Here is a 144,179-nt window from a genome sequence, read left to right as displayed (position 1 = left end):
GGTTGTTACCATTTCCAGCCTCAACATCTGCCTAAGTTACATAATGGAATAAAGGTTCAGGGACGCATTTAGAGTTAACTGACAGCAAAATTTGTGGTGAGGGTTGGGCTTTTGGGTAATTGCATATTAGGAGATAAAAGTTGGAAAATGTTACTATAGCAACTCATTATACGATACAAAGTAAATTTCACAGAACAAATATTGGGGAAGGTTATAGAATGCTCACCCCCACGGCAGGTTAGTATCCAGTTTGGTTCCTTTCTTTATCAGGGCAAGTCTTCATTTTGGGCAAGGCAGTGACAATAGGCAATTAATCTGTACCGGTTCCCACAATTATAATTACAGTTTCCAAGAAGGAAAGACATAAAACAACGTGCCCTGCGTGGCTCTAACACGCCTTCATTCGCTGACGCTCGCTTGGCAATAATATGTCCTGACAGTATATCACTGTCTTGCCCAAAGTAAAGAGTTACCCTTATCAATACTCAATTCACATGGTATAGCTGAGGGAGCGATAGCGAGTGAAGGCAGGTTAAAACTCCTCAGGGCATGTTATCTTCTATTATTATAACTAAATGTAGATATCTGGGCTCTTGCCTAAATATTGCTGTGAGACGGGTACGGGAAGACTACAGGTTCGAGTAAAGAATCTCACGTCCGAGCGACTCTACGTCGAATCCGGGTTCTTCTAACTATTAGCCCCAGGGAAAGGATTGCTTGAGAAAACGAGTTAGCCCTATACCAAATAGAAAATTCGGGACGACTTGGGCAATGGGGACCAGTTGTCGACAGGGACGAGATGGGTATCATTCGATTCGTATTGACGAGTAGATCAATAATTGATATGCCATTTTCCCGAAAATTCAATTTTTATCCGGGAAAATAATAAAAATTCGGGATTTTGAGCAATGGGGACCAGTTGTCGACAAGGACGAGATGGGTATCATTCGATTCGTATTAACAAGTAGATTAATAATTCGTATGTAGTTTTCCCGAAAATTCAATTTTTACAAGGGAAAATAATAAAAATCCGAGAATTTGGGCAATGGGGACCAGTTGTCGACAGGGACGAGATGGGTATCATTCGATTCGTATTGACGAGAAGATCAATAATTGATATGCCATTTTCCCGAAAATTCAATTTTTATCCGGGAAAATAATAAAAATTCGGGATTTTGAGCAATGGGGACCAGTTGTCGACAAAAACGAGATGGGTATCATTCGATTCGCATTAAAAAGTAGATCAATAATTCGTATGTCGTTTTCCCGAAAATTCAATTTTTACCCAGGAAAATAATAAAAATCCGGGAATTTGGGCAATGGGGACCAGTTGTCGACAGGGACGAGATGGGTATCATTCGATTCGTATTGACGGGTAGATCAATAATTGATATGCCATTTTCCCGAAAATTCAATTTTTATCCGGGAAAATAATAAAAATTCGGGATTTTGAGCAATGGGGACCAGTTGTCGACAAGGACGAGATGGGTATCATTCGATTCGTATTAACAAGTAGATCAATAATTCGTATGTCGTTTTAACAAAAATTCAATTTTTACCCGGGAAAGTAAAAAAATCCGGGAATTTGGGCAATGGGGACCAGTTGTCGACAGGGACAAGATGGGTATCATTCGATTCGTATTGACGAGTAGGTCAATAATTGATATGACATTTACACGAAAATTCAATTTTTATCCGGGAAAATAATAAAAATCCGGGATTTTGAGCAATGGGGACCAGTTGTCGACAAGGACGAGATGGGTATCATTCGATTCGTATTAACAAGTAGATCAATAATTCGTATGTCGTTTTCCCGAAAATTCAATTTGTACCCGGGAAAATAATAAAAATCCGGGAATTTGGGCAATGGGGACCAGTTGTCGACAGCGACGAGATGGGTATCATTCGATTCGTATTGACGAGTAGATCAATAATTGATATGCCATTTTCCCGAAAATTCAATTTTTATCCGGGAAAATAATAAAAATTCGGGATTTTGAGCAATGGGGACCAGTTGTCGACAAGGACGAGATGGGTATCATTCGATTCGTATTAACAAGTAGATCAATAATTGATATGCCATTTTCCCGAAAATTCAATTTGTACCCGGGAAAATAATAAAAATCCGGGAATTTGGGCTATGGGGACCAATTGTCGACAGGGACGAGTTGGGCATCATTCGATTCGTATTGACGAGTAGATCAATAATTGATATGCCACTTTCCCGAAAATTCAATTTTTATCCGGGAAAAAAAAATTCGGGATTTTGAGCAATGGGGACCAGTTATCGACAAGGACGAGATGGGTATCATTCGATTCGTATTGACGAGTAGATCAATAATTGATGTGCCATTTTCCGGAAAATTCAATTTTTATCCGGGAAAATAATAAAAATTCGGGATTTTAAACAATGGGGACAGTTGTCGAAAGGGACGAGATGGGTATCATTCGGTTCGTATTAACAAGTAGATATATAATTCGTATTCCATTTTCCCGAAAATTCAATTTTTACCCGGGAGAATAATAAAAATCCGGGAATTTCGTCAATGGGGACCAGTAGTCGACAGGGACGAGATCGGTATCATTCGATTCGTATTGACGAGTAGATCAATAACTCATATGCCATTTTCCCGAAAATTCAATTTTTATCCGGGAAAATAATAAAAATTCGGGATTTTGAGCAATGAGGACCAGTTGTCGACAAGGACGAGATGGGTATCATTCGATTCGTATTAACAAGTAGATCAATAATTCGTATGTCGTTTTCCCGAAAATTCAATTTTTACCCGGGAAAATAATAAAAATCCGGGAATTTGAGCAATAGGGACCAGTTGTCGACAGGGACGAGATGGGTATCATTCGATTCGTATTGACGAGTAGATCAATAATTGATATGCCATTTTCCCGAAAATTCAATTTTTATCCGGCAAAATAATAAAAATTCGGAATTTTGAGCAATGGGGACCAGTTGTCGACAAGGACGAGATGGGTATCATTCGATTCGTATTAACAAGTAGATCAATAATTCGTATGTCGTTTTCCCAAAAATTCAATTTTTACCCGGGAAAATAAAAAAAATCCGGGAATTTGGGCAATGGGGACCAGTTGTCGACAGGGACGAGATGGGTATCATTCGATTCGTATTGACGAGTAGGTCAATAATTGATATGCCATTTTCCCGAAAATTCAATTTCTATCCGGGAAAACAATAAAAATTCGGGATTTTGAGCAATGGGGACCAGTTGTCGACAAGGACGAGATGGGTATCATTCGATTCGTATTAACAAGTAGATGAATAATTCGTATATCGTTTTCCCGAAAATTCAATTTTTACCCGGGAAAATAATAAAAATCCGGGAATTACTGCAGAGGGGACCAGTTGTCGACAGGGACGAGATGGGTATCATTGGATTCGTATTGACGAGTAGATCAACAATTGATATGCTATTTTCCAGAAAATTCAATTTTTATCCGGGAAAATAATAAAAATTCGGGATTTTGAGCAATGGGGACCAGTTGTCGACAAGGACGAGATGTATTCGATTCGTATTAACAAGTAGATAAATAATTCGTATGTCGTTTTCCCGAAAATTCAATTTTTACCCGGGAAAATAATAAAAATCCGGGAATTTGGGCTATGGGGACCAGTAGTTGACCGGGACGAGATGGGTATCATTCGATTCGTATTGACGAGTAGATCAATAATATGTATACCATTTTCCCGAAAATTCAATTTTTATCCGGGAAAATAATAAAAATTCGGGATTTTGAGCAATGGGGACCAGTTATCGACAAGGACGAGATGGGTATCATTCGATTCGTATTAACAAGTAGATCAACAACTCGTATGTCGTTTTCCCGAAAATTCAATTTTTACCCGGGAAAATAATAAAAATCCGGGAATTTGGGCAATGGGGACCCTTGTCGACAGGGACGAGATGGGTATCATTCGATTCGTATTGACGAGTAGATCAATAATTGATATGCCATTTCCGGAAAATTCAATTTTTATCCGGGAAAATAATAAAAATTCGGGATTTTAAACAATGGGGACAGTTGTCGACAAGGACGAGATGGGTATCATTCGGTTCGTATTAACAAGTAGATCAATAATTCGTATTCCATTCTCCCGAAAATTCAATTTTTACCCGGGAGAATAATAAAAATCCGGGAATTTCGTCAATGGGGACCAGTTGTCGACAGGGACGAGATCGGTATCATTCGATTCGTATAGACGAGTAGATCAATAATATGTATGCCATTTTCCCCAAAAATTCAATTTTTATCCGGGAAAATAATAAAAATTCGGGATTTTGAGCAATGGGGACCAGTTGTCGACATAGACGAGATGGGTATCATTCGATTCGTATTAACAAAAAGATCAATAATTCGTATGTCGTTTTCCAGAAAATTCAATTTTTACCCGGGAAAATAATAAAAATCCGGGAATTTGAGAAATTTGGACCAGTTGTCGTCAGGGACGAGATGGGTATCATTCGATTCGTATTGACGAGTAGATCAATAATTCATATGCCATTTTCCCGAAAATTCAATTTTTATCCGGGAAAATAATAAAAATTCGGGATTTTGAGCAATGGGGACCAGTTGTCGACAAGGACGAGATGGGTATCATTCGATTCGTATTAACAAGTAGATCAATAATTCGTATGTCGTTTTCCCGAAAATTCAATTTTTTCCCGGGAAAATAATAAAAATCCGGGAATTTGGGCAATGGGGTCCAGTTGTCGACAGGGACGAGATGGGTATCATTCGATTCGTATTGACGAGTAGATCAATAATTGACATGCCATTTTACCGAAAATTCAATTTTTATCCGGGAAAATAATAAAAATTCGGGATTTTGAGCAATGGGGACCAGTTGTCGACAAGGACGAGATGGGTATCATTCGATTCGTATTAACGAGTAGATCAATAACTCATATGCCATTTTCCCGATAATTCAATTTTTATCCGGGAAAATAATAAAAATTCGGGATTTTGAGCAATGAGGACCAGTTGTCGACAAGGACGAGATGGGTATCATTCGATTCGTATTAACAAGTAGATCAATAATTCGTATGTCGTTTTCCCGAAAATTCAATTTTTACCCGGGAAAATAATAAAAATCCGGGAATTTGGGCAATAGGGACCAGTTGTCGACAGGGACGAGATGGGTATCATTCGATTCGTATTGACGAGTAGATGAATAATTGATATGCCATTTTCCCGAAAATTCAATTTTTATCCGGGAAAAGAATAAAAATTCGGAATTTTGAGCAATGGGGACCAGTTGTCGACAAGGACGAGATGGGTATCATTCGATTCGTATTAACAAGTAGATCAATAATTCGTATGTCGTTTTCCCAAAAATTCAATTTTTACCCGGGAAAATAAAAAAATCCGGGAATTTGGGCAATGGGGACCAGTTGTCGACAGGGACGAGATGGGTATCGTTCGATTCGTATTGACGAGTAGGTCAATAATTGATATGCCATTTTCCCGAAAATTCAATTTCTATCCGGGAAAACAATAAAAATTCGGGATTTTGAGCGATGGGGACCAGTTGTCGACAAGGACGAGATGGATATCATTCGATTCGTATTAACAAGTAGATCAATAATTCGTATGTCGTTTTCCCGAAAATTCAATTTTTACCCGGGAAAATAATAAAAATCCGGGAATTACTGCAGAGGGGACCAGTTGTCGACAGGGACGAGATGGGTATCATTGGATTCGTATTGACGAGTAGATCAACAATTGATATGCTATTTTCCAGAAAATTCAATTTTTATCCGGGAAAATAATAAAAATTCGGGATTTTGAGCAATGGGGACCAGTTGTCGACAAGGACGAGATGGGCATCATTCGATTCGTATTAACAAGTAGATAAATAATTCGTATGTCGTTTTCCCGAAAATTCAATTTTTACCCGGGAAAATAATAAAAATCCGGGAATTTGGGCTATGGGGACCAGTAGTTGACCGGGACGAGATGGGTATCATTCGATTCGTATTGACGAGTAGATCAATAATATGTATACCATTTTCCCGAAAATTCAATTTTTACCCGGGAAAATAATAAAAATCCGGGAATTTGGGCAATGGGGACCCGTTGTCGACAGGGACGAGATGGGTATCATTCGATTCGTATTGACGAGTAGATCAATAATTGATATGCCATTTCCGGAAAATTCAATTTTTATCCGGGAAAATAATAAAAATTCGGGATTTTGAGCAATGGGGACCAGTTGTCGACAAGGACGAGATGGGTATCATTCGATTCGTATTAACAAGTAGATCAATAATTCGTATGTCATTTTCCCGAAAATTCAATTTTTTCCCGGGAAAATAATAAAAATCCGGGAATTTGGGCAATGGGGTCCAGTTGTCGACAGGGACGAGATGGGTATCATTCGATTCGTATTGACGAGTAGATCAATAATTGACATGCCATTTTACCGAAAATTCAATTTTTATCCGGGAAAATAATAAAAATTCGGGATTTTGAGCAATGGGGACCAGTTGTCGACAAGGACGAGATGGGTATCATTCGATTCGTATTAACGAGTAGATCAATAATTCATATGCCATTTTCCCGAAAATTCAATTTTTATTCGGGAAAATAATAAAAATTCGGAATTTTGAGCAATGGGGACCAGTTGTCGACAAGGACGAGATGGGTATCATTCGATTCGTATTAACAAGTAGATCAATAATTCGTATGTCGTTTTCCCGAAAATTCAATTTTTACCCGGGAAAATAATAAAAATCCGGGAATTACTGCAGAGGGGACCAGTTGTCGACAGGGACGAGATGGGTATCATTCGATTCGTATTGACGAGTAGATCAATAATTGATATGCCATATTCCCGAAAATTTTATTTTTATCCGGGAAAATAATCAAAATTCGGGATTTTGAGCAATGGGGACCAGTTGTCGACAAGGACGAGATGGGTATCATTCGATTCGTATCAACAAGTAGATCGATAATTCGTATGTCGTTTTCCCGAAAATTCAATTTTTACCCGTGAAAATAATAAAAATCCGGGAATTTGGGCAATGGGGACCAGTTGTCGACAGGGACGAGATGGGTATCATTCGATTGGTATTGACGAGTAGATCAATAATTGATATGCCATATTCCCGAAAATTCTATTTTTATCCGGGAAAATAATCAAAATTCGGGATTTTGAGCAATGGGGACCAGTTGTCGACAAGGACGAGATGGGTATCATTCGATTCGTATCAACAAGTAGATCAATAATTCGTATGTCGTTTTCCGGAATATTCAATTTTTATCCGGGAAAATAATAAAAATTCGGGATTTTGAGCAATGGGGACCAGTTGTCGACAAGGACGAGATGGGTATCATTCGATTCGTATTAACAAGTAGATCAATAATTCGTATGTCGTTTCTCCGAAAATTCAATTTTTACCCAGGAAAATAATAAAAATCCGGGAATTTGGGCAATGGGGACCAGTTGTCGACAGGGACGAGATGGGTATCATTCGATTCCTATTGACGAGTAGATCAATAATTGATATGCCATTTTCCCGAAAATTCAATTTCTATCCTGGAAAATAATAAAAATTCGGGATTTTGAGCAATGGGGACCAGTTGTCGACAAGGACGAGATGGGTATCATTCGATTCGTATTAACAAGTAGATCAATAATTCGTATGTCGTTTTCCCGAAAATTCAATTTTTACCCGGGAAAATAATAAAAATCCGGGAATTACTGCAGAGGGGACCAGTTGTCGACAGGGACGAGATGGGTATCATTCGATTCGTATTGACGAGTAGATCTATAATTGATATGCTATTTTCCAGAAAATTCAATTTTTATCCGGGAAAATAATAAAAATTCGGGATTTTGAGAAATGGGGACCAGTTGTCGACAAGGACAAGATGGGCTTCATTCGATTCGTATTAACAAGTAGATAAATAATTCGTATGTCGTTATCCCGAAAATTCAATTTTTACCCGGGAAAATAATAAAAAATCCGGGAATTTGGGCTATGGGGACCAGTAGTTGACCGGGACGAGATGGGTATCATTCGATTCGTATTGACGAGTAGATCAATAATTGATATGCCATTTTCCCGAAAATTCAATTTTTATCCGGGAAAATAATAAAAATTCGGGATTTTGAGCAATGGGGACCAGTTGTCGACAAGGACGAGATGGGTATCATTCGATTCGTATTAACAAGTAGATCAATAATTCGTATGTCGTTTTCCCGAAAATTCAATTTGTACCCGGGAAAATAATAAAAATCCGGGAATTTGGGCAGAGGGGACCAATTGTCGACAGGGACGAGTTGCGCATCATTCGATTCGTATTGACGAGTAGATCAATAATTGATATGCCATTTTCCCGAAAATTCAATTTTTACATGGGAAAAAAATAAAAATTCGGGATTTTGAGCAATGGGGACCAGTTATCGACAAGGACGAGATGGGTATCATTCGATTCGTATTGACGAGTAGATCAATAATTGATGTGCCATTTTCCGGAAAATTCAATTTTTATCCGGGAAAATAATAAAAATTCGGGATTTTAAGCAATGGGGACAGTTGTCGAAAGGGACGAGATGGGTATCATTCGGTTCGTATTAACAAGTAGATATATAATTCGTATTCCATTTTCCCGAAAATTCAATTTTTACCCGGGAGAATAATAAAAATCCGGGAATTTCGTCAATGGGGACCAGTAGTCGACAGGGACGAGATCGGTATCATTCGATTCGTATTGACGAGTAGATCAATAACTCATATGCCATTTTCCCGAAAATTCAATTTTTATCCGGGAAAATAATAAAAATTCTGGATTTTGAGCGGGACCAGTTGTTGACAAGGACGAGATGGGTATCATTCGATTCGTATTAACAAGTAGATCAATAATTCGTATGTCGTTTTCCCGAAAATTCAATTTTTACCCGGGAAAATAATAAAAATCCGGGAATTTGGGCAATGGGGACCAGTTGTCGACAGGGACGAGATGGGTATCTTTCGATTCGTATTGACGAGTAGATCAATAATTGATATGCCATTTTCCAGAAAATTCAATTTTTATCGGGGAAAATAATAAAAATTCGGGATTTTGAGAAATGGGGACCGGTTATCGACAAGGACGAGATGGGTATCATTCGATTCGTATTAACAAGTAGATCAACAATTCGTATGTCGTTTTCCCGAAAATTCAATTTTTACCCGGGAAAATAATAAAATTCCGGGAATTTGGGCAATGAGGACCAGTTGTCGACAGGAACGAGATGGGTATCATTCGATTCGTATTGACGAGTAGATCAATAATTATATGCCATATTCCCGAAAATTCTATTTTTATCCGGGAAAATAATAAAAATTCGGGATTTTGAGCAATGGGGACCAGTTGTCGACAGGGACGAGATGGGTATCATTCGATTCGTATTGACGAGTAGATCAATAACTGATATGCCATTTTCCAGATAATTCAATTTTTATCCGGGAAAATAATAAAAATTCGGGATTTTGAGAAATGGGGACCGGTTATCGACAAGGACGAGATGGGTATCATTCGATTCGTATTAGCAAGTAGATCAACAATTCGTATGTCGTTTTCCCGAAAATTCAATTTTTACCCGGGAAAATAATAAAATTCCGGGAATTTGGGCAATGAGGACCAGTTGTCGACAGGAACGAGATGGGTATCATTCGATTCGTATTGACGAGTAGATCAATAATTGATATGCCATATTCCCGAAAATTCTATTTTTATCCGGGAAGATAATAAAAATCCGGGAATTTGGGCAGAGGGGACCAGTTGTCGACAGGGACGAGATGGGCATCATTCGATTCGTATTGACGAGTAGATCAATAATTGATATGCCATTTTCCCGAAAATTCAATTTTTATCCGGGAAAACAATAAAAATTCGGGATTTTGAGCAATGGGGAACAGTTATCGACAAGGACGAGATGGGTATCATTCGATTCGTATTGACGAGTAGATCAATAATTGATATGCCATTTTCCGGAAAATTCAATTTTTATCCGGGAAAATAATAAAAATTCGGGATTTTAAGCAATGGGGACAGTTGTCGACAAGGACGAGATGGGTATCATTCGGTTCGTATTAACAAGTAGATCAATAATTCGTATTCCGTTTTCCCGAAAATTCAATTTTTACCCGGGAGAATAATAAAAATCCGGGAATTTCGTCAATGGGGACCAGTTGTCGACAGGGACGAGATCGGTATCATTCGATTCGTATTGACGAGTAGATCAATAATTGATATGCCATTTTCCCCAAAAATTCAATTTTTATCCGGGAATTGTTTATTTATGCTTCATGATCAGTGGGTTGCAGAATCCAGTTGATTCGTTCTTGAGTATGTGAATGGGAGTCATGTGTGACGTGATGCATTGAGGATTTCTGATGGATGCGAAAATCATACAAGGAAACCCCATTAATGTTTTGTTGACGCTGGTGGGTTGAATTTAGTTAGTGTAAATGTATGCTGAATAGAAGCAATACCCTTACAACATGATTTAGGGGAGTATGTGAGTAGGAGAGCGATCGAGAGAATAAAAGAGAAGCTAATACACTAGTAGGTAGCAAGAAGCCTGCGAGTGTCTACTAATGTTATTTTCGACCATATGAAGATATAAATCGTTGTATAGTCCAAAAGAAGACCATCCAAGCGCAATGACAGCAATCCGTCAGAGTAGGCGACAAACTCAACTGACTTACAATTTAAGCTTTTCATGGCAACGGGTAACAGAATACCAGGTAAACTCACACGCAACAGACTACAGAGAGGTGATATTCATGTCCAAAAGCCGTTTCTTTTGTATCTACAATACAGCATCTAGTCTTAGAACCTAGGGTGCAGAACATTGCGAATGGTTCGTGATGACTAGATTTGTGTTCCTGCAGGTGTTATGGTTTAATCTGCAGTCCAACAATCGACACATGCACATCTAGAGAGAAACATCAAAAACATAATTGTCACACAAATGTGAGTAAAATATTCAATATGGTGGTGGTAAAATTCATGTATGGGCCGTCATCTCTAATGACTAATGTACCGACCTGTATATCATATGGAATTGGGGCACGATAGCTTAGTGATAGAAATTATTATATAAATATTTCGCGGCATTACTAGTATCTAAGCCCGTCACGTATAAGGGATGATATTCACCGGCAGCTCATTATCCGGTGAAGTTTGAAGGTAGAAAACCGCCCGGGACCAGTACCGTAGCTAGAATTTTTGCAGGAGGGGGCCAATGAAAGGTCCAAGAAAACTTTGATGGGACCATCTTCAATGAATGACACATACACACACATACATATGGCTTGGTTTTGTAAGTAAATATGACTTCAAATATTATGAGTTTCGAAATACATTGTGTATAGGAGCACGTGTGTGCATATGTATGGTTGTATTGTTGCGTATTGATGAGTCTGTCCGTTTTAAGCTTTAATCCCTAGCATGAGACAAGACCACAACTACATATGTCTGGCGATAATCCAATTCAGGATGTTCAGTAACAGCTACTGACCTATTGGATTACAGATGATTACTGCTATATCTATAATATTTATCTATAAAATACTGATAGTCAAAGGTAGAGTTACCATACGTCCTCATTTATGCGAACGTGTCCACATTTTGAGATACGAATTTCCGTCCGCTTATTTTTGAATCGTAGTCTTATGTGAACATACTGTCAAATTAAATATTTAAATAGTTAAATCTAGGCACACCATGATTCTATTTCTCATTGCTGTGCCTATTACATTAACCTGTGCTGTGACTTACTAAAGGCCCCATGAGTCAAGTGCGATTTTTAGAGAGCGGTGGCTCACTGGTAGTGTGACCGCTTTTGATTCGGGCTAATTGGTTCGATCCCAGCCCGCGCCAAGTGAACTTCGTGGTTGCAAAACACCGTGTGTGGATTTTCTCATGGTTCTTCCGTTTTTTCCCCACTTCCTTCATTCCACTATTTTATTCATTTCTCATCACCTCCGTCTCCTTTAGCCTAGTCAACATAACGGTGGTACGTAAAGCTTAAATATTTAATTTCGGTTCATTTTTCAAGTGAGATTAACATTACGTGGCGTAGTGAAGCTGTAATTCCGGTGTGTACAGTTTCATTACAGGCTAAGTGGATTGAGTAGACTATACACAAGCGGTATATATATATATATATATATATATATATATATATATATATATATATATATGTGTGTGTGTGTGTGTGTGTGTGTGTGTTTGTGTGCAATACGACAAACAGAGCACATATATAGATATTCCATCACCTCGATCCCATTGTGGCAGAAGCTCCTTCCTGGCTAAGGGGTTAGCGTAAGCGCCTTTAGCGTCAAAGACCAGGATTCGATTCTTAGAGGGAACTTCTGTAGTTCAGATCCCACATTAAGTTGTGGGTCTAATGTATTATCGCTGCTAAATGGTCGCTAAATTCAAAATCAAATGAATTCATTCCGGCAGCTTCACTGACCCCATTCCTACGCTAATACATAGAAATATAAATGAATGAGAAAAAAACAGAATTAGCATTATAGCTTATGAACATATGGAATAAAACTGAAATAAGCATAATTACCTGTATTCTTTCGGTCTCCGAAGCTCTTGGATGGTGGTTGTGTTCTCCGCTTTGGGAAATAACACGTTCATTATTTTGATCGGTACAGAGTCTTCCTTTGCAATTGTGTGAGTGATAAAATACACACTTCCAAAAAGTTTTTGTTTCTTTTGTTTTTTCCTTTATATACTGAAATTCTTTATATAAAACTTTCTTAGAAGATACAATCGTAGGTTTTTCTTCCATTATGCCTTTCAGCATAAAAAAAAAGACAGATAAACTTACAATATTAGGAATCGAATGTATACTTGTTGTACTCCGATACGATGCAGTCCGAAGCTCAATTCAAACTACTGTGTGTAGAGGAACGTAAAATATGCTTGGAAAGAATTTATTTTACCCTCCTTTAATCGACACTTGAAAATAACAATTACTTCTCAATATTATTTTTATTGTTAGTATGTTCACATTCAGGAAAAAGTAGACCGCTTGCTTCAGCATTGTTGTTAACAATTTTTGATATAGAAATTTGTTCTCTTAATTTCTTTCTTTTCATTACTATAGTAAGGACTGTTTAGATATGTATTTATTTCAGGTTTTTAAGTAGTCAATTAGATTCTTGATTTGATTTGATTTTGAGTTTAACGTTTCTTTCAGCAACGAGGGTATATGAGACGTGGACCTACTGATTAACGTGGCATCGGAATCATATGAGTTACGCAGGGAATCGAATTCGTGTCTCCCACACCAACCAATAATAATATTGCATTAATTAGTTGTCTTGTTTTAAAAACCTCTCAAAGCTTCCAGAATGTAATTAACTAATTATGCTGTGCATTTTAGAAGCGAGTGAAACTTTTTTTATTTGACATTTGCATCGCTTTAGTTTGTTTCTGAATTGCTATCTCAATCAACAACAATTTTCTACCTCCAAGAAAATACAATTTGGTTACTACTACTACTACTACTACTACTACTAATAATAATAATAATAATAATAATAATAATAATAATAATAATAATAATAATAATAATAATAATAATGACTGATTGCAGCTACCGTCAAACATGAACTTACTGTTGGATGAATTTGCCTTTGCCCTTTTGCCATTGATTGTTTTAAAAGGAAAAACAAATCATTTGTGTGCGTGGGTTTTCTCGGGGTTCTCCCGTTTCCTCCCACTTTCTTCATTAAGCCATTTCACTCATTTTTCATCATCACCGTCTGCTTTCGCTTAGCCGGCATAAATTGGGGACGTAAAACTCAAAGATTAAATTTTACAAATCATTTGTTTCTAAAATCATAAAGATAAATTTACAGAATAAGTTGGAATGGAGGAACTTCTCTCTGGCCCCTCCACTTTGAAATTTAGATTCTAAGGCCATTGATTATTTTTTTTTAAAAAAATAGTTTTTATATAGTACTTAAATACATATTTGAAGTGTGATCAACGTACGTACGTAATTTTCTAGTATTTCTTTACGTTATATATTGGGTGTTTTAATATGGCGCCCACGGACTACAGAGCACTATTCTACAGGCCGAAATAAAGCGAAAATGTTATATGATGATTTGACCTCCGGAGCCTCCTTCAGCCGCTATGGGGAATCAAAATTTCACAATGTGGCAACGTAGCGGATTAATTTGGAGCCATTAGCATTACTCTACGAATAGAACAAGCAGTTAAATCGATTGCTACACTAATAAGTGATGCTATTGTCAATCAATATCGACTTTAGCTGCCACCTGGAAAGAATCGATATAATTTTTTCATAGATTGGTAAATATAATCTATGGTACTTTATTTGCGACGTTGCGACATAGTGCAATTTGTGTCTCCAGACGAAGGCTCGAAAGGTATATAAATATATATTTTGCTTTATTTTAACTTGTAGAATAGTGATCTGTGGGCCATGGGTGCCATTTTTATAACATCCGATATATATGTATATGATGTCTTCTCGTTCTTCCTAAAGGCCCTCCATCACTTTGTAGAAAACATTTTAAATGATCTTATCTTTAGGCAGAACTGGAATCCCCGTTCTGTATAATCTTTTGAAATGGAGAATTATGTGCAGGAAGAGATTTTTCTAGGGTATTTTTCTTTAGTATTTATAACAGACCCTGTAAGAAGGAAAACTATTTCTTCAAGTTTCGTCATAAATTTTATATGCTATTCTACTTATTCTTTGCGGAAAAATAACTAGGATGCAGTTATATTATTAGTAATGTTACACACATCTACTTTAGTAAAGGTGAATGTGAATTTTTAATCTACAGGGAAATGGAAAATTAGTTGACTCAGTTGCAAGGAAACCATTTGATATTATAAAAGAAACAAACATAAAACAAGTATATTCGGTCTAATATCAAGTCATTTCACAACAAGATTCGGGTTTCCAGTAGTTTATTTCCAGCTTGCAGTATCTAAAAGCTGTCACAACCTACATCCACAAGATATTAGCCACATTAAACAAACAATGCAAGAGGATGCATAAGATGCTCCACCAAAAAAGAGCCTCTGTCTTCTACATCACAACTCTCTTTTTCGACATCACCTAATCAGGTGATTTCTCCTCTACACATGTTATTATACTTCATATAATATGTCATATGTATTTATATTGTCCATGTAAATACCAACAATACTAAATACCACATATCGTCAAGAAGGCTATTTTTAATCTTGTTGGAAAACAGACCGTTTCAACATCATCTATAAATCCGGACTGAAAGAGCATGTATCATCTTACAGGCCTACTTCGCAACTCACAAATAAATATATCGTGTCCGAGAAAATGATCAAAGCCAGACTTTTCAAATACACCTCCCACTATATTAACTCAGCCCAACATAGTTTCATGTCAAATAGCTCTTCCCTCAATAACCTCAGGAACCTACTAATAACGTTACAAATAGTGTTACCGGCAATGGACAACTTCACAAAATCTATTTCAATTTATCTAATGCCATAAAATACATAAACAATTCTCATCTAATTGTTTATGTATTCCCCATTAATAAACAACTAGTCCCCATTGCAAAAAATTCCGAATTTTTATTATTTGCCCGGGTAAAAATTGAATTTTTGGGAAAATGGGATACGAATTATTGATCTACTTGTTAATACGAATCGAATGATGCCCATCTCGTTTCTGTCGACAACTGGTTCCCATTGCCCAAATTCCCGAATTTTTATTATTTTCCCGGGTACAAATTGAATTTTCGGAAAAATGGCATATCAATTATTGATCTATTCGTTAATGCGAATCGAATGATACCCATCTTGTCCCTGTCGACAACTGGTCCCCATTGCCCAAATTCCCGAATTTTTATTATTTTCCCGGGTAAAAATTGAATTTTCGGGAAAACGACATACGAATTATTGATCTACCTGTTAATACGAATCGATTGATACCCATCTCATCCCTGTCGACAAAAGGTCCCCATTGCCCAAATTCCAGAATTTTTATTATTTTCCCGGGTAAAAATTGAATTTTCGGGAAAATGGCATATGAATTATTGATCTACTTGTCAATACGAATCGAATGATACCCATCTCGTCCTTGTCGACAAGTGGTCCCCATTCCTCAAAATCCCGAATTTTTATTTTCCGCGATAAAAATTGAATTTTCGGGAAAATGGCAAATCAATTATTGATCTACTCGTCAATACGAATCCAATGATACCCATCTCGTCCCTGTCGACAAAAGGTCCCCATTGCCCAAATTCCCGAATCTTTATTATTTATATTTTCCCGGGTAAAAATTGACTTTTCGGAAAAATGGCATATCAATTATTGATCTACTCGTTAATTCGAATCGAATGGTACCAATCTCGTCCCTGTCGACAACTTGTCCCCATTGCCCAAATTCACGAATTTTTATTTTCCCGTGTAAAAATTGAATTTTCGGGAAAACGACATACGAATTATTGATCTACTTGTTAATACGAATCGATTGATACCCATCTCATCCCTTTCGACAACTGGTCCCCACTGCCCAAATAACCGAATTTTCATTATTTTCCCGGGTAAAAATTGAATTTTCGGGAAAATGGCATACAAATTATTGATCTACTTGTTAATACGAATCGAATGATACACATCTCGTCCTTATCGACAACTGGTCCCCATTGCTCAAAATACCGAATTTTTATTATTTTCCCGGATAAAAATTGAATTTTCGGGAAAATGGCATATCAATTATTGATCTACTCGTCAATACGAATCGAATGATACCCATCTCGTCCCTGTCGACAAAAGGTCCCCATTGCCCAAATTCCCGAATTTTTATTATTTTCCCGGATAAGAATTGAATTTTCGGGAAAATGGCATACGAATTATTGATCTACTTGTTAATACGAATCGAATGATGCCCATCTCGTTTCTGTCGACAAGTGGTCCCCATTCCCCAAATTCCCGAATTTTTATTATTTTCCAGGGTAAAAATTGTATTTTCGGAAAAATGGCATATCAATTATTGATCTACTCGTCAATACGAATCGAATGATACCCATCTCGTCCCTGTCGACAAAAGGTCCCCATTGCCCAAATTCCCGAATTTTTATTATTTTCCCGGATAAGAATTGAATTTTCGGGAAAATGGCATACGAATTATTGATCTACTTGTTAATACGAATCGAATGATGCCCATCTCGTTTCTGTCGACAACTGGTCCCCATTCCCCAAATTCCCGAATTTTTATTATTTTCCAGGGTAAAAATTGTATTTTCGGAAAAATGGCATATCAATTATTGATCTACTCGTTAATACGAATCGAATGATACCCATCTCGTCCCTGTCGACAACGGGTCCCCATCAGTGTTGGGCAAAATCAATTGAAATCAATTGCAATTGATCAATCAATTGAAAGTAATTGCTCTGAAAATCAATTGCAATTGATTTCAATTTGTAATTGACAATTAATTTCAATTGCAATTGAATTCAATCATAAAATTTGCAATTAAATTTTCGTCAATTGTTAATTGTTAATTGGTCACCAGGCAATTGAAACTTTTAATTGTTAATTGTCAATTGCAAAGGGTGCAATTGAAACATTCAATTGTTAATTGCAATTGACAATTGAAACTTGTAATTGTTAATTGTAATTGTTAATTGCAATTGAAATCAGTAATTAAAACTGAAGATAAGAAGATGTGTGTATATTGTATTGTCCACTTGTTACTGTTTTACATATTTCAAATAAGATACTTATAAGAAATGCTGAATACCTACCATCCCTTCCCCCCCCCTGGGAAGAAAGTCTGGAAACTAAGTATTGTTCAAATATATTATGGTTATGGTTCTATACCCCTCGAAAGAACTCTATATGCCCGTCATGCATACAATAGGAATGAGCACGAGCGAGTTCGAGCGAGTTTTCTTTAAAACTAGACTCAACTCGAAGCAGACATAATTGAGTTCGACTCGAGATCTCGGCTCGAAAAATTTCCCCCAACTCGACTCGAATTCGGATCGAGTTTCCAGTCGAGTAGAGCCAATTCGAGCTAAATACTTTGTGTAGTTCCAAGTACTACTATCTTCAAGTATCCTACATAGACAATATAATTATCAATGATACTACTACTACTACTATAACTAATTATTATTATAACACCGTGTACTTGTATAAACATGGAACATAGGCGGTTTGTATCGGAATACTAAAAATTACTTGACTGTCGATCTCGGTAGTCAAGAAATCTTCAGGAGGCAAGGACATCGGTCACGAGGTTCTTGGTTTGAGTTCAGGAGGAGCAAGTATTCGGGCTCGAGCCAAAAATTGTTAGAAGTTATGGGATTCCAGCCAAACATGTTTAAAACTGCTCGAACCGGGTTTAGGGTTATGAACGACTCAAGCGGCTCGCTCACAGCTCATTCACTTATCGAGCCGAACCGAGAAGTGAACCGAGCCAACAGCTCATCCAACCGAGCCAGTTCGAGCCGATGGCTCACACGAGCCGAGCCGAACCGAACCGAGCTGATTGCTTACCCCAACCGAGCCGGTTCGAGCCATTGGCTCGGTTAAGATGACTCGAACCCAGCCAATGGACTCGTTTCAACGGAGCTGGTTCGAGCCATTGGCTCCAATCGAGCCGAGTCGATAAGTCGTCTTTACCGTGCCGGTTCAAGCCATTGGCTCAATTGAGCCCAGTCGATGGGTAATCCCAACCAAGCCAGCTCAAGCTGTACGCTCAGGTGAACCGAGCCGGGCCGGTTGACATCACTATTCCGGTTGGGCTTCTACTTTGCCTAAAAAATTGGACCGTGCAGTTCTCAGCCTTGATGGTAAGAACTACAAAAAATGTTATGAAATCATTAGTTTTACGTCCCATGCTTATGCCGGTTAGGCTAAATGAGACGATGATGATGGGAAATGAATGAAATGAAGAAAGTGGGAGGAAACGTGAGAACCCCGAGAAAACCCACGAGCACGGTGTTTGTCCACCACAAAGTCCAAACTGCGCGAGTTGGGATTGAACCAGGGACCTCAAGTACCAAAGGTGAACGCTCTACCACTGACCCACCGCGCCCCCTGGTAAGAACTACAGTATATACTTATATTGGTGCTCACGGCGTCATTAACTTGTTCCATCACCAACGAATTTCGAGGTACTTTGTTTTGCATCTTTTGTGTGTGTTTTGTGTCGCTTTGTGCGCCTATTCCCACATTTTGTGCATCACCGGAAGTGGATCAAAATGGGCCTACAAATATGGCGGAACAAATTATTGCTCTTCCGCCACCAATGAATTTCGAGGTCGTTTCCTTCACATCGTTTGGTGCCGTTTTGTGCGTCTACTTCCGTTTTGTGCGTCATGGGAAGTGGGTCAAAATGGGCTTGCAAGATGGGACGAAAATGACCAAGAGTTTCGCTACTATCGAATTTCGAGGTCGTTAATTTCACATCGCGTACCCTTTTGTGCGCCTATTTCGACGTTTTGTGCGTCACTGGAAGACGGTCAAAATGGGCCTCGAAGGTGGGACGAAAATGACCCACTGCTCCGCCACTACCAAATTTCGTATTCCTTCCTTTCGTATCGACTAATGAATGTTTCGTGCTGCTTCGTGCCCTTATTTCCACGTTTTGCGCATCACTAGAAGTGTGTCAAAATGGGCCTCCAAAGTGTGACCAAAATGACCCATTGTTCCGACACTATCGAATTTCTAGGTCGTTTCTTTCGCATCGTTTAGTGCCTATTTTATTTAAAAAAAATTTTCTGTACCTACTTCCTCGTCTTGTGCGCCACCGGAAGTGAGTTAAACAGGCCTTTAAAGTGGGAGTTAAATGGCTCACTGTTCCGCCACTATCGAATTTCGGGGTCGGTTCTTTCGCATCGTTTAGTGCCTGTTTTGTACGTTTTGTGCGTCACCAGAAGTGTGTCAAAATGGGCTTCCAAAGTGTGACGAAAATGACCCACTTTTCCGTCACTACCGAATTTCGTGGTCCTTCCTTTCGCATTGACTAGTGCCTGTTTTGTTACGTTTTATGCCCCTATTTCCACGTTTTGTTCGTCACCAGAAGTTTGTCAAGATGAGCCTCCAAGGTGTGACGAAAATGACCCACTGTTCCGACACTATCGAATTTCTAGATCGTTACTTTCGCATCGTTTAGTGCCTTTTTTTTAAAGTTTTCTGCACCTATTTCTCGTCTTGTGCATCACCCGAGGTGAGTTAAACGGGGCTTTAAAGTGGGAGTTAAATGGCTCACTGTTCCGCCACTATCGAATTTCGGGGTTCGTTCTTTCGCATCGTTTAGTGTGTATTTTGTACCGTTCTGTTAGCTTACTTCCACGTTTTGAGCATCACCAGAAATGCGTCAAAATGGTCTATCAATGTGTGAGGAAATAGAGCCATTGTTCCGCCACTATCGAATTTGGAGGTCGTTTCTTTCGCATCGTATAGTGCCTGCTTTGTACTGTTTTGTGCTCCTATTTCCACTTTAGTGCGACAACGAAAATGGGTCAAAATGGCCTACAAGTATAGCGAAATAACTTAATGCTGTTCCGTCACCATCGAATGTCGAGGTCGTTTCCTTCACATTTTTAATGCATGATTTGTGTCGCTTTATGCATCAGTGGGAGAGGGTCAAAATGGACCTTGAAAGTGGAATGAATATGTCTTTTTCTGCCATATTTGTAGGTCGTCTTTGACCCACTTTCGTTGGCCTACAAAACGTGAAAATATGCGCAGAAACGGTAAAAACATGCACTAAACAATGGGAAAAAGCGACCTTGAAATTCGATACTGGTGGGAGAGTGGATCATTTTTCTTCCCACATTGAATGCCCATTTTGACCCCCTACCATTGGTTCACAAAACGTGGAAATAGGCTTACAAAAATGTAGAAAACACGCACAAGATGATGTAAAGGAAACGACCTCGAAATCGTTCCTGACGGAACAGCATTAACTTGTTCCGCCATATTTGTAGGATAACATTAACCCATTTCCGGTGACGCAGAAAACGAGGAAATAGGCGCACAAAACGACACAAAAAATTTCCATGTAATTAAGCTAAATTTCCATTTAAGTTTGTAAGCTTAATTATATGGAAAATTTTATACATTTTTCTTTTACGTTGATTTGGGACTTTTAAATTTTATTCAGTTTTCCACTGAAAAGTAAATATAATTCAACAAGAAAATAATTATTAATTATAATTATAATTATAATTATTATCTATATAATTGAATTCATTGTAATTTGTTCCATAACAAACACTTTACCATTTCGTACTAGCTGTTATGCCCGTTCTTCGCACGGATCAGATAAAATATCAATGTAAACAAACTGAACAATGGGAGAAAAATTAAGAAACATTTCTAAAATTGGATATATTTTGTGTGAATATATATCCAACAACGTACATGTGTTTTCATTGGGAAGGCCGATGGGGGCTGAATTCGAACGTAAACACTATCGGGGGTGTCACTATACGTCTGAGCAACCCCAATAAATATGGATTCGACACAAATTCTACTACTTTTACATGTCCCGGTGAATCCCCCTCAGACCCCCTTGGTTCGTATTGTGAAAAAATCTCTGGCCCCCACCAACCCCCAACCAATACCGCGGAAACTATGAATGTGAAACTAACATCTGCCATTTTCTACTACTTTTTACATATGCCGGTAAAAGTCCCTATAATCCTCTGGTTCCAATTTTGAAAAAAACAATGCCTCTGGTCCACAGCCGATGGGGGCTGTATTTGGAAGTCAACGCCTGTGGAAGCATCACCATTCATCTCAGCGACAGCGAAAACTATGGATTTGACACTAATATCGGTCACTTTCCATTATTTTTACATGTCTCGCAATTCCCCACCCCCGGTGATTCCCGACCCGCATACAATGGTGGCTAAATTTGAAAATCATCGCTAATGAAAGTATCACCGTTGATCTCAGCCACCGCGAAAACTACGGATTTGACATCGGTCATTGTGGATTATTTTTACATGTCTCGTGATGCCCCCCTTTATAATGCCCCCCTTTCTTAGCTGGTGGGGGCTAATTATGAAAGTAAACGCGGTCTTGAGTTTCACCATTGAACTCAGCTATCCCGAAAATTATGGATTTGACATTAATATCGGTCAATTTTCGATTATTTTTACATGTTTCGGAATTCCCCCCTCTGGTGACCCAAGGCTCGCATACAACGGTGGATGAATTTGAAAGTCATCGCTAATGGTAGTGTCGCCATTGATATCAGCAACCGCGAAAACTATGGATTTGACACTAATATCGGTCATTTTGGATTACTTTTACGTTTCGGTATCCCCCCTTCCGTTGACCCACGGCCTGCAGGCGAATACGGTGAATTTGGAAGTTAATGCGATCGGAGTTTCACCATTGATCTCAGCGACCGCGAAAACTATGAAATCGACACTGATATCGTTCTACTTTTACATGTCCCGGTAAACGCCCAACTGAGACCCCCTGGTTCGAATTTTGTTGAAAACGCTTTGCCTTGGTGTGGGACCTGGACCAAGGTATCTTTGACCAAAATTTGGTAACTCTCGGTCGACTTTTCTGGTCCCCAGGCCGGTCCCGGTAAACGTCCCCTGGAGACCCCCTAGTAAGAAATTAAAAAAAAATCTTCGTCTTGGTCTGGGGCCTAGACCAAGCTACCCGTGAACAAATTTTGAAAAGTGTCGGTCCACTCGTCTCGTCCACAGGTCGCACAAAGGTAGACAGACAGACACACGAACAAACTCTATTTTATTTATATTAGAAAGGTCAGATCCGCCGTTATTGTATTAGTGCGGTGCTTGAGCGATTGGTCGTAGAAATTCAAACTCCGATGAGTGATAATTTTATAGGCTTGTTTTATTACAAGTTTAAACTCCTTAGTCAGTAGAGAAGAGGGCGTGAATCATGGGTCAGAGTTGATGACAATGGGTTTTGGTGGGTCTGTGGGTCACTGTGGGTAAGAGTGGTTTATGGTGGGTGGTAGGTCACAGTGGGTCACGGTGGGTCGTGGGTCACGACGGGTGGTGAGTCAATTGGTCGTGGCTAAAATTTTCATTGCCCCACGCCCTCTCTGAACTACAGTGTTGAAAATTAATCAATGAAAATCAATTGCAATTGATCAATCAATTGAAAGTAATTGCTGTGGAAATCAATTGCAATTGAATCAATTGCCAATTAATTTCAATTGCAATTGAATTACAGAATTCAATTGCAATTACTTTTCACTGCAATTACTTTCAATCGATTGATCAATTGCAATTGATTCTCCTTTATTAATGGCCAACTGCAATTAACAATTAACCATTACTTTTTTCAATTGTCAATTGCAATTAACAATTAAATTTACATATTAATTGTTAATTGTTAATTCAATTGAAATTTGCCCAACACTGGTCCCCATTGCCCAAATTCCCGAATTTTTATTATTTTCCCGGGTAAAAATTGAATTTTCGGGAAAACGACATACGAATTATTGATCTACTTGTTAATACGAATTGATTGATACCCATCTCATCCCTGTCGACAATTGGTCCCCATTGCCCAAATTCCCGAATTTCTATTATTTTCCCGGATAAAAATTAAATTTTCGGAAAAATTGCATATCAATTATTGATCTACACGTTAATATGAATCGAATGATACCCATTTCGTCCCTGTCGACAAAAGGTCCCCATTGCCCAAATTCCTGAATTTTTATTTTCCCGGGAAAAATTGAATTTTTGGGAAAATGGCATACGAATTATTGATCTACTTGCTAATACGAATCGAACGATGCCCATCTCGTTTCTGTCGACAACTGGTCCCCATTGCCCAAATTCCCGAATTTTTATTATTTTCCCGAGTAAAAATTAAATTTTCGGAAAAATGGCATATCAATTATTGATCTACTCGTTAATGCGAATCGATTGATACCCATCTCGTCCCTGTCGACAACTGGTCCCCATACCCAAATTCCTGAATTTTTATTATTTTCCCGGCTAAAAATTGAATTTTCGGAAAAATGGCATACGAATTATTGATCTACTTGTTAAGACGAATCGAATGATACCCATCTCGTCCTTGTCGACAAGTGGTCCCCATTCCTGAAAATCCCGAATTTTTATTATTTTCCCGGATAAAAATTAAATTTTCGGGAAAATGACACATCAATTATTGATCTGCTCGTCAGTACGAATCGAATGATTCCCATCTCGTCCCTGTCGACAACTGGTCCCCTTTGCCAAAATTCCCGAATTTTCATTATTTTCCCGGGTAAAAATTGAATTTACGGGAAAAGGACATGCAAATTATTGATCTACTTGTTAATACGAATCGACTGATACCCATGTCGTCCCTGTCGACAACTGGTCCCCATTGCCCAAATTCCCGAATTATTATTTTCCCGGGTAAAAATTGAATTTTCGAGAAAATTGCATATTAATTATTGATCTACTCGTCAGTACGAATCGAATGATACCCATCTCGTCCCTGTCGACAAAAGGTCCCCATTGCCCAAATTCCCGAATTTTCATTATTTTCCCGGGAAGAATTGAATTTTTGGGAAAATGGCATACGAATTATTGATCTACTTGTTAATACGAATCGAATGATGATCATCTCGTGTCTGTCGACAACTGGTCCCCATTGCCCAAATTCCCGAATTTTTATTATTTTCCCGGGTAAAAATAGAATTTTAGGAAAAATGGCCTATCAATTATTGATCTACTCGTTAATGCGAATCGAATGATACCCTTCTCGTCAATGTTGACAACTGGTCCCTATTGCCCAAATTCACGAATTTTTATTATTTTCCCGGGTAAAAAATGAATATTCGGGAAAACGACATACGAATTATTGATCTACTTGTTAATACGAATCGATTGATACCCATCTCATCCCTGTCGACAACGGGTCTCCATTGCCCAAATTCCCGAATTTTCATTATTTTCCGGGTAAAAATTGAATTTTCGAGAAATCGACATACGAATTATTGATCTACTTGTTAATACGAATCGATTGATACCCATGTCGGCCCTGTTGACAACAGGTCCCCATTGCCCAAATTTCCAAATTTTTATTTTCCCGGGTAAAAATTGAATTTTCGGGAAAATGGCATATCAATTATTGATCTACTCGTCAATACGAATCGAATGATACCCATCTCGTCCCTGACGACAACTGGTCCAAATTGCTCAAATTCCCGAATTTTTATTATATTCCCGGGAAAAATTGAATTTTTGGGAAAATGAGATACGAATTATTGATCTACTTGTTAATACGAATCCAATGATGCCCATCTCGTTTATGTCGACAACTGGTACCCATTGCCCAAATTCCCGAATTTTTATTATTTTCCCGGGTAAAAATTGAATTTTCGGAAAAATGGCATATCAATTATTGATCTACTCGTTAATGCGAATCGAACGATACCCTTCTCGTCCCTGTCGACAACTGGTCCCGATTGCCCAAATTCCCGAATTTTTATTTTTTTCCCGGGTAAAAATTGAATATTCCTTAAAACGACATACGAATTATTGATCTACTTGTTAATACGAATCGATTGATACCCATCTCATCCCTGTCGACAACTGGTCCCCATTGCCCAAATTCCCGAATTTTTATTATTTTCCCGGGTAAAAATTGAATTTTCGGGAATATGGCATACGAATTATTGATCTACTCGTCAATACGAATCGAATGATACCCATCTCGTCCTTGTCGACAAGTGGTCCCCATTGCCCAAATTCCCGAATCTTTATTATTTTCCCGGGTAAAAATTGAATTTTCGGAAAAATGGCATATCAATTATTGATCTACTTGTTAATTCGAATCGAATGATACCCATCTCGTCCCTGTCGACTACTGGTCCCCATTGCCCAAATTCACGTAGGCCTATTTTTATTTTCCCGGATAAAAATTGAATTTTCGGGAAAATGGCATATCAATTATTGATCTACTCGTCAGTACGAATCTAATGATTCCCATCTCGTCCCTGTCGAAAACTGGTCCCCATTGCCCAAATTCCCGAATTTTTATAATTTTCCCGGGTAAAAATTGAATTTTCGGGAAAATGGCATACGAATTATTGATCTACTTGTTAACACAAATCGAATGATACCTATCTCGTCTTTGTCGACAAGTGGTCCCCATTCCTCATAATCCCGAATTTTTATTATTTTCCCGGATAAAAATTGAATTTTCGGGAAAATGGCATATCAATTATTGATCTACTCGTCAGTACGAATCTAATGATTCCCATCTCGTCCCTGTCGAAAACTGGTCCCCATTGCCCAAATTCCCGAATTTTTTTTATTTTCCCGGGTAAAAATTGAACTTTTGGGAAAATGACATACGAATTATTGATCTACTTGTTAATACGAATCGAATGATACCCATCTCGTCCCTGTCGAAAACTGGTCCCCATTGCCCAAATTCCCGAATTTTTATTATTTTCCCGGGTAAAAATTAAACTTTCGGGAAAACGACATACGAATTATTGATCTACTTGTTAATACGAATCGAATGATACCCACCTCGTCCCTGTCGACAACTGGTCCCCATTGCCCAAATTCCCGAATTTTTATTATTTTCCCGGGTAAAAATTGAATTTTCGGGAAAACGACATACGAATTATTGATCTACTTGTTAATACGAATCGAATGATACCCACCTCGTCCCTGTCGACAACTGGTCCCCATTGCCCAAATTCCCGAATTTTTATTATTTTCCCGGGTAAAAATTGAATTTTCGGGAAAACGACATACAAATTATTGATCTACTTTTTAATACGAATCGATTGATACCCATCTCATCCCTGTCGACAAAAGGTCCCCATTGCCCAAATTCCAGAATTTTTATTATTTTCCCAGGTAAAAATTGAATTTTCGGGAAAATGGCATATGAATTATTGATCTACTCGTCAATACGAATCGAATGATACCCATCTTGTCCTTGTCGACAAGTGGTCCCCATTCCTCAAAATCGCGAATTTTTATTATTTTCCCGTGTAAAAATTGAATTTTCGGCAAAACGACATACGAATTATTGATCTACTTGTAAATACGAATCGATTGATACCCATCTCATCCCTTTCGACAACTGGTCCCCATTGCCCAAATTCCCGAATTTTCATTATTTTCCCGGGTAAAAATTGAATTTTTTGGAAAATGGCATACATATTATTGATCTACTTGTTAATACGAATCGAATGATACCCATCTCGTCCTTGTCGAAAACTGGTCCAGATTCCTCAAAATCCCGAATTTTTATTTTCCCCGATAAAAATTGAATTTTCGGGAAAATGGCAAATCAATTATTGATCTACTCGTCAATACGAATCGAATGATACCCATCACGTCCCGGTCGACAAGTGGTCCCCATTGCCCAAATTTCCGAATCTTTATTATTTTCCCGGGTAAAATTTGAATTTTAGGAAAAATGGCATATCAATTATTGATCTACTTGTTAATTCGAATCGAACGATGCCCATCTCGTCCCTGTCGACAACTGGTCCCCATTGCCCAAATTCCCGAATTTTTATTATTTTCCCGGGTAAAAATTGAATTTTCGGGGAAAATGGCATACGAAATATTGATCTACTTGTTAATACGAATCGATTGATACCCATTTCGTTCCTGTCGACAACTGGTCCCCATTGCCCAAATTCCCGAATTTTTATTTTCCCGGGTAAAAATTGAATTTTCGGGAAAATGGCATACGAAATATTGATCTACTTGTTAACACGAATCGAATGATACTTATCTCGTCCTTCTCGACAAGTGGTCCCCATTCCTCAAAATCCCGAATTTTTATTATTTTCCCGGATAAAAATTGAATTTTCGGGAAAATGGCATATCAATTATTGATCTACTCGTCAGTACGAATCTAATGATTCCCATCTCGTCCCTGTCGAAAACTGGTCCCCATTGCCCAAATTCCCGATTTTTTTTATTTTCCCGGGTAAAAATTAAACTTTTGGGAAAATGGCATACGAATTATTGATCTACTTGTTAATACGAATCGAATGATACCCATCTCGTCCCTGTCGAAAGCTGGTCCCCATTGCCCAAATTCCCGAATTTTTATTATTTTCCCGGGTAAAAATTGAACTTTCGGGAAAACGACATACGGATTATTGATCTACTTCTTAATCCGAATCGAATGATACCCATCTCGTCCCTGTCGACAACTGGTCCCCATTGCCCAAATTCCCGAATTTTTATTATTTTCAAGGGTAAAAATTGAATTTTCGGGAAAATGGCATATGAATTATTGATCTACTCGTCAATTCGAATCGAATGATACCCATCTCGTCCTTGTCGACAAGTGGTCCCGATTCCTCAAAATCCCGAATTTTTATTTTCCCCGATAAAAATTGAATTTTCGGGAAAATGGCAAATCAATTATTGATCTACTCGTCAATACGAATCCAATGATACCCATCTCGTCCCTGTCGACAAAAGGTCCCCATTGCCCAAATTCCCGAATCTTTATTATTTTCCTGGGTAAAAATTGAATTTTCGGAAAAATGGCATATCAATTATTGATCTACTCGTTAATTCGAATCGAATGATACCCATCTCATCCTTGTCGACAACTGGTCCCCATTGCCCAAATTCACGAATTTTTATTATTTTCCCGGGTAAAAATTGTATTTTCGGCAAAAAAATATACGAAATATTGATCTACTTGTTAATACGAATCGATTGATACCCATCTCATCCCTTTCGACAACTGGTCCCCATTGCTCAAAATCCCGAATTTTTATTATTTGACCGGATAAAAGTTGAATTTTCGGGAAAATGGCATAATAATTATTGATCTACTCGTCAATACGAATCGAATGATACACATCTCGTCCCTGTCGACAACTGGTCCCCATTGCCCAAATTCCCGAATTTTCATTGTTTTCCTGGGTAAAAATTGAATTTTCGGGAAAACGACATACGAATTATTGATCTACTTGTTAATACGAATCGATTGATACCCATCACGTCCCTGTCGACAACTGGTCCCCATTGCACAAATTCCCGAATTTTTATTATTTTCCCGGGTAAAAATCGAATTTTTGGGAAAATGGCATACGAATTATTGATCTACTTGTTAATACGAATCGAATGATACACATCTCGTCCTTGTCGACAACTGGTCCCCATTGCTCAAAATCCCGAATTTTTATTATTTGACCGGATAAAAATTGAATTTTCGGGAATATGGCATATCAATTATTGATCTACTCATCAATACGATTCGAATGATACCCATCTCGTCCCAGTCGACAAAAGGTCCCCATTGCCCAAATTCCCGAATTTTTATTATTTTCCCGGGTAAAAATTGAATTATCGGGAAAATGGCATACGAATTATTGATCTACTTGTTAATACGAATCGAATGATGCCCTTCTCGTCCTTGTCGACAACTGGTCCCCATTGCCCAAATTCCCGAATTTTTATTATTTTTCCGGGTAAAAATTGAATTTTCGGAAAAATGGCATATCAATTATTGATCTACTCGTTAATACGAATCGAATGATACCGATCTCGTTCCTGTCGACAACTGGTCCCCATTGCCCAAATTCCCGAATTTTCATTATTTTCCCGGGTAAAAATTGAATTTTCGGGAAAACGACATACGAATTATTGATCTACTTGTTAATACGAATCGAATGATATCCATCTCGTCTTTGTCGACAAGTGGTCCCCATTGCCCAAGTCGTCCCGAAAATTCATATGTAAAATACAGTGTGAAATATTTTTCATAAAGGAATGAGAGTGTGAATAGAAGTAATTACTATTAGTGTTTAGCCTATTGAGTTGAATTTTGAGTGATAGTGTAAGTTTTGTATGTGTAACTGAGCTCTTCTACTACCTTCGTTTATGCGTATACCCCATTCGCTGACGCACCCTTTGCTACCGTTGGGCCCGCTGCTGCGCTCCTGCTCTGGCTCGGTTAGATAACATTGTTGGTTTTTAGTGAGCACCTGGCACAATTTGCTTCATGGTTTATGCACTTTAGTTTTTTATGCGATACATCCACACTATTTACAGTCAGACACCGTAAAGTGAGTCTGCAAGTAGTAATGGAGCTACTCATTTAGTGCATTCTCTGCTAAAAGAAACACAAACCTCTAACCTGATCTGAAAATGTAAGAAATGTGTGAAAATTTGGTAGAACTGTCTGCTCGAGTAATGCCCCAAGAAACTCAAAATGTTCCTTCGTGTGTGTGTGTGTTTAGCGTATGTAACTTTTTTTGTGGGTAACTCAGGTTGGAGCTCACATAGTTCGTATCCCACACAGTGTTCGTAGGTTCTCTTAAGAAAATGTCCCTCGACTGAAACAGAATTTTCCCTTTTCGTGTCAAATTCTCCCTAGTTTGTTGATTGAGTTGATTTTGAGTTTAACGTCCTGTTCAGCACCGAGGTTATATGAGACGTGGACCTACTCATTAACATGGAATCGGACCCACATCAGCATGCGCCGGAAATCGATCCCAGCACTCCCACGCCAAGGGCGAATACGCTAACCGTTAGCCACGAAGAGCTCTTTCCCTAATTTGTTGAGTGTTTAATTACTATGATGCACTGTATTTTGTAAGATTAATTTAGTTAGACAATGTATTGAAGGAAGTATGAACTACATTTATTTTATTCATTTCCTTTTCGTTTCTAACTTTTTTTAAACAAAAAATAAAAAAACATCCAGTCAACAATTGACGCAAATTATGCTACTTTGAATACACACTAAACTCTGGTTTATTTCTGAAGAACAAAGATAAAATGAAACATTTATATGGAGCTCCTTCTTGGCTAAACTGTTTTCGTACGCGCCTTTGGCATGAGAGACCCAGGTTCGATTCCCGGCGGGAGCTCATGTTGTTCGGATTCCACGTTAATCAGTAGGTCCCGTCTCATATAGCCTCACTATGCAAAGGGACGATAAACTCAAGTCAACAACTAAACATTTATATTGGTTAATAAGTCAGTGCGAGAATTTTCCTAGATTTTGACGTTTTATCATAAAATTCCCCTTTTCGCTAAATTTACTTTTGAAATTTCCCTGAAACTACGAACAATCATTCCACGTTAATCTTCAGGACCCCGTCTCATCACCAGAGTGCAGGAGGGCTTAAAGCTCCAGTGGCGGTTCTTGAGGGAAGTCACACCGGAAAGGATTACCATTTTATAACTAGTGTCTAATAGAAGAAAACTTGATACTCAGCATTACTCGAGCAGACGGTTCTACCAAATTTTGACACATTTCTTACATTTTCAGGTCAGAATAGAGTTTTGTATTTCTTTGAAAAGAGCATGCACTAAATGAGGAGTTTACTAGATAGTGCATGCAGCATGGGTGTAGTTATAGGTGTTCCATCGGGGCCAGCCCCCCAGATGATTTCCTGGAGCACCCAAATACCAAACATTTAAAACATTGCCATTAGATTACTTCGCTTCAGTCATTTGAAAATAATAAAGTTTACATGTAATTAATAATTTACGGAAAATTATTTACCGATTCTTACTGATGGAAAAATACCACCGTTTTAATAAGCTACTATAAATACTACCATTAAATAATGGTACTAAACTGATTTGTAAGTACATTATATTTTTTATATGCGGTAACTAGTGGTTTAGAATACATTTTTATCACCTGGAAAATTTCTTGAAAAACGATGTTTTTATTCCGTCTTTCAGTTCGGATCTCATTCACTTTTTTTTTGCGCTACTTGATGTAAAACAGGGAGCGAGATATAACTGTTAGTAAAATAATTATGGTGTTTTTATTTTAATCACGAATGATGAATAAATATTTTTGTCAGGAAATTAAGTGAAATTAAAAAAAATTCAGTTTATGGGAAAGATTCTAGAACACAGGTCCTCGTTCTCATTTAGCTGTAATAAAGACAGAAAAGAACGTGCCCCAGCGGGAATCTAACCCACCTTCACACGCTAACGCCCGTTCGCCAATACTATGTGGATTAAATATCAAACTTTGGTGTACAGAAAGGAATCAATCTAGCTACTAATCCATATAAGGGAACATGCGTTCTAGAACCTTCCCGTCTTCTGTAGATAGATTCTGTGTAAAGGAGCCTAAATTGAAATAGTTATGCACAAAGGTATAAGGTTTTGTTCTGGCAGTAGTTCTTGGTTACGCATAATTAAAACTAACTGGTAGAAAATATTTATGGTGATAAAAGCAAATAAATAAATGAGCAGTGTTTTAGTTTTCTGGACGGAAACCAAATTTTCATGTTTTCTCAGGTTTCAAATCACTACCTGTAACACTTTTTTTTTTGGCTTTGTACATTGTAGCTGCTCCCGCTTCAAAAACGATGGGCCCCTCCAAGATAAAACTTCTGCCTATACCCCTGAATGCAGATGACTTGAGGAAGGCTCAGTATAAATATAGTGGGACATGTGGCATAAAAAACTTCCGTGAATAAAAGATGAACCAACTTGTGCTAGGTGGCCACTAAAAAGCACGAACTCTATTTAACCGATTCAGGGCAGAAGGGTAGAGGGATAGTCCGAGCAGTAGTGGGGTGCATCCGTGGGGAGCAGGCGCGTCAGCGATGGTAGGTATACAAATAAACGAGGATCGTGAACGTACATGTACAAGAGGGGCTGTGGTGACTCAGTGATAGAGCGTTCACCTCCGGTGCTTGGGGTCCTGGTTCGATCCCAGCTCGCGCCGTGTGGTCTTTGTGGTGGACAAACACCGTGCTCGTGGGTTTTCTCGTGGTTCTCCCGTTTCCTTCCACTACTGTTCCCATCATTCCATTCATTTCTCATCATCATAGTGTCCTTTTGCCTAACTGGCATAACCATGCGATGTAAAACTTAATTATTTCATTTTATGTGTAATTTAATCGGTGAACTAGTGTTCAGCGGTATAACTCCTAATATTGCGTAGTTTTACATTTTCGAATGCTCAAGTACATGAATTTTCTTTATCGAAACCTTGCTCTGCAAAAGTGCAAAAAGCTTTTTTCTCTAGTCCTTAAGCCTCCAGTACTCCCTACCCCTTCCAACTTCGATTTCATGATTTTGAACTCTGGGACTACGTAACCATTTTCAGTGATTGGCTTCATGCCATGGTGCAAACTTTGTTCTCAGATAGTAATACAGTGTTTCAAGATGACAGAGGCCCTGTTCGTATAGTTCACATAGTCCAGGACTGGTTTGCTGAGCACGAAGGTGAAGTTTCACATCTACGATGCCCTCCGCAATCGCCAGACCTCAATATCGTTCGGCCCTTGTGGTCAGTTTTGGAGACCAAGGTGCGAGTACACTACCCACAATCATGGTATCTACAACAACTTGTAGTTTCTTTGGGGGGGGGGGAAATGTGACAACAATACGTGACCGGTATTGGTGGTCCTATTGTGCAATTGGTGGTAATGTGCAATTTGTCAGGTGTTTCCATATTTTTGTCCATTCTCTGAATATGTACTACGTGTAGTACTACTACCGTTTCGTAAAACAGATCTAATTTGTAATTTCTAAAAGGAATACAAAATAAATCAGAAAAGAGTAAAAAGGAAATAAAGATACGCGATTATTCTAAATTTAATTTTACATTGCATAGAAACGATTTCTTTCGCGTCTCATGCAATTAGCTTTCAATCATTCAACATTAGCCGGAAGCAAACATGCAGATAGAGCAGAATAGAAAAAAAAACACACAACGAAACTGCAGACATAGGATGGAAACACACTGAAGAGAACGTTCTCATCACAGGCAATTGATTTGCTGAGATAGGGACGCCAGATCCTTCGAACAACGCCGAGCGAACTTACAAATAGAAGCAAGGACTTGTAACATTAAGCTTTCTACCTCGGTATTTCAAACTCGCAACACCTCTGTGCGCGAGCTACTCCGATTTGTGTTATTTTGTTATCCAAGTATATATGAATCTGAAGAGGAAAATACCTAAAATGAGAAAAGGACTATCATAGACTTTTAGGGTATTTCAGATCCTTAGAAGACACCCTCGTGGTCCGCCCAAACGAGGGAACATCACCGAAAACTTCGCCCATAAAGGAAAGAAGGAAGAGATTATTGCCTAGCTGTCTACGATGCTGGAGTCCAGACTCATAATTGGTCGTCGCCCAGAGCTAATCTCCAATCAATTTAGATGCTTGATGGACTAAAAACCTTCCCACCTCAGTTTTCGGACTAGTGTCACTTAACAACATTCAAGAACTGTGTATTAGTGATGTGCTAGTGTGAGTGTTCATACAGACTACTACGAACTGGAATGGATGGAACCAAAGCCGTAAGTAGTATTCATTTATTGGCAGATCCGAGTCAATTGCAGTTTCTATACATATACTCTCCATTCTGCTCTCGTGTCTGAATGTTTCCTTTTAGGCTGTGTTGTTTCCAATCTAACACCAACCCAAAATTTTGTCGGGAATTAAATTTCAAATTAGATTCGTTTTAAGAAACAAAGGCACTCGCATTAAAGCCTCACACATGTCGACAGCCTCCGCATGTCGACAGACTCCAAGCAATCCCTCGGTGGTTTACTGGATGATATCCATTTGCTAGCGATAAGAAATCGTAAGCACCTTAAGAGAAACGCCAAGGAGCTTAGAGAGGCATTTGCTCTTCGTTTGCGCACTAGAACAATTTGTAGGCTGCCTTTTTCTTCCTCATCGTCATCCGACATGGCAGACCAAAATAATGGTGTAAATACTGGAAACGTGTTGAACCAGAATGTGGTTCCCCCAGGTAATCCACAAACCCCACCAAATCCACCTCCACCCCCACCACCACCGGTCGTACATGTTCATAATGCAGCTTTTGGCTATCCGACTTTTGATGCGGATAAGGATGATATTCAGGAATTTTTTAAGGAAATGGACGATGTTATTTTCCTTAATAACATTCCCCGTGACCAGGCAAAACAAGTAGTAGTGTCATGTTTTACAGGTAAAGGTAGACGTCAACTTCGTGTTCTCCTTAAGCGCAATAACTTGGTAAACGCTACCTATACTGAATTCAAAGATGCTGTCATAGAAGCTTTTAAACGCGCTAGGGACAAACTTTCAATCTTTGAACAACTACATGATAGAGTACAAGGTGAAATAGAATCCGTCCGTAACTATTTGGTCTAGGAATTAATTCGTGCGGTTGGACAAGAGATGGCGCAACGAACGGAGTGTCCCACAGTTCCGTGTATCCACACATGTGTTGCAAACCCCTGTCATCGCGTATCGTTCGTAGTATAGGGCAGTGGATTAAAGCGTCAACAACACCAGTTTGTAGTTAAGTGAACATGGCGCAATTTGTGCCTGATAAAGTGTTTTTGCGGGGTGTCCTGCTGCATTACTTTAACATGCAGAAAAGTGCGACTGAAAGTCATCGTATTTTGGTGGAAGTGTATGGTGACCATGCTCTAGCTGAGCGAACGTGTCAGAAGTGGTTTGCACGGTTTAGAAGTGGTGATTTCGGCTTGGCAGACCAAGAGCGAGCTGGACAGCCAAAAAAATTTCAAGACGAAGAATTGACAGCATTGCTCGAGCAGGATTCGTGTCAAACGCAGGAACAACTTGCAGCAGCATTAGGCGTTGATCAAACAACAGTCTCCAAACGCTTGAAAGCCATGGGAATGATTCAAAAGATGTCACATTGGGTTCCACATGAATTGAAAGACAGAGACGTTGAAAGACGAAAAACCATTTGCGAATTGCTGCTTCAACGACAGAGCAGAAAGGGGTTTCTGCATCGAATTATTACGGGTGATGAGAAGTGGATCCATTACGAGAACCCTAAACGAAAAAAGGCCTGGGTGAAACCAGGTGAACCAGGTCCATCACAACCAAAACGAGATATTCACTGTGCAAAGGTTATGCTGTGCATATGGTGGGATATGAAAGGTGTGGTGTACTATGAGCTGCTCCAACCGGGTGAAACTATGAGTGGAGAACATTATCGACGACAATTAATGCGTTAGAAGCAAGCTCTGGCCAGAACACGACCAGAATGGGAGAACAGACATGATAAACTTATTGTTCAACATGATAACGCTCGCCCACATGTCGCAAAACCGGTCAAAACCTATTTAGAAAATGTCGGATGGGAAGTTTTACCCCACCCGCCGTATTCACCAGACGTTGCTCCTTCGGACTACTACTTGTTCAATTGCATGAACAACGATTTGATTGGACAGCGGTTTACTTCTTCAGAAGGTATCGAAACATGGGTCTCTGACTGGATCGCTTCCAAGGATGAGGACTTCTTTCGCCACGGAATCCGTACATTGCCTGACAGATGGGCGAAAGTGGTGGCTAGCGATGGACAATATTTTTCTTAAGGTATTTATGTATTTTGTGTTTGTACTACAGCTTCAATGTGTGCGTACCAACCGCACGAATTAATTCCTAGACCAAATATGTCTACGAGAAAATGATTGTTTTGGATAAATGTGATAATTTATCTAATGAAGAACAATGTTCATTCATTAAGAACGGCCTTTTGCCTTACTATTTAGACAGAATTGGTTTTCATGCCTTTGACGACCCGGACGAGCTTTTGGAGGTTCTCACACAAATTGAACTAAACAAAAATCGTCTCGAACGCAGACAGGCCAAAACGTTGGAAGATAAAGTCAAAGCAGCAGTGCGGAAAGAGCTTGCGTCTTTACAAACGACCTCTTTTACGGAGTCTCTTGACACTTTTGTAGACACGAACCCCGCACCAACCAATACGACTAATCCTCAACTCTCCAACAACCATCGTAAAAATAAATTTAAATACAAAGGCAAGCCTAGCCATGTTCTGCCATCTTCGAACGCTTCACAGCACGCACCTCCCTCACCTCAGGGAAATGCGGAGGACCTAACGGCCAAAATTGATAAATTACAGAAAGACTTAGAGGGCTTAACTCTCTCAGTAGCCTCCACCACGGCTTCCAATAAATCTACACCTTCTGTGAAAAATACAGAACAGGCAGGTCAAATTAGAGGTAAACCTAGAAAGTTTGGTAAGGGTAGAGGACACAAACAGTATCCTTCTTATCCCGTTACCCCTTTCCCTCCAGGTTATTACCCCTATCCGTACATGCCTTATTTTCCGCAATCTATGGGTATGGGATCATCACCCCATCCTAGGACGATGCAACCCACAACACAACCAAGTGGTAGTGGACAATTGAATCCCGAGGCTCAGGGCTTCTACCCCCACCCACCTTTAACTTACTCGCCGGCTTTAAACTAGCTACGGGTAAGACAGTTGGGGGCAGTCTTACCCCGAGCTCCCCTCCCCCTCCCACCTTCGGACAACGGTCCACGGGTGTACAACGTACGCCACATGTCCCTCACGGAAATCGAACCAATACCACTTGCTCTGAAAGTAAACATCCACGTGGTAGATTAGGACGCAAACCTTTTGCTCAAACCCTTCACGTACCACTTATAGCAAATGAGATTCTTCGTATACCACTACACATTGGTAGAAATGACGTTCATGGTATAATAGATAGCGCGTCATCTATCTCTATCATTGATAGAAGTCTTGTCCCCAAGTCGGCCAAGCGTTATCAAATTCAAACCACTGTAGTAGGTATCTCTCAGGCCCCAGTACAGCTTAATGAAGTTGTTTTACGCCTTAGAATTCATGGTTACACCTTCCACCATCGCTTTCATATCGTCGACCGCTTAAGTGTACGTCTGATCCTTGGTGTGGATTCTTTACGACCACATATGGCACAGGTCAATATGGAATCGAACACCTTGACGCTCAAACGTCATGGCAAACCCCCGCCAGACGCTTTTAACGCGACCCCTCCCATTAGTTTATCTGCATCTGTGTATAACATCCTTTTAAATGCTTCGAAACCATATTTCACCTTAGGTCAACGAACGAGGTTGTTACCCCGTTCTCGTACGTAGTTCCGCTCCGACTTCACAACGGAGACACGGGCGTTGAATATTGTGTTGAACCTGACCCCCGCGTTTTTGCGAAACATGGTATTCTCATACCCCATGCCTTATTGAACAACGAATGCAATTACATCGAACTGATTAACCCCAGGCAGAAATGTATAACTTTACAGCCTTCGCTCTTTATTGGAACTGCAGACGAAGTGGTAACTGCCCCTCAAGATAAGGAATTCTACTCCTACTTTGACCCCACCTATGTCAACTTGCCCCTTTTAGAAGAAGGTCAGCGTAATTTTGACTCATCTAAAGTACAAATTGGACCGAACGTTTCTCCTGAAACGAAAGACAAAATAGTTAAATTAGCGTATCAATATGCTGATACCATGACTTGGACTGACACTATTGGTTCCGCACGAAATTTTCAATGTCAATTTCAAATGAAAGAACATTCGATTTTTCGAGGTAAGAGTTACGCAATTCCTGTTGCCCTTCAAGATGAAGTCCGTGATTACATTAATCAATTGTTGGACGCCAAAATTATACAACGGTCGAGTAGCCCATACAGATCGCCAGTCATGTTTCTTCGCAAACCCTCAGGAGCGATTTGAAAAATCATTGACCTTCGGGAAATTAACAAGTCAATTGTATTTCAAAGCGTACAACTTCCTCCTATCCAGGACATTGTTCAGAAACTTAGTGGTCATAAATTTCTGACATGTTTCGATGTCACCAATGCCTATTTCCATTTGGACCTTCATCCTTCGTGCAGAAAATATACCGCATTTGCTATTCCTAACATTGGGGTTTTCGAATATTCTAAACTTCCACAAGGTCTAAACGTATCTCCTGCATTCTATAATAAATTTATGAGCATCGTTTTATCGAATTTGGAACCTCAATCCCTCGAATACTATTTTGATGATGTCGTCTATTCAAGCGATTCGGAAGAACAAGCTTTATTAACATTAGAAAAGCTGTTCAGACGTTTTCGCGTTAGTGGACTTCGTTGCAGCGTTGCCAAATCTAAATTCCTTTTCGATCAGTTAGATATATTAGGCTATACTATCTCTCAAGACGGACATAGAATTAGTGAGAAATTGATAAATGCAGTGAAAACATACCAACCACCTAAAAGCACACGCCAACTTAGACAATTCTTAGGTTTAGCGAATTACATGCGTAGAGGAATACGGGACTATGCCAACTATGTAGCCCCTTTCCGTCCTCTCCTACGTACAGGTGCTAAATTCCACTGGTCCCCGGAAATGCAGTCCGCCTTTGAAACGATCAAAGACAGATTGGTCTCTTCCGAAGTACTAAAGCCCTATGATCGGAATAAACCTCTATGGGTATATACGGACAGCTCTGAAACTTGTATCGGCTCGATTCTCTTACAGAAAGAAACCGAGACTGACACTGAATTTTACCCAATAGCTTACTTCTCACGTTTGTTAACACCTAATGAACTGAAGTTGTCTATTCTCCATAAGGAACTTTTATCCATCATTGCTACCTTCAAAGCATTTAAGTTCTATTTGCTAGGTAGGAATTTTACTCTTTGTTGTGACAATAAGAGTTTGACTTACTTACAAACTGCGAAAGAACTAAATTCGAAACTTTTACGCTGGTACATGACTATCAGTGAATTTCAATTTGATGTTAAATTTATTAAAAGTAAGGACAATTTCGCAGACCCCCTCTCACGTTACACTATCCGCCCATGCGATACCGAAGATGTCACATTTGAACGTCTTGCTGCGGAAAATTGCTTTGTGTCGAACGCAAAGAAGACAAAAGGCATCCCAGATTTTAAGTTTTTGGGCCCTGTAGATGTCGTAACAGCGCAGAAGAACGATTCCTTCTTTGGTCCGCTATACAAATTGGTGAAAGACGATCAACCGCCTCGTAATCCAACCGAAGCGAGAGCATTGCGAAGCTTCAAAATTGTTGATGACAAGCTTTACAAGATTGCTCGCTACACTAACTGTGAAAGATATCTGTTGTGTATTCCCGAGAGCCTCAGAGAAGAAGCGTTTGATCTCATACACACGCTTCCTGACCTTGGCAATCATGGTGGACAACAGAAAACATACGCGTTGGCCCACTCTCGTATCTTTTTTCCGAACATGCGTGAATATCTAAGAGAAAAAGTTCGCCTTTGTGAGTCTTGTTTGTTACACAAACGAAACTCCAATCGGAGAAAATTATATCCTCAAACTTATGCAACAAATGAACAGCCCTTCTCCACGCTTATTTTGGATGAGATAGGTAAATTACCAATCACAAAACACGGGAATACCTACATCTTAATTGTTTCTGACCTCACCACCAGATATTTGATTGCTATCCCCATCCCTGATGTGAAAGCAAACACAATCATAGAAGCGCTTCGCACCCATGTCTTTCTTGTATACGGGTACCCTCGTATTTTAAAACTGGACACGTTACCAAGCCACTCCAGCAAGGTTTTCAAGGAATTTGCTGAGAAATACTCTATACAAACAGAGTATGCTACAACTCAAAACCATAACAATATTGGCTTATGTGAGAAATATTGTGACATTTTACAATCATCCATTCGGCATTACATAAGTAAAGATCGCGATGATTGGGATGAGATATTACCCGCTATCACATTTGCTATTAACACGTCTGTTAATTCCAATCCTGGAGATAGCGCATATAGACTTCTTTTCGGCCACTTTCCCCGAACGGCTTTTGATGTCAAATTCGACACTTGTACCGACCCCGAAGTCTATACCGAACGTCTCAAACTATTGCAACAAATTCGAGACGAGGCGCAAGAGAAACTTAAGAACATATTCAAGAAAAGGCTAGATGCTTTTCACCCAAGTCCCCGTTCACATGACTTTGATGTTGGTGATCCCGTAGCCATACTAGATGTCACGCCTAAAGTTAATGTGCCGCAATTTTTAGATTATACCTATAAATTCCGTGGACACATTATTGGCAGATGTCATGGCAAGAACAAATATCTCGTTCGTTATGTCAATGGTAGAGGTATCCAAATTGAGGAAGAGATTGCAGTAGAACGATTGAAAAAACTACCTGCAAACCCCCCTCCCACCGCACTTGGCAAACAACAAAACGCTCAACCTGCGAGTAATACACAAGGGATGTCCACAGACTCCGTAAACAGAGCCCCGCCTCTGAAACTCAAGCGAGTCCAGGGTCATTGGCAGACTGTGTACCCCATGGTAACCGCAAACTTGCTGTCAACCCCTCTCCCTGTGTTTTGCCCTCGCCTCATTCCTGTTGTGTAGCCTTCCCCTTGTAACTATGCATCCCGCCTCTTCTCCCTCAAGTTCGAAAAAAAAAAGGTATTCAGGTAATACTTAGAGGACACTGATTTGGAAAAAGAGTACTGGAAACGGAAATTGAGAATCAACCCCTTCCCCCACCCTGATCGAGTGGTCTGATCAACCACGCCTTCCCAACCCCTTTCCTCCCACATTCTCATTTCCTTTTCCCGGTCACATTTCCTTCCCCGTCGGAGAAGAAAAGGAGATATTCCCCCTTGAAAGACACAAAATAACTCGACGTTATTACGTAGGACTTTCGAGACGAAGACAACAGACAAACAAAAGGGTAGTACAAGACAAATCGCGTTAGACATGCGAATGGAGTATGTATGAAACACCCCCCTTGCTTGCAACAGTGCATCCAAGAGACCATGTGAATTCCATTGACACTTTTGTATATAGACTATACCAGGAGAATTAATGGATATTCATCATTCTTTTCTTTCTGTCTTCACTTCTATTCATGTCAAAACCTGAACTCAAATTTAACTCTACATATTCCTTTATACACACGAGAAAAAAAAATTTGAATATCAACGTAATGTTTTAAATGCACAGATCCGAATCCTGCTTGTTTCTGTTGCATTCTCCTCGCACGACTTCGTGCTTCTCTGCGACGAGCTTTGCTGACAGTGCTCGCTCGCTCACTTCTTGTTATCTTGTCATATGTTGACCTTGAGTTGGAGTGAACACACATGTTTGTTCTCCCCTCCTCTCATTCTAAGAAACTGTAATATGATTTTGAGGATTCTTGTCTTTAAATGATTACTATTAAGATAGGTGTCCGTTCCACGAACAGACATTGAACCTGCTTAATAGAGACATGATTTTCAGTGCTACAATAATATACAAAATGACATTGACATTTTGCACTTGGCAATGAATTAATTTTATTCCATTAGTGTAGGATTCGTGTTTTGAGTGTGTTCATGTAACACAGGACTCTAGAAGCGAATATGATTTCACTTTATTTACATGTTATTTTAGTTTGATTAATTTTAAACTCATTTTCCATTTTATTTTAGTTGGTAATATTCATTATCCAAAACTACTTAGTGCTTGCTGAAAATTTAAGTATGTGCTCATATATTTTCCATTTCAGGTACATTGATTTAAAATTTTGTCGTACCTTTCGCATATCTTTTATGTTCATTTAATGTTTACTTTTCAATTTACTTTGATTATTGAATGATACATACATTATGCAATTTTAAGAAATCATTTCCAGATTCATGCGTTATAATTTTATGCAATTTTAATGATTTTCATTACTTTCAGCTTTGATTTTCTATTCAATATTTGCATTTATGTTTTGATTTTGATTATTGTCTGTTTATGTCATAGTTAGTCTTACAATGAATTTCCGTGTTTACGACCAGAATGATATACAGGGCTTTCCATTTCAATTCGCCCTTATTTTGAGTATAATTTTCACATATGTATATGTTTAACTTTTGTTTCAAATTCAAGTTTCATTCACTTTGTTATGTTTAAGAAACTCATTTTTTTTTCGTTTTACTCCGTATTGCATATTTTCAACTTTTCATTTTTGTATTTGAGAAAATTGCAACTTCGCGGAGGGAGCGTAAAACAGATCTAATTTGTAATTTCTAAACGGAATACAAAATAAATCAGAAAAGAGTAAAAAGGAAATAAAGATACGCGATTATTCTAAATTTAATTTTACATTGCATAGAAACGATTTCTTTCGCGTCTCATGCAATTAGCTTTCAATCATTCAACATTAGCCGGAAGCAAACATGCAGATAGAGCAGAATAGAAAAAAAAACACACAACGAAACTGCAGACATAGGATGGAAACACACTGAAGAGAACGTTCTCATCACAGGCAATTGATTTGCTGAGATAGGGACGCCAGATCCTTCGAACAACGCCGAGCGAACTTACAAATAGAAGCAAGGACTTGTAACATTAAGCTTTCTACCTCGGTATTTCAAACTCGCAACACCTCTGTGCGCGAGCTACTCCGATTTGTGTTATTTTGTTATCCAAGTATATATGAATCTGAAGAGGAAAATACCTAAAATGAGAAAAGGACTATCATAGACTTTTAGGGTATTTCAGATCCTTAGAAGACACCCTCGTGGTCCGCCCAAACGAGGGAACATCACCGAAAACTTCGCCCATAAAGGAAAGAAGGAAGAGATTATTGCCTAGCTGTCTACGATGCTGGAGTCCAGACTCATAATTGGTCGTCGCCCAGAGCTAATCTCCAATCAATTTAGATGCTTGATGGACTAAAAACCTTCCCACCTCAGTTTTCGGACTAGTGTCACTTAACAACATTCAAGAACTGTGTATTAGTGATGTGCTAGTGTGAGTGTTCATACAGACTACTACGAACTGGAATGGATGGAACCAAAGCCGTAAGTAGTATTCATTTATTGGCAGATCCGAGTCAATTGCAGTTTCTATACATATACTCTCCATTCTGCTCTCGTGTCTGAATGTTTCCTTTTAGGCTGTGTTGTTTCCAATCTAACACCAACCCAAAATTTTGTCGGGAATTAAATTTCAAATTAGATTCGTTTTAAGAAACAAAGGCACTCGCATTAAAGCCTCACACATTGCCTTTACTGTGAATGAATATTTCCTTTCTGCTCGCACATTTTCTCCTCGAAAACTGTGTGCCTTCATTCACCCCAAAATGCTCTCCCAATAACTTAAAAATGAAGATACGTTCTAGGTTGCAGGTACGGAAACCTCACCTAGACAAGAACGTTCAATGTGCGCTGTGCCCTGAGACCAGGTAAGACTCAGGAGCATATGCACACAACGGTTTAGTGTCATTACACAGAACTATTCTTCAGATTTATTTATATTACTCTTTGCTTACTTTAATACATATCGCAAAGTATAGTAAACCGAAGCTACCCAGTCCAACTATTGCAGTACCAAACAAGCCCAGTTAAATGATTACTAAGCTAACGCAAAATGCTTCGTCAAATGAGAGCGGATGGTGGAATAGAGAAAGCATGAAAAGTAAAGGAGCACTAAGTAAGGGACGTGAAGATGGGTGCCATACTCCGAAAAGTAATATTGCATCCTACTATACGTAGTTCTGTATTTTTCTGTCTCGAAATTTTCTTTTTTCTGCCTAATAAAGTGACTATCAAAAGCTTACGGTATGCACTTATGACGATTTTTTTCCTTTTACTTGAGTAGTGTCTAAAAACAATCTGTTGTATAATCTTTTCAGGTTCGGACGATGAAGAAAAGTATGAATGTATGCAGTGGTTACAAAACAGTGTTGAACCATGGCATACAGTTTGCAAACTTTGGGAACTAACGTCTCGAGAAATGCAAAGGTAACTAAACAATAATAATAAAACAATCAACAAATATTACATTGAATATCCAGCATTGAAGCAGTCACTAGGATATACACTAGTAAATATTGTATATCACTTTAGATAAGTCACGGCTAAATGCAATTCGGAAGCTCTTTGTTTATAGCGGTAGTAGTTTAAATGTAAATAGAGATGTGTTCTTTCTTATATTTTGTGCAAATTTAAATAGGGTTGTTTGTGTAAACCATACTTGGTGCAAATTGCATCACGTAAAGGGAATAGTTGGAATAGGTCATGCTCACAACTTCTGTACGGCAGCGTATGATATACAAATACTTAAGATGTCAAAAGAATAGCGCATGCCTAAACCCAGAGAGCGAACTTGAAAACTTCTACTACTGTTAAAATAACGTTATATACATGGCCGTTAATGGCTCTAACATTGAGTAATACAATTATATTAGAATTTAATAGAATATCTGAAACTGATAATAAAGTATTTCTTGATTGGAGATGATGCTTTTTTGTCTGCCTGTTTGAATTTCTTGAATCCGTACTACATATGACAAGATTTTCAGGAACTTGATATTGGTTAGGCAACGAATATTGCACAACTTGCACTTGCTGGCCACTATACTGTAGCCGCTGTATCCCTGACTCTGACAGCTATGCGAAAAAGAAAGCGAGGGCTTATACTACACTGACACCCCCCCTCCTCAAAGCCCAATGAGTGACCGAGCTGTCACCGCGTTGACACGGAAAGCAGACGTTGTTGCCACTCCGTATTCTTCCTTTTGTTTGTGCATTGTTGAGTGAAAAGTACTTTGAGATTGTATTCGATTATTGCAACTTTGAGTTGTTTCCTTTCCTTTTTGGGTGTTTGGGTGTGCTCTTAAGAATATTGCTGTATTTAATTGGTGACAATGGTTAGTTCTTCAGAACCGAAGCCAAAGAAAATAGGAGTATATAAAGGACAAAACCGAGAATTTATATGCAGACTTCGTGAATATTTCGAGAACTAGTGCGATAATGGAGGTCCTCTTCTTCCTGTGACCAGTGTGGTGAACAGAGTTGCTGATGTCTTGCGTGTGGGAACATCCACTGTTTAGAACATAACAAACTAAAAATGTTCCGAAGAACTTAATTCTCCTTCTATAGTTTTGGTTACTCCAGGCAAAAAAAAAAGAGAAGAAAAGCTACTTTTGTATAGTTTTCTTACAAGGAAAGTTTAAAAAATCCATGAAAATTCAGCATTTCTTAAGCAATTCATTTCGATTAAATTCGCTTGTTTTTTCTGTTTATTCTTAGTGTACCTGTATACGGTTAAACCCCCGACAAATTGACAACATTGTTTTGTCCACGTGCAGAACTGTCGGAGCCAGAGACGTAGCGGCTCTAGTATACTAAGATACCGGTTCAATAGCCAATAAAGACAACCAGCGGCAGACGGAATAGGATTCGAAAGTAGTGTATGTTGTAAAGATACTTAGGATTAAAAAGTAGTGTTTGTTCTAAAGGTACTTCTTTCGTTGGACAATTTAGTACAGGAAAATGAAGATCGTACTTGAATAAGGAAAACATTAATTGTCAAAAAAACTAACATTTACGTTTGCCACCAAAATCAGGCTCTATGCGTGATTAGAGTGTAAAATTAAAAAGGTTGTATAATATTTTAAAAACTGTTTAGGCGCAGAACAGGGACATTGAAAGAAAAGATGTGGGAAAATGTTAGGTTAGTAATACATAATACAAAATGTTTTATTACAAGGCTTCGGATAGTCATGCACTAAAAACCTCAAAATACGCATGCAAATATGTCCTCTTTTCTGCTGATATGCCGAACTGCAATCGTAGATAGCACATAACTAGGTTACTAGTCTCTTCAAAACTGCTGGAGTGTTATCATCAATAGATAAAAGTGACCCCTGTTTCAACTGCATTCCATTGCAAGGAATTTGGTCAGTGACATTTCGTAGCAGATTTTTGATCACTCAACAAGATAGAAAATCTGGGCAAAATAGAATTTCCGTCCTAGTAGAGGCAATTTTATTTAAAAAATCATCGATAAATGAGTTATATTTCCATGTTCACTTACAAATTATGGTCTTCTTTGCAGCAGATACCATTGAATGTGCATTAGAAGAAAAACAGATGCTGTAAAATATGCAGTGTCTCGTAAAATACGATAAATATGCATTTGCATAAGAAACATGGAAAATGCATAACTATTGGAAGCCTATTTGTTACTTAGCCCACTGAAATTTAAATATTTTGCTACGAAAAACAATGGTTCATGAAATAAACATATTTATTTTCTCCTTCATTTTTCTTATAGATTGAGATTGATTTCACACATAAATACAAAGTATGACGTCTCTTAGAGAAGTGGCCAAACCTGAACACAAAAGTGCAGTAAATTTTGGTAAAGAAGCCTAGAAGTCTGCCAGAGACACTATATTTAACAACAGTACTGAAAAGAGAAAATCTTAATTCAGGTTAGTATTGATATTTTTTCCTCATAAGGAGAATGTGTTTGCCTTTGCTTCGTTTTCAGCAAATAAATGTAATATATTGTTGTAATAGCAGAATTGCAGGAATACAAATTGATTTATTTCAGTGTGTATGATATAATAGTTTTAATTACTATTATTAATATTATATTCTGTGCTGCGTCATTTGGGTAAGTCGAAGTGTAGAGAATATAGAATATTCACTGGCTGTACAGAAGATTCCATTCCGGCATTTGTGAGGTGTGACTGAAATATTCCACGTTAATCTTTAAATATCCATATCATCACAATAGTGCAAGAGAGATTTAAAACTCCAGTGGCGGCTCTTGAGGGAAGTAACATCGGAAAGAATTACCATTTTATCACTACCGTGTAATACAAGAAAACTTAATGTACCTTACTAATCATTGTATAATACGCTAAAAATGAAATATCGATCAACTTCCGAAGTTTATACCAATAAAACGTTTGTTTTTAACATTGTGACTTCCCTCGAGAACCACCATTGCTCAGTTGTTTCTTTTGTTGTGGCTTATTTGAATTTAAATTTATTTATCGATAGAAGGTTCGATTTCTTCATCTCCTACTCAAAAGCCTAGGACAAAGTTTGTTTCTCTTTATACTAAGCTGCAGTCTATCTTGAAGGAAGTCATATCAGTTTAGTTTTATTTGAAATTATTTCCACCCTCTTTGGTATCTTCGTAAATAGCTTTCTGTCGCTGCTGCTGTTCTTTTTTTTTTTCTTTCTTGTTATAAGACATTCTTAAAATATCAAAAGGGACTACGGTTGATCAGTATTAGAGCGTTCATCTGTGGTGGGTGGGGCCCTTGTTCCGATACCAGTACGCGCCTATTGAAAATTTTGGTGGACTAACACTGTGTGAAGAGGTTTTCTCGGGGTTATTCTGTTTCCCTCCACTTTCTTCATTCCTCCTCTACATTCATTTCCATAATTGATGTCTGCTTTAGCTTATACGCAGTTCCATGGAACGTAAAACTCAGATTTCATTTCTTTTGAAATATCAAAATATTTCTTTAAAAAAAGCTACACTTTGCGCCATCAAGAGCAGGATATCTATCCTTCGTGATTCTGGAATTCCCTCAATGAATAATTAACACTTCTGACCAGAGTATATACACTTATTTATTAAAACTAAAATACAATGTAACAGTTTCTATAATATAAATGTTATGCTCTGAAGATCTCTTTCAGTTAGTGTTTGATGAAGACAACGTTAAGTTAATTTAGTTTTTAATAAATGAGTGTATATACACTGGTTAGAAATATTTATTATTCCAAGAGCAGTATGTAATTTTTATTTAGAATGTATCTAATAGCGTGGATTAGCAAGTATGTACATTTCTGGTATAGAGTTTGCTATTTCCCACCATAGTTTCTCTAGGTACTACCTTCAGCGGGAGAAGCTCAGTTACAGTAGTTCAAGGTAGCACTTTTCTCATGATAACTCAACTGCTAAGAAACTAAATACAAGACCTCAGGATATTCTTTATAGGTCATTGACTTATTATTGATTACAAAACAGGTTACGAGTCAATCTTTTTTAGCTGAGCAGTGTTAAACTGTCATATTTCTAGTTTAAAATGGAAAATAACAAGGTCTTTTAGGGTCAGAAGAGCATGCTTTGTCTTGGAAATGGAGCAGGCAATCGTGACATTGCTTCAGTGACTTGACCCAGGTGTTTTTTTTATGTAGTTACCATGCTTTGTAACCCTGGAATAATTGCCTTGACGAGCATGGTGACATATGTTCAAAATATTTATTTACAGTGTCTTACTACTAGTGAATATGCCTTGGAAATAAAGTTTATTCGTGGGAAGTTTCCGCTTATTTTTTTTTAATTAGCATGATAACACATACTACCGAGTAACTTATGGTTTAAAATAGTGACACAGTGGCTGCAAATTTGATTATGTAACGTAACAAGTATTTCCAAGGGGATGCCTTATACTAAAAGAGAACGATAATGAATGTTTCACAGTTTATTTTCTTAAGTTTGAAAGGGATGCTGAATGTTTACTCTTTTCTTCCCGATACAAGAAGCACAGTCCTTTTTACTTTATTGAGAAGACATTTTCCTGTAGTAACATCAACTGCGAAGAAGAAAGACACAGCTGGAACGTGGAGACCCACAAAACACTAAAGCCAACAAAGATTCTCCTTTTTTCACGTAAAGGTAAAAATAATATCATTTACTTTCATATATGAAATTACAAATTTGTATAATAAGCTAGTTTCCAGGCCTTGAAAAGTAAGAAGTGGGAGCTACACACCCTTAGAATTGTGAGATTGCTTCAATATATTCTTGTCATTTCATGATTTCGTGGATAAAATCACTCTTCGCGATATATAATGGGTATTGTGCTCGTGTGCAGCAACGTACATATGTAACACACACACACAAAAAAAAAAAAAACCGTTAGAACTAGGTTGAATACGGATAAAGGAATTTGGATAAGGATGGGATGATATCATCTAATTTTATCAATAAGAAATAATCTAAGTAATGAGTTAATATTTTTATTTCAATAAATGTACATAGTTATATTACTGGCGTGTACAAACCAATTATCCACTCCTTATTTGATATAAAACTTGGAAAAACCTTTTATTTTACTGTTCTAAAAATGAACCATGTGGTCTTATATTCATAGTAACGAGCCACAGAGCCACGTTGAAGGAATCCTGATAGTGATTCCGAAATATCGGTGAAGTTATTAACACTAGGAGGCGAGTATTTTAATAACTAAAATATAGCATCCTTAACTGAACTTACTTACTATAACCGGAGGTGGGAGAAATTTACTATTTCCGGTTTTAATATTAATCTACCTAGAGCAAACACTGTTAGGTATGTCGAGAAGCAGCTTTACACAATCAATTTAGTATTGCAAGAACAAGAACCCATTTTTTTATCTTGAAACCGTATTCAAACCGGAAGTTGTAAAGATCAACCACTTCCGGTTTTAACGTTGATCGCTATAGAATTGAAACGGTAATAGATGGCAGGAAGCGGTTTTCTGCAATAAATTTAGCGTCTCAATAGTATTTTCTATTTCTAATATATACGAAGGAGAGGTAGAAATCTACAATAATTTTCGATTGTAATATTGAAAAAAAATATTATGGCATACAAACCAAACTTCTTTTCGTGGTGTACACGTGGCAGTACTACTTGCTTGTACATACAATATATCCCATCAATAGGTAATTTAAGAAATTATAAGACACTATTCATAAATTGTGTAGTTTCTCACGAATTATAAATAACAGAAAGAACAAATCTAATATTACTAATTACAATTGCACAGTTACTTTTTTAATTGCTTGTTTATATATACGGTGAGTCATTTATAATATTCAACCTTAAAACGGAAAACCAAAAGAGTGAGAGAAGCGAAACTCTGACAAAGCAACTAGAAGATAAGGGTACACACATATTAAGCATCAACACCCGGAGAACAGTATTGCTAGTGTAATATAAAGTTACGTTTTTCAGAAAGCAAATTGCATACCATCTTATTACAAATTGCAAATCTACGCTTAAAGAGAAAACAAACAATACCACAATTGATGTTCACTGCTGGAAACTAATAACCCAAGTTTCCCAAACATGAAAAGAAAAAAGGGAGCGCGGTTGCTCAGTGGTAGAGCGTTCACCTCCGGTGCTTAGGGGCCCTGGTTCAATCCCACCTCCTGCCGTGTGGACTTTGTGGTGGACAAACATCGTACTCATAGGTCTTCTCGGGATTCCCCCGTTTCTTCCCACTTTCTTCATTCCACCATTTCATTCATTTCACATCATCACCATCTCTTTTAGCCTAACCGGCAAAATCGTGGGACGTAAAACTATAAGATTTCACTTTCATGGAAAGAAGAAAAAATTGGAAGGCTACTACAATAGAAATGATACGAGGCAAGCTTATCGAATGTACCTTAATGTCAAAGAGTACACTCAATACTTGACATATTGATACGTACAAAATTGTAACAAATTAAAAATTGAACTTTTTCAAAATGTTCTTCTCGAAAATTATCTCTCGAACGGTTTGAGATATCAAAGAACAATAAAGTTATTATGGTTTTAATGTTTTTCGAAAGCAATGTACGTAATTAAATGTGATAGTTACATATTAAACTTTCCAAAATAAAGCCTTTGAAAAGTCAAATTTTCAGTTTGTTATAATTTTGTTCCTATCTCTTCGAAATACGTCAAATCTTCATGGTAGTATTTTACCAAAAGGTACATTCGATATGCCTTGCCCCGTCTGTCTTATTTGCGTTATTATTATTGTAAAAACCTTCAAATTTGGTTACTTTTTCATGTTTGCTATATTGTAGTATTGTTGGTTTGAAACATTGAACAATAAGTTTCCTACAAAGTTTCGCTCCTCTGACTCTCTTTTGGTCTTCACGTTGTAATCATTGGAGTTTATAAATGACGCACCATTTATATATATATATAGTACATTGTATAGCGTGTGAATGAAGTAGACCACAAACTGTTACAAGTGATTCCTCACATTAAAATAAAAAATAAACGAATATGCTGTTAAAAGTGCATAGTTTCGGAGTTAAGACTGCAGAAGAAGTGACCAGATTAACTTTAAAGGTCCATAGAATAGGTCCATAACTTTAAAGGTTCATAGTGCCCTATCCAAATATCCATTTTTGACAATTCTCCAGTTGTTGCATAACGATTTTTAGACAGGCAGTTTGGGAGTAATCATAAAATTTTAACTAGCCCCAAACTGCTTCTCTAAAAATTGTCGCACAAATACCGTGGGATTCTGAAACAGATATTCGGATCCAATTGAAATATGCTCCATAGGAGTGGAGCTGCGGAACTTTTTTTGAAGTTAATTTTTTCGCGTTTTCGGTAGCTTATAACTCCGAAACTATGCTCTTTCTACCACACTTACTTTCATGTGAGGAGTCGCATGTTCATTAACACTTGTATATATATATATATGGTGTCTCAAAAGTCCCCTGACATAGGGTAACACTGTTATTATCAGAGTTACAACAAAATGTAAGAGTAAAAACCATCTACAAATATGATGTTTTCACTCTAAAGTGAAGGATTTTTTTTAATTGGACGAGCCGTTCGGGCTGTACATTATGCGCCCAATTTTAAACGAAAATGCAATGTTGGCATTAACCTAAACCCACAACATAAGTAAATGAATTTACTGTTTGAAAGGGGGGCTCTCCGTCGACATGTTAGCGTAAAAGACAGTAACTTCATTCACTTATGCTGTGGGTTCAGGTAAATGGCAACGTTGCAGTTTCGTTTAACATTGGGTGCATAAAGAGTGTACAGCCCAAACGGCTCGTCCCATTTAAAAAATCTTTTCACTGTAGAATGAATATATCTTATTTGGAGATAGTTTTCCCTCATACGTTTTATTAAAACTCTGATCATAACAGTGTCACCCTATGTCAGGGGACTTTCGAGACACCCTTTATTGTATATATATATATATATATATATATATATGTGTGTGTGTGTGTGTGTGTGTGTGTTTGTGTGTTTGTGTGTTTGTGTGTGAGTTTATAGCTTTAAGATTGGTTTTGACTTCGTTTACAATTTATGGACAATTTCTTATTGAGTATATTTGGTTTCAGGCTATAGATAAGTTGCTGCCTGAGTGGAAGGACATAGAGAGAAGATGAGAATATTTGCAAAGGGTAAATGTAAAGGCTACAATTTTTGCAATACATTTTCCTTCAGAATATCCATCTATCCACAACCAAAAAGTTCCTTATGTAATCGACAATGTTCTGATCATGCACTCTTGTATATACAAGTTTGGTTTTAAAAAGAATAAAACCTGCATAACGTCTTTTCCAACTGTTCTTTCATAAACTTCTACATCAAATCTTGGAAAGGCTGATCATTGGTTGATCCTTCATAAGTTTCTACATTAAAATTTGGAAGAACGTGTACACCAATTCATAAGTCACAGCTGAAGCAACGGGTTTTGGAACGTTTCCAACGAGGTTATGGTGAGAAACATTTGCAGTAAACACCTGTTAAGCTGTTCGTGTTTCTGGAGATGTTTTCTAAGCGACTTAATATTTAGAAAATCACGAAAGCAGTATTTTTCTCCGTCGATATTTGCTACAGGTTACAACTTGTGGGAGAAACGAAAGCGGAGAAAAAGATCTTTAGGTAATTTAAAGCTAACTTGCACAAGAATGGTGGTATTGTTGATATAGGGATGGTGTTGCTACTAGTATAACTTGTTAAAGAAAAGAAGTATAACTTGTTAATCCTTATTACAAAGATTACTTTGTTTCAAGACAAATATATTTTGGATATATAATGTATATATTACTTATATTAAAATGTAATTTAATATAAAATATATTGTGTTGGTTATGAAAAATAAATACAATTAAATGAATTCTGATAAAGTCTGCTTTGTGCGTTCATTAGCCATTACTTAATATTCTAAAAGAACTAGGAATTACGATAAATAACAAATTATTGTTTTGATGTACACTGAAGGCAAAGTTCCCTCATGACGTTTTGTTTAATAGCTTCTGATCGATCGTAGTAATTTTTATTCAAAGTATCTTAACAATTTCATATTTGCGTACTTTTATGTATATATATGAGACGATTTTTTTTTAAAATTTTCGTTACTACGAGATTTCTGTTAACTTCCTCTAGGAGTTCCTGTTTGCTTAATGAAAGTTATCTTACAACATATTATGACAGGAATCCAACCTGGGTCTCTGACTTACAATGCAGAGTGCAAATTCCATCATATTCAAAGAATGAAAAATATGAAATAACTGGTTCGGGACTCGAACTCAGGTCTCCGAGAACAACCAAGTCTCCCGGTCTAGTCATATACTTTTGTTATCCCTCGAATGTACTTGAATTCGTACCTATAGAAGGATTAGTCTTTTCTAAAGTAAGTTAGTTTTTCCATTATTATCTAAAAGCTCTATTATACTTATCTACAATCACTATAATAATACTCAATAATTTAAAGGGTTTGTTCTTTCAATGTAACGATACAGGAAAGGAAAAAGAATTATATCAGCACGTGGACATTTATATTTATACGAGAATATATATCCCAGAAGTTTTCCAGTGTACAATTATGTACAAAAGATCTTGAACATCCATTCCCTTTGTAACAACACCCTATATTATTAATATTGGTATTGCACTAAACGAAGTCTATATTACTATAGTCCGCGTCACCCGAATTGGCGTGTGGCATCAGCCAATAAGCTTGCAGTGTGCTGTTACTAAGCCTTCAGGGAGGAATCATTCATAATTGATTTTATTCGTATTTGTGGACAATTAAGAATGATTAGATTCCTCCTTGAAGGCTTAGTAACAGCACACTATGAGCTTATTGGCTGATGCCACACTCCAGTTTGGATGAAGCGGACTATAGGTAGTATGGGTCTTTTAATGGGCTATTAACCAAAAATAAAAAGCATGAGTGCAAAAAAAATGAAGATAAGAAGGTAAGTGTAATTTGATTATATAGCTTATATTGAAACGCTTTCTTTGAATTTCAATTAAGCACGTTTTGTGTTAATTTAATCATATACATTTTGACAAGTTCTTATCGTCAGTAAGTGTTAAGGTCTCTCACAATGGTATTTTTTCACTTTTTTGGTAAGAAAAAAAACTTATTTTAAAAGTTCAGTAAAGAATTTGAATGATTGACGAACTTCCGCGTTCGTGGCCCTCTGTTCACATTTACAGCAAAATAATTCGTAGGTTAAGAATGAATTCTTTTAAATGCTGAGTCCATATTCTAAACGCTTTCCTAGTTCGAATTACTATAATAGCAGTTGCTCCCATTTTTAAATTTTCAGTCTGTTGTTCGATTATATTATTGTACAATGATTTTCTTGTTTAAAAATCGCTGTTGCACTTTCAACTTTATATTTGCTGGTAAGCCATCTAATTTTACATATAGTTTAGGAATGTATATACTACATACGAGGACGTAAACAGAAAGTCACGTATTGTGTGACGTCCAAGTTGTACACTTCAAGCGGTTCATTCAAGTTATACATCCTTAGTTTAGTTGTGGTTTCTGTTAATGAAATATAATAGTGTTTCTTCTTTCTAACGACGAAAAATTTACCATTATGTGAATTCGTGAATATAAATATTCATTAAAGTCACTTCTTTGTTTAACGTCACATGATTATGCTTCCAGGCAAATGAAAACTATGATGATGATAATGAACAACATGGTGGAATGAATCAGGTTTGAGGAAATTGTGAGATCACAAGAAAGGACACGTACATCCAATAAAAGGCCACTTCATGTGAGCTGGGATCAAACGAGAAACCCCTCGCTCTAGAGGTAAGCGCTCTACCATTGAGCCAGGGATGATGATAAAGAAATCATCGAAACGTATAGGAATAAATTAATAAAACTGTTGCTTAAGTGACGTTGGAAGATTCATAAGATTATTAAATATGCATTGTATCAACTCATGTAGTCTGTACTTTATTCTTACAGGTGCTGCTGTATAGTTTTACTATTGCTGTTCATTGTGCCAATTCCAGTGCTGTTATAGTGATTGTTGCCGTACTGTGGACTTTACCTATATTGCACTGCATTGCTATTATGTAAGACATTTAAGAAACAGGATGACGACACATACCACCATGGATCGTTACCACTTTAGATACAATCTGCCTATATGCAATATTGGTGCCGTTGTAGTCTGAGAGCTGCTGCACAATATTGCATCTAAAATGCTAACTATCATTAAACTAGTCTAATACTTGTGCATAGTTGTGTCTGTGCAACATCCTTCCTTAAGACATGTTACATAATAACAACCCCATGCAATATAAACCCGTCGAAAAAAAACCTCCGGACCTCATGCAATTTTGGCTGAGAAAATTATCTGGCTTGGTAGACAGCGTTGTTTGGTTTTGTCTTTATTGCTGGGAAGCGATCCAACAGTAAATATCAGAACCCACATATGCCCATGCGTAAATATTTCAGTCTTCAAAATTAAACAACAGTGTATACCAAGTCAGATAATTTTCTTAGCCAAAATTGCATTAAGTTCGTAGGTTTTTTCGGCACGTATAACACTCACAGTATGGCAGCACTCACTACACCCGTATTGCTAAGACAACATAACATTATCGTTAGGGCAACTATACGAGTATTGTTAGGGCAACAATTCTAGTATGGCCCTAACCATACCAGTATTGTTGCCTTAGCAATACTGGTATAGTTATTAACATGATATACATAGTACAGACAGCATAAAACTATGGCTGTGATAACAATACCACATTTCTTGGACAACAATATTTATGGTTAGCGGAGCACAACAATATAGTTTTACTAACAACGCAGATATTTATACTGACCATAAAGTATAGTCGTTAAAGCATCAGGACACGTCACACCAACTATTTTAGCACTTCGAGTATGGTTACAACAACTATACAAGTTGGTGTCACAACATATGTTGTATTGTAGGGACAAGCACAATACACTTTTGGATAGTTCCGATGACCATGCCATATAGTATTTCCAGCTATATAGCAGCTGTATAGTTACAAATACAATAATTGGCATAGTTGTTAATATAAATATGTCTAGGACAACCATAATTTTTGTTGACCCAGCCAGAAATTTTTAACAATATAATATTGTAATCCCAGTCATAATTCTTGCTGGCGCTATATTAACAATACTGTATAGTTACATTCAACCATAATTATGATTGAATATAACAATACCGTTTTTAGAGTGCACAAGCAAACCTGTCACCAAGAAATCAATGGTGACACTTCCATCAGCGATTACGTTCAAATTCAGCCACTATTCTATACGGGGCGGAGTCAACATGGGAAAGGGGTATCGAGACAGGTAAAATAATAAACATGATGATATGTATGGAATCCATAGTTTTGTCTCCATGTTTTTTCTGTTTAGTAAAAGATGCTTTTATTGTGGTTAAAAACAGGTTAGTTTATGTTTTTTCTAATATCAACCGTGTTTACTTTTAAAGTTATCCGTACGGAAACACATCTATGTTGTCGGATATGCATTAACACAAAATATATCTTTTTCCAGAAATTTTGGATTGTTCGTTCGTTGTTCAGTTTGTTTACATCAATAATTCATCTGACCCGTTCGAGGAACACGCATAACAGATAGTATATAATAAAGTGCATGTATGTATGTGTGTGTGTGTGTGTGTGTGTGTGTTCCAAAATAATTCTGGTAAGTCTCGAGCAAAACGATCGATATTAGTATCGGATACATAGTTTCGATGTCGCTTAGTGTCACTTTCAACTCCGCTTAAGTCCTCTTAAGCTTTCATTCGCACCTAGGCTGGGTACGTAGGGACGTAATAAAATCGGAATCGACCTATATTTATTTCGAATCGTAAGTTTTCAGTGTCGCAAAATTATTGCTAGCAGTTATAATGCCAATTAAGACCAAATTTACCCACAGGGGTGGTAGTAAGCTCCTAGTCCTCCTAGGAGAAATAGGTGGTGGTGACATCAAAATGATAAAGGATTGATATTAGTGTCTAATCCATAATTATGGTGGTCGCTTAGATAGAGAGACGCACTCCGGATGTCATGTAACTTAAGCGCCAATAACATCTTGAAGGAGTGTGTGAAATTGTGACATGTAAAAGTAATTATAAATGACCATTATTAGTGTCAAATCCATAACTTTCGGGTTCGCAAGTTCATTAGAATAATTCTGATGCTTTTTACGAGTAGGCTTAAGTTACAGTAAGGGTAAGATCCCTAGCGCATCTACTACGGAGAGCAGAAGGGAGTAACATATACAGTGATTCATAACGACTGATATTAATGTACAGCTCGCAGTTTCGGGATCACCGAGATACATAGCGACACTTCTTGTGACATTTAGCCAATTAGCCATGTCAACTTGATTTTGAGTTTACAAGGCCAGCATCGAAGGCGTTACTCCCATAGTTCTAAATATCATAATGCATATGAAGAGAGAGAGAGAGAGAAAGAGGATGATAATGAACTATATCGACAAACTGTAAGAGGTAGGTGATTCCTTATATCAAAATAAAAGACAAAGTTCATAGTTTCAGAGCTGGGGCTTTCCAAACTCGCGAGAAAGCCAAATTTCAAAATCCCTGGTTCGAACTACAGCAAGTGTGGATGGTGATCCTTATCAGCGTAAAGGAGGCCACGCATACACAATCACACAATACGCAATTTTTGTCAAGTTTCAATAGATATACACGGTATTCCCTAAAGAGTGTGATTCTCAGATATGCTCTTAATGTAGTTTTCAGATATACTCTGATTTCATGGAGGGTCGAAAGTAGGCAGAACGTAAGCCTTGCCAACAATAGATATCCAATACTTCGGAGGGACATCTGAATTGTTAGCAACCGGCAGCTTCATGTTTTTTTGTACTCGGAATAATATCCCGCATAGCACAAGTACGTCAACGGGATGTCCGAGACTGAGCTTGCAACGGACGACGGGACATCCCGGGATTATCAGAGTTTACTTCCAAGACTTCCACAGGATTACGGCGGGAGATCTCGGTGTCCGCTAATATCCCGGAATAGGGGATATTCAGCGGGACCACTAAGGGATGTCTATTGGTAAATCGTGGGATAACAATGGGATTTCCATTGACTATTCCATATAGCAGAAGGACGTCCACTGGTCGTCCAAGATTGATAATGAAATGGATAACGTGATATACCGGGATTATCCAAATGTGCTCCCGGGACATCCGCAAAAAATCCTCGGGTAAACGGAATATTAAATGGGACCACAAAGGGATGACCATTAATGAACTTTGGGATAACAATGGGATGTGAATTGACTATCATAGGATGGCATAGGGTCCAATGTAGGATATTGATTGGATAACGTTTTGTGTATTATGGAGCTCCAAATTTGGTCCCACAAATGCCCATGGTATGTTGGCTTGACGACCAGTATCCACTGATCGACTACAATCGGGATGACCAAGGGTTATTAACGGGATGTTCATTGGATAACATTTTGAGGCTCTTCTAAACGTTCACTGCCACTTACTTTTATTTTCGATAATTTTTTTAAATAACTCAGTTGTATTGAGATGTTTAATAGATCACAAATGATGACATCATAGGCTTCAGCAAATATCTCAACTTCAAATAAGTTATTAAAAACTTCTCGTTCACATTAGAGAGTACCATGCTTACTATATGAGCCACTTTCCGAAAATCAATTTTTTCTTCAACTCTCTCAGCTTTTTTCGAAAATAGAAATATGGAAGGAGCGTTTAGCAGAGCCTTAAAATGATTCGAAATTAATGTATAGCAATTGAATTGTTGACAAAATTGCCAGGTATTCCTAATTTCTATTATATGTAAGACATGCTGGTGAAAATCAGCTACGCTACAAAAATAATTAGAAATACCGATGAACTTGTTGTGAATTACATATTACACGTCACTTTCGTAGGAATAATGATGATAATAATAATAGTAATAATAATAATAATAATAATATATTCTGAGGTCAACTAATATCAAAATATTAAATAACACTATTACAACGTGCAATGAGAAATAATTTGATTTTTTTTGTAAAAAAACTGCATTTTCTTGAATATTCATAACAAGTAAAAAATGATAAGAAATATACTAAAGTTCTAAAATATACATGATAGAAAAACACAAACTGTGTAATATCATACTTTATACTATCACTACCAAAAGGCTTATCGTTAATACAGCGAGTTCGGATGACCATGGAAAATATTAACGGATGATTCCTGCCATTGAACAAAAAAATGTTTTCTCAGCTTTTCACCCCCACGTAGTGTCGCAAATATTACTTGCTGAAAGCTTAACAGACACAAATCAGAGGCCGTAAAAGAGCAATATTAAACATTTCTTAGAAAAGACTTATTGTATTTTCTATAGGAATGTGACGTAACATACAAATCTCAACTAAAAGAGGTCACATAAAAAAAACACTAGACAACTTTACAAAATACATTAAGGCTGTGTCCAACACTCGGAATGCGATGGAATTTCCCTATATAATAACATGGCATATTTCTTTCCAAAATATTATGAAAACTATTTATTTTATACATTTCAAAATTCGTAGAAATGTTTTTTAGTGTTAATATTGCATGTTCACTTTTACTTTTCCTTGCTAGCGTAATATTAAAGCGCGCTAATTAAAAATTAATTTTCTTCCATTTAAAAGCTGTTTAATTTATGGTGTTTATGTTGCAACAACGCAGAACAGCAGATAGGAGGCTAAGAAGGTAGTTTCTTTCATTCTCTGCACCCCGTTCCGATAGGTCACGTGCGTCGTTGTCCCAGCAGACGATGATACCAATGGAATGCAGATTGATAGCAGATAAGAGCATAATAATTTTTCTCTCTCTTCATAGATCATAAAGATTTCATTGATTCTGCGTAAACATCATAGCGAATCCTTACCTGTAGAGGCATATTGGAACTAACGACGTACGAAAGTTTCAGAAAAGCTCTCTGTGTTGCTTACAAGTGAGGAAAGTGTTCATCTTATAAAAATAGTTTTGAACTGTAAAGTGAACTGAATAGCAAACTCGCTTCAACTCGCCGGGAATTCAACTCGTTTCTCCCGCAACAAGACGCATACCCTTCCCTCATAGCCCCGAGGGGCTCTATGGAAAGTGAAATTGTTTTACCATTTCCTGTTTCAGTAGAGAGATACAGGTGAAGATGGTATTTTTCTTCAGAAGCTCAATTTATTTTCGAAAACTGTCGTTATCTACTACCAATTTAGTTTTATCGCGATCAATGTTAAAACCGAAAACGGTTGATTCCTTCCACTTCTTGTTTGAATGCAAGGCAAACGGAAGAAAGATAACCTATTCTTAGACGCTGTATGAATTCCCGAAAATTACTCGATATCTCGGTCAGCTAACCTCTGGTGTGCGGGGTGGCCGGTTCGATTCCAGATCGCACCAAGTGGGCTTTGTGGTGGACAAACACCATGTATATGGATTTTCTCGGGGAGTTTCTGTTTGCTTAAACTTTCTTCATTCACCATTTTATTCATTCTGATCTTTACCGTGTCCTTTAGCCTAGCCAACATAACTGTGGGACGTAAAACTCAAAGATTTCATTTCTAAATAATAACCTAATGCATTCTACAGTGCTCTATTCCCCGATAATAGCTTAGAAATTGATTACATGCTTGCAGATTGATATGCCATAACATTGATTATTCATGCAAAGAAATGTACCAACATATGCCAGGTAGTCACTACAAGAAAGAGTGATATATCGTTCAAATAGAGTTCTCTATGAAACAGGACGAGAAATAAGGTTTTCTCGTCTTGTCTACTAAATAGGTCTTGTCTTGTCTCGATCCTCGGAGGCTTCTTTCGCTCTTGTCTCGAAATTTTATTCTTCTGTTTTGTTAATTTATGTAAAAAATATCATGCATTAATTGTTTTTCTTAGTTTTAACTGGAAGTTATCACAACCGTTCTGCGTCACGATTGGTCCACCAATACTGTGATATAACAACATTTAAACCTCACTTATATTGGAGTAAATTGTGTAATGACTTGTATATTTGAAATGTAGATAATTGCTCTTCATTGTTTTCGTATCATCATTTTACCAATTTGTAATCTTTTATATATGAATCATGTGACATTAAATTGTGTTTGAGATCCAAGATTTAAGTGAATTAGTATTGCCCACAGAACTCTCGTCTCGAAAACGAGACGTTAATTGTGATTTTTGCCCCGTCTCGAATTTAAAAAGGTAAAAGGACACAATACCCAGTTTTTATTTTCTTACGCCACAGTGAAATATTTTCCAATATAAACTGCCAATGCACTTGTAGAGATGTTAGTTTGAAATGCAAATTAACACGTATATATGACATTTTCCTTCAAGAGTATGAAAATATGACACAAGCAAATTAACACATATATACCTGTATGACACCCTTCGAAACTTCGTTCGACAGTACGACTACAGTTACTAATATGTTGCGTGTTCTTATTTCTGTGATAATTCTGGTTTGAACTTCCTATAAAGTATTACTGCTTATAACCGATTCCAATATTATCTAAACCGGTGGAAAATTTAGGATATTGTTTCGGGAAGGAGGGGGCTTGAGAATCAGTAAAATGCATTTGTGTTGTGCTGTAATGTGAAAAATAATGACGAAATTATTTTGGGAAGGGCATAGAGTTCGAAAACTCCCCTAAATATGCCACTGATCAGAATATATATGTTATAATTATTAGTGCATAAATGTAAATTAATCTTCATAATATTACTAAATACTTATGTTCATTGCATTCTTCGCATAGAAGAATATAATGGTGATGGGGCAAACTTTTTAGCGCTGTATCTTAGTTGCATGAGTTACACTTTATTCGCCTAAATAAATACAAATTCTTCGTTTCTGAATTAACAGATTTTACAAGTAAATTTTCCAAAGAAAAGTGGCACTCTATTGTTGTTCTGCACTTTCATCTAATTAAATTATATGAGGAGCGAACTGAGAAGATCTCTCTTCGACGCAAGTGTTATATTAATAAGCCGTTAACTAATTGTTTAAATGTCTTTCCTTTCCTCTTTCAAAAATTAATAAAATCACTTATTATGTTCTAACTTTTCATTTATTTATTATAAATATTATTATTTTCCAAGTGTATAGTGAATATATTATGGACTAACTGGGAAAGAATATGACAAAGTTTGTCCTCTAAAAGCTGCATGACATTTAATGTCCTTTCGAATGCAGTATATATATATATATATATATATATATATATATATATATATATATATATATATATATATATATATATATATATTTACATCAGTTAATGATTGTGAAATCAAGCACAATTCGAAGCTTTCTGGCACCCACTGGAAAACGTGAAGTATATTAATATTTGTTTGAAAATATTGTTATTGCAGACGGTTCCCATAATGCCCACCGACTTCGATTTTACAAAATTTGGGAAATAAATTTCACCTTTTATTTTCTGGTAAATTTGAAGGCTTTTGTTATTCTACCATTAAGAAACCCATATACATCATATTACGAATCAATCATTATGGAACAATTTCATGTGTTACACATAGCACTGGTACCAATCTTTGAAAGTTTCATCTACAAGTTTTTTCTTTTTAATTGATTTTGTGTATAATGGTGCATTCACTATAAAGGTACTACAAGATTTTTCTCTCTCTCTCTTCTATCTCTCTTTCGCTCTTCCCCTCTCTCTCTCTCTCTCTCTCTCTCTCTCTCTGTGTGTGTGTGTGTGTGTGTGTGTGTGTGTGTGTGTTTGTAGTTTCCGGCATAAGCCTGTGGATACTACCAGGTATGCTTCCGTGTGTACATATGCTAGTGTGTGTGCGTGGCGTGGCTATATGAAGTATTAATTGGGATCGCGTACTTATCGATATTAGTACGTACATACGTGCGGCCGTTACTGCACACGTTAACTTTAGACGAATGCGATTTTTTTAATTCTGCTTTTTGCAATAAATAAGTAGAGTGATTCCTCTCGAAGGAGTTCCTTAATGGAGGTGATTCGACAACTGGAAGTGGTAGAAATGGATCATTTCCGATTTTAACGTTGATCACTATAGAGCGGAAATGGTAATAAATAGTAAGAAGCACTTTTCGGCAATCCATAAAGGGAATCAAGGATAACTTTCAACTTCATCGTTAACATCCTAGTAAAACCGGAAGAGATAGAACTTAACCTAATTATGACTTCTGCCTTCAAATTAATCTACATAGTGAGATAGGAAGAAGCTGTTTCAGGAATTAATATAGCGCTGTGGGAATAAATATCGTCTTCTCTCTTAAACTTCTAATCAAGTCGGAAGTAGAAAAACTCAACTACTTTCCATTTTAGTGTTTATTAAAACAGACTAAAACGACACTAAACAGCGAGAAAAGGTATTCCGAAATCAATTAAGTGTCCCAACAATATGTTCTATCTCGACTCTAATCTTCCTACTAAAACTTGAAGTGGTAGAAATCAATCGCTTCCGGTTATAACATTGAGCGTTATAGAATGGATAGCGAGAAGGCTTTTTTAGGTAATTCATTAAGTGCTACAACAGTGTATTCCATCTCAGCAGTAATCCCTCTACTCAAATCGGAAGTGAAATAAATATACTAGAGCTTCTGGTTCCCAAACCACTACACAAAATATAACATGATCCTCTTTAAGATTTTATTATTATTAGGATCATGTAGTTAAACTTGTAATATTGTAATTTTAGTACGTACGTACGTACATACGTCCGTTACTTCGAACGATAACATTTGAAAGGATGCGAATTTTCTTTTCTTTTTTTCTTTCTTTCTTTTTTTCTTTTCCTTTTTTGCAATAAGTAGATAGTGTGATTTTCTTGAGAGAGTTCATTAATAGAGGTGATTCGACAAACAAAACGGTAGAAATGAGTTATTTCAGGTTTTAACGTTGATCAATATAAAACAAAAACGGTAATGGATAGCGAAAAGCGGTTCTCGGCAATCGATTACACGTTTCAAGGGAATCTCTCATCTTATTCTTAACATTCCAGTAGAACTGGGAATGGTAGAAATGAACCATTTCCGGTTTTAGCATTCATTACTATAGAGCTAAAACGATAATAGATATTGAGAAGATGTTTTCGGCAATCAATTAAACTTTTCAAGGATAACCTTCTTCACATTTAACAAGCTAGTAAATTCTGAAAATAACAGAATTGAGCCATTTCCGGTTTCAACGTTGATCACTATAGAACGAAAACGATAATAGATATTAAGAAGCAGTTGTCGGCAATCGATAAAGTGTTCCAGAAGTAAGTTTTATCTTCGTGTTTAACACCCTAGTAAAAAGGAAGTAGAAATCACTTATAACTTCCGGTTTCAATTTAATTTCCATAGAGCATAAACTATAAGATATAGGGAGAAGCAGTTTTATGGAATCAATTTAACGTTGTGGGAACAGGAAAGTTATTATCTCTCTTAATCTTCAAACCGGAAGTAGTAAAACCTAACTACTTTCGGTTTTAGTGTTGATAGCAATAGATTAGAAAAGATAACAGATAAGGAGAAGCGGTTTTCTATAATCATTTAGTGTCCCAAGAATATGTTCTATCTCAACTCTAACCTTTATACTAAAAGCAGAAGTGGCAGACATCAATCATTTCCGGTTATAAATTGAGTGTTATAGATTGGAGAACTAGAAGGGATTTTATTTAATTCATTAAGTACCCCAAGAGTGTATTCCATCTCGACAGTAATCTCTTTATTAATACCAGAAGAGAAAGAAATATGATACAAATTCCGGTATCCATATTAATTGAGAACATATTACGTCCTCTTTACGTTTTTACTAGAGTTTATTTTTAAATTAAATACTAGCCGGATGTTCACTAAATTTTGTGAGCTACTAGCCCATTTCCTAAGGAATAAGTACTGGTATATTCTGTGGTCAAACTCGGCCAAGAACAGGGTGGACACGGGTTGCATTTCATACCTTATTTCTCGATAACTACATTATTAGCCAGCAAGATTTTCTTTATAACTATTGGCCGAATCGGAACAAAATTCGGTGGTGGGCAGCCCTCAATCTAATTAAGATCTCTACATTTGCTGGCAGAGCTTGGCCAAGTTTTGGGCTTGATTTGCGTGTGGTAATTTATTTCTCGGTAAAATCTTGCCAGATCCAATCTAGAGGATTTGCCATTACACAAAGCCGCTCCTTCCTATTAATCGATTTTGCTCTATAGTATTCAACGTAAAACCGGAAGTGGTTTATTTCTACCACTTGCGGTTGATAACGAAAAGAGATGAAAGGTATTCTTGGAATGCTTAATGGATTGCCGAAAACCGTTTTTGTTTTATAGTGGTCAACGTTAAAACTTGGAAATGGTTGATTTCTTCCACTTTCGGTTTATGAATCACTTCAATTAACTAGCTCCTCCGAAATAATTATTCTACCCTTAGTTTGCAATATATATGTATATACGAAAAATGTCCTTTCTTTCAAGAGCTATCGTGCGCAATAACTTAGTCGCAGCAGCTATCGTGGTCTATATTATTATTATTATTATTATTATTATTATTATTATTATTATTATTATTATTATTATTATTATTATTATTATTATTTCGTCCATGTTCTGTTATTCTTTTAACTGTTACAGGAAAGGTTCACTTTTCTAGTCTCACTTTATTTGTAATGGTACTTCGGTATTATACTTAATGTTTAGTTAACTAAAGAAGAAGTGGATCTAGTTGTGTGGAGCCTCCATTTCATGGTAGCTTTCGGTGATCATTTAGTAGTGTTCAGCGAGGTAATTTAACAGAAGTACAATGTTCTTATAAATTATTCGATGTAGTGTTATAAAGTAGGAAATGATACAAGACGCTGTGTTTTCTAAATTAAAGTTTTGGGATCCTCTAGGGCAATTGTTCCAACATTTTTAACAAGCGCCCACATTCTTAAACCCTACATACTTCACGCCCACATCATTCGCGCATGTCTTTGACCGTTTCTGCAATTTTAGTTGCAGCATTGTATTCTCGAATCATCAGTAATAGCAACAAAAATAATAACAATAATATTAATAATCTATACTGTATAAAAGACAATATAAGTGAGTTACTCATTATCGACCAAGCCATAATACAATAATTAGCAAGAATACTCTTTTTGACGAAAGCAAGGGATAAAGAAGAATTTTTGGAAATATGTATCCTTAGGGGCGTAAATAGGATAGTGTATCTTGCTAATCCCTGAAGTAAGGAAGATGAAACTAGGCATATAAACTAACCATAAAAAATAATAAACATGTTTCTCACAGTTTCTGAAAATTCCGCACCTAAACAAGAAAGAAGTAATAACATTAATTTTTCAACTGTATTTTATTTCATTTATTTTTAGAAAATGTTAAATGTAAGAATTCTTTATATTGGAGACGTGAAATTTCAAAATTAAACTCAATTAAAAACAAACCAATACATATTTAGCTTTCCACAAATTCTGTCCTAAGAGGAGGATGGAGGATAGTGTCTACCTATTAAAATTTCTGTTTTGCTTACGTTTGAGGTGTGAAATTTGGCTTTGATTTCTTAAATAAAAATAATTGAACGTATGTTACCGGAAATTCCCCTCTTAAAGATGTAGAAAAGAGACGATTTCTATAATATTAAAATTTACCACTTTTTGTTCAGAAAATGTCATGAAATGTGAAATTTGCTTAAATTCGAAATGTGAATTTTTTTATACCAACTCTGAACTAAAAGGAATGGAATTCAGAGTTTGAGTTTTCAGAGTTTTCGAAATTCACCTTTTAAGCAGAAGGAGGGAGGAATTAATTTACTATACTGGGAGAGAAATACGTATAGAAATGTTTTCTATAGTAACGAATGATGTTTATGCCACGTTCCATGGATATACATCCAGTGGTACAGAAACCATCTGCCACATTATATTTACAATTTGTTGGCAACACTGACCAAATGGGTACGTTTGGGTGCAAAGTGATATTATCAAATCCTTGCCCGAGTCACGTTCAAGCAATTAGCCCAAAAGAAGTTAGATATGGCCACTCGCCTACACTTGGCGCATCGTAACATTCGTTTTTAGTTCTGTTTAATATGCCATACATAGGGTCAAAAACACCAACAAAGTGGCCCATTATAGGGTCAAGTTGCGGTTTTGCCAATGATTTGGAAACGGTTTCGTACTTCTCATGGCAATTGCTTTCACACGATATATAGGTTTTCCTTAGTGGACAAAAACCGGCTTTTCACCGAAACCGGTTTCGGTTTTCTTCAAACCCGGTTCGGTTTTCTCCGAAATCGGTTATGGGTTTTCTCCAAAACCGATTCGGTTTTTCACCTGATCCGGTTTCGGTTTTCTTCAAAACCGATTCCTTTTTTTCTTCCAAAATTTGTTCTATTTCTGACCAGAATGGAGTTTCGTTGTTCTCCGGAAAACGAATCCATTTCCACAGAAATAGTTTTGTGTGTTTTCGAAAAGTTTTCACCTAAACCAGTTTCGGTGAAAACCTAACAGGTTTTAGAGAAAACCGAAATGTCGGTTTCTCGGGTTTCGGTTTTTATAGAAACCGGTTTTCGGTTTTTATAAAAAACGGTTCTGCCCATCCCTAGTTTTCGTCAGGTACTTGGTCCCGGAATGGAATCAGCCCTAGTTAGTAATAAAGAGGAAGGAAAAGGTGAGAATAGTAATTATTACTCATATAATAGCATATCGGTATCTCAGAATTTCTGAAAGTTACAAACATGAAATTTGGCTTTACGACTTCTCATTTAAAACATAATCACTTAAAGACAGTAAACAGGACCACCCAATATTTTTCAATTAAAATTGAAACCAGAAGTTGTAGTAGATGTCTACCACTTACTGTTTTAGACTAGTGTTTAGAGTGGAGAAGGAATATATTCTAGAGACTCTTAGTCGAATACAAACACCGTGCCTATCTATTGCCGTTTGTCATATACAGTCTTGTTCAACAAAACTTTGCCACTCACCTCTCTTTGAAAAGGCCTGTAGTCTTACCTACAGTTAGAATTAAATCAAATAAATGTGAATTTTGTTTGGTAGATTAAGAAGTTTATTCAGAGCCAACGAGTTATAATTTCCTTTTGCGGTTCCAAGAAAATCATCTTTCAAAGCAGGGTAAGTGTTCAAGATTTCTCGAAAAAGACAGTACAACGATGAACGATAAAACCGGAAGTGGTTGATTTCTAATAAGTACGTTTGATTACAGAGTAAAAGAAGGGACGGTACATGTTTTAAGAACGCTAACCCCCTTTTTTTAAAATAAAAAATCTCTTCTCGCTGTCTCTTATTGGTCATGTTCTATGTATATTACAAAGAAACTGAAACTCATACTATTACCGGGGTGTCTATCGGTTACGAAAGGGATTTTAAAAAAGTCACAAAATCAGAAAACGGTCATGAAGGTCAAGAAACAGTCACGAAATTTTACGTTTGCGTCACGACTCATTTTATCTGTACAAATATAAGTTCATACTAGAAAATATTGCTCAATAAAATGTCAATATTCACAACCAAAAACGTCTATGGGTTTAGAAGCTACCAAAAACAAGTATCAGGTGCATGATAATTGGCCCAAGTCGCACTCAAATTCGCTTTTGAGAATGTTACTAAATTTAATGATTTGTTAAAGAAAAGGTCATGAAATTTTTGCTCCACAGTAATGAAAAGTAAACCGATTCTTGTTGCTTTCTACCGCCTATAGTTTTATCAAAGTGTTAAGGAAAGAAATGGAAAGTGTTCTTGGAATCTTTTAGTCGATTTCCCAAAACTGTTTCTCGCTATATATTACCGATTTTCCCCGTTCAATGTTAAAGCGGGAACTAGTTTATTTCTGCCACTTTCTATTTTAATACAGTATTAAGGATGGAGTTGAAAGGTATTCTTGGGATGCTAAATCGACTGCCGGAAACGGATTCTTGCTATCTGTTACCCTTTTTGGTTTACAGTTGCAACGTTAAAAGCAAAAATTGTTGATTTCTACCACTCCTTGTTTCTGATCCACAACGTCCTGGTTTATGATCCTCTACTAACGAACTAATTACTCTAGCTATCAATTGCAAAAAACAGAAGTCAAATTCAGTTTCGTTCAAGCGTTTCGTGCGGAGTAACGGACGGGATGGACCAAAGCATGGGCGTGCCAGCCGGGGTGGATGACGGGGACGCCCCCCGAAATTTTCTAGGAGGGGATTGTCCTCCCCAGAAAATTGTATAGCAGTAATTCTTCCCCAAACATCTCTCAAAAATGATGAAATACTGGAATGGGAACGTCGATTGTCAATGAATAATTCCTGGAATTGAAAAGAATTACAGTTTCATTGAAGAAAACTCTGTAACAATTACCAGGGAATATAAAGGAAGTATAGAAAGTAGCGACACTGTATTAGCTACGTCGAAAACTACCACAAAGCGTACACACATTCATTTGCAGAAAAAAATAAAATTTTGAAATATCTGTATATTAAAATGCTACGTTTATACAGATGGTGATCAGAAAAATGGAAACATCTGAACGAAATTGCAATGCAACGTGGGATGGAGGCACAGATGTCGTGAATAGTAGGAAGTGGAATTTTACACCATTTTTCGTGCAGGGCATCGGCCATCTCTGTTAGAGGGGGTGGAGGTGGGAATCGTCGCCGAAGTGGTGTTTCCAAGACGGACCACAGGTGTTCAATTATGTTGAGATCTGGGGTTTGGGCGGGCCAGGGGAGGTGTTGAACTTCTCCCCGATGTTCCTCAAAACACGCTGCAACAACGCCAGCTGTGTGAATGGGTGCATTATCATCCTGGAAGATGGCGTCATTGTCCGGGAAATACATCCGGACCATAGGATGCAAGTGGTCTCCTAAAATTGCGACATAATCGTTGGCAGTGATTCGTCCGCTAAGTGTGACCACAGGACCCAATGAAAACCATGATATGGCGGCCCACAGCATCATCGAGCCGCCGCCATGTTTCACAGTTGGGCGGAGACACTGCAGATCATAAGCTTCCTTGGGCGTTCTCCACACATAAACACGGCCCGTGGTTGGGAATATGGTGAAGGATGACTCATCCGACCATATCACACGTTTCCAGTCCTCAACGGTCCAAGTTGCATGGTCGCGGCACCATTTGCGGCGTGCGAAAGCGTTATGGTCCCTGATGAGCAGTTTGGCCCGTGCAACACGACCCCGTAAGTTCTTGTCATGTAATCCGCGGCGGACTGTGATTGTAGAAACAGGATGGGGAAGGTACTGATTGAGTTCCACCGTCACTTGCTCCGCAGTGGCACGACGGTTCTGCGTGACAATGCGCTTTAATACCCGGCGTGACCTGTCACTCATGATTTTCTTCCGCCCACTGTTCCGCTTCCACGATGTGGTTTTCTCGTGTGTTGTGTATTCCGTCATCACCTTCGACACTGTCCCACGCGACACACCTAACACAGTAGCCACTGCCGTCACACTTGCTCCACATAACCGCGTACCAACAATTTGCCCTCTTTCAAACTCTGAGAGGTCTCCCATTTTACACTACCTCCGTCTGCTGCAGCCACTGGACACTGCTTTTCCACTACGCCTCACGTAGTATGGAGACCGACCTAACACACCACCATCAGCGGTCCGGCGTTGCGGGCGCCACGACACTACTGCCAACCCATACATCTGACGTGTTGCCAACTACAAGTGTTTCCATTTTTGTGATCACCTTCTGTATGTTTGTGGTCAAGAAACGTTTATATGAATGTGGCAAATTCTTTTAACAATCATATCTCGGAATCTACAAGCTCTGGAAAGATGGCGTTTTCACAGATCGATTGCAAATTTTGTGAAGATTGTTGAGTTATAATTGAATATTTTTAAATGGACGTTATTTCTTTATTACATTTTTAGGAGTACGCGGAATTATTGAAAATTTTAAAAGTAAAGCATCATATCACAACGAGTTACATCCCAACACCTCATATTTGTATACGAGGTTAATATACCTCTCCGGCATTTGTTTTGTGGTCAAATGATAATGAAAAACGAAGCATAACTATTTCTCCACTGTAACATGAATCTATATTGTTTGGAGTGTTTGGTCCAATGAACACTATATAGCCTATCACTGATAATATAATTAATTATGTGTGTGAGCTATATGAAAATCTTTATAAAAATCTTTATGAAAATAGATTCTAATTGAAAGTACGCAATTCTTAGTGTGCGTTTTCATTCTGAACAGCTACAGATTTGTGAAAGATTTACAACTTAGTTCCAAGGCAAAAATATTTCGAATTTGACTTAGTACTAATTAAAAGTTTCATGCTCAGTTTCAGATATTTCTGCCCTGAGATTTTATGTTCAGTCTTCCAAAAAAGCGGTAACGGGAGGGAAAAAAATTGATTTCTAAGTATCTAAAAAGATTCCTTTCCTTCTACACATATAGCATTATAAATAGAAAATAGAAAATGTGGATTGATCTTTTTTATTTAATATACCGACTCTTGCTGTATCGGCTTCGTGTAAAAATACCACCATTATTGTGCCAACCTCGACAATCGATGGAAGACATATAACACTGTTTATCTTCGGAAATATAACTCAAAATCTGCCTAAAAATCTTTTTCTTCGTGTGCGGGTAACGTAGGTCTCTTTGCGTGTTCTTTTTAATGTATTGTTGAACTTGTTGAGTATGCGCAAGTGCGCCACTGTTTTTGAAAGGACATGTTTTGCAGCGTGTTTTCTCCAACAGTAAAGTTATTTAGACAGCTGTTTTTATGTGTTACTGTGAATATAATTTTGATATGAAGTTTTTTCATTTCTTGTTTCTGTTTAGTATTATTTTATTGTTTGAAATGGATCAATTTGTCATAAGAAAAAGCAAAAAAGAAAGCACGTGGGCGAAAGCAGTGCCATTGTTGAAGAAAAGAAGAGAAAAATTAATTCAAATGATAGTTCCGCTGATGGATAACAACCTGAAACTGACAATGGAAATTCAAATCTTGTATTGTTCACCATCCCCATTAGTGTCTACAGAAAAAACCTCTCAATCTCCACGACTAGCAAGTGGTTCAGATTTTCCCCACCCTTCGTACCTTTCAAAGCCCAATTACAGCTTTAGTGTTACCTACAAATTTTCCACAACAGTCCCTGAAAGGTCGAACATTGAAATTTGTGCCAACTTGGTTCCTTCCGTGGCTGCACGTCTATCCAAAAAAATTAACGTCATTTTCTGTTTTTACTGTATGGACATCTTGAAAAAAACATTTTTTAAAAAAGTTCTTACTAAGACCATGGAAGACGATTTCTCTACTGTAGGATTTTGCAACTGGAAGAAGGCTAAAGAGAAATTAAGTATACACGAAATTTCAGAAGACACGAATGCGATTAACTGGCTGTACTGAGCTACACGCAGAGAAAAACATCCAACAGAAAACCAATTATACAGACAAAGTTTAGATGAACAACTGAAAGCCAGGAAATTCCTGGGGAAAAATGTAATTTCAAATATACGTTATCTTGCAAGACAAGGACTCGCATTTAGAGAACATGACTCCCGGTTCAGAAATTTATTTCAGTTGATGAAGATTTTCCACAATTGAAGAGCCGGATAAAGGGAAACATGAAGAGATGTAATTTTATGGATGTTAAAAGCCAGAACGAAATCTCGAAACCATAAGCCAAGAAATTGGTTTTCATATAAGTAACAAAATCAAATCTCAAAACTCTCCCTTGTTCTCTATCGTGTCTGATGGCTCCCGTGATGTGAATGGCGAATAACAATTAAGTATTTGTGCCAGGTAAGTTGAAGAAGATCTTTGTTCTCATGAAAGTTTTCTTGTGTTCTACAGTATATCAAAAACTACTGGTGAGTTTATAGCTTCAGTTATTCTGGATGAGATGGTGAGACTCCTGCTTTCAATTGCTCAACTCAGTGGACAAGTTTATGATGGCTCTGGAAATACGAGTGACGGCTCTGGAATTAGTATCCCATCTATTATATGTAAACAGCAACTTCTTGCTTTGTACGTACATTGTGGAGGTCATAGTACTAATCTTGTGATGAGTAAGGGTGTCTGTAGTGCATCAGAACTAGTGAGAAACTCTTTGCAGTGGGTGCACGAACTATAAGTACTGTTTTCGCAGTAAGATTTAGTGAAGTCACGATCTAATCGAGGCTCATGCTTGTGGTCTCGTCTTAAACATTGTAAACATTAAATCCTTATGTCCCACTAGGTGAATTTGTAGACTTAGTCTAATAACGGGAGTTGTTTAACATTATGAAGAGATTCTCTGTACGTTGCAAAAGATGAAGACTGACGGAGTTGTCAACACATCTTCAGGATCTGTAGCTGGGGTTTTGCGGTTTTTTGAAGAAGGATCTACGTTTCTTGTTCTCGTATGGCTAGAAATATTATTAGAGGTTGGAGATTTTTAACAGGACATTTAAAGACCCAATTTCAGTGTCAAAATGGGAAACAATACAAATCATAAATGAAAACATGAACTTGAATAATATGCTTAGTCAATGATCATAAGTTCGTTGTACAGCCATGAAACCTACAAATTAATATCATCGCCCTGGAAATCCCATTAATTATAATACATATTGCCAACAGTACCATAAATAGGGTCGTTTGTGTCGCTGGAATAGAACCTGTTATCACCATTGATAGGATTTATCTATCCTAAATTGCCGCACTTTAATTCATGTTATGTGACATTTTGAAAATTAAGGGGGGGGTGCAATGACATCCGCCTTTCTTTAAATTTGGCTCACAATGTTGACTGAAGGGTACTGTCCCCTCCAGAAAATTTTAGGTGGGCACGCCTATGACCAAAGTTCTAACTGTACAATATTATTATAAATCTTACTCTGTAATCCCAATAATTAGATACATATTTCAGCGTTTTTGATTGTGATCTAGAAGGGAAGAAACGGGTTTGGAAGAGAATAAAGGTGTATACTACAATTATTATTATACTAAGATGTTTATATCTCGGGATCCCGTAGAGTTGAAGACATAAAACGTGGTATTTGAACTGAAATTGAAATGCTTCCAGATATATGAAGTGCAAGGCCATAGTCCGAACAAACACGGTGGTCTTGGAGCGAAGCCCCCAGATATTTCAACTGAAATTCAGTATACTTGCAGGTATGTGAGGTGTGAGGCTGTAAAACTAGCAAACACTGATGATTGCAGGTTTGAAATGCAAAGCGTTATACCGATCAAATTTGCGGGTCTGAGGGTAAAACCTTCAGCGAGACGAAAGCTTATATTCAATAAACTCTGGTGAAGACACTAAGGAGGCTCACACAATATTTTCTTAATTAACAATGAAATAGGAAGTGATATAGATTTATACCACTTCCGGTGTTAATAGAGGGATTGGATTGGTGACACAATTATATTATTGGGATGCTTTATTGATTGCAGAAAACTGCGTCTTGCTATCTACTTCCGTATAGATGTTGATATCTAGCAGTTCCAGTTTTAGTAGAGGGTAAAGGATGAAGATATGTGTATTCTTAATCGATTGTAGAAAATCGCGTTACGGTTTCTGCTCTGCAGTGATGAACGTTAAAACCGAAAAGGGTTGATGTCTACCACTTCCAGTTTTAGTATAGGGTTAAGGATTGAGTTGAGAACGGACGGTTAATCGATTATGGAAGACAGCGTTTTGTTATCTTCCATAGCAATCAACGTTAAAAACAGGAAGTAGTTAATCGCTACCACTTCCTGTTTTAGTTGTAGGTTAAGAACAGAGATAATATGCATTCTTAGGACGCTTAACCGATTTTCAGAAACAGCTTCTAGCTTTCTACTAACGTCTTTAACTCTACAGTATTCAATCTTAAACCGGAAGTCGTTGATTTCTGCCACTTCCAGTTCAAGAATCACCTCCATTAATTAAAAAAAATCTACATAATTATGTAACACTAGGTTTAATGCCAACAACACTTGATACATATATGTCTTAGAATCTGGAAAGAAATACTCGGGAGAGTAAGGAACCCCTAGCATCCCAAGGAGTGTGGATGGGAGAGCTGACATTTTAAAAATAATTGGAATGATCGATATTTGTGTTGAATCCATAGTTTTCGGGTCAGTCGCTGATATGGATAATGACTGTTTCCATGCCGTTCAAGTTCACCTCTGAAGAATTGCGAAGAGTGACATTTTAAAAGTAATCGAAAATGACGGATATTAAAGGCAAATACATAGTACTCATTACTGCTACTTTTGAATTTAATTAATGTAAAATTATGCATTAAGAAAAACTTGACTATTTGCCAAAAGTTGTAGGTGCGACTGTAGAGTTTTATTATTATTATTATTATTAAAGTATACTTTCTAAATAGCATCACGACATGGGAGAGAGAGATATATATCTCTGGCCTTTTCAACATATTCTTAAACGTTTATAAAGATTTTGTTAAGATTTTCTTATAATTTTAATTTATGTTTGTTTCTTATATTGCAAGTACACACAACTTGTTAGATGTAAATACAACTTAATTTTGAAGAGACTCAAAAATGGTGACGCCATTTCCGTTGTTCTAGTAGCTAGTATGCGCGCCTTTCGTGCACGTATTCACACGTTCGATTCCCAGTGGGAGTCTCTTACAAAATTTGGACGATTACTGTGTTTGAATGTCATTATAATCTTTGAGTCTAACCTCGATGCAGAAAGGGAATCCAAAACTTAAATAATTAGTTAACACGAAACCAATGAGAGTTCAAAACTCAATATTTCGGAAAAAACTAGCACAAAAATTTGGAATAGGAAAAGTATCAATATACAGTTGGAGGTGGAGGGAAAGGATGGGAACACGGACATAAGACCATAAAACACATTATTGAAATGTCAGTCAGTGATGATTATAGAGATGCAAGGACCATTCTTGGGCCTAGAGCTTCGAAATGCCCTATATGGCATTTCCCGAGCATGCTCAATATGAGTTACCAGAATTTTCACAGTACTATATTCACTCATCGTTTATTCATTCCCACCGCACTGGAAAATCTGAAATGAACATTGTCTCCTATCGTGCTCAATATGAATTACATGTATTTTTGCAGTACTGCTTTTCGCCTCTAGTGTAATGAAATTCTTCCGCGAGAAAGTTCTGTATTCAACACTCAGGCACGTAGCCAAGGGGGGTCCGGGGAAGCGAAGGGGGGGTCTCCCCCCTTCGAGACAAGAAATGAAAAAATAACGGAAGGATAAATCAAAATGAAATGACAAAAAGAAGTATCAGCGTTAAAAATTAAAAAGAAAAATACACGAAGCTTTTGTTTACTCTTTCTTATGAGGAGATTTGTATTACTTGCAATATGGTGGCGAGGTATGCGAGGTATTCTGGAAGAGTCAGGGAATTTGAAATTTCAAAGAAAGTTATGGAATTCTCAGAATTCCTGCTACTAGTCAGGGAGATTTCAAGCTTTCGAAAGCACAAGTGCCGTTGTGTAACAGCGTGGACATTTTTAATCATAACTTTTCGTCATCGCATCCTTGCAGTATCAAACATGTTATTTCAAGGACAATTTTTCTTTTGATCCTTTAACCTGTCGTTTGTAACCGACAGTAGTTGACGGAATAATAAAAACAGAAATCATGTAGAGAGAAAGTTCTTTTAGCATTTGATTCAACAGAGAAAAGAACGCATATATTGTAAAACTAGATGAATATACACATGCTTCGCACAGGGGCTGTATTTGGAAGTCAACGCCTGTGGAAGTATCACCACTGATCTCAGCTTTCGCGAAAACTGTGGATTTGACACTAATATCGGTCATTTTGGATTACTTTTATATGTCTTGGTGTCTCACCCCCTCCGGTGACCCCCGGCTCGCAGCCCAATAGCGTGAATTTGGAAGTTAATGCGACTTGAGTTTCGCCATCTACACTAATAGCTAAAGCGGTAGAGCGTTGGCTTCGCATTCGGTAGGTCGAATCCTGCTGCCTACCATCCTGAGTGAGGTTTTCCAGGGTTTCTCTCAGTCCTACCAGGTAAATGCCAGAATAGCACCTACTAAACAGGCCCTGGCCGATACCTTCCCAAATCCTTTCCATTGTTGGATATGCAATGTAAAATGGCCTCTGAGCTGTATCTGGTGATTGTTAAATAAATAAATAAATATCAGTCATTTTCTACTACTTTTACATGTCCCGGTAAACGCCCCCTGAGACCCTCCTGGTTCGAATTTCGATAAAAACGTTTAACTCTGGTCTGGAGCCTGGACAAAGGTATTCGTAACTAAAATTTGGTTGCTCTCGGTAAATTTGTCTTGTTCCCAAGGCGGTTCCGGTAAACGCCCCCCTGAGGCCTCACTGTTTCGAAATTTATAAAAAACCCTTCGTATTGATCTGGGGCCTGGGCCAAGATACCCCTGACCAAAAGTAGGTAACTCTCGGTCCACTCGTCTGGTCCCCAGGCCGCACACAGACAGACAGGCAGACAAACACACAAACAAACAAACTTTTTATTTTATTTATATTAGAAGATAGTTTACAACACAGTATTCAGTATGTACTTTTTATAATAATTGAGGTCATAACGAAAGGAAAATTGTTATATTTGAGTGAACAAGAGAAGGACGTAAATATTTCAAAATCTTTTTCAATACTCTTTTTTTATTATTATTTTGCTCGAAATTTCTTCATTGTTTGTTACTAAAATACTTCCAATATATCCTCATTTTATTGTTCTAATAAACCAATATCTGTTGATAGTAAAGTAGTTTAGATTGATCGAGCTTCTGGGCCTTCAGAATTTCATGTCACCCCACCGTTACGAAATCCTGGCTAAACGAAGCAATATATGTTCCAGAAAAACAGTTTAGAGTGATCGAGCCCCTTTTGTGATGACTACAGTATTTCATGTCACGGACCCTCCCCCCTTCAGGAAATCCTGGCTACGTGCTTGCAACACTGTCAGTAGCTAGGTCCTCGACTAATATACATTTACAAGTACAGCTTTATTTTCGTATTTTTTCAACAGTTAACCAATTTAAAAGCGTATTATAATTCAAAGTACTGATCATATTTCTATTGTAAACAAGAATATGTAGTGAACTTCTTAAATACTTCGCTCCGCAGGAACCCGTTCAGCGGGTGCAACAACTAAAAACATGTTTGGCTTCTCACCAATAACAAAGGAGAAAAAAGAAAAGCAAAAGCAGCACGCCAGTGCCTTATCGCAGTCAGAGCTGACAACATAGTTTCGGTCGTCACTTACGCCAATAGACCTACTACCGGTGGACAAGAGTTATACAGTTACAATATACGTTGTGCCACAGTAGCGCTACAGGCGGAATGTGCACGAACTACAAATGAATATGTTTCTTACAAGTATCAGTCACTGTTGCACCCTCTTCACATTCTACACGTGCTTTTTTCTCCCACTTTTGACCTTGACAAGCAGAAGTGCCAGGCTTTCCGAGTTCACAACCATAAACTGTTTGTGTACAGAGTACGATTTCAGTTCTTCGAATGACGATGGGTGATGATCGGACTACCGTATATGGCAGTAAGAAACACCCGGTTGCAATTTTAAAAGTAAAATAGAAATATAGAGCCTTCACAATTCCTATATATATATATATATATATATATATATATATATATATATATATATATATATATATATATATATATATATATATATATAAGAAGAGTTTAGGGGAAAACAATGATAACACTCATGTGAGCTTAATTGTCGGAAGAGTTTGTTTGAAACAACACCATATTTAGTATGCTTTTTTAAATCTTCAATTGTTTCCGCAATTCAGCTCACGTGAGTGTTGTTATAGTTTCTTGTAACCCTGCAACCAACTAACGCGGTTTTAAAATTAGAGTTATCATTGTTTTTCCCCGAAGTTTCCAATCATTTCTGTAAATCAGGTTTTCAGTCAAAATAAAGTGAAAAATTATTTCACTTGCTAATCCTTGGAATGCCAATGTCGGGTCGAAATGATCTAGATTCTCATAAATATTGTAATATTTATTTATTTATTTACTTTGTATACTACTATTAGGCACACGCCTGAAATTCCATGATTTGTTCTTTCACCTTCCCAGATATTTCTTTTAAAGTTATAAGTTTTATTTTTTAAAGTTACATTCCTTCTTTTGGAGAGTAAAATATTGTTAATAATGATTTTAGTTTTGCGTTTCCTCTGTTGTGTATCACCTTTTTCACCACGCAAAAATCAAAAGTTAGGCTTAAAATCGTCGAGAAATGAAAATAGAGTAAGTGTATCCTGTTTGACGAGGCTTGTTATAAAATACAAGTAAAAAGATGTGTAGGCAGATAAGGTTGTCTCATTACTGACAGCAGCCAGTCTTGCAACGCTTTCTTCTTCCGAACCATATGATCAGATTGTCAACTAACATAACTTCCAAGATATACACTCTCCACATTATTACATGAACAATCTTTTCTTATTTCAAAACTTGTTATACGTCCTTACCAACTTTTTGAAGATCAGTGAGGAACAATGGTGTGAATGAATGAGGGGAGATTGCATCTGCAACTTCACGAGCAGGAAAAGAAACCCTGGTGATTCTTCAACACCTGACTTTGGTTGTGATTGTGGTTTTTTAATATTATTTCCAGCGTTGTCACGTTTACTTTTAAAATGTGATATTAATGAACTATAAGAGGTAATTTAAAAAATAAGTGAGCAAGTAGTATTGGCGTAGGATAACATCTGGAGAGATTTTAACTGCATAAGACAAATAGTAATACTTGTCATTACATTTTTCGTAATACTTTGGAAAGAAGTTCACCGTGTTATTATATAGGGATTCATTATCTCAGCTGAAAACGTTAGACACGGCCTTAACAGTGAAATTATCATTGTGCAATCTGCTTTTTATACTATGCCAATTATCTTTCTTCTTTCTCTGAGAGTCAACTCACGTACAGATCTCAAGAAAAAGTTGTCACGTACCACAAAAGAGCATAACTACACTCATCTTACACAAATCTTCTTTACTTTATTTAAAGAACGTATTCTCAGAAGAAGCAGTCGCTTACCATAGAAATATTTCTAAATAGACGAAGATGAATCTTCAAATGACCTTGATTTACCATGAGGAATCTCCAAACATTTATTGTTTCCGTCCATCTTCGGCATGACGTCCTTGATACTACGAGCAATTTTGTCATCTGTTGCTAATTTACACGATGGATGTAAGTTTGCTGTATCCAAAAAAAGGTCACTACAATTATCTGGTTTCGCATCTTTGATGTGCTTTATAAATCTATAACTACTTTTTGTACGGCATATGAAGATATGGAGGGAAAAATGATAAACGTGAAATATATGAAAGAGCGAAAATCGCGCACAATGTTACGACTTAAACGTCACCTTGAAATATGTGTGAGTCATGAACGATTGTTTCAAAGTGAATGACACTAGATTCAGCCGGAACTCGGGTGTTCCAATCTTAAACCTATTTATTCCCATTTAGTCGCTTTGCACCCACCTATACATACCTTCCCACGGGGTCGAAAACGACCCAGAGTGTTAGACACGATATTCCCAAGGGGTCGATTTCGACCTACCGCCACACAGATGCCTTCATTAGAAAAACACAACTATTTTCACCATTCTAGCAATTATTGTTACTAACAAATTAATATTTGTAAATATCACAGAAATCCGTGACGAAAAATAATTCGGGCATATGTGGGTTAATCCATGTCACACTAAATGTTATGGAATTCAGGAAACAACATATATAGTGTGAGACAAATAGAAAACAATGCAACTTATCTCTCTCTCATTCACACACATACACAGAGGAATCAGGTCAGCTTTAAAATTCTCTAGTATATAATCTCGAAATGAATACTCTTAAGCCTACTTATAGAACATGAAATGAAGTAAGTAAAATAAAAGGTTCCCGTTGTCATTGATGTTGTAAGGCAGATGATACCATCCTGGCATTCGCCTAAAGGGACTGAGGAAATATAGGGAAAACGTGTCCGAATAGCCAGCTGGAGCACGGTTTGTATCCACCCTCTAACCAATCCCATCAATGCCGCGTGAGCATTGTATACAGAATGTGATATTCATCGTAGAAATTATGAGAGCTATATAAATATATTTCCATCTTGGAAGCAAAGGGGAAACGGTAAAGCCAGAAGTAGGCATTTAAATTTCTGTTTTTTTGTTTAAAAAAAGAAAAGAACAGCCCTTGTCAAAGACAAACGTTTATCGAGACAATAAAGAAAACGATCCCCAATACACACTACGAAAGTTTCAGAAAAGCTGTCACTTTGTAGATGTTCTAGAACATATCATAATTATATTTATCTGTTCAAAATTTTACATTTCGGACAGCAAGAAAGCAGAAACTATTCTCAAACTACAACGTACACGATTTCCTGACCGTTGACAAGGGCTGTTTTGTACGCTTCGATTTTTCTTTCCTTTCTATTTTCTCGTTTTCTTCTGCTAAAAAAATACCATTCATATTTCCAACACTGATGCTTTCATAAAGCTCAAACAGAACAATTTGTGTAGTGCGTTATAAGAGTGAAGAGTGAGAAACGAAAGTGAACGAGTTGAGTTAAGTATATTTTGAGTTTAACGTCCCTTTTAGCAGCGACGCAATATGAGTCTTGGACTTACTGATTAACGTTAAATCTGAACCACACGAGTTCCCGCTGGGAATCGAACCCGGATTTACCACACCAAAGGAGCGTACGCTAACCGCTTAGTCACCAAAGAGCTCTACGAAAGTGAACGAGTATCACTCTAATCAAGACTCAAAAGAACTTTGGCTAAGACCGATTCATCTTTATTGGAAACTAGCAGCGATTACCCGCTTCGCTGTGTTAAAATAAAAATTTTGAAAGCACAATTCATCACGTGTTTGGTACCCGTGAAATATACTTCTTTTTAATGACATGGATTTTAACGGTATTGGAAGTATTAGTATTCGTCTCAGCGACCCGAAAACTATGGATTCGACACTAATATCAAACACTTTCGATGATTTTTAAATGTCTCCCCTCCCCTATGCTGCACGGTCAAAGTGACATGATAAAAACCATCCCACGCCCTAACCTCATGTATGTTCTAAATTCAATCGAATGATTCATGAGTGATGAAGTTGCATAGTCAGTTTCATTCTTCTATACATTGATTTTTATATAGATTGGTATGCTTCTTTTCCGCTAAGTTTTATCGTCAAAATGAATAAATAAAATCCATCCCAGGTTCAAACCTCATTGACGTTGAAAATTTAATCTAGATCGGTCGGGTGGTTCAAACATCTAAACAATGCCAAACTTTATTTTACCTTACTTACAAAAAAAAGAAAACAAAAGTTGGACTATCATATAGTAAAACACGAAAGAAGTTTATTCACCAGTGATCGCGGTTAATAGTAATACTGATTACTGCAGGGGGGAAAAGCTACCTCAGAAAGAGTGTTGTAAAGTACAAAGTTCTTAAATGTAATATACAGGTATCCACCCTCAAGTATGTGATGTACAAATCATCACTGGTGAACACGTCTTATAATTATGGCACCCCTCCACGTCTTACGAATATTTTAAAGTTTCACTCGAGCAGAAGGTTCTACCAAATAGAAACTTATAGGTAAGGCTAAACCTATTGCTGATGCAGCCCAGGATAAAACTCACATGAATCTGTTTTCAAGGTAGTGTTACAAATTATCTGTTCTTACTTACATATACCCCTGCTTCCTTTCTGGCCCGATTATTCACTATTAATCACAAATATTTCTTGTTTTCATGCTTCTTTTGCTCTTTCCTACATCCTACTTTCCTACTGCACAAAATTGGTACAGTGGAACTGTTAAATGGTGTAAACTGCACACTACTCATCAATGACTAGGCAAGAGTTTACTTAGGCAATTTTATTCAATTGAATCGTTCAAGGAACCAGTTCCTTACGAATCTAATCGGTTAGAAATTATGATGGTTCCGACTGTAATGATTCTACTGCAATTGAATGAAATGACCTAAGTAACTCTTGCCAATGACTAAAACAGTGCGGCCAATTAAATATCATGTTTCCAAAAAGATGAGGTTAAATTTACATTGCCGGTGCCCCACACGACAATGACATAATGCCACGTTGTATTTACTCCACTTTTCACACGCGACTTTATTGACAAAAATGTGATTTACTTACGTTACGAAACAGCTGAGTGAGCATTCTTTACTTATGACGAAATTCATTAGGAAACTGAGTGACTTCAACTGCAGAATCAAGATTTCTTTGAATTCAAATTCTATCGTTTTACAGTATAATGTGTTTCAAGAGCTTGTAGGGTCGATTGAACTTATCAGATATGAATCGCTGAGGTAAGTGACCTTCTCTTGAAATGGTCCCGAGTTCGATTCAAGGTCTTTGAAACATGAGTTTATGTTTGTTCTGTGGTAGGGATTCGGGTTCCTCGTCTTGATCAAGTAACGTAGAGGATATGACCAAAAGAAGCTTTGGGTTCTTTCATTATGATATAAAAAACAACATTCCGTGATGGCTGGCCATTACATACACGTTGATCTTTAAACAAATAAAATTTCGGTTCGGAAGTTACTAGTGTCTGATGAGATGAAGTTTGATTAAACTTCATTTCAAACAATATCAATGTCTCGGTCCGGGTATGGCTTGCCAAACGGTTTATTGTCTAAAAAAACTTAGTCCCGAATAATTCTTCAAGACAATTAAGAGTTTAAAATCAGTAAAAGGCTAGCGTCATGCATTATCATCAGGCAGGTTATTGCATAATTTTTAATGTTATGGGGATTTTCTCCTTATATGAAATGACAAACATTTATGACTATAATACTTGAATATAGAGTAGTTATTGATGATAAGTTACCTTTGCCCAAAAACTGGTTAATCCCTAACTTCTAGTTCGAGCTTGAAATCCATTAATTAAATTTGAATATGAAGATTATAAATGAAGTTGAAAACGTTCATTTGTTGAAAACCGTTTATTTCTAAGGTGTAAACTTATTAAGTGATCACTTTCAAACCTCTATTTTTTTTTCAAAACCTTTGTTATAAAACTTCTCATTATTATTTTTTCGAAACTTCAAACTCTTTGTTTGAAAGTTTTGCTTTGAAATTTTAGGATCAAAAAATATGATTTGAAAATTTCAAATTATACAAATTTTTAGTTCGAAAGTAGGTTGAACCTTTTAATTGGTAAATTTCAGTTTGATTTTTTCTTGTTTTGAAAAATCTTGATTTTATTCTTCAAAATTTTAGTTTCAACTTACTACTTCCAAAATTTGGTTTCAAAGATTTTGGTTCGAAAGTTTTTAATTAAATTTTTGAAAATTTTAATTTAAAATTTCTAGTTCAAAAATTTCAGTACGTAATTTTTGGTATGAAAGAAATTCAATTTGAAAAATTCAATTTATCGAAATGGTCGAAATTTCAATTTCAACACTAGTACTAAAAATTGGTTTGAAATATTTAGTTCTAAAATTTTGATTTCTATTATGTTGTTTTCAATTTTGTTTTAAAATTTTTAGCTTTTCAAAATTTGTTTCGAAGATTTATAATTCGAAAATTTGAGTTTGATTTTTGGTTTGAAAATTTGAATTCGAACATTTTAATTTCAAATTTTTGATCGAAATTATTAGTTTGATGGGTTTAAATCGAAAAAATTCAGTTTGAATATTTTTCATTTGAAACTTTTGAGAGAAAATTTTAGGTGCTTTTAACTTGAACTTTTGTAATATCTAAATATTAGTGAAGACTTAAAATTTAATGGAATAGTTAAGAAAGCGTTTATTTGTTAATCGAATAGTTAAAAGCCGTTTACTTTTTAATAGAATAATTAAAAACTGCATACAATTTCACGGTTAACCGTGAAACAATTCCCTCTTTGGACAGGCTGAAAATTTTTGGCAAGTACTAAATATTTTGAGAAGATAATTTAAACTGAACCGTCAAGATTATTTAAGATGTAAATCACACGAACTAACGCCAGGACCAAGAAGGTGACCTTAAATTATCGAGGTTCTCTCTTATGAGAAACCTAAGAGGAGTGTATTATGGTACGCATATCTTCATTGTATGTAAATAAAGTGACAGCAAACTATATTTTGAAGAGCTCACAACGTCTATGTTCAGAATAAATCCTAAACAAGACAAGAATTTAAGTTAATATCAAAGACATATAAGTTCTCATCGAGAATCAAACTTGTTATCTTCGGAGACTAAATCTAGAAAGTGCATGGCTATAACGTAATAAAGAGAATACATGAGGTTAGAAACCTTTGCAAATTATATCTTTCGTTATTTTAGGTGATGGAATACTAAAATTAGTTCTGGAGAGCCTCACTTTGGTTTTGCCAAATTAACCTACAAAAGGTTGGTACCAATAATGAAATTTTAAAGTGTTCGTTTATGTACCCTTACCCTATAAAAGCCTATACCCTTCCATATAATGTAATGAAAGAACCTACCAAGCTTACAAATATTATACAATATTGAGAACATTAGTAGGGTGGTGGCACTTGGAGTGCTTTTTGAACTACTGCGCATGCGCAAACTGCTCCGGTTCCTGTTCCAGTTCCGATTCCTGCTCCAACCTTTGTTCCCTCTCATGTTCCAGATCCTGTTTCGGTTCCTCCGGAGCAGATTACGTGTAACGTGTATCCTTTTACGCCTAAGAACAACACCGGACCACGCATGCGCAGAAACATTATAGTTCGAATTACACACAACAGCAATACTATTAACATAGTAGAACGACCAAGACACTGAAGGTATTGTTTTTTTTTCAACCATTATATAACAGCAAATAGGTAAGAAAATAATTTCAGTGGTATTAATTTTGGCGGCAACCAAATTTAGTAAGCTTCTATTCTGTTTTATTGCCCTTCTGTATGCTTATTAAAGAGTATTGTCTTTTGTTAAAATATAGACTAACGTACTGCGTATTATAATTCTCGGATGTTTTATGTTGCCTTGGGAAAATGTATCGTGTAGGGAAATGTAGACAATCCTAATCAGAATATCTATTGCAAGAATTATAGCATAATAAACCATTGGATTGCTAATATATTAAAAAGAAACGTAAAAAAGAAAGGTATTACAACGTAATATCTTGGGTTTAGATAGGTATAGCATAAAAATTCATTCTGAATATACACAGATTAAACCATTATGGCAAAATGCACCATAAAAGAAATATTTCAAACTAAAAAAGAAGATAAGAATACTGCCCTCTCCTTATGTTTATTTGGGGCAGACTTCAGAGGACCAAGGATTATGTTAAACTTAATATTTAAATGTTGTTGCTTATTTTTTAACTCGTATTCTAGCCAACTATAAGAAACATACAACTCGAAAATATCTGTAAAATTTTAAACGTACCGAAATTTACCTCTATGTTCTATTACTTGGATAGCCTGTATTAACAATTCTTATCCTTCCTGCAAATCCTCTAATTTTTGTCAAGACCTCACTTTAATATTAGTTTGTACATTTCCCATAAATAGAATGTCCATCTCATCCAAAGTATCCTGATTCCAATTAAATTCCTCCTTATTTGTAAAACCTTTATCGTATTCAGGAACACTACTAATACACGTAAATGAATAACCATTAAAATAACTTACACAACCTGTTATCAAAGTAGCAAAACTAATAAGTTTTGGGAAATAAAAAATTGTAAGCACATTATGCTTTGAAAAGCGAAGTCCTTGTTTCTTTAGGTAATCTGTATTGGAATAAAACTTTAAAATCATACTTTTATAACTACGTTTTAAATAACAAAGACGCTTATTTTCTGGATGGTTCTTCTTAGCCACCAACCCACCTACATGTTTAAAAGAGCTAATCTCTCTAACAGTGAAAGCAAACATAAAATAAGTCGACTCAATATGGAGTTTGCTCTAGAAATTAGAAAACAAATTCTTTGTCTATTCTTCTTGTTGTTCCCTCTCTTTAATAACGGCTAATAATAATAGATACCTACTATTTCTTCCCTCTATGGTTTTCTTATTTAAATCTCGACATTCTGCATGCATCCCTTGAAATTTTAACTCTTCCAATGCTTGCATTCTCTTCTTAATTCACTGCAAATATATCTTATTCGGTGGAGATATTTCCCGAACAGTAAATGGATGCAAACGGTTGGTAATATTAAGCATTTTTTCGGAACACATCTGGTAGAACATTACTCGTGCCCACTAGACCAAGAGCAGCACGATTAATATTCTTGGAAATAGTAGAGAACAGAGAGTTTGTCATAGGAAAATATGTATTCCCCTCCTTTAAGTAACACTTCTGCCGCACAGAATTTCGATTCTCGACACACACTTCTATACCAATATAATTAATAGCCAATGTATTTAAACTAAAAGCAGAAAGTACAAACATTATTAACTTCTCTCGATCTTCTGTTTTATCCGTCAACTTTACTTGGGAGCCTGTTAACTTTTCAGTATGTAAATTATTTCAATAACCATAAGTTAAAAGCTGTTGTGTCTTATTAACTATTAAAAAACTTTTCTGTACAGTATCTGTTGATTTTATTCAAATCTTATAAATCGGGAGTTTGTAAAACGGAACACCTGCAAAGTATTCTTTGATGTGTAAAATTAGATCTAAATAGTCTTGTATTGGATCCCACTAATTAGAATTTATCCACTCGTCAGTAGAGTAGTTAAAGATAGTTGCTTCCGATCTCGTAATCCCATTTTCTTGTGCCAAGTTACTCTCGAATGTACCCTGTAAACGCTTGTCTGGTCAAGGAACGAAACCAATTTGATGGTTACCCAAAAATTTAGATACACTTGGAGAAGTAATTTGGCAAATAAATTTGTTTTAAATTTTAATGGAAGAATTGCCTGTATACAATCTGAGACAATATAAACGCACGGAATCATCGTGGTCACACATAGTATTAATAGGTTTGTTCTTCTTGAAATTAGCTATAGAAGAACCTTCCATTCTAAAGTTAAAATTACTAATTAGATATTTTTCCATTTCTTTCTTAATAAAAATACCTAAAAAATCTTGTGTAATATCGAAATCTAGAAGAAAATAATATTCTGTTTGTAAATGTTCTAAAATTTCAGGTAAACGCTTTAGTAATTTTTCTATTGGCACATCTGCAAATTCCACCTTATATGGTATAATGATCGGATCCTTCTATTTCTTAGTTATATCTCCCAAGTACTTTTGCACAAATTGCTGTACACTTCTTGCTACTTTAGAATATAGAAGGTAAGGTAATTTAGCCTTAACATCGTGCAAAGCTAAAGAAAAATCTGAGAAATTAGATCGTATAAAAGTGTTAAAAGAACTTAAGCTTCCTTCCTATTTAGAAATTTATTGTTAACTCTTTCTCCTCTGCGAGCTCCTTCGTGGCTAAGTGGTTAGCATACGCGCCCATGGCGTGGGAGACCTGGGTTCGATTCCCGGCGGAAGCTCATGTGGTTCGGATTCCACGTTAATCAGTAGGTCCACGTCTCATATAGCCTCGCTGCTGAACGGGACGTTAAACTCAAAATCAACTCAACTCAACTCTTTCTCCTCTGCAACATAATTCCCTAGAGCATACATGAAAAAGAAGTACATTGTCGCAGAATGGTGGTGTAATTGATTGTAAAGAGTGGAGTCTTGGTTCTCCACTAGCATAGATAATGTCTCCAATGTTTATAAGTAAATTGTTATTGTGTAAGTTTTCTAGTAATAGCCATTGGTTAAATCTCCCTGATGTTGTTTTATCTTTACCTAATAACTCTCTAAGGGAATAAACTGTAGAAATCTCAGCGGACATTTATTATATAAAAAAGAAAAAAAGGAACTTATTCTCAGGCTAGTATTGCTGGTAGACTACAAAATGTATACTACAATACACAAATTTAAAGCATAAAGTAACTTTGAACATATAATAGAAATAGAAAATTAGAGAACCATATGCAGTCGAATTTGCTTTAAAAATATGTTATTGTCATTTTCTGCCCCAAATAAAAATAAGGAGAGATTAGTAGTTACTGCTGTTTAATGTAGATTTTTATCTGCATTTTAAGTTAGAAAGTTTCCTTATGGTACTTTTTGCCATAATGGTTTAGTATTTATGTAGTCTAGAATGAATTATTTATGCTATACTTATCTAAACCAGGATATGTTATAATTCCTTTTCTTTAGTGTTATACGCTTTTTAAAATATATTCCCAAGTTAATGGCACGTAGTGGTATAAATTTGTTTTTGAAATACACGTACTTATTAGGATTCTCTACATTTCTCTACACGCTACATTTTTTTCAATGCAATTTAAAATATCTAACAATTATAACACGTAGTACGTAGTTTTATTTTTATAGATTTTAGCAAAAAGTCAAACTCTTTAATCAGGATACAAAAGGGCAATAAAACAGAAAAAAACTTACTAAATCTCTTTGCAGCGGAAATCGGGAGCGCTGAAATTATTTTCTGATCTATTTGAAAAGTTTAGAAGATTTGGATGAAACTCGGTGTATAGAGGTTTTCGAACATGCTGACTGCAAATATCATACTTATTTTTACCTAGGTCTTAGAGCTTATGTGGGATACGCAACTGCTCTGACAATTTTCTTCGATTTGGATGAAACTCAGTATATAGAAGTTTTCGAACATGCTGATTACGAATATCATATTTATTATTACGTAGGTCTTATAGTTTATGTGTCATACACCTTTCTATGACAATTTAAATGGATTAGGGGGAAACTAGGCATATAGGGGCTTTGTTACATGCTGAATACGAATACCATATTAATTTTTACGTAAGTGTTACAGTTTGTGTGGAAAACACCCCTTGTATGAAAATTTTAACCGATTTTGATGATACTCAGTATATAGGGGTTTCCGAATATGCTGATTACGAATACGACATTTACTTTTACGTAGGTCTTATAGTTTATATGGAATACACCTTTTCTATGAAAATTTTAGCCGATTTGGATGAAACTCAGTATATAGGGATTTTCGGACAAGGTGAATACGAATGCTATGTTTGTTTCTACGTAGGTCTTATAGTTTATTTGGAATACACCCTTTCTACTACAATTTTAACCGATTTTGATGACACTCCGTATATAGGGGTTTTCAAACATGCTGATTACGAATAGGATATCTACTTTAACGTATGCCTTATAGTTTATGTGTGATTCGCCCTTTCTTTGACAATTTTAGCCCAATTTCGGTGACGCTTGGTACAAAGAGGTTTTCGAACATGCTGATTACGAATACCATATAGATTTTTACGTAGGTCTTATAGTTTATGTGGAATACGCCATTTTTTGACAATTTTAGCCGATTTGGATGACACTCGGTAAGTAGTGATATTGGATTTTCTATCCAACGTGGGTGTTCTTTGTTCATTGAATTGCCGACAATTAGCTTTTGTAATCGTAGCAGATGCTTCTTTTGAAGCTGTCACGTATTTTCATCATTGTGTCATTAAAAGAAAGAAGAAAGTGTCACTGAAACGTAACATATGGATGTTGCACAATACTTTAACTGTTGGAAGGCAGAGAGACACGTCAAATAAATTTTAGAAACATGAGAAACATGAAAGAAAAAGGATAGAATTTAAAATTGAGAAGGTTCTTGTAAGTGTCACGTAATTCCATCATTCTGTCAATTAAGGAAGTAAGAAAGTACGAGTTGAAAGTGAGATATGGGTGTTTGAAAATAGTGTAACAGCAGGACGTGAGAAAGTCATGTAACCTAAGAATGGCATGGGTAGGGAGAGAATTCTTTGATGTGTACTAAAGAAAGAAAGAAAGAAACATATACACAGGTGTACTGTAATTTTGGGTGGTCTAGTTTTTTTTTTTTTTTTTTTTGGAGTTGGAGGGGGATGTACTGTGCTCTGGACATTGGTTAATTGAGGGACTGTGATTTCTAATGCATGGAAACTGAAAAAGAAAGAAATAGGAGACACCTGCTTGTATGTGTGTGTTCCAGGGTTTTTGGAGGTGGGGAGCGAACTGTACTGTGCTCTGGATATTGCTTAATTGACAGTGTAACATGCACCCTATGGAGAAAGAGCAATGAGTATACTGAAGGAAAGAGAATGTAAGAAATACCTTGAAAATGTTACATTGCCTCATAGTGAGAGACAGGGCATACAAGATTGCATAGGGAAAGTGTAGTGTCCTTTTGACCAAAGGACCAGTTTAAATTAACGTGGGAATAGTTAAGAACCTTAGCATGTAGAAAATTGCTACAATAGAAAGCGAAACTTTTTTTGTGTGTGGATGAGAAAATGTCATGTTGGTTGCGACACACGTGTATGTCTAACTCTTTTTAGAAAAGAAAGAAAGAAAAAAAGATCTTTTAAGTTGTTAGGATGTAGAAAGTTATTTGAGAAAATGTATGTGACATTTATTGTTGACGGATGGGACCCCCAGTAATTTCGACTTGAACGTAGCTCTTTTTAGAAAAGAAAAAAAAAAAGATTTTTCTGACTTAGACAGAAAAAATGTTCCATTTAGCATGCCCTGTTAGAATGAAAAAAGAAAGAAAGAAAAAAGTCCTTTTTCTGGAAAAGATTTTTGTTAACTTTAAAGAATAGCTTTGTACTTGTTTTTGTGAAAAAACGGAAGTGTGTGTGTGTGTGTGTGTGTGTGTGTGTGTGTGTGTGTGTGTGTGAACGCTGGAACCACCCAGGTTAACGAATATATATAACGAAGTTTGAAATGAGAGCAGATTATATAGTGTGCTTTTGGCGTTGTGGAAACTTGCCTTGTGTATTTTTTCTGTGAGTGTGTTGTTTGGAGAATAATTTTGGAATTACCGGAAGGAAAAAAAGTAAGTTAAAATTTACCATTTATATAAATAAATATTGAACTTTGATTTTAAATGTATTTACATGCATTAAAATGACTTGTGTTGGCTTTTATTTATTGAACAAATGTGAGATAGAACCGTTGTTATGAGACTTATTTGTGAAGATTGAAATACGGAAACCAGAAATGTTGTGTATTTTGTGGATATTTAAAACATCAAGAAGCCCAATAGTGAACGGATAGGTTACCTACCATAAGACAGCGAGAGAGAGAGAAATAATATGGGAAGCATGCATATACGCTGAATGCATGCTATGAAGCGAGGGCGGGAGGGGGTGTTTCTAGTTTGAAGGAAACAGCAATAGAGACGCGAAGGGTGTTTTACGGAAAGAGTGTATGCGATAAAGAGAGAGAGAGAAAGAGAATGTTTGCAAGGTTGGATAATTGAGTTTGGTGCGTAAGAGGAGAGGAGAGGGTGGGAGGATTTTGGTGCTTGTACTTTGACGAAAAGAGCAATAGTGTGCGTGAGAGAGAGAGAGAGAGAGAGAGCAAGCTTGGATAAATGCGTTGGGTGCGTAAGAGGAGAGGAGACGTGCGGGGGAAATTTTGTTTGTTGTTTGACTTGAAGAGTAAGAGCAATATAGACACGAGCAAAAAGATAGGGAGAGAGAGAGAGGTAGAGCGAAGCATGCATACGTGTGCTGCTGAGCGGAAGACAGGGGGAAGGCGCGGGTTAACCTGCTTCAGGCCTTTTTTTTATTCTTACTTGAATGCAATGGAATTTACGGTCTTTTAAGAGGAGGGGAAAAAGCGTGATCTTGAACACAGAAACTGCAAGTTTGTGTAAGCCAAGAGAAAACAAATACATGAACGAAAATGAATAATTTATCTGTTGATATCAGTGAGTAGTGGTTGACGTACTTCTACACCCGAAAGCTGGAATGTTAGCGGTACTTTACGTAATAATGATGTTCTAACATGTTTCCTTAATGGATGTTGTCAAACGGATTGGTAGGTCATTAGGGGTTGATGACATGGATTTGGAAAGTTGTTATATTTCTGTTTTTAGTTGTGCTGACATGTAAAAGGTCGTGTCCTCTTTTTAGAGACTTTATACTGGGTATTTTTAAAAATAATGGAAATTTGAATTAAATCTGTTGATACGTCATTCTGAGAGAATATTTTATTCGTTCACATGTATAACATGTTGAACAATATGTGATAGAATAAAAAAAGAAAATGAAATATTTGAGTCCCACCTGTTAGGCTAAAGGAGATGATGATTGTTAAAAATAAGAAGGTGAGAACACTTATAATGTGTGATACGCACTGGAATCGAACCCGGGACCCTTATCATTGGAGCTGAATACTGTATGATGGGAGGGAAATATTTATTCATACATGACTTTTTTTTTAATTTGTTGGATCGTATTTTTTTCATTATTTCGCTTTTTTTATTGGTTCGTATGCCAGAGCATACTCCTAAAAGCAACTATGTTGTGAACGTGGCAAAACTTTGTGTACGGTATGATACACTATGACGGTGTATATACAGAGCGTGGTTTCCGTACGTTTGCTGCTGATGAACTTAAGACATGAACTGAACTTTTCCCGCGCTTTTTTTGGAAAACCCGGTTGGGTAAGAGTGGTGATGTGTGCTTGCAGAGCCTTGCTAAAACTTGAATTTTAATACAAAGGAAGACCGTTGACACGTTTGGTAAACATTACAGAATACCGCCAGACTGATAGAAATAACTTTGGCGCCGCGGTAGGTGAACAAAAGGAAGATTGCGGACGTGGGAGATAAACATCACAAATTGGGGGCAAACTAATAAAAATAACTTTAATGTTGGGAATGCCGAACACGTGATTACCTTGCGGTTATGAAAATACTTTAAATACAGGTTATAAGAGACAAAATATATAAAGATACATCATGCAGTCGTATGAGAAGAAGGATCTTTGCAATAGCAATATTGAAGCAATATCTGATGCTGAAACAGAAATATACGAATCATCGTCAGATGAAGAATTTGATTTTGATGCAATAGATTCACCAGCGCTAACAGTTTCACCAACACCGCCAGCATCTCCAATTGTATTATCAAGAACATCACGATTTTGGGCTTTAGATTGTTGTTGTAATAGTGAAAAAGTGGATCGCGATTGTATAAAGAAGGCTATTGAAAAATGGAATTTTAATGAAACACTAATATGTGAGGGTTGTACGACAGGATCTAATCATGATTTTGATCATGATTGTATGACGACGCGTCCAGAATTATTGGAAACCCGCGCTTGGAGTATTATAGCAAGTCCTAGTGTTGAAGATGATGTGTTTTATTTGTACGCAAACACGCATATTATCGGACTATTAACAAGAGAAAAATTTTATGACGCCTATGTGGATTTATTAAGTGATACAGACTATTTACCGGAATTACTAGAGATCTTCATAAGAAAAGACAAACGGAAAGCGAATATTTCAGATTGAAAAAATGTATTCAAATAGTGCTAGTGTTTTATGTGTGTTATGTAATGGTGAAAACATTAATGTGAACTGTGTATTAAAAACTATAAAAGTATACTTACACAACAATAATCCATTGGAATGCGTGGAATGCAAGTTACATCTTCCTCATGAATGTAGACATTTTCATAATACTGGATCATTTGCAGTGAAGTATTTATCTCTTGACAAAACTCTTAGTGAACTCTTTGAAGTGTTTGAACAAGAACATAGTGAAATCTTATTTCGATGCTTTATGCATAAAACGTGTGATCTTTTACAAAATACAGAATTTGTTGGACAGATAATTCCGTTTTTTATTTTTCATTCAAATGAAATTTCACCATGTGTAAATCAGTATATTATTGATATTCAAGGTTTTAAAATGTCTGATAACGAATTTATTATTCGTGAGTTTTGTTTAACTGCATGCGATGATACAGTAAATTTCCATTGCTTGGTAAAATCACCAGTTGAATATAATTTATTATCACTAGGATGTCAAAAACAAATTGACTGGTTAACATTAAATTTGCATGGATTGAAATGGAATAGCAAAACTGGATATACTGTATCATGCATACGAAACCTTGTATATCAATTATGCGCAAAGAATTCAACCTTTTATTGTAAGGTTTAGAGAAATCTCTTTGGATTAAAAGAATATTTGCATTAGATAATGTCATTGATTTAGAAACAAAACATTGTCCTTCATTAAATGAATTATGTGGAAATACATTTAATGAATATTGTTCTTTTCACACAAGTATTGTAAAGAAATCAGGATGTGCATATCGTAATGCACAACAGTTGAATTATTGGTGGAAATATGAAAGATCAACAGCATTAACTAATGCATTATCAAGATTGTAATGAGGAATTGTAAATAAAATGCATGGGTGTAAGTTTAAAAAATTTATTGTAAATTAAAAATGTAAATTTAAAAAAAAAATAATAAAAAAAAAATAAAAAAAAAATTATTTGTGTTTTCTTTTTAAAAATTTGTTTACATGTTTATAAACAATAGCATCATTCTTTTTCAAAATTTTCTTGTTAAACAATTTTAAACACTTTTCAAATGATTGAGTGCGAATAATATGATGCAGAAAATATAAGACAAAATAACCACATAACACAGAATTATCATGTTGATATTGTTGAATATTTGTAAAGTACATTTTAGTATTTTTCGACAAAAAGTTTTTTATTTCCTTGGGAATGTCCATAGCAAGACTATCAAAGTAGTATCCATGTTTTTTCTTATTGATGTACACTGCAACCCAGTGGGAACCAGCAGAATCAGATGTATCAAGATTAATCACAAGTGCTGCAGGAGGTTTTACCGTTACAGGAAGTTTGTCAATAGGGTAAATTCCAGTAACACTTGCACCAGTCACTTTATCAGTTAGTAACACTTTTAATAATTCATCACTATACATGATAAAGATTATTTTTAATTGTAGTAGGTATGTAATTATCACTGTTATTCACATGTAACACATAATCATACACTTTCACATATTCACTATACAGTAATGCTTCATGAACAGTACATCTATATTGTCCGAAACGATGCTTATTATGTGCACACCGATGAACGTGAAAACTTAATGCAGTATACTTTGGACAGTTTATTTCTTCCAAATTTGTAACTTCTCTTTGAAGAATTTCTTGAAGAAAACACTTTCTATTTATTCCGTATGTGTATATGGTTGTAGTATTTGAACAATATGTTTGAAGAATTTCCTTAAGATGTGAATATTCTACATCCCCTTCGTGCCAGGTAATGCCATACACATTTTCACCTAGATATTTGTTTGTGCTTATGATTGGCTCAGATAAGTTATTTAAAGGAAATGGTGGTTTAAAAACCCAATTTTGAAAAAAGGGAACGTCAGGATTTACAATGGCTAGCTCTTTTATAATAAACTCATCTTCGTTATCATGATACGCCGAGAAGTGAACAACAACCCGCATTGTACTCAACTAAATAAATTAGAAGGTGTTATCAGTATAAATATTTCTGTCTTTGTCTATTTGTGCTAAAGAATCGAATTGTGCGTACACAATGCATGTAACAGGTTCAGTTAAAGTTTCTGAAAATGATACTTTTAAATTTACAGGGGAATCGCGTACTACATCCCACGTGTTATCATCTAAAGTTCCTGTTGGAGATAGAATAAATGCATACAGAGCATATCCGTTTGGATACTCATCAAGAGTAACAGTATGTGAATAATTTTGATAATATATACCAGTACCTGAAATCAAAGTATAGTAACTTAGAAGGTATAAATTATTATTAAAATCAGGTGTGAGGGGGTTGGGAGGGAATGATTTTGAACCGACTTGTAATTGCAGTTTGTTAACGTTAAAGTTTCGAAATTCAAAGGGATTAAGATGTGATTTCCCATTGAAGGCTGTGTTGGAGATGAAACCAATAATCAGGCCTTTAGGAACATTACCCAGGAAAAGATTATCAAGACTGTAAGACTTTACTTGTGCAGGTATAGTATAAGATCTTGTTTCCACTCTCGTCAGAGGTAACTTGGCTGTTTCCGAACCCATTCGTGTATTTAATTGCATAGCTAAATCTGCAGCTACATCAATACGACGTACATGAAGAATAATTTCCTCAAGTGCAACTTTATAACTTGTATTTTCAGCAGACATTAAGCAAAAATTATCTTTACTACGATGTAGTTTTACACGCAAACTTACTTTGTTAGGAAGCATACGATCTAAACTTACAATATCAGTATGAAGAAGTCCATACATTTCAAAAGATTTACTATTTTTCACCATATTAGCACGTTTTTGGAAACCAGCATTTGTATTATCTAATTTATTAAAATTTTTTGCAGTATCTTTATGCCACATGGCACATGCTAAATGTGTTTGAGAAGCATCATGAGAATAATTTAATAATGTTTCAATGTATGCACGATAAGGATAAGATCCTGATGAAGAACTAATTAATTTATCATTTAACGAAATATCAATTTGACTAAATAAAGAATGTAAGAAATTATTTACGGGTGCGACAACATCATCGTTAGCTAAAGTTGTACCATCAGCTTTAGTAATTTTACAACGTACATAAAGATAAAGATATGCAGGATGAATAAATTCACCTGTTTCTCCCGGAATAACAAATTCAATAGGTCCTTCTGAGGTTAATGTAGAAATAGGACGATATTCAGCATTTGTAGTTGCTTCAATAGCTGTCTGTGTCATTGGTATAGAAAAGAAATCAAATTCATTGGTACAACATTCAAAACTATTTGAATTTAGGAACGCCATTATGAAAAGATGTCCTGTATATGTTTACGTTTTGTTGGTGGTCCAAACTTTACAATTGCAGGAGCTTTCCTCTTGCGTGACCGTCTCTTGCCGTTACCAGTTAGCAACTGCCCAACTTTATTAATTGCTTTTGTCTTTAAACTATTACCAGCTTCTTTTACACGTGCACGAACCGATTCTTTAAATGGTCGATTTTCTAATACATCACCCGAAACTTGCATACCGGTTTGTAATGCTTGACGTCCTACAGTTTTTGCACCTTGTTTAAGAAATGGTAAAGCAAAACGAAATAATCCTTTAAAGAAACTACCTATACCATGTCCCCTTTGATATACAGGTCCTGAAAAATATGGTATTCCGCGCCCACGATGATAAGTAACACGTCTTGCTCTCATTTTTATTATTATTATTATTTAGAAGATGCCGGAGAGCGTTTAAAATGTAGTGTTACGGTCAGTGTCCCAGAACGAAATGGCAAATTTCGCCCTGCATGATCTTTTAATAGTATTTCAATTGTATTAAAACAAAATTTTGCAAGTGGCATATAATGAATATCTTCAAATGTAATTGTTTGAACTTTTCCATATTTAATATCAGAGATTGTTGCTATACGTAATAATGGTGCTTTTGTATCACCTAAAAATTGATATTGTATAATATCTGTATAAATAAAAATTTGATGTGGATATCCGATATCTATGTATGGTTGTTTGAATCCATGAGATTCTTTTACAAGATCTGATTTTTCAGAAAAACCTAATTGTAAAGCTAATGTAGGCGACAATGTAACTGATTCTACATGTTCATCACATTCAACATGTACAACATTTGAAAAACTAAATTTTATAAAACTCGATATTGCGTTTAATTCTTCTAGTAAATGATGAATGGATGGATAATATCCAACAAGAATTTTACTTTTCATAGGTTCTGCATTTTTAAATTTGTACCATATAACGTTTTCACCCGCGGTAACATTATAACATGTTAATGGAATATGTACTTCACTTAATCCTACATACCAATCGGATTCTGATAAACGAATATTATTTTTTAATTGATTAATAAAATGTGTTGGACTATTTGTAGGATATACATCAGCACTAGCATTTGAAACTAATGTAATGTAAAAACTATCATCAATACTTTCAGAAATCATTTTCGTTTAAAGTGAAGTGTTAGGTTTGAAGTTCCAAAACGAAATGGTAATTTTAACCCGTGTTCATCTTTTAAGTTTACTTCTATTGTATCAAAATATTTCTTTTCAACTTTAACATAATGTGGTGTGTGAAATACAAAAGATTTTACATGACCGTGTTGTACATTATATACACTAAGTTTTCGAACTAATGGACCTATATTTTGTTGTTGTTTTACAATATCAATGCAAACATTAATTGTATTGGGAATATTATAATCTAAATCACATGGAAATTTTCCACGTGCTAATATTAAATCAACATTTTTAACTTTTGTGTATATAACATTTTTAACATCAAGCGTATTTTCATTAATAAATCCAAAAATCTGTTGTAAACCCGGTGTAACACCAATCATACATTGATCTTCTAATTTTAAAGAATGTTTAATAACAACTTGATTTTTATTTTGTAAATAGTGTAACATACGAACATTTTCAGGAATTAATTGTAGAATTGATTCAATTGATGAATAATATCCCGGTGTTATTGGAACATGGTAGCGTTCAACTTTATCATCGATAACACTAGTAATTATAATTTCTTCATTTTCACCAACATTGTAAAAACTCCACGGAATATTAATTTGTGTTAATGCAACACCCCATTCCCCATCACTTAAATCAATAGGCTGTGCCAATTTAACTCGAAATGATGATGTAGTATTATTCTCAAAAAGATTGCTACTTGCATTTGAAGGAAGAGTAACGTAAAAGTCGTGTGTAAAGTTTGAATTCATTTTGCAGACTGAATAGAATCTGATCTAATCCACGAATTCATACTTGATGGATATCCTAACCATTTTACATACATCCACCCTTTTTTACGTTTTAATACTTTTTCAATGAGATATGTTTTCTTTGAATTTATAATTACTTTTTGTAATTCTTGTGCATAAAATATTCCTTTAATTTCTTCACCGTTCCAATCTTTTAATTTGTAAGTGACAGGATCTGACTTAATACATTTGTCAACAATAAATATTTCTTGTGACCATTTAGGTAAATAACCTTTTTCTAATACATGTTTATACTTACTAACACGTACATAATCACCCTCATTAAATTTACATGTTATATTCTTTTTATTATTATTTTTATTTCCGTATAATGTTTCCCACACTTGATTCACATTGGAATCATTTACTTGTGCAGGTGCCATTTTAATACTTGAATGGTATGAATGATTATAATTTTTTACAATTTGATCTAATACATTAATATAACGATAAGTATTCTTTGCAGTAAAATAACGATACAATCTTTCTTTTAATGTACGTATAAAACGTTCTGCTAACGCGCATTTAATTTCGGAATGAACACTATAATGATTAATTTCATATTTTTTAAACAATTGTTTTACATGACGATTATAAAATTCACCGCCTAAATCTGTTTGTACGTTAAACACGGGTAACTTGAAATTTTTAAAAATTTTTGTTATTGCTTTTACCATTTCCGGACCTTTCTTTGTTTTTAACGGAACACAATATGCATAACGTGAAAAAATATCAATACAACATAATATATATTTATAATTATTATTATACTTTGCAATATTTTGCATATCTGCTAAATCCATTTGTAATGTTTCATTTGGTGCACTAACATAATACTTTTTACGTTCAAAAACTTTACGAGCTGGTGCATGTAATGTATAAGCATCTTGAGAAGCTAACCAATTTTTAATTTTCTTTTTAGATAACTTTGTTTTGCGTTGTAATGTTTGTATACTTGATAAAGAATCAGGATTTGAATAATCATAATATATTTTTGATAATTTTGTCATTTTTACATACTATATTCTTTCCACTGTTTAAATAAATTAGCAACTATTGCAGGACTAGTAGATTTTCTTACTTTACGAATACGTTGTCTACTACTACTACTACTACTATTTACTTTTGATGCTGGTGTGCTAATAGGTGTACCAATAAATTCTTTAGGAACATTAAGATCTTCTAATAAATTTTTAAATTCATGAATACCTAAAGGATTTCTTGAATATTTTCTTGTACGAACAACATCATTTACTAAATCTATAATATTTGAACCTGGTATTGTTTTTCCTTGAATACGTACAATGCCAGACTTATCCCACTGAATTTTATCAGAACTTGTCAACTGTTTTAATAATAGATCTGTTTTCCTACGAAGTGTTTTCGGTACTGATTGTAAAATGTCTGATACAAATGGTAAAATAGAAGTATTGCTATCTTGTTTGGAACTTGATGATAATTTTTCTTCTTCTTCTTCTTCTTCTTGAATGATAGGTAAAGTAATAGGTTTATGTGAAGAAGAAGATGTATACTGTAAATAACGATGCAAAGCTTGTTGATATAATTTCCACTTTTGTTGTACACTAAGATCACGGCGTTTTAAGATATTATTCATTTCTTCATCTAAACGTGACTGATGTGAATCTATGGATTTAAGATTTGATTGAATTTCATGTACAGCATTTTCAGGAACTAAAATCATTTTACGTAATTCTGACATATTTAACGACTGAAAATACTACTTCCTACTGCTGCAAGAAGTGGTCCCAAGATTAACGGTAAAAGCGCACCACCTTTTTGTAATAACAACTTCTTCTTTTTATTCAATGCAGTACGCTGCTGAGATAGAGCACGTAAGATCTTTTTATGTCTACGTAAACGTTGCTTCTGACGAGAATTTAAAGGAATGTTTCCTTTTATTGTGTTTTTAGCTACTTGAGATATTGTTCTTATTAAATCCCCTGAAGCATTTTGTAAAATTTGTTTTCGTTTTGCATTTTTGCATTTGCACAGAGCACGGAGCGTGCTGTAGTGTTGTTTCACCTTCAACATCTTGATGCCGACTAAACAAAAATTTCTGTATGCATGTCTTTTACGTTAGCGTACACATGCATGATTTCATTCGGAAAAATATTTGTACGTATTCGCAATGCATCGTTTGTTTTTTGTGTCAGATCAAATAATAAATAAGTGTGAGGCTCCCGTGTTACTTCTTCGAACACACTCACGACTTCTTTACTATACCGAGGCATAATTTGCCTTGCTAAATATTGTATTTGTAATTTATCACGTGGATTTTTAAATACTATAATATAATGTGCATTTAAACTAATATCACGTGCATGTTTTCCTTTTGGAAATAAATTTTGGATAATAAATATTACAGTTAACTTTTTATGATGTGCATACTTTGTAAATAAATTAGCAACATCACCATTAGTTTCCGACATTAAATCATCAAGTATTAATAATGAATTTTCTTTAATTTCAAAATTATTCATGTCAGGTATCCCCTCTACAAAACGTATTTTTGCATTTGCATCTAATTTTGGTATTACTGCGCCATAACACCAAACAATATCATTAAATTTTATACTAAACATTTGATCACATTCATTAAGTAAACGATTTACAAAACAAGTTTTACCAGCCCTTGAAGGACCAGCAATTAAAATAGTAGAGGGATGTTGAAACTTTAACATCTTGTAATCAAATGAATGCATACAATAGAGACTTTGCTTTATATACACACACACACTCACACTCATAAATTAACATATTTTCGAACATGTGAATTTTAATATTTTTACAATCGTTGATTGTTCGGAGTATACATACTAATGAAACGGATAAAAAATCACTGGGATATAAAATTAAAGCTTGAAATGAAAAAAATCACTGGGATATAAAATTAAAGCTTGAAATGAAAAAAAAATCACTGGTATATGAAATTAAAATAAATTATGAATAAATTAAAATAAATTAGGAATAAATTAAATATTTTTAAGAACGAGTATACGAACCGGTTTTAAAAAAAAAAGAGACATTCATACAACTCACATTCATTCATTCGTGGGTCTATAACCGTAAGGTACACTTGCACGTTTTTGTACTGGTTCATCGTCAGTTACGTTAGGTTCGTCAATACGTTTTCGTTTTTTGTTGACCTCACGGTGTGTCTTTGTCTCTCTACAGCTAAAGATCCGGAACCCCGGTTTACGAACGATACTGTTTGGGTTTTCTATTACTGTGGACTCTAATTGTCCAGACACTAATTTATAGAAACTCTCAAAGTTAATTTTTTGAGAGGTTCTATCGTTTAGTGTTATCCCCCTAATTTTGAATATATCGCGAACATCCCCTTGGGCATTTGTTAGCCGCATGGCGTAATTTTTACAGCCAAGACCTATAAAGGTTGTAAACTCCCAACCTTCAGGAATTTCATTTGTAAGATCACCCAAATAGTTTCCGAGCGGTAACAAGGGTTCCTCATCTTTTTTCTGTAGATACATGATACTGTCAGTGTCACAGTAGATTGCTCTGTCAGGTCCTACAGTCGTCAGTAGTTCGTAAAGTCTAAGTCTAGCCCACGAAGTAATAAATGCGGCTAGTATCACATTAGAAAACGCTAACGGAACGTTTTCGTTTTCAATGTCTCTGTATGTGACAATGAGATGGTCATCATCAATTGGTACCACACTTTGAATTTCATACCTTGCCGTAGTTAAATACCTAAGAAATGTGACCTCATCATTAACAATTATACTCTGTGACATATCTGTGCGCTGCCCCCACTTTCCATACAATGAATTGAGGTATAGTTTTGCACATTGCCTCAATCCAGGGTTCGTCCTAATATTATCATAATTTAATCGTATGCCTTCATGGGCATAATATTCTTCGATATATTTATGTTTGTCTTCTTCAGTGGTACAGTAAGCAGGAAAACCAGAGGCTTCCTGCTTCATCTGAAGGAAGGAATTCACATAGGTCCCGAACAGCCCACCTGAATTCCCCTCTTCAGGATCTAAGAGTTCAAATTCCCATATCTCATGTATATCGATTATTTTGTAACCTTTTTTAAGAGCAAGGTGTAACTCTGGAGTACAAAATGTTCCTGTGAGAGCACACTCAGCGTCACTATGAGTACATTCATTAGTGTTTTCTTCTTCCATACATGTACGGCAAAGGCCGAAAAGTAATCGACCTCCCGCAACCTATGGTAAGATCGGAAAATAGAGGTCCTTTGCAGGGACAATTGTGCATTTGACTACACCGTGAATACTTTCCACATCTGGAAAGTCCGGTCCCGTGTGAATCTTAGGTGATTTAACCGGCATAGGTTTACGCGCCATTACCCATGGGTAAAGGCTAGTTACATCGGCATAAGATATACGCTCATCACTCGTACAATTGACGTAAGAACGAAAGACCTCCGTGCGACCACCGTTGTAACAGTTCTTAGGAATAAGAAAATCAGGTAGATTAGTACAACGTTCTTGAACAAACTTTTGCACTTCCTTGTCCGTCTTTATCTTATTATCCCAAGAACATTCCCATATTTCATATAGGTTTACACCTATACTTTTCAGGTACTTACGGCGGCGCATGGTTTGCTCATAGCGTTTTTCCATCGTATTGTACGAGTCTTGTGCATCGTGCAAAACCGCGTCACGGTTAAAGGGAAAGCAATGGCGACAGGCATGGAAAAAACATCCGTAATACTCGAAGGCAGCGTTGAGTCCTTCGTGCCATCCATCGACCTTGTACCTACCAATATACTTTTCCCCACCTCTCCTAGCATGCTGGATTTCTATCCCTAATTGGTCTTCCATATACATAAGCCATTGCATAGCTTTTGTACTATACTTGGTCTTATGATGAAATCCCAACGCGGGAATGATAGGAATAGTATTTTCCGGTAAGTGCAAGGTACGATATGTACGCATTGCAAGACTTGCAATGGTTGATGATGTTATGAAACATTGCAAACCCTCAGTTTTCTCTTCAATAATATCGCTAAACTTGATGACCGCTTCTGTTAGAATTCTAACATCATTTTTACAATAAGCCAACATATCCTTCTGCAGGTTAAACTCCTCGCCACTTTCCGCACGTTCTTGGTGCCAGGCTTCCAATTGTTTTCTTTCTTCTGTGCTTCGTCCCTCAGGGTCATAGTACTTAAGTGGAGGGTAGGGACCGACATAATTTTGATTTTCTTCAGTATTAAACAAATATGGGAAATCTCCCTTCTTTAAATTTTGACTAAGGCCTAACGTTTTCGGTAATCTGGATAATTTGGCACCAATATAGAGGAAAAAGTCGCGAAAAAAGATACGGTTACCTATATTAATATTAAAAATCTTTTGACCCTGAATAAGAACACTAGGTACAATATGCTGGTCTTCTATTAGAGTTCTAAGACAGAAGAGACCATCGTATCTGGATGCGTTATGCGCGATTACCAGGATTTTCTGAAAGACAGGACGTTCTACTAACACGTGGTTAATAAAATCCGTCATTGTCTTAAAAGAAAACGAACGATTTCCAATATTGTCACCGCACGTTTTACAAGGCTCATCGATGCCTTTCCTTATACAGACGTGACATACATGATGACAACACACCAGTACAACCTCATGTTCCCTTTCACCGCGCTCATTCGGCGCCTTCAACATCGTCTCTACATCATAAATAATGTACATAAACCTTTTCGTATGAACAGGTTGCTGTCTCTGAACAAAACATGTATGATTTGTATCAACATACGCGCGGCATGTTGAACAAAAATGTTCACCACACATGTGTTCAGATTTTCGCCCCCTCTTATCAAAGATGATACCACAATCGATGCAGAGCTTTACATTATCACATACGGATTTAGCCGCTTTATTATGTACCAGATGGTTGTCAAAACAAATACCCTCAGCAAACTCTCTATTGCATGCATTACATTTAATTCTGTTTGCAGTATCGTCCCGTTCGTGAGTATGTTCGCAAAAAGTACAACGAGTTTTACACTTGTGTGCACGTGACCTTTCATCATAACCTTCCAAACAATAATAACAATACTTCCGTTTGCTAAGAAAACTTGTAATATTACGAATGGGTTCAAAATGACCAATAGTGTTACCTCTTTGATATAGGATAAAAATCTTATTTTCTGCGTGTTCTCCTGGGTAAAGTACTATATATTCCCGATTATTCTTTTCAACCTCCTCATAAACAACAATTTGATATTCCCCTTTCAAATATGCTTGAAAGAGGTCCAGATCAGAGATGTCACAACCTTGCTTACTTTGAACGTTAACTCCTGCCATTTCGCAGAGAACTTCTGCTTTAAGAATCCAATTATTATAGTCTCTTGTTTTTAAATTACATAAAACTTGACTACTTGCGGTATGTTTTGTTATTCCATATATTATGGCCATGGGGAGGCAGTACATATTCTTATTTTCAATGCGAATTAATCGCTTTTCCAAGTAATCTTGGTATTTGCAGTATTTTCGGACAGCACTCAATGCATTAGGTCTTCCTTGTCCGTGCAAATTCTCAGCTATATGGAATCGAAACAATACTTCTTCCCCTAAAAGGAACACTTCATTCGAATTTAGTACTCGTTCGATTGAAGTGAGGACTGTTCTAGCAGTGAAATTGTCCTTTCTTCTAAACGGTACATACACTGGTTTGTTATTAGTACTATTACTACTTTCAACGTATAAACCAATGTAGTCCATGGGGCGTGCATTGGAGATCACATGTTCCAACGCAAAATCAATTAAACTCTCAATATAGGCCTCTGGGTTATTAATATTCCTTTCATCACCCACAGGTCTGACGACAATTTCATGGCCCGTAAGATGAAACTTACGAAACCTTTGTCTGCTTTGTCTTACAACTTCGAAATTACTATTTCTTTGATTATCCCCGCCATTATTATTATCACTACTACTACCACTTGTACTACCACTATTATGACTACCAGTAGTACTACTTGTACTATTCTTATTTATGTTGCCATGTCCAACCATTGGTGGGACACTAGCAGATGACGGTCCAGGCTGTGGAGAAAAAATCAATTGGTTCCCATAGTCATGATTATCCTGTACACAATATTGAGTTGTATTGTATACAGGATTTTCTCCCTGGACCTGTTGCGTGGGTATAACCACAGCATTGTCCGCATTTTCAACCAATCTCCTCATTTCTTCTTCAATTGGTAATTCAACGGAATTTAGATTGCCAATCCCATCTGCTTTATCATTTAGGAAAGCTAAATCTTCATTTGATAACAAATATAAATTATTAGGACTCAAGTTATGAGTTTCTTGAGGGGTCATGACTATGGCATTATTATTATTTTCAGATGGGATTAAGCATGGTTCCAAAACAAATCGCGAGCCAAAATCAAAAAACTCAGATAACTCTGTATCATTTATCCTATCTACCTGACCTTCCCCACAAGCTAATAAATACATAACTTTATCTAGAGCCAATTCATATGATTCTTTACTACGGAAAAAACCATACACAAACAAATCCAGTACGTCAGCACTGCTTACACAGTGCTGGAGAAGTAGTATATCATTACCTTCAAAGACACGAAGGGTCCGCAATAAGGCTTCGCATCTCACGGTTCCCCTATGGCCAAGTCTGCTTAATTCCATGATGGCTTTCCACGTACTAAAAACCCTAGGGTACTCGTTGAGACCGCGCAAAACCTCTTGCAGGTAGATCTCATCAATCATGTTAAATTCTTCAGTTGGGCAGAAGAAATCCATCTAAAAAAATAATACAAAGAAAAACTATTTTGAGTAATCAACACCACTTTAATAAAAAAGATCAAATAAATACATCTTTTAAGCAACGCTCACATGATAATATCATATAAAAAAAGAAAAAATGATCATCTTTAGTTAATTATTGATATGTAAATAGAAATCAATCAAGTTACTTTATGAAAAATCAGTAAATATATTCACCTATATTGAATTATAAACTATTCTATTAAAAAAATATCCACACACACACACACACACACACACACACACACACACACACACACACACAGACACACACACACACACACACACACACACACACACAGAGAGAGAGAGAGAGAGAGAGATAGTCTCTCTTTGTTCATTAATATTGGTTAAATACAATCAAGTACAATTAAAAACTATATAATTTCTTTCTTTTTTTAAAAAAAAATCATAATAACCATAAGAAATACATACGTTTCAAGGTTTAGTTCTCCGTTCACAATCCACAAAAAGAAAAAGAAGAAATCTCAGCTGGGATAGTCGGTACTTTTTTTAATTAATTGCTAGCACCACAACGCTTAGCACAGCTTCAATATCTGTAATAAAACAGGTCTCAATAAATATACTGGTAATCCTGTATACTTTATTTAATACTATTAAAATAGGTTTAATAATCAGGAAAGCTTTCTCTGTGATCTTTAACGCACGCCGACGTAAGAAAAAATGATAATCGTACACATCAAACACATGTTATATCATGTTCTATCAAGTGTTCTCCCCCCTCCCACCACTAACAGTGACATCTGTCGGAGAACTTTTAAATTAACTTTAGTTTAGTTTAAGCCGTGTTGACGTATTTATTATTAGTCCTGAATATATATATTTATATTTTAAAGGTACAGTATGATATATATTTCTTTTTAGCCATTAAATACTACTGATAGCATTAAATAAGTACCCTTCTTGCAGTTGTGTTCTGTTAATAAAACATAATTTGTAAGGGTATAGTTGATTCTTGTTCTATCAGTAAACCACCATACGTTCATTATATTACAAATCCCTAAGGGGGCCCCTTCAGTTGAACATAATTATCATCATTATGTTATTACCTATTCAGAAAAAACCCACAATTGTAGGAATTAACTAATGGGGAACTTTAACACATGTCAATGTATATGGTAAAACACATAATTCTCTTTTTGCTATAATACTGTTAAAATCTAGGATCGCCTATAACTAATGGGTCCCGCCAGTTATAGCTACGTGATTTTCCTTTTGCTATAATATAATACTGTTAAAAAATCTAAGTAAGCCTGGGGGCCGCGGTGGCTCGGTGGTAAAGCGTTCACCTCTGGTTGGTCAAGTGAGTTTGTGGTGAACAAACACAGTGTGCGTGGGTTTCCTCCCACTTCCTATATACTTTTAAGAGTTTATTTTAGCTCCCATATTTAGTTCAAGTTTGTAGAAACAAACGAAAGAATAAATAATCACACTGTAAGTGTTCAGAGATTTCATAGAAATCGAACCAATAAAAAAAAAAAAAACCGGCATAACCGTGGGGACTCAAAAATTTCTAAATAATCCTGTGACTGGGACCCGCCAGTTATACTACAAATAGGACTACATCATTTCCTTGTAATACAATACTGTTTAAATCTATGGGGGGACCTATAACTAATGGGGGGAATGTCGCCCGCCAATTATACGGTTATACTACAATAGGCATACATAATTTCCTTGTAATACAATACTGTTTAAATCTATGGGGCACCTATAACTAATGGGGGGAATGTCGCCCGCCAATTATACGGTTATACTACAATAGGCATACATAATTTCCTTGTAATACAATACTGTTTAAATCTATGGGGCACCTATAACTAATGGGTAGAATGTCGCCCGCCAATTATACGGTTATACTACAATAGGCATACATAATTTCCTTGTAATACAATACTGTTTAAATCTAGAAGAACCCCTAACTAAGGGGTAGGGCCTCCGACAGTTATAGCTATGTGTTACAATACTCGTACGTAATTCTCTTTTGCTATAAGATAATACTGGTAAATCTAGGCAATCTATCTTGCAGGCAAAACCCCCTCGTTGAGGGACATGGTAGAAATAAGAATACCCATACATAATTTCAATTCGCTTCCTTGTAATACAATACTCCTAAAATCTAGAGGAACCCATAACTAATGGGGGGAAGGGCCCCCGTTACTTGTAAAATATACTACAAATAGTCATACATAATTCTCTTTTTGCTATAAGATAATACTGTTAAAATTTAGGCAATCTATTTGGCAGGCAAAGCCCCCTTCATTGAGGATCATGGTACAAATAGGAGTACATCATTTCATTTTGCTTCGCGGATACACAACAGGTTTTCAAGTCAAAAGACAGTGTTCAATAACCAATGTATTTAGGGGGTTCCGTAAAATTTTCTTTCTTGACATTAAAGCTATTCTATGCGTTATGTAACTACCACCCAACGCAAATAACTAACATTCAGTAATATTTACTATTAAAACACAATAATGTTATGGGGAAAAGCGCTCCCCCCCAAGATTAAAACATTTCTTTCTGCAAATACTAGTCTTAGTTCAAACATTTGCGTTCCCAAAAAGATTATCAGTTGTATTACCAAAGCGTAGTAGTATGCCATCTATTGGTAAATGAGCTTACTTAAACAGTTCAAGTCCCATCTGTACAACGTACATATATATATATATATATATATATATATATATATTAGGTATAACTGATTTAAAGTGATCGGTATAACAGTTAAAAATCGTAACAAATGAATCAAACATATTGTAATTAAGCATCCTATAATTAAGCAAATAAAACTCTACAAGTAAATGGTCCGTCTTTTATTTGTAGGTTCACACTACAAGTGTTCTGAGATTTCATAGAAATCGAACCAATAAAATATTTTAATAGTTCACACCGTAGCTGCTATTAGCTTGTGTACCAAGCATGGAACTTCTAATAAAATGATTGAACAAAAAAAAAAAAAAAGCAAATGAACCAATAAAATATTTTAATAGTTCGCACCGTAGCTGGTCTTACGACTTTCTATAAGAAAGGAGAATATAAAAATAAGAAGCATAAAAGAATGCAATAATAATAATAATAATAATAATAATAATAATAATAACTTTAGTAATCGAAAATCGCAATTACATTTCAAGCGTTTTCAGTATATCGCAAAGCTTATCCTCTTGTCATGATTACAAAAATGGTCGTAGGTTTATTTCCCGGATAATGTTTCTCAGAAGCAAATCGTGTATTATTTACTTAATTATAATGAAGTGAATAATACATGACATTTAAAAAGTTCTCACCTTAAAAAATCAGACTTCGCTCTGTTAAAATCACTCACAAAAAAGTTCAACACACACACACTATGGAACTGTGTAAAAACAATAATAACAACTTTATTTCAATACTGTATATATATATAAGGATTTCATTATGTCCCTCCCCCAAGCAGCATATTTTCACCGGGTTTTCAACCCGATTTCATTAATTATAAATAAATAAATAAGGTCCCCTAACATCGTTTATTCATTGCCACAGCGAGAAATCTAAAAATTTCTTATTTTCAAGTTCGTCAGCCGCTGGAGAAATCTCATTCAGACAGGGTATCGACATTTGGAACTTGTAGCTATGTACGGTTTTCATCTAATTAAGGAAAAATGCTTACATGTTCATCAGATATTAGATATTCTGCCAAAAATCAGATATTGCCACAAAAATACATCTTCTAAAGGGGAAGAAACATGAAATTTCTATCTGTCTTCTTCATCACTGCCGATAACTATCGCTGTAACAACCATCGTTAATGGAAAAATATTTTCAGTATGTTGCCAGACAGTTTCTCATGGTCAAGGAGAAAGTGTCTAAGGTTATTCCAGTACATGCGGAAATAAAATTAGAAAGTCCATTGACACTCTATGTATGTCACCACTCAATGTTCTATCGGGAGCAAGGTGAAAGCGTGTGAGGCAACGACCCGGAAGTAATGGCATTCTAAGCTAGTCTTCTGTAAGAGACGAAAGAACAATTCACTCGCTCCGTATTTCAAACCTGGCTGTAAACACGGAGTTAACTATAAGGAATAAAAACGATGAATATTAACAAAATAAATAAAGCATTCAATCATACATACACAGACTTCGTATTTCCTATATATATATATTTTTTTTTCTCGCCAATTTACATGTGAGAATTGCAATAATTCTCAGTACAATACAATATACACCATTAGTGTTTGGAGGGTCCCGGGTTCAGTCTCCCGTACAATACAGCGTTCACCGCTGGTGCTTAGGGTCCCCGTACAATATAACGTTCATCTCTTGTGCTAAAAGTCACATATTCAATCCCCGTACAATACAGCGTTCACCGTTGGTGCTTAGGGTCCCCGTACAATAAAACGTTCACCTCTGGTGCTAAAAGTCCCATATTCAATTCCCGTACAATACAGCGTTCATCTCTGGTGCTAAAAGTCCCATATTCAATTCCCGTACAATACAACATTCATCTTTTGTGCTAAAAGTCCCATATTCAATTCCCGTACAATACAGCGTTCACCTCTGGTGCTAAAAGTCCCATATTCAATTCCCGTACAATACAGCGTTCACCAATGGTGCTAAAAGTCCCATATTCAGTCCCCGTACAATACAGCGTTCACCTCTGGTGCTAAAAGTCCCATATTCAATTCCCGTACAATACAGCGTTCACCAATGGTGCTAAAAGTCCCATATTCATTCCCCGTACAATGCAGCGTTCATCTCTTGTGCTAAGGGTCCCATATTCATTCCCCGTACAATGCAACGTTCATCTCTTGTGCTAAGGGTCCCATATTCATTCCCCGTACAATACAGTGTTCACCACTGTTGCTAAGGGTCCCATATTCATTCCCCGTACAATGCAACGTTCATCTCTTGTGCTAAGGGTCCCATATTCATTCCCCGTACAATACAGTGTTCACCACTGTTGCTAAGGGTTCCGGGTTCAATTCCAGTGCATATCACACATTATAAGTGTTCTCACCTTCTTATTTTTAACAATCATCATCTCCTTTAGCCTAACAGGTGGGACTCAAATATTTCATTTTCTTTTTTTTATTCTATCACATATTGTTCAACATGTTATACATGTGAACGAATAAAATATTCTCTCAAAATGACGTATCAACAGATTTAATTCAAATTTCCATTATTTTTAAAAATACCCAGTATAAAGTCTCTAAAAAGAGGACACGACCTTTTACATGTCAGCACAACTAAAAACAGAAATATAACAACTTTCCAAATCCATGTCATCAACCCCTAATGACCTACCAATCCGTTTGACAACATCCATTAAGGAAACATGTTAGAACATCATTATTACGTAAAGTACCGCTAACATTCCAGCTTTCGGGTGTAGAAGTACGTCAACCACTACTTCAGTGGCGTATATGCGCGCTGTTTATTAAGATTCTGAGTGACTATTTTTTTTTAAAAAATATGTATGGGAAACTGTATAGTGTATGGGAAACTACATGTAAAGTATAGAAATGTTAAAATGTTAATACTTACCTAGGATAAACTGTTTTGTTTGATGTTTGAAGCACATACGAAGCACTAATATATGCCGGGAAAAAAAAAGACGGGAAACGAGAAAAAGATTTTATCGGTAAACGTATAAGGCATTCCCGGTTGTTTAAATAAGACGAGACCCATACGATGTGATGCTAACCGCACAAAAGCATGAATGGTACTGACACGTGTTGGTATATAGGTGGCGTTGATGCATAAAGACTAAGATTTTTTTCCGTATAATAACTTTAAATGGGCATAGCTCCTAAACGATTGATTGTACGATAAAATGGACTACAGAAATCGATTTGTCAGGTCGAAATTTATATAGAAAGACACCTTACATGATAAAATTGAACAATTTTTTGTGGGGGGCCAACAGTGGTGGCTGGGTATGTAGGGCTCTAACATTACATTTTTTGCTTTTGACGGCCAACTATTGGTTGTAGAAACAAAAGAAAGGTATTTTTTTGAATGTTAGGACCTAACGAACACTAGTATACAGATTAAAACAATGTAACTTGAAAATAATTTTAAATGTGCGTGGCTCCTAAACGGTTCATCGTAGGTGAAAATGGACACCAGAAATCGATTTATCAGGTCAAAATCTATATAGAAAGACACCCTACATGATACATTTGAACAATTTTTATTTTTTTGAAATTTATATACAGGGTGTTTCAAAAGTACAGTTTTTATTTTTTCGCTTTTTTGGCCAAACTATTGGTCGTAGAAAGAAAAGAAAGATATTTTCTTAATCGTTAGGACCTAAGGAACACGACTATACGGATTAGAACATTGTAACTTGAAAATAATTTTAAATGTGCGTGGCTCCTAAACGGTTCATCGTAGGTGAAAATGGACACCAGAAATCGATTTATCAGGTCAAAATCTATATAGAAAGACACCCTACATGATACATTTGAACAATTTTTATTTTTTTGAAATTTATATACAGGGTGTTTCAAAAGTACAGTTTTTTATTTTTTCGCTTTTTTGGCCAAACTATTGGTCGTAGAAAGAAAAGAAAGATATTTTCTTAATCGTTAGGACCCAAGGAACACGACTATACAAATTAGAACATTGTAACTTGAAAATAATTTTAAATGGTCATAAATCCTAAACGGTTCATCGTAGGTGAAAACGGACAACAGAAATCGATTTATCAGGTCAAAATCTATATAGAAAGACACCATAAATGATACATTTGAACAATTTTTATTTTTTTGAAATTTATATACAGTGTGTTCCAAAAGTATAGTTTTTATTTTTTCGCTTTTTTGGCCAAACTATTGGTCGTAGAAAGAAAAGAAAGATATTTTCTTAATCGTTAGGACCTAAGGAACACGACTATACAGATTAGAACAATGTAACTTGAAAATAAAAATTTAATGAATTTGCATAAACAATATGGCGTCGATTTTTTTTCAAACTTTGGAAATATGTTTATTAAAAGATATATTTTTATATGAATAGGTAAAATGAATAATATTACTAAAATAAATACCATTTTTGCGCGTTTTTTACCGCAACCGGTACGCGCCGCGCGTTTTTTACCGCGACCGGTACGCGCCGCGCGGTATTTGCGCCCGGAAAAAGGTTTTCGCGAGGCGGGACGCGTAAAATATTGCCGCCCGGAAACTGCGCAGGGTATTGCCGGTTATAAAAACAAACAACATTCGGTAACTTGCTATGGCACATGTACACACACGCACAGTCTTATACACACTAATGTGAATGTTATGATACAGGTCTCGTTCTTTCAAGAAACAAACATGTCGGATGGATTTTAATGTGCATTAATTTAGTATACATTATTTTTAAAAACAGTAATAATTAAAAATTTAAACAAGTTAACACGAACTTAACCAAACTTTTCCGAACATTGCCGAACAAACAAAAATGTATGTAGAATTTTGTACATATTGGTTAATGTAACACACAAATGGTTCCGAACTTAACCGAAGTTTCCCGAACATTGCCGAACATAATCCTAAGAGTTTATTTACAATTTGTGTACATGATTACACAAACATTAACAAACGGTTCCAAACATAAACATAAAAATGTATTATGATTTACCGTACACGTTTTGTATACGTATACTATGCATGAATTATAATTTAATTACCGTTAAAAATAATAATTATAATATTAACATGGAGTATAACACTATTACCTGTATAGGCTACAACACAGTTTGTAGTCTCGTACGCAAAGGCATTTCGTTTTGTAGTCTTGTACCCAAAAGCATTTTGTTTTGTAATCTCGTACACAGGTGCTTTAACATATTTTAAATTTAGTAACAGTGATATTACATAATGTGATATAATTTGTAAATGCACTATTAAAGTTTGCAACACTTTAAATAATTATAGCTACTTGTTTTGTATGCTTTTCCACTGTGTTATTGGTCTAAAAAATTTCTTTGTTAGTAGTGCTAAGAATTTGTTTTGTTTGCTTTGAGGCAGGTGTTTAAACAGGTTTAAACTGGTTTTATTGTTTTTTTTGTTAGGCATTGTGTATATATACCCCCGCTGCAAAGGAAATATTATCATATGTATGCTGGTAACCGTACCTTCAACACAATATTTACTTAGTTAGTGAATAAATTCATAGAAACATATAATAAAAGAAATATTAAAATATTATATTTACAAAAGAGTAGTAATATTAACTGTATTGTTGCAGTTGTTGAAATTCAAAACAAGATAAGAAGAAAAAACAAAAGAAGAAGAAAGGAAGTAAGGAAGAAATCCTGATTTTATCTCAACTTTAGAATACACAACAGATTTACATAGAAGATCATCGTAAGTATATTTGCCTACTATACATATTTGAATGATTATGTTTTATACTTTGATTAAATATTTGTATATAAAGTATTATTTTTAAAAATTGTAATGTGATAAATATTTACAATAATATTTTATTTAAAACAAACGAAATTTGTTTTACCATTGTGCAAAACATGTTTTTAATACGATTACATTGTATTTTAAGAACAAAGTTCTTGCAGAATTTTAAAAATGTTTACACTGCATTTTAAGAACGAACTTTTTGCTGAATTTTAAAATGATCACACTCCATTTTAACATTGAAGTTCTTGCAGAATTTTAATGATGATCACACTCTATTTTAACAATGAAGTTCTTGCAGAATTTTAATGATGATCAACAGAAAAAATAAGTAGAGCTGCTTAGAAGAAAACTAAATAATATTGTTAACTGAATAACACTATATTTTTATATATTGTTGTATTTATTTTAATGTAAACTAATTTTTGTTTTAATATTTTACAGATGGAATTTCTTGGTGCATCATACGTAAACGAGTTTAACGAAATTGACGAAATTTACCTGGCTGGTGTCATAGAAGGTCTGAATACAAAGGAGCGCGTGTTGGAGACCTGGTGGCGTATTATGGATAAGCAACGTCAAGGATTTCGTGGCAGTGAAAGGTATGATACCTTGTTATCAGCTCTTTTTAATTTTTATCATGATAATCAAGCACTTATATTGCAATATGCAATGTCTAGTGCAGACATTGTTGAGTTATTTGCACACGGATTTTTCCGTGAGCAAATCATGTACCAGTGGGCATATGATAAATTCATTCATTTTAATTATTTTAATTGCTCACAAGGTGATAGGATGAATGCAGCAGAGGTAGCCGAATTTTGTAATTATGGATCGCGTTTTATTTCGCTTTATAATAATGTGTCGCCATCTGTTGAAAATTCCGTAACCTCGGTCCACCAAGAAAGTCAACCCTTGGAAAACATACTTCAAGAAGAAGATTTTAATTTAATTGATGAAATTATTAATGAACAAATACAAAATGAAGCAGCAGATGGTACACAATCAAATCAAAATTCCGCAGTTTTAGTAAATTCCGATGAGTTTGGAACATCTGATTATGTGGAGGCTTTATTAAACGAGTTATGTGAAAACGGACAAAATCCTGTGGATGTTGTAAATAATGAAGTACAGGTATCAAGTGTACAATGTTCACGGGATACTCGTGGTTACGGAATGGGGTCTCCACGGCCAAGTACATCCGGTTACGTTCCTCCAAGTGAACGTAGCGGACATACAGATGTTCAAAATACAGGGGAAGGTAATTTCAAAGTAGTACATGAAAGCAGAAAAAGTTTCACTAAGTTTAACTTGGTGGGACATGAAATTGCGGTAAGGCCAATGGGAAATGAAGAAATTAGAAATCCTGCGGCCTATATTGAAAACCTAATGAACTTCGCATTGGATAATGTATTGAACAATGCGAGACCTAATGATTTTGTTGGAATGTACATTGATTCCTCCAATAGTAAGGATAAGAAAGCAGTGTATGTTCCATGGAGACGCCGCAAAGATATTTCTGCTAAGTCCGTTTTAGCTTCCATTACTAGAGTGTTAAATAGTAATGAAGACTTCCTTTTAGGTAATCATGTCCTCTTTCGATTTCATATAGTAAATTCCATGTTTGGTGCTGGAAGAACACGTGATAATAATTCCACACTAAACAAATATTTACCTTTAAATGAATTTTTAGTACAACATTTGGTTGAGCTCCCGGGAACCGATAATGAAAAACTTTGTTTACCTAAAAGTATTGCTTGGGGTATAGCAAAGCATACCGAAACACATCGAAATTTGAGTAATTTAACAGATCCAACTCGAGATACATTAAAAGGTAGAGCTATTAAGCTTTGTACTCAGGCAGGTGTTAGCGTTAAAGGTGGTTGCGATTTTAATGACGTTGAATTATTTGAAAAACATTTAGCTCCAAATTATCAAATTATTATTTATGAAAAAGTACCCGAAAGCAAACGTGAATTTAGAGTACGTTATCCGGAAACAGAAGTACAAAGACCAGAGTTACAAAATGCAATACCAATCTATATTTATTACGATGAAAGAGGAACTATTGGACATTTCCGTCCTATTCGTACTATAACGTCATTTTTAAGAAAAGAAAAGTACTGTTTGCAATGTTTAAAGGGTTTTAATGGTGGCAATCGTTATCATAAGTGTGAGTTAATGTGTTCATCTTGTGAACATATGCACAAAGTAGATGTTACGATGTATAAAATGAAATGCAATGCATGCAATAGATATTTTACTAGGGGTGAGTGTTTCGACAATCACTTAAAAGGTAATAAAATTGGCAAGAATGTGTGTGAATATGTGAAAGTTTGCATCAACTGTAATGCACTCTATGATTTAAGAAGACGTAAATCTGATCATACATGTGGTGAATACTTTTGTAGTACATGTCGTGAACATGTACAGGAAGGTCACTCATGTTATGTGAAGAAAGTAAAACCTACTCATATTAAGAGGTTTCTTTATATTATCTTTGACGTAGAAACCATGCTCAAACCGGAAAATGAGCGTGGGGAGCGGGAACACGTTGTTTGCTTGGTATGCGCTAGACATGTATGTCATAAATGTATGAATAACGGCATTGATGAAGCCTGCAGTACATGTGGTGATGAAAACGGTAACCGCTCGTTTTCTTTTAAAACCATTGATGAATTTATTACACATATTTTATTAGATAGACCCCTATTTAGTAAAGTATGCGTCATAAGTCATAATGGTAGTCGTTTTGATAGCATTTTCTGTTTGAGATCTCTCATTGAGTCCCAGCATATTATTCCAAAAACTTTAATTCAGGGTCAAAAGATTTTTAGTATTTCTATTCACAATAAAATTATTTTTAGAGATAGTTATTTGTTTGTTGGTGTAAAATTATCAAAATTACCTAAAACGTTAGGCCTTTCAGAAAATTTAAAGAAGGGAGATTTCCCATACTTGTTTAATACAGTAGAGAACCAAAATTATGTAGGACCATATCCCGGAATAGAGTACTATGATCCTGAATCGCGAACTGGTGAAGAAAGAAAGCGGTTGGAGGGATGGCACCAAGAACGGGTGCAATTGGGAGAGCAATTTAATTTGCAAAAGGAAATGCTGGAGTATTGTGAAAATGATGTGAGAATTCTCACAGAAGCTGTTATTAAATTTAGTAATATTATAGAAGACAAAACGGGTGGATTACAATGTTTTCTAGTATCGTCTACGATTGCAAGTTTAGCCATGCAAACATATCGTACATCGTATCTTCCAGAAGAAAGTATTTCTGTTATACCACCTTTGGGGTACCATTATAAAACAAAAACCAGTGAAAAAGCAATGAAATGGCTAAAGTATATGGAACACCAAATGGGTATAGAAATCCAGCATGCTGGACGAAACGGAGAACAATCTTTTGGAAGGTATAATGTTGACGGATACAATGCAGAGCTTAATGCCGTGTTCGAATTTATGGGATGTTACTGGCATGCCTGTAAAACGTGTTTTCCAAATAACCGTAATGCCATAATAGATAATGCACATGGTCCGTACAACACATTTGAAAAAAGGTACGAACATACGGAAATCCGGCGAAAATATTTCACAGAAATTCTAACAATGAATTTGTATGAAATATGGGAGTGCTCTTGGGATAATAAAGTACGCACAGATGTAGATTTACAAAAGTTCCTTAAAGAACATTGTGATACTACTGCCGACTTTCTTATTCCTAAGAGTTGCTACAACGGAGGCCGTACTGAAGTATTTCGTTCTTATGTGAATTGTGCGGACGATGAATCCATTCTTTATTATGATATTACATCGTTATACCCCTACGTCATGGCAAGGAAACCTCTTCCGGTGGGGGCACCTAAGGTGCATAAGGGGCCGGTTTTCCCAGATGTGGGAAAAATTCATGGGATTGTAAAATGTACTGTGTTGGCTCCTAAACAACTCTTTTTTCCCATCTTACCGTATGTAGCGCAAAGCCGATTAATATTTGGACTTTGTAGGCTATGTATGGAAGGAGAAACTATTGATAATTGCACACATAGTGATACTGAACGTGCATTAACTGGAACTTTTTGTACACCAGAGCTTCACCGTGCTCTTGAAAACGGATATAAAATCGTCAAAATTTATGAAATATGGGAATTTGAACTCATGGGTTCTGAAGATCGGAATTCACCTAGTTTATTCCGGGACTATGTGAATACGTTTCTTCAGATGAAGCAGGAAGCTTCAGGCTATCCTGCTTGGTGTAAAACTGAAGAAGACAAAAATAAATATATTGACGATTACTATGCTCACGAAGGCATAAAGTTAAATAAAGATAATATTAGGTCGAACCCTGGACTTAGACAATGCGCGAAGTTGTACCTCAATTCCTTATACGGAAAATGGGGACAGCGTACAGATATGACACAGTGTGTAATTATTGATAGTGGGGCAGAGTTCCATAGGTACCTTGCTACACCGAGATATGAGGTTCATAGTGTTATTCCAGTTGGTGATGAACATCTTATTCTAACATATAAAGACTTGGAAACCGAAAATGTACCTCTGGAATTTTCCAATGTCATCCTTGCTGGTTTTATTACTTCATGGGCCAGGCTACAATTATATGATTTACTTGTGACTGTAGGACCTGAAGACGTAATTTATTGTGACACAGACAGTATTATGTTTACGTGTAAAAAAGATAGGGAACCTCCGTTGAAGCTTGGCAGCTATTTGGGTGATCTTACTGATGAAATTGAAGAAGGGTGGAAGTTTGTAACGTTTATAGGATTAGGGCCAAAAAATTATAGTATGCGGCTTAAAAATGCCGCAGGGGAATTTCGGAATATTTTCAAAATTCGGGGAATTACACTAAATGATAGGACCTCTCAAAGAATAAACTTTGAGAGTTTCTATGGATTAGTGACAGGAAATATTAATTGTACAATTATAGAAAATCCAAATAGTATTGTGCGTAAACAGGGCTTCACTATCTTTTCACGTAAAGAGACAAAAACGCACCAAGAGGTAAACAAAAAACGTAAACGTATTGACGATACACAAAGTGACGAACCAATACCAAAGACAAAAAGTTTACCTCATGGATATGTACAATAATAATTTTAGCTTGGCTTATAAGTGATTGTTTTTATTTATTTATTTATTTATTTTTTAACATTAGAGTATCACTATTTTATTTATTTATTTATTCCATCGTTTGCTGTGCAAACTTATAAATTGTAAACCAAAGTATACATTTCATTCTAGTCATTCATTTATTCTAGTCATTCATTCATATTCTAGTCATTTCAAGCTTTAATATTTATTGTTTAACTTATTTTTTAATTTATTTTTAATTTATGTTGTTAATTGTGTGAGTGAGTGAGTGTGTGAATGAGTGTATATAAAGTAAAGTATCTATTGTATGCATTCAGTTTAATACAAGATGTTAAAGTTTCAACATCCATCAACCATTTTAATTGCTGGTCCTTCACGTGCAGGTAAAACATGTTTTGTAAATCGATTATTAAATGAACGTGATCAAATGTTTACTATGAAATTTAATGAAATTGTTTGGTGTTATGGTGCAGTCATACCAAATTTAGATGCAAGTTCAGAAATTCGATTTATAGAAGGAATTCCAGATATGAATAATTTTGAAATACAAGAAAATTCATTATTAATATTAGATGACTTAATGTCTGAAACCAATGGTGATGTTGCAAACTTATTTACAAAATATGCACATCATAAAAAATTAACAGTAATATTTATTGTTCAAAATTTATTTCCAAAAGGAAAACATGCTCGTGATATAAGTTTAAATGCACATTATATTATAGTATTTAAAAATCCTCGTGATAAATTACAAATACAATATTTAGGAAGACAAATTATGCCACGATATAGTAAACAAGTTGTGAATGTGTTCGAAGATGTAACACGGGAACCTCACACTTATTTGTTATTTGACTTGACTCAAAAAACAAATGATGCATTACGATTACGTACAAATATTTTTCCTAGTGAAACACTGCATGTATATGCAAATGTAAAAGACAGTAATTCAATCGTTTACGTTTAGTTTAGTTCAAGATGTTGAAGGTGAAACAACACTTTGATACTCTCCGTGCTTTGTGCAAATGCAAAAGCGCAAAGCGAAAACAAATTATACGACATGCATCTGGTGATTTAATACGTACTATTTCACAAGTTGCTAAAAACACAATAAAAGGAAACATTCCGTTGAATTCGCGTCAGAAGCAACGTTTACGTAGACATAAAAAGATCTTGCGTGCTTTATCTGCACAGCGTACAGCACTTAATAAGAAAAAGAAAATTTTATTGCAGAAAGGTGGGGCATTTTTACCATTAATCTTAGGACCATTACTTGGTGCAGTAGCAAGTAGTTTGTTTGGAAGATAAGTATGTCGGAATTTCGTAAAATGATATTAGTGCCTGAAAATGCAATGCAACAAATGCATGCAAATACAAAATCAATAGATTCACATCAATCGCGTTTAGACGAAGAAATGAATAGTATTTTACAACGTCGTAATCTTAGTATTGAAGAAAAATGGAAATTGTATCAGCAAGCATTACAACAATATTTAAATTATACTTCATCAGTTTCACAAAATCCAATTACATTACCTATTATTGAAAAAGATGTTCCTCAAACATCATCATCATTATCTCAAGAAGAAGAAAAAAATAATTCTATTTTACCCTTTGTATCAGACATTTTACAATCAGTACCAAAAACACAACGAAGGAAAACAGATCTATTATTAAAACAGTTAACAAGTTCTGATAAAATTCATTGGGATCAATCAGGAACAGTACGTATTCAAGGAAAAATAATACCAGGTTCTAATATTATTGATTTAATAAATGATGTTGTTCGTACACGAAAATATTCAAGAAATCCTATAGGCATTCACGAGTTTAAAAATTTATTGGATGATCTTAATGTACCACGTGAATTTATTTCTACTCCTATAGTAAAATCACATAGCAAAATTAAAAAATCACAAAGTCCAACACTAGTAACAAATATTTTTAAAAACTGGAAAGAATATAAAATGTAAATAAAAAATGGGAAAATTGTCAAAATTATATTATGATTATACAAATCCTGCTTCTTTATCAAGTATTAAAACATTACAAACAAAAACAAAATTATCAAAAAAGAAAATTAAAAATTGGTTAGCATCTCAAGATGCATATACATTACATGCACCAGCACGTAAAGTATTTGAACGTAAACAATATTATGTTAGTGCACCAAATGAAACATTACAAATGGATTTAGCAGATATGCAAAATATTGCAAAGTATAACAAAAATTATAAGTATATATTATGTTGTATCGATATTTTTTCACGCTATGCGTATTGTGTTCCCTTAAAAACAAAAACAGGTCCTGAAATGGCAAAAGCAATCAAAAAAATTTTAAAAAATTTTAAACTACCCGTGTTTAATGTACAAACGGATTTAAGTACAGAATTTTATAATCAACATGTAAAACGTTTATTTAAAGAATACGAAATTAATCATTATAGTGTACATTCAGAAATTAAATGTGCATTAGCTGAACGCTTTATAAGGACATTAAAAGAAAAATTGTATCGTTATTTTACGGCTAAAAATACATACCGTTATATAGATGTCTTAGATCAATTTGTAAAAAATTATAATCATTCGTATCATAGTAGTATTAAAATGGCACCGGCAAATGTAAATTACTCTAATGTTGATCAAGTTTTGAATACGTTGTACGGTGATAAAACGAATAAAAAGAAATTAACATGTAAATTTCAACCTGGTGATTATGTGCGTGTTAGTAAATATAAACATAAATTAGAAAAGGGATATTTACCAAAATGGTCACAAGAAATTTTTATTGTTGATAAATGTATTCCGACAAATCCTATTACATATAAATTAAAAGATTGGAATGATGAGGAAATTAAAGGAATATTTTACACAGAAGAATTACAAAAAGTAAATGTAAATTCAAACAAAACATTTTTAATTGAAAAAGTACTAAAACGAAAAAAAGATATGATGTATGTAAAGTGGTTAGGATATCCATCAAGTATGAATTCATGGATTAAAACAAATTCTGTTCAGTCTTCAAAATGAGTTCAATGATAGAAAATGATTTCTATGTTACTCTTCCTTCAAATGCTAGTACTGAAATTTTTACTAATAATACAACTTCTTCATTTATAGTAAAGTTAGCACAACCTATTCACTTAAGTGAAGGAGAATGGTATGTTGCCTTAACGCAACTTAATGTTCCTTTTAGTTTTTATAATGTAGGTAAAAATGAAAAAATTGTAATTGAAACCATCGTTAATGATGAACTTGAAATTTAGATGTTGATATTACACCAGGATACTATACTTCTATTTCATCCATTTTAGAAATGATTCCTGAAGAATTACGAATGTTAAAATATTATAAAAATAAAAATCAAGTTGGAATTAGACATTCTTTAAAATTGAAAGATTTTTGTGTTATTGGAATGACACGCGGATTGCAACATTTACTTGGATTTATAAATGAAAATACAACAGAGTTTACAGATGCTGTTTTTGTAAAACCAGTTAATGAAGATGTTCCAACCGTAACACGTGCAAAATTTTCATGCAATTTAGAATATAATATACCAAACGTTTTTAATGTATGTGTTGATATTGTAAAACAACAAGAAAATATTGGACCAGTACTTCGTAAAGTTAGTGCCTATAATATTGAGCACGGAGATGTAAAATGTTTTCTATTTCACACACCACAATATGTTAAAGTTGTAAAATCTTATTTTAATACGATTGAAGTAAACTTAAAAGATGAGCACGGTTTAAAATTGCCATTTGAATTTGGAACTTCAAACTTAACACTTCACTTTAAACGAAAATGATTTCTGAAAGTATTGATGATAGTTTTTACATTACACTTGTATCAAACGCAAGTACTGATGTATATCCTACAAATAGTCCAACACATTTTATTAATCAACTAAAAAATAATATTCAATTATCAGAAACCGATTGGCATGTAGGATTAAGTGAACTACATGTTCCTTTAACATGTTATAATGTTAACGATGGAGAAAATGTTATGTGGTATAAAATAAAAAATGAAGAAGCACAAAAAGGTAAAATTGTAAGTGGATATTATCACTCTGCACATCATATCATTGATGAATTAAATAAAATATCAAAAGATATAAAATTTTCTATATCAAATATTGTACAAGTAGATTGTAGTGATCGTGTTGAATATGCCTTATTATCAGCAACATTAGCAATGCAATTAGGACTTCGTCAACATAAAGATCTTGTTTTGTATAAACGTGGATTTAAACAACCATATGTTGATATTGGATATCCTCATCAAATTTTTATTTATACTGATATCATACAATATCAGTTTTTAGGTGATACAAAAGCACCTTTATTACGTATTGCAACAATATCAAATGTAAAATACGGTAAAGTAAAAACATTAACATTTCAAGATATTCATTATCTTCCACTTGCAAAGTTTTCATTTAACAGTATTGAAATACTATTAAAAGACCATGCAGGACGAAATTTGCCATTTCGTTCTGGGACACTAAGTGTTACACTTCATTTTAAGCGCTCTCCTAATAAAAAGTAATTAATCAATTAATTATATTTTAAAAATGAAATTTAGACGACATTACGGACATGGTATCCCATACTTTTCAGGACCTGTATATCAACGGGGACATGGTATAGGTAGTTTCTTTCAAGGATTATTTCGTTTTGCATTACCATTTCTTAAACAGGGTGCAAAAACTTTAGGTCGACAAGCATTACAAACGGGAATACAAGTAGCGGGTGATGTATTAGAAGATAAACCATTTAAAGAATCTGTTCGTGCACGTGCAAAAGAAGCTGGTGAAACATTAAAGACAAAAGCTGCTAACAAAGTTGGTCAGTTATTAACTGGAAGTGGTAAGAGACGGCCACGCAAGCGTAAAGCTCCGGCAATTGTTCGTTTTGGACCTCCAACTAAACGTAAGCGTACAAACAAAAGCAAAAGCAAAAGAAAAGTAAAAAGAAAAATAAGTCGTGTTACAGATATATTTTCATAATGGCACTACTTAATTCAAACAGTGTTGAATGTTGTACCAATGATTTCGATTTATTTAGTACTCCAATGACACAAACTGCAATTGAATCTTGCTTTAATGCTGAATACCGTCCAATTTCAACATTAAGTTCTGATGGACCTATTGAATTTTTTATTCCCGGTGAAACAGGAGAATTTATTCATACTGCATATCTTTATCTTTACGTACGTTGTAAAATTACAAAACCTGATGATACACCATTAGCTGACACTGATGTTGTAGCACCAACAAATAATTTCCTACATTCGTTATTTAGTCAAATTGACATTTCATTAAATGATAAATTAATTACCTCTTCATCAGGATTTTATCCTTATCGTGCGTACCTTGAAACATTATTAAATTATTCCCGTGATGCTTCTGATACACATTTGAAATTAGGTATGTGGTATAAAGATACCGCTAAACAATTTGATACCATAGGTAATGCTAATGTAGGTTTTCAACAACGTGCTAATTATATTAAAAATAGTAAATCGTTTGAAATGTATGGTCGTCTGTATACAGATATTGCTGGATTACCAAGAGCACTTGTAAATAAAGTAGGTCTTCGTATAAAATTACATCGTAGTAAAGATGCTTTTTGTTTATTATCTCCTGTAAATACTTCTTATAAAGTAAAACTTGAAGATGTTACTCTACATATACGTCGCATTGATGTTGCACCTCATTTGGCAATGGAAATCAATACTAATATGAATCATGAAACAGCAAAATATCCCCTTACAAGAGTACAAACAAGATCGTATACTATTCCTGCAAACGTTAATTCATACAATCTTGATAATATTTTTCTGGGTAACGTACCTAAAGGTGTTGTTATCGGGTTTGTTTCCAATTCGGCATTTAATGGAAAATCTGAACTAAATCCATTTCATTTTCAACACTTTAACGTTAACAAACTGCAGCTACAAGTTGGATCAAAATCTTTTCCTCCCAGTCCCCTCACCCCCGATTTTAAAAACAATTTGTACCTTCTAAGTTACCATTCTCTGTTTTCCGGTACTGGTTTATATTATAAAGATGATGCACATACTATTACTCCTGAAGAATATCCACACGGCTATACTCTTTATGCATTTATTCTATCACCTACAGCAACATTAGATGACTGCACTTGGGACCTTGTGCGTGATGCGCCTGTAAATATTAAAGTTTCCTTTTCTGAAAATTTAACTGAGCCTATAACATGTATTGTTTACGCTCAGTTTGATTCTTTAATTCAAATTGATAAAGATAGAAATATATATACTGATAATACTTTTTAAAAGTATCATTTTAATAAAAGAAGTATAACTGTTCACTTCTAAGCATATGAATTACATGTGTCCTACTGGTACAAAGTGTGTTAAACATTGTATATTGTAATATTTGTGCTTGATTATTCAAAGAGCTCATAACAAGGTATCATACTATGAAGTTTGTCAAAAGTATTTTTTATGCGTTAGCACCATTCATCGTTATTGGAAAAGTTATAAAAAAATCTGTCATGAATATTTTAAACATGTTATTTCGTTTTATGAAAATATTCCATATACTCCACTAGGTCTTCCAACATATACGCGTATAAAGTGAAGTGAAGTGATGTGAATTTAAAAAACAAAAGTTATGTACACGGATGATTTAATAAAAGTGTTACTTCGTGATAAAGTTACTGGTGCAAATGTACATGGCATTTATCCTATTGATAGAATACCAAAAACTGTGCAACCACCGGCTGGACTTATTATAAATTTAAGCAATTCATCTTCAAGTGGAACACATTGGGTGTGTGTATTCATTGATGAAAATCAAAGAGGATACTATTTCGATAGCCTAGCATTACCATTTCCAAAAGAAATAAAAACTTTTTTAAATAAAAATTGTAAAATATATTTTACAAATAGTTCCGCATATCAAGATGATAATTCAATCTTGTGTGGACAATTTGTGTTGTACTTTCTGCATCATATTGTACGAAAGAAAAGCTTTAACGAATGTTTAAATTTGTTCAAAACAAATAATCTTAAACAAAATGATAAAATTGTATTCAATCATGTATCCAATATAATGAAAAAGAAAAAACAAGTAGATTAGTTTAATAAAATTTTTTTATTTACAATTTAAAATCTTGTATTTTTATTTACAAGAACATATCATATATCCTTTTTACAACTTTGCAAATGCATTAGTTAATGTTATAGTACGTTGAAACTTCCACCAATAACATAACTGTTGTGCATTACGAAATGCACATCCTGATTTTTTATCAAGTTTAATATTTTGTTCATGAAAAGCACAATAATCATTAAATACGTTTGCTTGCATTGTGTTTAATGGTGGACACTGTTTACTTTCCAAATCAATAACATTAGCTAGTGCAAAAATATTTTTAATCCAAAGTGTTTTTTCTGCACCTTTACAATAAAAGGTTGCATCTTGTTTACAAAGTTGATATATAAGGTTACGTATGTGTGATACAGTATAACCGCATTTATCATTCCAAGTTAATCCATGTAAGTTTAATGTTAACCATTCAATTTGTTTTTGATAAACCTAATGGAAGTACATTGTATTCTACTGGTGATTTTATTAAACAATGCAAATTTACTGTATCATCACACGCAGTTAAACAAAATTCACGTATAATAAATTCATTATTTGAAATCTTAAAACCTTGTATGTCAATAATGTATTCATTAACACATGGTGAAATTTTATGTTTACGATCTAAGAAAAATGGTATAATTTGTCCAACAAATTCGGTGTTCTTTAAACAATCACGCACTTTGCGTATAAAGTTTATACTTGAAATTTCACTATGGTGTTCTTCAAACACTTCAAATAAATCAATAAGAGTTATATCGTTGGATAAATATCCTACAGCAAAAGTTCCAATATCATGATGAAATAAACATTGATGTTCAAGATGCAGCAAGCATTGTTCACAAGAAATATTATTATTAAAGCGTAAGTATGCACTTATAGTTTTTAAAACACAAACTTCACTAATATGTTCTTCACTACATGATACACAAAAATTATTTTCAAAATACATTATGTACAGTACGTTTTCTTAACACACTTCACTATAGTCGTTCGATCTGTCTTTTTCAAGAAAAATACTTAAAAGTTCTTTTCGCACATTCACATCCACTGATAGTTCACCAAATGTAATATTAAAATAATCTCTTGTTATTGTTGTAATAACTGTATGTGTTTCTGCATAAATGTCAAATAATTCCTCCTGTACGCGAGGATTCACTAACACAGACCAAACACGAATGTCTAAAACGTCGTCATTACAATAAAAACATTCATGAGACCATTCGCATGTATCATGCCAATAACATGCATAGCATATTAAATAATCATTTGGTTTCCATTTCAATATGCAATCTCTTACACAGTTCACATCCACATAATTAACGCCACATTCACAGTTCCAACTTAATTCTGATAAATCAGGTGAACATGGCGGCGTATCCACATTTGATACCACTTCGTCATTTGATTCCGCCTCAAAATCTGAGTTATCTTGCGAAAATTCATACACTTCATTATCTATTCCCGCCTCACTATCACTTGCATAAACTTTTATATTATCGTTTTCATATCTTTCTAATTCATTTTCATCAAATATACAATCTGGAGAATCTGGATATTCATTCTCACCGTCTAACTTATGCTTCACATCAATGTCTTCTACAAACTGACGGTTCTCCATCGCTAACAATACTATACATGCCTATTTTTTAAAACCAATATTTAAATAAAAATTTCAAATGACGTCACGCGCTCGCGCCCGCGCACGCGGGTATTTTCCGTTCGCGCCCCCGCGCCTTCCCGCGCCGCGTCCGCGTTTCCGCCACCGCCGGGTTAAAAACTCTTTTTATAACAATCCGCTATTGTTCAGCACCTAAATTATTATTCTTTAACGCATACAGCTGCGAGGTTTCTCTTTACATACACCTGCAAGGTTTCTCTTTTATTATTCTTTATAACAAGCTTCCCATTGTTCAACAAGTTTGCAAGGTTTCTCTTTTATTATTTTAAAAAAATACAGCTGCAAGGTTTCTCTTTTATTATTCTTTATAACAAGCTAGCATTGTTCAACAAGATTTCCAAAGTTTTTTTTAAAAAAATCATTTATCTTTTCAACTTTGACATCTTTTATTATTCTCTTTTGTGTCAATACTATACATACAATAGTACAACAACCATTACCTGTCATCATATGTCATTTCAACAATAGTGTATTTCTATAGCACTATACTCTCTACCCATTGTCTCCCGGCGCCCTGCTGGTGCTTCTCAATTACAAATACAATAGCTTTCTATTGTGTTTACCACCCCCAGTTTTGAGCAGATAATCCAATATCACTACTTCGGTATATAGAGATTTCCGATATGCTGATTACGAATACCATATTTATTTTTAAGTAGGAGTTATGGTTTATGTGGAATACGCCCTTTCTCTGACAACTTTAACCCATTTCGATGAAACTCGGTATATAGTGGTTTTCGAACATGCTGATTACGAATACCATGTTCTTTTTACGCAAGTCTTATAGTTAATGTGGAATACGTCCTTTCTATGACAATTTTAACCGACTTCGATGAAATTCAATATATAGAAGTTTTCGAACATGCTGATTACGAATAACATAATTATTTACACGTGGGTCTTATAATTTGTGGGATAAGAGCGCACCCCTCTAACCAACGAATTATCCCAAATCTTTCAAAAATCTAGTTTACGCATACTTTTTGACTATCGTTTTCCCTCCAGGTGTTAGTTTAAGTATACATTTCCCCTCCCAGTATTTTTGGCAAATATTATTTAACACAGAATGATAACACAATGCTAAAGTGAGATTGCATAGGCTTTTATGACAGTTAAAATCATAAAACTCTTACATCTAAAATTACTTATATCTAAATTAGCTCTTCTATTCGATGTGTTTTCTTTCTTGTCTACTCATAGTACATTGATCATATAACTCTTTTAACTTAGGAATCAAATCTTCTTTGTTTAATTCTATCTTATAATGACCCCGAGCTAGAGTATGTATACCATCATTCAATATATATATATATCTTATGCTTGGACTAGTGAGTCAACTTCCTTGATTCAGATCATTCATAAACTTGGGAAACACCGTATAGTTTATAATGTGTTAATAAGACCCTTTTTGAATATTTTGTAGCGAAGGTGCTAAGGAATCTGGTTACAACTGTTTTGTAGGAAATTTAATTTCGATGTTTCTGGCCTGCCAGAAAGTTGTAATGTCGTTCACTATATTTTTCTGTTTCTATCCCATGTTTTTTTCTTTTCATAGGACTCATGTATTTTGTCTCATAGAGACATATCTTTACAATGCTACGAGAGCATTTTTGTGTGTTTGCACAACTTTTCTAGCTGGAAGACGTACGATATGTTCCAAGGAACATACGTGTATTTTACTAAATATTAAAGTATTTATATATAAGTTACGTATAGAAACATTTTTGTAAGTACCTATGGTTGCAGGCCTTTTTCATGTTTCTAGTTCTCCATCGTAGGAAACGTTCGCATACTTTGTGTGTAAGTACGTGTAGTATTACACATTTTTCCCATCTATGGTTTTGGTCAATTCATGACGTAATGTTAATTTTTTCAGGGATGCTTGGACTAGTGAGTCAACTTCCTTGAATCAGATCATTCAGAAACTTGGGTTAACACCGTATAGTTTTCAACGCTTTATTAATTAGTTCTCTTGCAGACAATACCCACATATTCCGATAACCCCACAATATTCAGGCTACTTAATTTGTTGGAAATGGATAACAACCTAAGCTAATAATAACTTTGTTTCAGAATGAATCATTTCTTATATTGAGCATTATTGAATTAAAGTCTCGATTTACGTATGGCGAGCAGATGTCACTTTGTTCATATAGCGTACCTAATGTTCTTCAAATATGTCAACGAGATCACGATCTTTTTCTTGACATACAGAATACTGCTTGTTTGCTGGAGTTACTATGAATGCCATTTTTGACACTTATGTTTATCCCATCCAAATAAGTTTGCCTCGTCTGTGAAGAGAACGCTGGCTCGGAAATGCGGATCACGGTCGTATTGTGACAAAGCCCAATTGCTGAATTCCATGCCCCGGTCTGGATTATTCTTCAAGGTTCTGCAGCTTGAAAGGATGCCACTTCTTCGTATGGAGAATCCTCATTACCGAGGCACTTGGTACGCCTGTTATCGCTGATAGTTGTTTTATGCTGAGCTTCTTACTTTTCACACTCGCAGTAAGCACCATTGTGGATGTCGCGGTTCGTGGGGGACCTGACCGTTGTCTGTCGCCAACATTAAGAGTTGCACTGAATTTCCTAATGAGGTAGCTAACGATGTTGTGGCTTATTGCAAATTTTTCGGAGTGGCACGCGTTGAAGTCCTGAGCAATCAAATGACGGCTTCTTTCTCCAGACATGAGGATGATCTTAATTCTTTCCTGCTCGGTTAGTGCCATCTCGCTCAACCTGCAACCAGAAGAAAACCTGTCAAATTTGAGGTGTCACGACTTTCTTGCAACGTTTGTGCCATGATCTCCTTGCAAGTAAACAGAAAACTGTCAATTTTTGGCATCATTACTTTGGAACATAATATGATAACGCATTTCTGCTTCCAGGACTGCATTCCTCTACAAAAACAGTGTCAATTGACATGTCTACTTTCTTATTTAAAAAATAACCTGGATCCACGATGGCCATCAATCTTTACGCATGCATCAATCGGTAGCTCCTTTACCCAAGTCCGTTATCCACTAGTCATATTAGCTTTAGTCATGTTTGTTTTGAAAATTATTTACTGTACTAAGACTTATGGACCACCCTGTATAATAATTCATGAATATATCTAATTTTTAAAGAATAGATTGTTGAAGCTACATTTAGATATATCACCAATCATCACTGGAACATAAACAGTTGAATATTATTGACAAAAGAGGCAAAAAATAAGAGTAAACTGAATGCCCTTTTCTTCCACTGTAAGTAATGATGATACTTCTTCCATTTTAGAAAAATTTTTTAAACTGCTATAGCAAGCTAACCTTAAACCTTTTCCCCATTATTGATATATTTTATCTATATGTTATAAGTTTTGCCCAAAAGTGGACAACCCCCTTGTTTCCCGGACTCTTCAAATGTTAATTAGACGGTTGCTATGTTTTGTTTAATCGAGTTTTTTCTATAAAATAACATTTTTCTTCGTTCATAAATTTCTCAGCTGTGAACGAATCGTTTTGAAAAAATCATGACCTTCGTTGATAGTCCAAAATCGGAATACTTATGTTTTAATTTTGGTACAAGTTCACAAAGAAATTATTCATTTTCTCCTATTCATTTCACGTTTTCATGTGAAAATTTGTAATGGTGGGTTAATGTCACTTTCCTCTTTCTGCAGGATACAAGGTGAGATGAGCTTTTGCATTGCCCACCCATATTACAGGTGCGGGGAATCTTTTGTATTCCATGGATTTTCTGAGTGTTCTACTATTTCCTAACGGAGACAACTGGACCAGAAACTAGATGATTCTCAAAATTGACTACAGAATCACGAGCACTCGTATGCATCAGCCGGTATGCGTCAGCACAGAACCTACTGAAAGCAGTGTATTGGAACCTACAACGACACAGAGCTGTCGACATGTTTCACTGTTGACATTGTGCCAAAGTGTCATCTTCCATTATGAAGGCCATCCATGTCATATCATATTCATGTCATGTAACTTGGCAGACTGATTGTCGACGCCGGTTAATGAAGGTGCTACTTATGTTTCTCCATTATTTTCCCCGCAGTCACACGAGGACTCTGAGTGACAAACGCCGCAATGCCTGGCGGTTTATGCCACCTACTCTTTTACTTCGCTTATGAGGATTTGCCGTCAGTTTTGTAGGTTGTAATCACTTTGAACGCTGTCTTTGCAGCACATCTAACAGACCTGCAAGTTTTATTGCGCTTGCAGAACTTGACGAAGCAACAATTTTCCTTCCTCAAAAGCTAGATAGAGCTCTAATTTTACACTATCACTGTCTGCTAAGCTCATTATCCGTTCCATATACTACTCATCACGCATTGGCCATAACACGCTACTGCCATTGGCTCAGATCTGCGGTGGCCGCGTGGTAATTGGTAATACAGATATTTGACGTGTTTCAGCTCCATGTGTTAAATATTTAAACATTTGTAGATCTGGAAGAACAAATTCGTGTACGCTGAGTATATGGGCATTGCGCGGAAGTGTATTCAGTGAATTCTTGTTAGCCCATTGAAAATACAATTTTCATTTCTGATACTATTAGAAAGACTTACTGGATTTCCGTTTTCATATTCCCTAGTGGCTACATGGCTAGCATGCGAGCCTTAAGTGCGTGAAATCCCGGGTTCGTTATTTGTTGGGAGCTCATGTTTTTAGTATTTCGCATTAAACTGTATTTCACTTTTCCTATAGCCTCGGTACTGTACGAGATGCTAAGCCCTGAACCAACCAACAACTCTTACGAAAGAATCTGAAGATACTGATGAATGTGATGCAGATATCTAAAGAAAGTTATGAAAAACCGAAGACAAGAGCTACCGAAGATATAGTAAGGTTGAGTATTCGCAATGAAAAAGTTTCAAGTGTGCTAATGGAAAGGTTTTTGTTTATTCAGAAATATTGAAACTGTCCTGATGATTTGTATGCAAAGTAAAACAGACAGAGAATACAGAAAGAGAAGGAAGGGGCATAATAATAATAAATATTGGCATGTAGACACCAGATTCGACTCAAGAGAGAAGTCATGTCCGTACAAATTAAGTTTTGTTGCTTCAAACTGAAAGAACTAATGTTGATTACTATTCCTATTTTTGTTCTCAACAGTCAGAACCCGAAAAAAATTACGTGTTTGTTTCAAGCATTACCACTTTAGGTTTTGCTGTCATAATTTACCTTAGGAGCCGCCTTTGGTAGACACCTTTGACATAATGTGCTAGTATTTTGATAGTTGAACAACTATAATATACGTAGTGAACTAGATAATGAATATGCTGAAATTCACAGGTTTCCTTTATTTTTTCGATTATCCAGCTTCGGGTTACAAACATAAATATACCTCGGTACTGTCTTCTTACAAAACGTTATTTGTATGTTTTATAGCACTCCAATTTAAAAATATACAAATTTGCTTTTTCTACTATTGCACATAAATACCTGAGATTGAAGAGTTTAAATAGAAAATATCGAAATACTGCGAAACATGAACATATTGAAGTATCAAAAGAATCGAAGAATCGTGATATGGTACTGAAAAATACTGAAAAATAAAGAAATATTGAAAAATATTAAAATATCGAAATATTAAAAAACATCGATATTATAATTTTTTGATATTTGAAATTATCTATCGATCGATATATCGAAACATCGCACAGCTGAATGTGGTACCGGTCTCGAGGATTTTCCTGTAACCATTGTTCTTCTTCGAGAATGTGGTGTCCCCATAATGTTGTAGAATTTAATCGCTTTGGCCGCCACCTAAATGTTCATCGCGCCACACTGAGCCCAATTACCACTTTCACCAGGCTTACGTCACATAGCCGAACATTAATAATTTGGCTTCTTTGGAAATTAGAGTAACTTATTTTACTTTATTACCCACTTAATCGATACAAGAACACTACCGTTCTACTTAGCATCACAGAATAACGAGTTAGCCCTATCACCCCTACCAACAATCACGGACTGCGGTTGCTGCCTTTGCCAATCCAGATATCTTACGTGTTTCCGACTCCATATGTTTGAATTAATTTAATGAATAAGTATACTACATATTGGTAAACTACGATTATGAGTTTTTTATATATATTTAAGGTTAAAATAAATATTTAGTTTATTATTATGTTTAAACTAACGGGTTTTATTTGACAAAAGAAGGAAATAAAACAGTTGGAAAGTTGGAACATATGTTATGCAGATATGTGTGAATCTGTGATTTGCAAATGTGCTTGTGAATATTCAATCTTAGACTATTCTAGTACCTCTAAGCATACATTTGTTTCTCTCTTGTTCAAATGGATGAATCGGTCCCAGACCTTGTTATCTGGAGCAACAGAACGTCGAACTACGTACGCAGATAGAAACAATGTGTCCTGATAAGACCATGCGCTGTGTATATGTTTTACGCTAGCCTCTCTTCAATTCATTTATCACAATCTTTGCTTTTGATCTCATCGTTTCTGGAAGCACGAGTTGTGAATATATGCATATACGTCTTTCCAATTGTAAGCAACACCTCCCCTGATTTCAACCCATTTTCTGCTCTTTAATTATATCATGTGACAGGCAGGCTACTGGAAGTTGACGCGACTGCGCAAACGAAAATCTCAAGGTTGTATCGGTAACAACAAGTACTGTGCAAATTTACTTGTGTATTTATTCCCCCGCACGACACACCTCCTCTTTCCACTCCCTTTACGTTTCTCCATTCCGTAAGCAGGGCAGTGCCAATAGATGCGGTGTGCGTCATATTTACACGCCGTTTATTAGTTAAAGTGTGAGACCACCAGGAGGCAGCTAATTCGGCAGAGCATACATACGGTTTACACAGATTCTCATGTTTTTCTATAATTATTGGGACCTTCCCATGGGATCGCCACGAAGCCCCTGTAGGCTAAAAAATTGTTGGCACCGGAAAATGTCCCAAAAACTTTTCCGGTCCCAACTGGTAAGGTGTTAAACCATATGCAGGTACCAACAAGGATAGGAATACGGGGAAACACACACACACACAAACACACATGGTTTAGGGACCACTTGGAGACGTGTGTACAGCTCCAATTTCGATTACAGTGCCAGTTCCGGTTCCAAGTACACGTGAGCAGACTGCGAACATATTTAACATAATAAAAGCTAGTAGCACACTTTTTAAACCCTCTGTAACATTGCAGAGTTAATAAAAGAGAACGGCTTGTTTTTACACCTTTGAACCTTATGTAACATAGCAAAAATTACAGCCTTTTCACCCTTACATGTAGCGATTTTTATAAATCTATGACAAATGTTTGCAATTTTTATTTACCATACCCATGGCCACAATCTTTTTCCAGCTAGAGACGGGTTTTCTGCTACAATAGGAGAACTGCAATTTGTATTCTGTACATTAAGACAGAGGAGACTCATAATTTTGATTTAATCAATTTCGTAGCGCTCAACAAGATGATATGACTCTTGTGCATAATTTCTGAGTTGCTGCGCGGATCATTCCATCATTCTGCAGTTTACGACTATCGTATTTGGAACTATTGCTGCGTCCCGGACGAAGTACAGGGCGGGTTCAAAGTCTCTTTCAATAGACTCCTCCCTGTTTTTCGTAGCACCGTATTTTCTAGCGTTAATACAAAGCTCTATAACAGGAGTAGTCCTCCTGTTACGGGAAAACGCTAATACACATGTGGAAAGCAAACAACATCTGCCATTTTCCCCGGACATTGCACCTGTCGAATTCCTTGGAAACGCCAGTTTAAACACTTTCATCGCGATGGAATTTAAAGCCTTCCAGAACGCTGACAGAAGGTCGTCGATGCTGATGAAATCATTTTTGATGTTTTAGGTGACATATCTATGCCCCAAGTGGTCAACTTGAGTTCAAATATTTCGTTGAATATAAGTAGAGGTCCGTATATTTTGTGAACCGTACCACATATTTAAAATTTAATTTTAATTTTTAGTACTAGGTCAGCACATAGATTATGTACAAAAATGGCCAGCTTGAAGTCAAAGTGGTAAACCATTGACATATTACATGATTTACAAAAGCCGCCAGCTCGAGGTCAAAATGGGATTTCAAAATTAGAATTGACAACCGCAGCGTCAGAATGAGCCTTACATCTAGCGTTGGCAAGGGGTACCTCGTTGTAGGAACCGAAACAGGACTTAAATGTACAGGAATTGTATTTGAATGGACACACGCTTACAATTCGCTGTAATTGCAAAAGTTTACTGCAGATAATAAAAGACAATTGTTTTCTGCGTTCGTCCCGGCAGTTATAGAAGTTCAAGATACGCGTGTGTTGCCAACTCGTAAACAGAAAATAATTAATCATACACACTCCAAGTGTTAAGAGAGAATGTCATTAGCGTATTTACACAACAATTACACAACTCTGGAGTATTTACGCAATTCTGGAGATTTTGTCTTCCACGGCACTTTTCTATAAAGTAATAGAATAACAATACCCATTTTTGTCGAGACAAGTGTGTCAGTATAACTTCAAAATAATTCCATTGACCTTCAATGAGTCGGTAATTTCGCAATGATGTGAATGGGGACTATGTTATTTGCGTGCTATCGTACCATAATAGTCAGCTCGAGAACGAATATAATTCCGGAAATTATTGAGATTTTATTTGACAGATTTGCCATTCGAATAATATGTGGACCATCAATTTAGGCGGCATTTTCGAGCCTAATTTAATAACTTCTTTGTTCTTTTTACGACATTGCTGTAAGAAGCTCAATTACTACAATGATTTTAAAAGTGAATCAAAAAATAAATATTTTGATTTATTTAATTCTTAGCTTGGGGAAATATTAAAAAGACGTATAAAAAACAAGAGATTGTCACATAATACCTTGCTTTACATACGTATAGCCTAGACAACTATGAACATTGTTTTCAATTTTGGTATTTGGTCCTCACATAGAATATGTAAAAAAAATGGTCAGCTCGAGTTCAAATATACTTGGAACATATTGACATTTTGTTTTCAGTTTCGCTATTAAACATGTACGAAAATAATTTCTGGGGCACTAATTTCGGCGGCAATTTGAAATCAAATTTAATAACGTTTTTTCTCTTTTATGACATGGCTGTAAGAAGCTCAATTACTAGAATGGTTTTAAAAATGAACAAAACAGAAATGATTTTAAATATTTAATTCTCAGTTTGGAAAAATATTAAAAACAGCGGTTGCATCAACATATCTTGGTTCAGATTTTTCAATTTTCGTATCACGTTGGCACATAGAATATGTAGAAAGTGGTCTGATCGAAAACAAATATTGCTGGGGAAAATATTGATATTTTGTTTATAGATTCGTTATTAAATAGGTACGAAAATAATTTTTGAGCACTAATTTCGACTTCCTTTTGGAACAAAATTTAGTACCCTTTTGTTCCTTTCCCGACCTTACAGAGAGAAACTCAATTGGTATATTTATTATGAAAATAAAGAATGAGTAATGTATTTTAATTAATTGTTGCGTAAATACGTTAAGGACATTCTCTCTAAACACTTGGAGTGTGCATTAGTGCCCTGACCAACGCAATAAACAATTGTCTTTTATTATGTGCAGTAAACGTTTGTAATTAAGCGAATTGTAAGCGTGTGTCCATTCAAATACAATTCCTGTACATTTAAGTCCTGTTCCGGTTCCTCCAAAGAGGTTCACCTTGCCAACGCTAGCTGTAAGGCTCATTCTGACCCTGCGGTTGTCAATTCCGATTTTGAAATCCCATTTTGACCTCGAGCTGACCACTTTTGTAAATAATCCAAATATGTCAAGTGGTTTACCACTTTGACCTCAAGCTGGCCTTTTTTGTACATATGTGCTGACCTAGTATTAAGATTAAAATTAAATTTTAAATATGTGTAACGGTTCACAAAATATACGGACCTCGATTTATATTCAATCAAATATTTAAACTCAAGTTGACCACTTGAACATCGATATTTCAACTAAGACATCAAAAATGGTTCCCATCATCATCGACGACCTTCTGTCAGCGTTCTGGAAGGCCATAAATTCCATCCCAAAGAAAGTATTTGAAGTGGCGTTTCCAATAAATGGGACAGGTGCCATGTCCAGGGAGTATGGCAGACGCTATTTTGTTTCCACGTGTGAATCAGCTTTTCTCCGTAAGAGGAGGACTGGCTCTAGAGTGTTGTTTTGCAATCACCAGGGGATCGGGTCGCTGTTCGGGCTGACACTTATTTGTAACCGACAAGGTATAGGGTCACTGTTCGGGCTACCATTTATTTGTATCGTCAAGTGTATCGGGTCACTGTTCGGCGTTCTATCATTACTAGTACTGCCAATGTGTATTTACTGGAGACTTGGACTTACCTGCATTGGAAATTGAATGACCTCTACAAGAACGGATTACAAAATTGTTTCCCTATCGCTCGTCGGTCTCAATGATGAGATGAGCATTACGCGCCGAGAGGTTCGGATGTCTTGTATCGAAAACCTCATGGACGATCAGACGATCATCCAGACCATAACGCACACAAGCATCATTCACACACACAGCGTAAACACACTGGGTGAAATTACACTATACTTATTTATTACAATACTATTAAAAGAAGAATAACGAAGAGAAATGACCACATTGCTTAACACTAGATTTTATAATTATTTCACTTATCAAAATCGCACTATACTTTTCACTATAATATAGCCCTCTATCACTTTGATTTATATATAGAAGATTATAATTGAGATTTCACTCTAAACGCTTTTCTCAAAACATTGACGCACTTGGGGGATTAGCACTTGGGGAAACGTTGCCGAGATAATCCCATATAGTAATCTAGTTGCTGCTCCTGAAAAGTCGAGATCAGTCTTCAGTAAAATAACATGGTCTCCTAAGTGGAATGCTAATGTTGAAGGGCGCGTTTATAACTTATACGCAGAAGGTATGTTAACCTAGGACTTCACTAGTTGGGGTTAGCTGTAAGAAAACATCCTTCACCGGCTAATAGCTTGTGCTCCTTGACAGAATATCATACTTGAAGCTCGACGCGACGTGCGTAGTTACGGCTTCGAAACCTGAATTCAAACTCCTCTAGCGCAAAGATTAGAGATACGAGCTGCAATGGTTCACTGAAGAAAGTTGGCAGTTCATTCTAAAAACCACTCACAAGGAAAAGACAGACTTTGGTAAGAAAACCTCGGGGCAATTTTTTGCAAGGTGGTAGTGCACAATTAAAAATTCAATATTACAAACTGGGAAGGCGCAATGGCCAAAAGTAACTCAGAAAACCTTCTTCAACCAATAAAGTAGCCATTTGTAACTATAAGTAAAATATTAATTCAGCATATGTTTATAATGTATTCAAAAAATAGAAATTTTTTATCACTTGTAAAATCTTTCAATGTTCCATGTTAACTAGCAAGAAAATTTAATTTATTTCTTAAATATACTGACATCATAAGTTATATTATGGTTACGACAGTGGTTGTGTAACAAATGATCTTGACGCTTCTTCTCTACATGTGTTGTCACTCTGCGAATTACAAAGGAGTTGAGGGGGAAATCCCTTTTGCTAATACTGGATGTTGCTATAACCAAAGATTTCCTCCTCATTCCCCTTGTAATTTGCACACTGCCAACAGATATTGACACAAAGCTTTCAGAACATTTTTAGACAACGACTGCGGTAACAATAATATTTACGGAAGAGATTTAATTTTCTTAACAGTTAAAATGGAACATTGAAAGGTTTTACAAGTGATTGAAAATTTCATACATTATAAACGTATGGTGAATTAATATTTTACTTATAGTTACAAATGGCTATTTCATTGGTTGAAGAAAAAAATTAATAAAACTTTGACTCGAATTGGGATCGAACCCCGGGACCCTTGTACTTGATTCTCACTCCTGCCACGCCGTCACTTAATAAATTTTCGCATCTTACTATATATGCGGTGAGCAGAAAATTTTAAGATGCCTTTTCTCGGCTATTTTTGGTCATTGCGCCCTCCCAGTTTGCAATATTAACTCTTTAAATGTGCACAACCACCTCGCAAAAATTGCACCAAAGTTAACTTACCAAAATCTGCCATCTCCTTGTCATTTAAATCCATGTATGCACATGTTAATATTAGTCCACTGGCCACAACGCACCAGATATGCGATAACTCGGGACTAAGAAGGAACAGACTAGGAACTGCTAAAGCGATGTGGCTGCTGCTATACGGTCGCTTGAACACCTGGTCTGCTCAAATCTACTGCAATATTTCCATAAATGATTAAAGAAAGCACTAAATTCAGTTCCCAATGACAGTAGAATATAGACTGTGCATATTAATAAGTCAATGCGATGTTTTAAATATATAACTAAAAACTAACTCCATGGCCTATGGAACCGGGAGGTTCAGTGCCGCGTTCACAAAAGCTCTCCACTGACTTCTATCCTTAGCTAATTCCATCCAGTTTCTACTTTGTATTCCTACAGGGTGTCCGAGAAGTCCTTCCCTGATTACAGAAATTGATAACTCAGGCTAGAAATAAGATAGAAATATGAAACTGCTGTTGAATTGTTTACAAACTATAAAAGTTTTGGTCACATCAGTACACTTCCACATGAGCACCCTTGGTAGCACGTAGCACATTTAGGCGATATTCAATTTCCAGCCACACATTAGCCAACATCACTGGATGGATCGATGCAACGACTGTGGTTATTCGTTGCTGCAGGGTTTCAAGATCTGGTACACGTGTTCGGTAGACCTCATCCTTGACATAACCCCATAAAAAGAAGTCTAATGGGGTTATTTCAGGAGAGCGTGGAGGCCAAGCTCTTGGTCCATCACGACCAATCCATCGCCCAGCAAATGTCCTATCGAGATAGGCACGGACGTCCAAACCCCAATGACACAGACAAAAACTTTCATAGTTTGTAATCAATTCAACACAAGTTTCATGTTTCTATCTTATTTGTAGCCTGAGTTATCAATTTCTGTAATCAGGGAGGGACTTCTCGGACACCCTGTATCTCTGTGAGATTCATCTTAATATTATCCTCCCATCTGGGCCTAGGTCTTCCTAATTGTCGTTTTCCTATGGGTCTACCAGTCAAGACTTTGAAAGCGTCTCAACTTTCTTCCATTCTAGCTACATGACCTGCCCACTTAAGCCTCGTAAACTTGACAACCCTAACGATGTTGGGTAAACCGTATAAACTATGTAGTTCCTCGTTATGAAGCTTCCGCCATTCTCCATTCTCGTTCCTCTTGGGTCCGAATATTCTTCTCAGGATCCTTTTCTCAAATACTTTCAGTCTATGTTCTTCCCTCAGAGTAAGCGACCATATTTCGCAACCATACAGAACAACAGGCATGATTATCGTTATATATATATATATATATATATATATATATATATATATATATATATATATATATATATATATATATGAAAAACATACTGATAACTGTATTTAAAACATTAAAATATGAATGAATATGAAAAAAGCAAAAATGTTAAACGTATTAAAATATTAAAATCATTGTCAAAGTTTCCATATTACTGTAGTATATTTTGAAAAATATGAAAGTCTTTGGAAAAGTAAAATGAATGGAAATATAAACACATTATAAACTGACAATATACCAACAAAATAAGGTTTTCAACTGCATGTTGTTTTTTTTAGTACTGCCTTGTGTTGTTTAGAGAAAAAGAACGAAAAATCGTTTTTTCAAAATTAAAAATAAACATAAGTGTCAAAAATGGCGTTCATAGTAACTC

The sequence above is a fragment of the Thermobia domestica genome, chromosome 4 (genome assembly GCF_964235325.1).
Source record: "Thermobia domestica chromosome 4, izTheDome1.hap1.1, whole genome shotgun sequence".
In the NCBI taxonomy this organism is placed as follows: Eukaryota; Metazoa; Arthropoda; class Insecta; order Zygentoma; family Lepismatidae; genus Thermobia; species Thermobia domestica.
The sequence above is the reverse complement of the archived record's forward strand: the minus strand, read 5'-3'. Positions refer to the sequence as shown.